The sequence below is a fragment of the Phascolarctos cinereus genome, unplaced genomic scaffold (assembly GCF_003287225.1).
Source record: "Phascolarctos cinereus isolate Bilbo 61053 unplaced genomic scaffold, phaCin_HiC Scaffold_8;HRSCAF=390, whole genome shotgun sequence".
Classification (NCBI taxonomy): Eukaryota; Metazoa; Chordata; class Mammalia; order Diprotodontia; family Phascolarctidae; genus Phascolarctos; species Phascolarctos cinereus.
In genome coordinates, this window is record NW_027556291.1 from 41863960 (window position 1) to 42008138 (window position 144179).

Sequence of the window (144179 nt, forward strand, 5' to 3'; positions counted from 1 at the left end):
AGGCTCAGAAAAGGTTAAGTGACTTACCAAAGGTTGAACAACAAATGTGTGGCAAAGTATAGATTAGAAGCTAGTTCTTTTGACTGTCAGTTCAGAGCTTTTACTACCATACTGTGACAATTTTGTACTATTTAAAAAACAAAACAAAAACACACTGCAAAGGTAAAATCCAAAGAAAAGAATAAAAGGTGCAAGTTCAGGGCTAATTGTAGAGGGAAAGAAACACTCATAAAACATATCTTAACCAAGGCGGCTCTAGAACTGCTCCCTACAATATCATTTCTGGATGTTCTGTCTGCAATTAGCATAATTTATCTCAGACAGATTCAGTTCATAAAGTCACTTTATATCACTAACTCAAAGAATGAGAATTTAAGAGTCATAAGGGACCTTGGAGGCCATTTAGTCCAAATGGTACTTTCCTAAGCATCCCCATGACCAAGAACACATCTGGTAAGTGGGCATCTAACCTCTGCTTATGAAGACCTCTAGGGAAGATGAACCCAAGAGCTCCTGAGGCAGCCCCTCTCCCTTCAGGGCAGTTCTAATTATTATGTAAGTTCTTTCCTTACAGAAAATCTAAATCTGCCTCTTGGTAGCTTCCACCCATTGCTTCTAGTTCTGCCCTCTGGGACCCAGTGGAATAAGTCTAACCTATCATATGACAGTCTCAAGACTACAATCATGTCTGTCTGTTCCAATCCCTTAAAAAGTCCTATCTCTGTATTATCTAGGTAAGGTGGAGCCACTAGACCCTTGCAGCAGCAGAGTGCTCTATCCTTGACCCCATTCTCTTCACCACCATCACTAAGGGACTTGAATGAAGAAACCGATGACACGGCTTATCAAATTTTCAGATGACAGGATGACAAAGCTCAGATCTGAACAGATCTGAACTGATCTCAGTAGGATGGAACAAAAGGCCAACTACAACAAAATTAAAGCTAACTGGCACAAATGCAAAGTTTTGCACTTAAAATTTTGAAAACTGAATCGTACAAGTATAGAACTCAGGAAAACAAAGGGACAAAAAAGATTTGGAGGTTTTAAGTGACCATAAGCTCAATGTAGAGGGTAATGTGTTTTTAGGCTGCATTACTAGAAGGATGGTGTCTAGAATAAAGGAGGTGAATACCCTCCCTGGTTTTCCACCCCTAGCCAAATGGCATCTAAATTATTGCCTATAGTACAGTGCATCATCTTTGAAGGGTTCTACTGCATTAGAAGGCTTAGGCTTCTTCTGCTTTGCTTCAGAAGCTACAGCCAGGGTGCAAGCCAGGGGCAGATTTCAGCTGTTTCTTTTAAAAAGTTTTTTTAAGTTTATATTCTTTTTATTTTTCAGTACAAGTATTCTTCTATTAATCTGTCCCTCCCATTCCCTCCACATCTCCTCATAGCAAATTAAAAAGAAAAAACAAAAACAAATAAAGCCCTCATAGCCACAGAGTCTGGGAAAACAAATTCCCACATTAGCCACGTCCCAAAATGAATGTCTGTTTCTGCATTTTAAGTAAGGAGTTGAGTACTCGTGTTTTATCTTCATTCTTTTGGACTCATGGCTTATTATTTTCAGCTAAGTTTAAAGAAAACTTTTCTGCTAATTATTGCTGCCTCAGGAGGTAGTGAGTCACCCACCCATGAGCTGAGGTGTTCAAACAGAGGCTAAATGATCACCCATAGAGAATGCTGAAATAGACAACTTCAGAGGCCCCTTTCAACTCTAAGATTCCATTTTTTAAAAAAGGAAGTAATTTTCAAATGTGTATTAAATTTTATCATTTCAGAAGGCACAAATAATAGGTATGTGGAAGACATGGAGGGGGTATTATGTGGCATATAATATGGAGGGAAATTATTGTGTTCCATTTTCACTTGAGATGGCCTACGTATGAAAGAGGCATTCTTTACCTTTGTAACATTGCTATTAGCACCCATAGGAAAGAAGAGGTAGTAGGGGATACAGCTTTCCCTATACATGTGCTTAAACGTACATATGGACAAAAATTTCTTTTCAGAGGAATATTCTACAAAAGAAAATTGTTTTCATTCTTCTAAAAATGAATATGTTTAGTGATATGTTTCTCCAAAGACACTTAGGAAGCTCGTGTAACAAGACACAAACAACACGATGCCTGTTAGTTTCATTTTCAGAATACAAAGGGGAAATATTACTCAACAAGCACAACAACCAGATGTGACTCTATCTTGAATTTAAAAGGTTAACTTCTACAGCCAAAAAGAAGTCACAATTAAAAAGCCAGATATAAAGAAATAGGAAATGGGCAACTGGGAAAAAATAGATCAGAAAATTAAATTGCTAAAAATAAATCTAAAATTTTCCACTAAATCTGCAGCCAGACTGGGAGATAATATATTTCTGCTTTCCTCCTTCAACTTACCTTTTTTTTTTGGTAATTCTGCAACAAACATTGCATAATGATAATAAGCTGGTTTACTCTCTATATTACTCGCTACAGTTAAAATATTCTTTATTCAGAACTCTGATAACTAATAACATGTAACCAAGTCTCAAACACCAATGGTAACTGGGGGGACAGCAGATACAAATTTCAGAGATAAACAAGAGCTCTCCTGGACATTGGCTGTAAGCTATTTTTATAACTTGAGAAATGCTAAGGATACAATGTATGCACCAAGCCACAGAGAGAGGGCTCAATTTGAATTTCATGTTTCCTAAGGATTTGTTCTGTAAAACTTGGACTCAATCAAAGAGCCGTACTTGAGGACCTAGAGGGCCATGTGTGGCCTCAAGGCCACAAGTTCCCCACCTCTGACCAATCTGGAACTGAAAATTAGTTTTTCTAAGTAATAATCCTCTGAGTTCCCTGGGGAGAAAAGGGCATTATATAACAGTTACATTATTTTTTTAAAACTACTACTTTCTAAAATGTAACAAAACTTTATCAACCATTTTTATAGCATTACCACACCATGGGAATTAAACTAAATTTGCTTTTTAGTGTTAGATTAAATAATGACTTCCAAAGTTTTTTCCTCCCAAAATTTTTTCTTACCTGTTTGATCTGATGAATCCGGCTACTAGGGATTCGAAGAGGGGAGGATGGTAGCAACTGCAAAACAATACAGAAAACAAACAAACAAATGTTTTAATGTTTCTGCTTAATTCACACTAAGGGAACTTGTAAAAATTAAATTGGAAGTTATACTAACAAAAGGTTTAGGGTTTCCATTATATATTGAAAGAACTGCTCACCTGGGCAACATGGGAGAGAAAAGAATGTTACAATATTAATAGAAAAGAACAATGAAGTGAAAAGGATACTGGCTTTGAAATCAGAGAACCTGAGTTTGAATTCAGACTTTGATGGAGTTATGGTCTCAATGTGGGCACTCCTTGCAAAGTGCAAATCTCAGCTTAATATTTCTCATCCAGAATGACTCTTATGGGGAATCTGGTTCGATAGTATTAAAGAAGTCAATGAGAGTGTAAAGAAAAGTCCAAGATGAGGTAATTCGTGCTATATTAGCACGATGTCTCTGGTCCATTTAGGGTTAACTTAGAAAGATGGCCAAACATGCCCCACAGTTATATTTACAGCAACTTATTAAAATCAGGTTCTACTTCAGATTTTGTGACAATCAAGAGATGGCGGAACTTGAGCTTATCTTTGCTAAGCAAATTCTTTTCTAATAGTGCAAATGACATTGAAACAAGATTTCAAGAGATATATTTAAACTTCTTAAGAGGCAAAACTGTTTAAGTGTCTTTAAGCATTGTAGGAGGAATATTATTTACATATAACTGATTGATTATAAATCATTCACATCTGCTATTCATGAATCAAAGGATTCTCTACTAGGCCAACACTTAGGCAAGTTTAGTGTTAATATATTTGAACATCAAAACTACATTTCTTTAAAAACATGCAGTAATTCCGGCTTTTTATTAAATCCAAATTAGCTAGCCAAGACACCAAAAAGATAACAAATCGGTTAGGCTGAAGCAGTGAGCTACTTTATATTAAAAAACTTAACACGGACTGTTGCTTTCAGCGTAAGGAGAAGACTTGTACTTGTCCTGGCCTACCTGACAAGTCCCTAGCCCAGAAGTTGGGCTAGGGGCAGGAACACACAGCAAGAAACAGTCTCTAGACTGCTGTGAATACTAATCACTAACTGAAGATGGACTGCACAACTGAATTCAAATAGCAAATATGTTTGTATACAGAATGCAAAGCAATAGGCTAGATGCTGAGGGATATACCGAGGTCAGTAAGGCTTAGGCCGTATCCTCAAGAAATAGATCTGGTAGGAGCCAGAATTCAAATACAGGTTCTCGAAACTCCAAATCCAGAACTCTCTCTCCGCTGCATCATGCTGCTTTCTAGCTAGCAACAAGAACAAGATAAATTCAATTAATAAATACTCCCACTGTGGTGCAGAGCACTATTAGGCATGTTATACTTAAGTTTAGAGAAGATATGGTCCTTCTTATCAGTGCAGAGCTCAGGGTTTAGTAGGAAGACAGGGTATATATCCAAAGAACTAAAATAGAAAGTGATACATGATGTGAAAGGTAGAAGGCAAGACATTATGAGAGATCAGAGGAGGAAACAAGGGATGCATTGGGGAAATTCACAGAAAACTTCATGGAGGAGGTGTTACTTAATTACGTTATGCTTTAAGGGATTTGATCTAGTTCAACAAACATTTATTCAGAACCTACGAGGTACAGAGAAGGCACTATAGTAGGGTGTTGAGGATATGAAACTGGCCTTGCTCTCTAGAACCTTACAATCTAATAGGAGTAATGACAAATAACCAAGATACCTGAGAGAATGGGATACGCATAGAAGGGATCCTAGCAAAGTACAAGGAATTCACCAGGGTGGAGAGAGAGGGGAAAGAAGGAGAGAGGACTGGGGGCTGGAATTCCAGGCACAAAATAGCAGTGAAGTAGGAAGATAGATGGATAGGGTTAGGGATGACATGTAGTACAGTTTGGCAGGAGGAGATAATGGCAATAAAAGCACTCTGTAAAATATAAAGTGCTATAAATAGTATTATACAGGCTGTCTCAAAAGTCTTAATGCAGTTTTAGGCTATTAAAAATGGAAAATTGCACAAAGACCTTTGGGACACACCATATAAGGCTCAAAAGGTAGAATGGCACATAGTAAGGGCTTAATAAATCCTTGTTGATGTTGATGATGGTGGTGACTGCGTTTAGGTCACAGAAAGCCTTGAATGCTAGTCTAAGTCTGGATCTTATTTGGTAGGCTGGGGAGAAGAGTGACCTGATCAGGGTTGTGTACGAATAGAAGGACTAGAGAAAGCGCCTGGTGGCAAATATGCTTGTGAGAGGCTGTGTGGAATGGCTGAAAGAATGCTAGGCCTGGAATCACAAGAGCTGGGTTCAAATGTTGTCTCCTACTCCTTAAATGGCCTGGACAAGTCATTTCAACCTCCCTGAACCTCAGTTTCCTAATGTCTAGAAAAGTGGGGGGTAGGTGGGTTACATGAACTCTGAGGTTCTTTCTAGATCTAAATCTGTCGGCCTGGTGTTGACATGGTGAGGAAAAGATTTCAGTTTTTAAAATATCTCTCATGAATGGAGGCTTCTTCTCTTCTCTAAAATTGCTTAATGACTCTTAAAACTGTATCATTCCATATTCTCTCTGGACCTTTTCAATGTACATTCTTAGATAAAAGTGGTTACGCTTGTGGTTCCCTTTTGTCACTAAATATTAATTCAAATACATGCTTTGTAAAATGGATATAATCCACATGCATATAAGGATAAGGACTAAACCTGTGATTTCATGAATAAAGGGAACTCCCAGAATTTTACACTGATTCTCTGATATAGTAGAATCTCCCTCTGCCCACATGGAGTGGTACCTTCTCTACAGCTTGGATTTTATTAATACACTCTATGTGCTTATGGTTTTTTAATAAATAACATTTACAGATTAGAGGACCATAGGATTTTAGAGTTAAAAAGGACCTTAAAAATGATCAAATTTCATTATGCTAATGTATAAGTAATTGCCTGTCCATTCCCCCTTGGCATTTGTGTTTGGCATTTGAACTGTATTCTTCTTGGGGCTATCAAAAAGAAAGTGGGCTTTTCTTCCTGGGAGCTATTACATCAGGCTCTCTGCTCTAGTTGTACAATAAATAATATTTCACTGTGAGCTGAGCCTGATTTTCACAAGCTGCTGCATGAGGCAAGGAGCTGAGCTCTGGCAGGTCTGACCTAAACTAGAAGAACCTCAAGCAGGGACCCAGCCAAGGATTCTATGTATGTCTGTGATTTCAAGACCGACCTACCTAGCCTCAGGGAAGCTCAATAAGCAGAGGTGCTCACTATATGAGGAATTCTTTTTAGTCATGGCAACTCATGAAAATATTCTAAGTTGTAGAGCAGTGTTGTCAAATAGAAAGGGATCCCTGTGGGCCACAGAATGACTTAGAAAACTACAAATTAACATTATCTATGTTGTACTGTATTTTTATTTATTCTGCTAAACATTTCCTAATTCCATTTTAATCTGGTTCATGGCACAAGGGAGTTTTGTGAATTTGACACCTTTGCCGCAGAGGATTTGTGATTTGTGTCTGGAAGGAGTACCCAAACTGATTAAATCAAGAATCCTTGAAGTACGTATGAGTTACATCAAACTAAGCTGTGAAATTATTATTACCAACATATTAAAAACCTCAAGCCTGCTACACTAATGATACATTGTATGAAATGGTCATGTTATATTAAACTGGATCACTGAGAGGCAAATTGGTATAACAGATAGAGCACCAGACTTGGAGGCAGGAAAACCTGCGTTCAAATTTTGTCGCAGACATTTATTAGCATGTGACCCTGGGAAAATCACTTAACCTCTCTGTGCCTCATTTTCCTCATCTGTAAAATGAGAGGAGTTGGGTTCAAGATCTTTTAACATCCCTTCCAGCTCTAAATTCTAAGATCTACAGATCGAGAGCCTAGAATCCCTAAGGCATGTAATGTACAAGAATTATTTCTGACATTTCCATCAGTATGCATTAACACACATATATAAATATGTGTATGTGTACACACACACACATACACACACACGAACACATCTAAATTCCATGAGGATCATTTCCATGGTTCCATTAAGCTTAGATTTAGTAGAGAAATATTTAAAAATTATTTCTAAGTTAAATATTCAATAAAATTTGCTCTAGAGATGATATCATATTAATAAAATGCATTCAGCTATGATAAATTTTTAATTCATTTTTGCTTACTGATTTAAAAATAAATGCCACACTGACAGTTTAAGACCAAAGAATAATGAACACTAGATTCCTCTAAGTAGAGTGTGAAAACTCCCTTTTCAAGCAAAAAAAAAAATGAAGCCCAGTGATCTCTTATATTAAAAACAAAATTCTTGTTAAAGCCACATGGGTTCTAGAAAGAAATTTTACCACAAATGCAGAGAATTATCAACAGTACATGTGTTGATCTCTCCCCAAGTACTGTTAAAGTTGCACGAGTGGTCGGTAATAATGAATGGGTTATCAGCATTTTCTTACCAGGTTGTGCCGGTTTAAAAATGTAGTACTATTCCTTCTGGTTCTTAACATATCAGCCTGGAATATCTGTGAATTGTCACTGAAACCAAAACACAAATATATTTGTCAAATATAGTTACAGGCTATCACAGGCGATTAAAAAAACAAGTATCAGATTGCACACCATCTTGGGGAGGGTGGTGGAGAGGAAGGGGGAGAAAAATTTCAAACTCAAAAGCACATGGAAGTGATTATTGATAAATCAAAATAAATTAATTTAAAAAAAAAGAAACTGCCTTTCAAATGTTTGAGAACTATGTCCCTAAAGTTAACAACTATTTAGAGATGGATAAGACAACACAGTTAGCACCACATAATGTAGCCAAGCAAATTTAGATTCGAACCCAGGAACTCGGCCATTCCATCCTTAGTTACATTTCTAAGATGAATAACAATGTTGGAAATTTAGCATTAAGTTTACATCACTTTCAGATGAGGCTCAAAGTATGGCTTTTATATCTGTCATCCGAAGTTAGGCGCAGGGCTCCAAAATGTAAGTCCCAGATCACCTTCAAGCAATTACCTTTTCACTTGAATGAGGGGGAATCCAACATGGCAGACTCCAGAAATATCCCCCATTTTCTACTTCCCATCCTATTCAATCTATTCCCATAAAGGGGTTTTTGAAAGGAATCATTGTCTGACTTCCTGGACTTCACAGTCCCTCAGTAGTTCACTAATAGAACTAGGTGACAAGGATGAAAGCGAATGGCTGGTGCTCAAGTAAACTCATCTTCTAAGTTTCTGAGCCATGATAATATGGAATTTTCTCCTCACTCAAGTCTGAAGTCAGTCTTTAGCCTACCAAAGAAATAAATTCAAATATCAGAAATGACAACTCAAAGAATCAGAGAAATCTTTTGTTTACTGACAGGCCTAGGAAAGCAGTTAACTACAGTAATCTTTATATCCTTTACTAATTGCTGAGGGGTAGGGGAGAAGACAGGGATATTTCTACCAATAATTTTATTTTGTTGCTTATCCCAGTAATAAAACTAGCCAAATGGAAAAACCAAAAAGGGACTATAAAGAATCGAGAACGATAAAAAACATCTGTCACTGACTTTTAGGCTTATAATCACATACACAAAAGCCTGGAAACTCTATAACCAGATTAATACTTGCCCTAAAGAACTTGTTAAGAAGCACAAACTATCAAATGCTGGTGCAAAGGGGACAGTGGGATTTCTTAAAGAGGCATCATTAAATGAGTTCAGGAAGTTATTTGAAAGAAGTGAAAGGATGTTTAACAAGTGCTGAATAAAAAGCTGTCTTGGCCTGGAATGGTATTGAGGAAGGAATGGCAATGAAAAGGGAAAAAAGTGAACGGCATACATAGTGGAACTGAAAGAAGCCTAGGTAAAAATCCAAATTTCCCAGTTGGAAGTCAAAGCTTACAATACCTTCCGGAACTTTGTGGATTAACCTCTGACCAAATCTTGTGTCTGCTAAAATAGCATTGTTAGTGTTACTTCATGGACCCTGGACAGGACCTCTAATGGAGGTCCAGCCCTCCTTGTGTTCAGGCAGATAATAGTACATTATAATAGCTTCCATTTGCATAATGCTTTGTGAGCAAAGTCCTCTAAAGCACCCAGGGAGGTAGCTTGAGCTCCAATTTTTCTTTTTTTGAGGCACTTGGTCCCTTCAATTTCTAAGCCCTCGGCTTCTCCTGAGTGGAATGTTTTATCCTCATTTAAACCATATTTTCAATTTAGACCCTATGAATACCTTGATGAAGCAGAAAATCTGACAGATGCAATATTCAATCAATTTCACTCCAATATCTACCTTGTCTCCCAGTTTTCTGCTTGTCCTTACTTGTTTTCCATGCCATCTTTGATGCTTTGACCATCACTGAAGGTTCCTGACAAGCAAATAGGTTTCCTCATCCTCTTGGGAGCTGTTACTCTTTTACTTCATGAAACCTCCCATCACTGACCAACCTCAATGCTTTCTTACATTCCCTACTGGCCCTAAATAAAAGCTGAAAATCACAACAGAATCCTATATTTTCTAAATCATTCAAGCTTCTCTAATATAAACACACCACAAGGCCCTCTTGTTGGGGTGGCTTGCCATCCCCTATGTGCCTATTTAGATAAAATACTTTCATAGTTCCATGGATTTTAGTTTCAAAATTTCATGGATTTTAGAGCTGAAAGTGACCTTAGAGTAGGGGCTCAACCTAGGGCCCATGGGGTCTGTGGATAGATTTCAGGGGGTCCATAAACCTGGATAGGGAAAAAAAATCACATCTTAATTTTCACTATCCTCTAATTGAAACTTAGCATTTCCTTCAGTTATCAAAAAAACATTATTCTGAGATGTATAGATTTTACCTGATTACCAGAGAGGTCCATGACTCACAAAAAGTTAAGAAAGCCTGCCTTAGAGACCAACTAGTCCAACTCCTTCATAATACAGATGAGGAAACCGAGGCCCAGAGAGATTAAGTGATTTGCTCAAGAACAGAGTCAGGAAGTGGCAGAACTGAGATTCTAATCCAGATCCAATGACTCTAAATTCAGCATCTTTTCGCTGCACTTCCTCGACCCTATGCATTACTTTTTTTTTTTAAACTTAATTTTCTTTTCGCTTTATGCTGTATGGAAGTTCATGCTTCTTTACCTCAAAAAGCTTGGAGTAGATATAATGCCAAAATCAAGAGTCAAAGAACCTGAATTCAAATCTAAGATATCACCATCTCTATGACCTTGGGACACATATGTCACTTAGCTTCTCTGCATTTCAGTTTCCTCATCTGAAAAACGAGGGGAAGTTGGTCTGGATGGTCCTAACGTCCCTTCCAGCTCTTAACCTAGCATCTTAATTACTGCGCATACTTACATTAGCAGAATATAAGAATGAAGTCAAAATACTATACCAGCATTCAATTCTTGGGCAATTAAAAGTACATATTTTAGTTGGCATTGTCAGAAATGTCTACTGTCATCTGATACATTCAGGGTGTAACATTTCTGCAATACCTTTTTCGTTCAGAGAAAGTGTCTTTCCACCCTGCCCTGTGAGTTGGGAGTATATTTGTACTGGTATGATGTGGGGAAGCAGTATTGTCCAAGCGTGACAAAAAATGAACGCGAGCACAACGATTGGGGGTGGGGTGGGGGGGAAGAGACAAGGGAGTGTTACCTAAAAGGGGGCTAGAGATGGTGAAGAAAGTTAGCCAAAACCAGGAAAAGCACCTGCTCCACTTTACAGCAATTAGCTGCGGCACCGCCGGGCTCCCAGCCAGGACGGGGTGTCTATGTCAACCTCGGGGCAAGCTAGCGCGCGCCTGGGTCAGCCGGTACTGTTCACCGGCTGGGTTCGAGGTGGGAAGAAGATAATAGAGGCGGGGGTTGGTTTGAAAGGGATGGAGAAATGATGGAGGAGGGGAGATGGTTGAAGAAACACCTGCTGAAGCGGATGCAGGGCGCATGCGCACAGCACTCCCCCCCCCCCCAGCATCCTCGGCCGCCCAGCTAGTCCTCACTCACCTGAGCCCATGGATGAGCGGCGCGCTGTTAGACCTCCGCAGGCCGCCCCCGTCAGTACCCTGTGGCAGCTCCAGGTCCAGCTCCATCTTCTCCTGAGCCATGGCGGGGGGCAGGTGCCGGGCCTCAGCTCTGGGCTCCCATTCACCTCAGGACGCGGGGGGTGGTGGTGGTGAGGGGGGCGGGGACCAGGAGTGGGGAGTGATGGGGATGGAGGAGGCGGAGGCAACTCTAGACGGCGGGGCGGCTCATGCTGCTGCCAACCCGGGGCGGCCGTGGGCGGGGGCCCGGTTCAAGGCTTCGAGGCCCGCCCAGCAGCAGAGAGCACAGCGGGGGGCAGGGCCCGGCCTGGCCACTCCGGCCCCCATGCTCTGGCCCCCGGCCTCACGCCTGGGCACCCTCCACTCCCAGCCCCTTCCCTTCGGCCTCAGGGACAAGTTAGCACTCCGACGCTCCGGGGCTGCGGCTGCCGCCGGTCCTCCTTCCGGGCCCCGGGGACCCAGGACCGGAGGGGCCGAGGGCAAAACAAAAACGGCAACCTGCCGCCTCCTGAGAGCAGGCAGGGTCCGCCCCGCACGCTTACGCCCCCACGTCCACCCCGACAGCACGGCCTTACGGCGCAAGCGCCGGCGCCGGGCGTCCTGCCTCCCCTTCTCCTTCCCCAGCCCTGTTTCCGGGGGACGCTTAGAAAACTAGCTCTCCGCTTCCTTACTCCCCAGGTTAAGGGCCCCTAGGACGATTCTCTTTGACCAGCGCTTTTGTTGTGGGTGCGGAGGAGAGAAAGCGGGCGAGAGGAGAGAGGGGGCCTGTCCAACTCGGTTTTTACAAGTTGGAGCGATTAGGCACTTAGCTGCCTTGGAAAACTCAAGATGCAGAAGGCAAAAGCCAGCAAACTAACGCGGGAGGATGTAGAAACCGGTAGCCAAAGTGTCAGAGAGAACACTAAGTCATGGGCAAATATTGAGCACAGCAGAAACACAGGACACCTCTTCAGCCTCACCCCCCCCCAAAAAAAGATTTGAATTTGCTTCATTATTTTAAGTGAATAAAAGATTAGGTTTTGGAGGAACCAAGGTGTACAGGAAAGAGTTCAGGGTTTGTAAAGAGAGATCCGAATTCAAATTCTGAGGCTGCCACTTCCCGTGGGACGCTGGACAAATAAATCACTTTACTTCTCTGGGTCCCATTTTCATCTTTAAAATGAGAATGATTGAATTAGACGCTCTCCAAGGTCCCTTCCAGTTCTAGATCTACTGTTCTAGGAGTCAGGAACAAATGGGTTGAAGCCCTGCCTTTTGACATATTATCAACTGTGGTAACCTCTTAACATGTTCTACATGGGTCTAGGCAGTTTCCCATTCCCCGATGTGGGATTTATACAGATTGATGAAAACAGAGGTCCCCACCTATCCTCAAGTACCAAAAAACAAAAACAAAACCCCCAAAACACAATGAATTTTGAAAGTAAAATCTTTACAAATACTTTTTACCTTAAATCATTGCAGGGGCAATCTTCTTTGCTCGCCACCTTCAAAACGTGATAGCAAATAAATAGCAAAGACACATCCACCAACTGTATCAATTCCTCCTCTGCATCACTTGTCTTATGCCAGTGGGCTCTGTGATGTCATCAATTTCCTGTTACCTAGGAACAGTACTCCCCAAAGAATATCACAATCTGGCCTCACCCTATTATCAGGATTAAGCCCCTCTTATTTTCCGGCCATTATAACTAACTGCGCTGCAAATTAATACCAAAGCCCCAACCTCCCATATCAGATAAATCCTCAAAGAAACTGGGTAGGAACTTGAACAAATATCAGACAACCTTATCCATAGAAACAACTTAGTTTCCTCTACTGGTTTCATATTCTTTCTGTGTTTTCCTCTATTGGTGATCCAAATCTATCTTAAAACTCTTGACCGATAGGGACCAAATCCACTAGTCATTCTGTAAATATTTGCCACCCAATCTTTCCAGAGATTGGGTCACTTGGGGAGGGGGGAGGAGTGAAGGGAATAGAAAAGAAACAAATATACTGTCTGCTGTGTGGGAACTGTTGGGGAACTAAAACACATAGAAAGAATATGACAAACAATTACAAACAATGAATCAACGGATACAAAATAATTGGGGGTAGGGAGAGAGTGGTCTGGACCCCAAATTTCATGAGGGTAGGGAACTTCCCACATAGGGCTTCTTCCACAGAGGCAGATCAGAAACTCATCTATAACTTGGTCTTAAGAAAAATCTGAGACATATCCAAGCTAGATGGCTTACTTGCCCATGGTCACACAGCTAGTATGTGCCATAAACAACATTTGAACCCAAGTGTTTTTGACTCCAAGGTTGGCTGGTCCCCTACCTGCAATGCCACATTGCCTTTCAGGCAAATGATACAGTGTTAGAAATTGAAAACGGGGTTGAGAGGTAAAAGAGCAGTTAAAGTGGGGTGAGAATAATCAAGAACAAACAGCTTCTTGGAAACAAGCAGGTAAAACATGTTTGCAGGTTGATATGGCGAACTTAAAGTATTTTTGAAAGGAGTGCAAGTCAGTTTTCAAGTACCAACAGGATTTTTCCCCTGAGCTATATCCATACAGGAGGCTCAAGAGATTCCAGTTTTCACAAAACATTACCTGCTTTAAAGCTGTAAGGTCAAAGCAGAGCCAGGAGTTCAAAGCCATCCTCTGGCTGTAGTCATGCCTCTGAATCATGATTGTCAGGATCAGCTGTCTTGGCTCCTGCACATGCTTAATAAGTATGTGTTGGAACTGAATTCCTGCTCTCTTTCTTTCACAGACTTTATAAGTCGCATTTCTATAGCTCTGGGACGCTTGCAATACAACTCTTTCCTCACAATCCTGTAATTATCCCCATTTTACAGATGCAGAAACCGAGGCTCTGAGAGGTGAAATGATCTGTCCCTTATCACAGCTGATAATTTGTCAGAGGAGGGAGGGACTGGGACCTAAGTCCTTCTGATTCCAGTTCCACCGCTCTATCTAATACACTAGTGCTGCTCTTAAATTAACTGTACTGGTAAAAAAAATAAGGACGAGTATTTCTACCTACTTATCTTTAAAGGGGAAAAGGACAATAAATAGCATGTTCCGAAAAGGGAGGAGGGGGTGAGTAGGAAGGATTTATAAAAATTGCGTGGAGGTAGAACCATACAATTCTGACAAGATTTTCCCTTTTCCTTTACCTCCCTCTGACCTAGTGCTCCCCACTTGAGCATCTTAAAAAGCTGCACAAATGTTCACTCCAATTCAATAAGAAATCATTCTCCCTTCCCCCCCATTCCAAAGAAAGACCACCAGAACTGCCGGATTTAGGTAATTTCCCTGATTGGCCACGGAGTCACCCGAAGGTCGGAGTGGGGAGAAATTGAGGGGTTTTAGGGTCCTTACTCTTTCTCCTCCAGCCATTGGCCCGAGCCCCCTCCGAGAAGGAGCAGCTCGTATTCCGCCAGCCCATTGGTCCCTTTCAAATTCTAGCGCCAGGGCCCATCTGCCAATAGTTACTACCTGAGTGCCCCGCCTACGGCAAAGGCTCCTCCTTTTCGCGGAGTTGTTTTCTTGCGCATGGTTCCTGGGAGCTGACGCGCCTGGGTGGTCACAGAGCGCCTGCGGAGAAGGAGTGGCGGAAAGAGGGCCGGCCCTGCTGTTGCTGAGGCTTCGGAAGCTGTGGCGACGGCGGCGGAAGCAGAACAGGCAGCAGGTTGTAGTTTTTGTTTTGGCCCCAACCCGCCAGCTGGTTCTCCGGGGCTGTTCCTGCCGGCCTGAGGAAGAGGAGGAGGAGGATTGGCTGCATCTGTAGCCCTTATCTGGTGGGGTGGTGGGGAGTGGGGAACCTAGAATTAGCGGGGCGAAGTCCCGGGACGGAGCATGGGGGGCTGGGCCCAGGCCCAGGCCCAGACCCAGACCCAGACCCAGATCCAGACCCACGCCCAGGCCCTACCAATGCTGGGCCTTTGCCCCGCATCGTGTGATCGGCTGCCAGGGTGGCCGCGATGTTTGTAGGCCCCCGGGAAGGCGGCAGTATGAGCCTCCCCTTCTCCTTCTAGAGCCACCACGTCCTCCTGCTGCTTCCTTCTCTCCCCCTCTCCCTGTCCTGCAGTGAGTGGGAGCCGAGAGAACCCAGAGCTGAGAACCGATCCTAGCCAAAGGCCATCCCCACATCCCGATACCTAGCCTCCCGGCATGGCTCAGGAGAAAATGGAGTTGGACCTGGAGCTGCCAACTACTGCCACCGCCCCCCCGGATGGGGGCAGCCTGAGGAGGTCCAACAGTGCTCCCTTGATCCATGGGCTCAGGTGGGTAGGAGGTGGTGGGGGTGGGGAATACAGAATTTAGGCTCCAGGCCCCCAAGCAGGCCACCTACCCTCTCCAGTGCAACTGGGAGACTCTGGACCCGGGGGCTTTTGAGGGCAACCGAGAAGTGTAGCCGATGGGGGGCGGGGCAGGGTGCGGAGGGGGAAGACAGACATGCTTACAAAAGGGTTAAGCAGGTCCGGTATGAGGGTGGGATGACAGTTTGGAGGAAGAGGACTTGAAGGGGGGAATCTGAGTACTGGCCTTGATGTAAAGTGACCTGCAGAGTTGGCTGCCCGCTTTGACAGGTTGTGTGGCCTCCCTGATTCTGAACAGCTAATGTCAATCTGAAACTTCCGGAGCTTTAGCTTAACACCTGTTTCGAGAGGCATTGAGGGATTTGCCCTCCCTGTGATATTACAAAGAAAGAACCTACACTAAAGCATATTTTAACTGACAGTTTAATGATGAAGCCATTTCTCTTGAGATGATTGGAAATGATTTCGTAGTAGGAAATATTGTATATCATTTACAGAACCTAAAGTTAGTTTCCAGGAATACTTTGATGCACTGAAGGATCTGTGATTGAAGGATACAGATCACAGTCCTTTCATTTAATGCCAGCCAGAAAAACCTCCTTTGAAATGTAGTTTAGATTGAGGAAATTGTGAGATTAGAAAACTTAGGAAATTGTATAATCTTAAACTTTAGTGTTGGCTTATTAACTGGACAAGTCACGTATTTTTAGACTGATTAAAACATTAATGGGATTTTTGTATATATGTATTTCCCAGATCTTTTCCATCACTATTTTATAAGTAGCATTTTTCAAAATTCCATTTGACTAGATAGCCAATTTATAAGGCCTTGTATTTGTGGAATTCATGAAGAATATCCTATTTAAGCACAAAATGAAATATGGAACAACCTGTTGAACATATATTTGTATCAGCTCAGGTGTACATAAACTATTTTGACCAGTGTCCTTTTTCTTTGTTAATTTTTTTTAATTTGAGGGAAGGATGGCTTGGTCATTTGAGGTTATTTTCACATGGCTAAGATCAGAAGTTCAAAAAGGCCCTTTGCTTCTGACAGACACTGGCCTATGACTTTTCAGATTTGAGGAGCAAATAGTATATAATAACAATATTTAGACTGTTCTAGACATGTACTGTTGCTTCTTGAATCATGAGATACATAGTTCTTTTGTGTGATAAAGTATTCATTTAAGAGGGAGTATGTGCTAATACAAAGATCTGGAGATCTCAGTAAGTTGTTTAACCTGTCTACAAAAGAGAAGGTTGAAACCTTGAGTCTATGATAAGAGCTAAAAGTTTGACAAAAAAAAAAGTAAAAATGTCTTTGATAAGGAGATTCGGTAACAGTTCTTCTTATTTTCCAGTGATAATTCACAGATTTTTCAGCCTTATGTAATCCGAACCCGGAGGAATAGTACAACAGTGATGAACCGTCACAGTCTGGTAAGTTTATCAGTAAATATCTGAATTGCAGAGAATGTACTGACCTGCATTGGCTTCCTATACATATGAAATCACAGGTCCAGTCTGTATTCCTATCTGAACCGTTTAAGACAGGAAAAAAATATTTACCCTTTAGATATAGCTTTTCCTTATAATTAAGTGCTAGATGTGTCGTAGTAGCAAGAAATTTAGCATTCGGCCATTGCTGAAAAAGCTAATCAACCTATGAGATTTTTGTTTAATGTTTACTCTGTAAGTAGCAATTTTCAATTTTGGAGACCTTGTAAAATTTATCTGCTATGGGAATTTGTTTTTTTAAAAGTAATTATCATTTGTTGGTATATAATTCTGAAGGAAGTCAATATTAATTTTAAGTTATACCTCACAATGTTTCTAATTGTCCCAGGATGAAAAAAATCAAATAATAGAAGATTATATTATTTGATGACTCTCTATGGGATTATACTACTTTAAAGATATATAGACTCTTTAAAAAGTTTGCCTGTTATGTTTTAATGTTCTCTGAAGATTTACCACAAGATTTACCACCGAATTTTTTTTTAACTACAAAGGTTCTTAAGGAATATATTATTCCCTTACTAGCTGTTAAGAGTTAGAAGAAATTAGAATGTAGTTTTATTAATCCATTTTCAATAATTCCCCCAAACACAGGGAGGAAAGGAGTTTATTTCCTAGGGAGTTCCATTTATCAGTGAAATCACAAGTCAGGTTCCTATTTCTCTCCCTAGCCCCAAACATTAAACATCTCCTATGTATCAAGCACCATTTGAGATACACATGTTAACAATGTAAGCTTACTGTCATGGAGGTTATGATGTAGGGAGGTGAGACAACACTGCATAAAGATAAATACAAAGTACAGAGTTATCCTGAGAATTCTAAGGAGGGAAAGGTCATTGAAGTTAGTGGCAGGGAAATTGTGGCTGGCATTGGAATGTACTAGGCCTTAAAAGGAGAGGTTGACAGGTACAGTCACCAGCATCAAGAACTGATAATATTGTTGAGAGCAAAAGAGGAGACAAATAGAATGAAAAACAGAAAAACCAAAAGCACAGCAGCTGAAGCCATTTAGTATAGGAGCAAATGACCTATGATGACAACTGAAGACATCACAATGGAAACCATGATCAGCAAGCATAATAATGAGACTATGACATTAAGAAGAGTTTAAATCATACTTAATATAGTAGAGTTCTCCACATAATTGGTTTCCCGGATCTTGAGTAGGTGAGATAGCATTGTGTGTGTAGGGGAGCAATAATAACATTAAATAACATTAAAAAGTAGCAACGTTAAACATTAAAATAGGGAAGTAACAACATTACAAAGGGAAGACTGTGTTCCTAAGTAGCCAAAATTCAGGCTATGAAAGTTTAAAGTCGTCTTTAGAAACTTGAGAATTGAGTGGGGCTTAGGTACACTAAATAGACTCCTCCCTCCCCAAGGTGTTAAGACAGGACTTGTCTAGTTAGGGGAGAGAACCTTTAGATTTGTAGCCATGCAGAGAAATGGGGAAGGCCTCTGCTCTGACAACAAGAAGGAATCCAGTGCTATACTGGAAGGTGGCTAGAAAAAAACCTACAGAATTCCTCTAAACTCTTGTCATCTCTGTATTGATCTTGAACAACTCAGATGAGTTTGGGTATTTTGGGAAATGGGGTGGGAAGGGATTTATTGTCCACAGCTGGGGAAAGGTATAATCCATCTTTCCAGAGGAACAAAGTAAATACTGGAAAAATACTGAGTCCCAGTGCAGTGTGGTCAAGAGAAGGGGTAATTGCCTCCTGCAGCCCTAGACGGTAGATCCAAATTCTCATTTATTTTGAGAGACTGGATGGGTAGGGTGACTAATGGGATGTGACTTGACTTGTAGCAGTTGTCTAAGTTTTAAAACCTTGAAAATACTTAACATCTCTTCTGACATTGAGCAACCTGACCAACAATATGACTTAAATTGAAGATATATGGAGAACCTGACTTTAGAATGAGTCTTAGCTGTAATGCATGAAGGACAAGATGTTGGTTGGAACAGTTTTATTGATGTGCTTATATTCTGTCTGAGAGGATTTTTTAAGGTTTCCACCTAAATTGGTTGAAATAACCATTTAGTAAATAAGCACCTATGATATACAAAGAAATCTGGTTTTCTAGCTCATCTCGGAGTAAAAGCAGCAAATTAAATGTAGGTGTTAGAGACATATCAGGAAATCAGCATCAGGAAATGACCAAATCATAAAAAGCAGAATGTTAAAAAAGAATAGTATTTCCAGGCCACTGAGTGTAGGGTCAAAGGACGCTTGGCACTGAAGTAGCCTCTGGAGACATCATTGTAATTCAGCCCAGTACAATAACGGGGTTTGTAATACTGCCCTGAGCCATGAAGGAAAGATTAAATTATGTTTGACATAGCCATATTGATAATGAAAGTAATTAATTCTCTAGAGCATTGGTGTCAAACTCAAATAGAAACAGGGGGGCCCTGAATCATACATAGGATTGCTGAGGGCTCTGCATGTTGACCTAGTGGTAAAATGTAATGTTATCTGTGTTTTATTGAATTTGTATTTATTTTGTTGAATATTTCTCAATTCCATTTTAATCTGGCTTGGGCCATGCTTGAGAGTGTGGTAGGCTGCATGCAGCCCGTGGGCCACATGTTTGACACCTCTGCTCCAAGAGCACCCAGTCTGTTGGAATTCTGTTATTGAAGATGTCTACTGCCAGTAGACCCAGTGCCAATGCAATGCTAGTGCATTGGGTAGATCCTGGGGGCTGGGGAGAATTTATAGAACTGGACAGTAACAACTCCTGTTTCCAAAGCACATTCTGCAGACAAATAATGTAAATAGGTAATGCAAGTAAAATGAAGAAACTGAGTCTAAGAGCTTGTGACTTGTCAGCTGCGAAGTGTTAGAGCTGGAATTCCAACCTTCAGGTCTCTTGGCTAACAAGTCCAGTGCTTGTTCCATTTTGCCAGCATGCTGCTGAGAATTGCACCTTTGCTACATCTGTTTCAGGAGTTGTGTTCCTTGACAGTTCTATTTAAGTGGTAGATAGTCAGTTTGTGAGGCCTTGTAAGAATGTATTTCATCAAGACTATTCTATTTAAGCACAAGATGGAACAACTAGAAAGAGCAGCCGTCGCCCACTGAACATGTGTTCAGTACATGAGCTACTTTGATTAGCTAGGTCTCCTCTTGTGAGATGAAAAGGCATAGGGGGAGGGGCTTCAGTCTGCCCAGTTGGAGGGAATACACCAATGAGACCACAGATTGAGCAAATTGTAAAAACACAAGGTATAAAACAACCTGGTTTCCTAGCCCATAGCAGCTGAAGCATCAAATTCAGTGAGGTTGAGGGTGATTAGGGTTAGAAACAAGAACACTGGTTGTAGTAAGAAGTGATAGATCATAGTCTGACAGCAGAGGACATAAACTTAATGAAAAGCAGACGGAGCTCAAAATGCAGAGCAATTTGATGCCATTTAGCTTAGGGAAAAACAGTCTGTGGCACCTCAGTGGCCCCTTAAGACCTAATACTGTACAATACAATAACATTTGCCAATGACCTTGGCCTATTGAGAAAAGATTCACTTAAGTTTAGTATAAACTGTTGACAACAGGGAAATGTGTATGCAATATGTTTTTAAAAGATTTGCATTCCAAGTGGTTAAAACCTTAAGAGGGTATAAGCAGATCAATTTTATTATCTAGAAAAGTCATGTGGAATACTTCATTGCCAAAGGTGCAGTATAAGTTGGGTATTATTTGGATTTGTTTTTTCCTAGCCAAAAAACATCCTCTATTCTAGTACTTGTGTCCTTTGTGCAAGGTACTGTATACATGGAATTAGAGAAATTTGAGGGCTGAGGGGGGAGCCACAAGAGATCTGGAGTCTAATCCATGCCAGAAATAGAATCCCTGCTACAATACACCTGACAAGTGGTCATCCCATTTTGACTTGAAGAGAGAACTTAACACTTGCCTGGCTAGCCGGTTCTACTCTTGGATAATGCTGATTGTTAGGAAGTTGTTCCTCACATCCAGCCAAGGGTTTGTAATTTCGACCCATTGTTTCTAGTTTTGCATTCAGGGGCCAAAGAGAACAAGTTTAGCCGCCCCTCCATATAACAGCCTTCAAAGTACTTGAAGATGGCTTCTGTTCCCCACTGATTCTTCTTTTTGCCGTGCTAAACATTCCAAGTTCCTTTACTTGATCCTTGTATGGTGTGGACTTAAGGTCCTTCACCATTCTGGTTACCCTCTATCATCAGTGTCCTTCCTAAAATCTGGGACCCAGAACAGTGCTCATTATTCCAGAAGTAGTGCAACTAGGTCAGAAGATTGTTTCTGGAAGATAGGCCCTTCAGTTTAGCCCAATATTACATTTGTTTTTTAGACTGCTACTGAGCTTTTCCATCTGTTATAAATCCCTAGCTCCTTTTCAGATAGACTACTATCTAACCATATCACCTGCTCTTGAACTTGTGAAATTGTGAAATTGATTTCTCTAACCCAAGTGTAAGACTTCATTTACACATTTTCATTAGATTCAGCCCAATTTTCAGATCTCTCCAGATCTTTTTGGATGCTGAGCCCATCACCCAGTGTATAAGCTATCCCTCCTAGCTTTGTGTCATCTGCAGATTTAATAAGGATGCTCTTTATGCTTTTATCTGAGTTATTGATAAAAATGTGAAACAGCACAGATCCCTGGAGCACTCCATGGGAGGCTTGCTTTCAAGCTAATGTGAAGTCATTAATGGCTATTTCTTGAGTCGGGTCAGCTCTGAATCCATCTAACTGTACTGTCTAACCTAACCCACATCTCTCCATCTTTTTCTTCTTATCAAGCAATTTGCTAAGATCTAGGTAAACTATATCTGTAGCATTCCCCTTATCTACTGTTTTAGTAAGGGTAGGTGATGATATCGGTACTGGGAACTGCCTGGTGAGGAAACTTCCCCTACCAGTGCAGATAGGTGAACATATTCCCTGCAACTTAATAGTAATAATGGTAATTAGCATTCACGTAGTACCTACTACTGGCCAGTCACTTTACAAATATCATCTAGTTTGATCCTCATAACAACTCTGGGAGGTAAGTGCTATACCTGTCCCCATTTTAGAGTTGAGGAAACTAAGGCAAACAGAGGTGAAGTGATGTAATCACACAACTAGTAAGTGTGTAAGACTGGATCTGTCCTCAGGTCTTCCTAACTCCAGGCCCAGCATTCTATTCATTTTGTCACCTAGTTGCCTCTAAAGTCCTAGAGAACTGTCTAGAGCACTAAGAAGTTAAAGGGACTTGCCCAAGGGCACGCAGCTGGTATATATCAGAAGCAGGACTTTAACTCAGGTCTTCCTGGCTCAGATGGTCTGATAAAAACTCCATAAATTAGAGGGTGATAACAAGTGGACCTTAGTGCTAATTGTTGTAGAGTATGGCTGATGAAATCACTAGAGAGAAAAGGGGTAGGAAGGAAAGAGCCTTGACCAGAGAAAAGATCACATTTGAAACTGTCCCCCAGGCAGGAGATAGGAAAGCTCCGGGAAGGATTCAGCTGCCCCTATCCAGGGGGGAGGTGGTAGCAGAAAGCACCAAGTACTTTCAGCCAACCCTGCCTTCCACAGGGATTACACCAGCCACCTAGACTTCAGGAACACTTGGTGACGAACACCAAGGCAAAAACTATAACCTTAGAATCACAGGATTCAGAGCTAGAAGCAACCTTGGAAATTGTTATCACCATTATCGATGTTATTTATCTTCTGTGAGTTGAGAGTGGAACCAGAAGATGAGGTGGGTGACCCATAGCAAAAGTGAGAATGACAGCTTGACAGTCTTAAGTACTTCACTGCTGTCCACAGAAGATTAAATGACCCAGAGGAAAGCGTCTCGCATATCGGATAGATATTCTACAGAGGCCCTTTAGAAGGGCTGGGCAGGACAAGAAGGCATATCCATCATCGAGGTCACAGATCTAGCAAAGTCTCAAAAGAGGAGAAGGGACTGTAAAATTCTAGTATTTCATTGTGGCTGCTAATTTTCTTTTTAAACAAAACAGCCGACTGTATTGGAATTGCTAACAAATCTACATACCAGGAGGTTACAATGTGTTATAGTGGAAAGGGCAATGGACCTTGAAACCCTGTCCAACAATCCTATCTGCCAGGTCTTTGGATACTTGAGGATGGTAGTTCATCTGGGCCAGATGACTTCAATTCATCAAGCAATCTAATCTTGGGAATTGGCTCCACTTCAGTTCTGTCCTTTCCAGTCCTGAAGTCATTGTCCTTGGCAGAGTAAAAGGAAGCAGTATAAGAATTGAGCTGTTCTGCTTTCTTGTGGTTGTTAATTGTCATCCAGTCCCCTTGATCATCACTGCTGTCCTTTCTTGGATCCTCCTCTTTTTCCAATATCTCTGAAACATCATGCTTTTTATTGTCTTTAGCTTTCCTTGATTTCGTATTTCTCAAGCCAGGTTTGCTACTTAAATAACTGTGTGACCTTGGACAAATCTTTTAACCTCTTTGGCTCTCAGTTTTCCCTTTTGTAAAATGGAGATAATCTCTTTAAGCATGTGTTTCTAAGACTCCTCTGTAGAGGATCTAGCCAGCATTTAATGTCATTTAACACGTCTCGCTCCAGCAAGACACAGGTACGTAACCGAAGTAGAGGTACAGTTGTTAGTATTCTTAGTAATAATACAGCATGAAAGGCAGCATGGTTTGGTGGACAGAGGGCTGGCCTCAATCATGAAGATCTGGATTTAAGTCCTGCCTCAGATGCAAAGTGACTGTGTGATCCTGGGTAAGTCACTTCACTTTTCAGTACTCCAGGAAACACTCTCATATTCTACATTTCACAGCAGTTGCCAACTTACATCCGTGGAGAGACCCCCGACACCATTGAAATCATAGTTCTGGACCAAATCCCAAACCCAACAACATAAGTAATAAAGATCAGAAATTCAAGCTAGAGTGACTTGCAGAATGTGCCACACAGTTTTGCTATTCATAAAAACATTTGCAGATTTGTAAATATTGCTTACAGTATCTTGGGGTGGTGAGAAAGCTGGAGAAGCAGGAGAGCCAGTCTTAGCTCTGCCACAAACTGAATGAATGACTGTGGGCAAGACACTGCTTCTCTGGTCCTCATTTTCATCCTCTGTAAAATGATGGAGTAGACTAGCTCAGGAGTGGAGGAATCTGTGGCCTCAAGGCCACATGCAGCCCTCTAGGTCCTAAAGTTCGGTCCTTTGACTGAATCCAAACTTCACAGAACAAATCCCCTTCATAAAAGAATTTGTTCTGTAAAACTTGGACTCAGTCAAAAGGCCATACCCTATGACCTAGAAGGCCACAAGTGGCTTCCAGGCTGCAGGTTCCCCACCCCTGGACTAGCTGATCCTGAAGGTCCTGTCTCACTCTACAATTATCTGCTTCCATGAGGGGCCATTAACTTAAGGTCTTTAAAAGAGTGAATGTGATCTGTAGACCTTTCAGCTTTTATCTGGTCCATCTCTATTCAGTTGTTGATGCCTTCAACAAGATGCTTTCCCAGGAAAAGGTAGGTGCCCCAAAAGTAGAAAACATTTATGTTGGCCATGATATAAGCTCCAGAGAACAGGACAGATGTGGTCTGTGCTATGAAAAGCTGACAGAAGTAGTGGATGTGGTGATGCATTGATGAAATAATGTACCTAGGCAAATGCTTACTATGTGCCCAGCCCAGCACTGTGCTGAGAACACTGAGGGGTAAGATTGAGAGCTGGAAGATATCTGTTCCAGGGTTCTTAACCTGAGGTTTGTGTATTTAAAAAATAAATTTGATAACTATAAATAGATTTTTAACATATTTTAATATAATTTGTTTTCTTTGTTTCTTTGTATTACTTTGTATTATTGTGTGCATTTAATAACATTATTGTAAGACTTCCATAGTCTTCACTAGACTGCCAAAGGAGTCCATGCTACAAAAAGATTAAGTCTATTCTAACTTCCTTATTTTATGATTAGGAAACCGAATCGGGGAAAGGTCAGGTGATTTGTTCTAGGTCTAGCTAGTAAGGAAAATTAGGATTTTATCTTAGGTGCACATGTAAAGCTTATCATCTTTTTGGTGCAACAAGATTTAAGAGACACGTATATAATGTCTAAAGCATCCCGGTAAGGGCCTGTTAAAACTTTTAAAAGAGCGACACCTAGTGGTCTTTTAGGAATAATCTGTAAGTAACAAACCCATTTTTCCCCCTCCTTTCTTGTAAGTGCCTGAATTCCAAAATGTGCCTCAAATTCTTTTTAGTAACTTGGTCTATTTTTGTAATATGTCACTAAATTTTTGATCAGTTACTTGATTGTATATTTAATGTCTTAGATGAATGTTAAGTTTCTGACATCTTTCTCAAGACTTATATACTAGTCATAACAAGTGACTTGGTGTTTTAGTTTGCCTGTATCCTGGCCTATGTACATGTCCTTTTTTTTGGGGGGGGGAAATGACATGATGACAATGACCTTATGATAAATTGTCTGTCATCATCAGATTTTGTACCTAAATTCTTTTTTGGCTTTTTTTTCCCCAGCCTCTTTTCGATAATTCTTGTTTTTGTTTTCTTGACTCTTTGTTTAAACAGGGTATCCCCAGAAGTCTTAGTGCAGTCTGTAACCTTTACTAGCTTAAAGCTATGCTAAGACTTCCTAGATACTCTGCATTTGTAACTTCTTGTTCTCTTGCTCCTTTTTTTCTGCCCAGTAATGCCATTAATAGATGGATCATAGAATTTTTGTTTTCATTCCTTATCCCATCATTGCATGCTTTCTTTCCCATTATCTACTTCTCCTGAAGCAGTGTTCTACATTTATCAGCCTGATGTTTTCATCCTTTGCCAAATCACCCATTCAGAGTTTAGCAGTAAAGGTTTTCCCTTTTTGAGGAGTAAGAAAACAGGAATAGAAAGAGTCAGTATTCTCAGATATTCAGATGGATCTGTGATGGTGATTTGGATGTTCCCCCTGGCCCTGTACATTGCAGCTCGTTCTGGCCCACTCACTTGGCTTGTCCATGTCCTCGCATGAGGTAGCCACCGAGGCTCTGTTCAATTTTTTACTTTCTCCTGACATCTTGAAGATATCAGTGAAGCCCTTGAGCTGGAATTCCAGTTTCTTCTTTTTCAATACATACAGAATCCCTCAATTGTCTCAAATCTTCTGGCCTTACTCATACACTTTACTTCAGTCACATATGGGATGGTCAAACCATGACCTTCTGCTTCCTTAATCAAAATTTGTGACATTCTTCCAGCTGACCATAACCATCTGTAATTCCATCTCTCCCTATGCCTCACCCCTCCTTACACCTGCCTCCATTCCCTTCACTCCTTAGTCCTTTCTCAAGTTACTACCCTGGTTTTGACTTCACTTTCTTTCCCAGTCTCATTCCTGTAGTTGATCCATTTAGCTCTACTGTCTCCTCTTCAATCCCTCGTTCCCTTGTCTGTCCTGTTACTACTCATCCGCCTGCAGAACCCTCGTCCTGCATTACCCCTTCAGTCTATGTTATCTGTTCCTACTTGTGAGATTCTGAGCAAAGCTGGAGGAAGTCAAACAAACAATGGTGCCAGCTTCGTATAGAATAAATGTTATCCAACTTCAACTGGGCCATCCCTGAAGGAAGGGAATCCTTTTATTCTCCTTAAGAGATTTTGTATCTTACTCCCCACAGATGCTGTTCTAAATCCCTTTTCTCTTCCCTCCTTCCAAACCTCCCTCTCCTTCCTCATATCAGCTGAGGAGTTCAGCCTTTGCTTGACTGAGAAAATTGAGGCCCTGTATCATGAGCTCCTTCTCCTCTTACCTTTCCTTCATCTCCAAGCCATGATATGATCTTCCACTCTTTCCTCCTTTCACCCATTCTCTGCTAATGAGATTGCCCTTATCACTGGCAAGTCTATCTCCTCTACTTGTGAACTTGGTCCCATTCCATCCCATCTTCTCCAGCAGATATACCATAGTGCTTTCATTTTTAACCTCACCCTGTCTATTGCTCCTTTCCCCTCAATACTTAAGAAAACTTCACTAGGCCCTATCATCCCCCAGCTGTCATCTTATATTTCTACTCCTTTTCTCAACCAAGCTCCTAGGATATGTTTGCACTCATTGCTTCTACTTTCTCACCTTTCACTCACTCCTCAGTGCTTTGCAATCTGGTTGCCAACTTTGTCAGTCAACTAAAACTACCTCTATCTAAAGTTACTAGTGGTTCCTTAATTCTCAGATTTGATGTTTTTTTGGATTTTTTTTTTTAGGCAATTGGGATTAAGTGACCTGCCCAGGGTCACACAGCTAGTAAGTGACAAGTGTTTGGTCTGAGGCCGGATTTGAACTCAGGTCCTCCTGAGTTCAGAGCCGGTGCTCTATCCACTGTGCCACCTAGCTGCCCCTGTTTTTTGGATTTTTGTCGGTCCTCATCCTTTTCTGCTATTGATCACTGTCTTCTCTTGCATACATTATCCTTTTTAGGTGTTTGTGACAATACTCTTTCTTGTATTTCCTTCTCCCTGCCTGATGTGTTCTTCCTCAGTCTCCAGTGCTAGACCCTGTATTTATGAGCACTAAGAGGGGATGTTCCCTAAGGCTCTGTCTAGGGCCCCATTCTCTTTGAATACTTTTTTCTAGGTGACCTTATCAGCTCCTATGTCTGTACGGGTGACTCACAGATCTATATATCTAGCCCCAATCTCTCTCATTCTCTTCAGTCCCATATTACCAATTACCTATTGAACACTTGAAAATGGATGTGCTAGAGATATCTCAATTTAGCATGTCCAAAATGGAACTTATTATCTATCTTCCTTCCCAACCTAGCCCTCTTCCAAACTTCTTTACCTTGGGTTGAAGGCACTCCCATTCTTCTAGTATTCCAGGTTCTTAACCTTGGGGTCATCTTAGACTCCTCACTTTCTCCTCAATAGCCAGTCAGTTGCTCTTTCTACAGCCACATCTCTTGCATCCAGTCCCTTTTCTTTACACACATAGCTACTATCTTAGTTCAGACTCTCTATACTTTTCACCTAAACCCAGGGTTCTTAACTTTTTTCGGGTTGTAGACACCTTTGGCAGTTTGGTGAAACCTATGGACCCCTTCTGAAAGTAATGTTTTAAGTGCATAAAATAAAGTGCACAGGTTTATAAAGAAAAGCAATTATATTGTCATACATTTATGAAAATATTAAAAGAACAAGTTCACAGACTTAAGGTTAAAATTATCTTTTAAAATTTTTAAATTTTAAAATTAGCTATCTTTCTGGCCTAGATTACCACAATCGCCCCTTAATTGGTCTTTCTGGCTTTAGTCTCTCCCCATAGGGAAGGGAAGAAACATTTATATAGTGCCTACTATGTGCCAGGCACTGTGCTAAATACTTTACAAATATTTCATTCGATTCTTTTTTTTTCTTTACTCTAGGCATCTTTTATTTATTCAAAGGATCTTTAATTTCATCAGTGCATGTATCAATCCTTGGTGAAACCCATCTGTATCTTTTCTTTTTCTTAAATTAATTTATTTTTAGTTTTCAACAATCACTTCCATATGCTTTTGAGTTTTAAATTTTCTCCCCCTTCCTCCTCACCCCCCACCCCAAGACAGCATGCAATCTGATACAGGCTCTGCAAAAAATTCCTATTAAACATATTTTCACATTGGTCATGTTATAAAGAAGAATTAGAACCAATAGGAGGAACCACAAGAAAGAAGAAACAAAACAAAACAAAACAGAAGGGAAAAAAAAGAGCAGATAGTATGCTTCAATCTACATTCAAACTCCATAGTTCTTTCTCTGGATGTGGATAGCATTTCTATCATGAGTCTTTTGGAGATGTTTTAGATCCTTGCATTGCTGAGAAGGGCTAAGTCTATCAAAGCCAGTCATCACACAATGTTGTTGTTACTGTGTGCAGTGTTCTGGTTCTGCTCCCTTTACTCAGCATCAGTCCATACAAGTCTTTCCAGGTTTTTCTGAAGTCAGCCTGCTCATCATTTCTTATAGCACAATAATATTCCATTACATTCATATACCACAACTTTTTTAGCCATTCCCCAGTTGATGGGCATGCCCTCAATTTCCAATTCTTGGCCACCACAGAAAGAGCTGCTATAAATATCTTTGTACATGTGGGTCATTTCATTTGATTCTTACAACAACCCTGGGAGATAGGTGCTATTATTATTATCCCTATTTTACAGATGAGGAAACTGAGGCAGACAGGTTAAGTAACTTGCCCAGGGTCACCCAGCTAGTAAGTGTCTGAAGCTGGATTTGAACTCGGGATTTTCTGACTCAGGCCTGGTTCTCTGTCCACTGTACCACCTAGGTGCCCGAGTGATTTTCCTTAAGTGCAGGTCTGACCACCACCCTCCTCTAATCTGTAAACTCCAGTGGCTCCCTTTAGGAAAACCATAAACTGCTCTGTTTGCCCGCCCTCTCTTTTTTTTTTAAACAAATTAAATTTTTTATGTTTTGTTTTTTTCAATTAACAAGCATTTTTTTTTCTCCCTCCACCTCCCTGCAACAACTCTGGCTTTTCAAACACTTCACAACCTGACCCCACCCTGTCATTCCAGGTCATTGTCCATAGCTCCTCTTCCCATACTGTGGGATTTCACAGAACTGTTCCTCTTTCTGTTCCTTACACATGGAAGTCCATCTCTACTCTCCCTGCCTCGGGGCCGGCTGCTCCCCATGCCCACAGTGTGCTCCCTTCTCACCTTTGCCTCAGAGAATCCCTTTCTTCCATCAAGAGGGAGCTCAAGCACCACCTTGTACATGAAGTCTTTCCTGTTGCTCCTCACTGATGCCTTCTGTTTATTTGGATTTACTCTCTTTACTTCTATAGACAGCAAACTGCTATTCTTATATTTAGGGACTTAAATACCCATATTGATATTGTCTAAAACACCCAGTTTATTAACTCGACCTCTTTGACCTTCTCTTTTGTCACTTCTCAGTCACACATAAGATAGGCCCTACTGTACTCTCACCATTGCTTACAAATGTTCTGCCTCCATGATCCAGAATTTTGAAATTCCTCTGACCACAATCTATTCTTCTATCCTTCCCTGTGTCTCCTCTCTCTCCTCAATATCTAGTGCCTCCACCCCTCCCTCTTCTGCTGTTGTATCATTGCTCTGGCCTCACTGTCTTCCCTTCCTAATCTTAACCCTACAATTAGTTAACAAGGCTAATGGGTCAGTTAATCTGCAAAGCATCATAGTTTTTAAAAGGGCAGCACTTGGCCAAGAACATGCTTGTAATATCACCTTGTAATATCTTGTGGCTCTCCTGAGCCTAGGGAGTCTGAGCTTCTGTGGTCTGAGGTGTTTACACTAAGTCCAGCTTCATTATGGTGAGGCCCTTGGAACAGTGGGGTCACCAGACTCCCTCAGGAGGGGTGAACCTGTCCAGGATGGAAAGAGAGCAGCTCAAAGTGCTCATACAGGTCAGTAGTTGAATTGGGCCTGTGATAAGTAGCCCTTGTACTTCCAGCTTAGGAAAGATAGGGCTGTGGAGGCTGTTATTTATTTGGGGAGGGGCGGTGGCACAAAGGTGACACCTGGTGGCCATTTAAGAGTAATGCTTAAACATCTGATTTCTCAGATTTTCTATTTTATGAAGTCTCTAGCTGCTTAAGCTTGCTTTATATTCTAGTAACTTCTGTGCATTTTTTCTAAGATTTCCTTTAATTGGTGAATTATTTGATCAAATGTTTGATGTCTTAGAATTGATTAACACTATTTTCCTCAGTGTGTTCATCTCACAACTCTTATTTGCATTGCCTGTTTACTTTATCTTTTATACCTTTGTCTGCTTTTAAAAGTTCTTAATTATAGTTTGTCTGCCATTGTTCAGGTTTTGTACCTAAATTCTTTTCAGACTTTTTCCCCAACAACTTTTTGATAGTCTTTGTTTTAATTACTTCTCTACTTCTCTCCAGTATTGACTGTTTATAGTAGTCAATACTGGAGTGGCTAGTGGTGGATGGCGCTGGGCCTGGAGTCAGGATGACTTGAATTCAAATCCGGCTTCAGACACTTGGGCAGTGACCTTGGGCAAGTCACTTAACCTCTGCTTGCCCTAGTTTCCTTGTCTGGAAAATGGGAATCATAATAGCACTTGCCTCCCAGGGTTCTTGTGAGGATCAAATGAGATAACATTTGTAAAGTGCTGTTCAGCCCAGTGCTTGGCACATAGCATGCGCTATATAATTGTTAGCTATCATTATAATTATTAAGTGCTTTGCAAACCTTAAGGTACTGTATAAATGATAGCTATTATTGTTGTTGTTATTATGTAGTCACATTTACTGATGTACTGGTATGAAAGGAAACCTCATTTGTGTCTTAAGTTGCATTTTGCTGTAGTGTTTTGTAGTATTTTTTGATATAGCTGTGAGTTGTTGGCAATTTTTCTTTGAGCTACTTGTTCTTACCCTTTGACCTCTCATCTACTGGGCAGTGGCATTTGTCATCTAAATTACCTCTGTGACCTCATGCAAGTCACTTCCCTGCTCTGTGCCTCCATTATCCTCCTCTCTAAAATGAGGAAATTGGACTGAACGATTCCCTAAGTTTCTTCCAGCTCTAACTCTATTAACCCATGTACTCTCTATGTTACCCCATCCAGCCTCTCTACCTGCCCAGCTCATTCTCCCACTTTTCAGAATGTCATCATTTGGCTCAGTCTTCTTATTCACTCAAACCTCTGCTCATATATTTGGGGATTTAAATCTGCAGGTTGGTGTTCCCTCAAACACTCTGCTCACTTGGCCCCAGCTTCTATAATTTAGAGCTTTACTACTGCTGACACATATAATAATGCTCCTATCCTTGATATGGAAATATTCTGCCTCCGTGAATGAGAAGTTGAAAATTCTTCACTTGTACCTTCACCTCCAGTGCCATGGCCCCTGCTTTGGCCTCACTGTCTTCCCTTCCTAGGCACGATCCTATAGCTAACAAGGCTAATAGACACATAATATTAGGCCAGCTAGTCTATAAAGTGTTCTGTCTGGTAAAATACCTGGCAGGTATTTTTTTTTAAGGACTAATCCTTAAATATTAAACTATTATTCTCACATTTTTCTACTTAATAAAATAAGCTTCAAGACAGTGTCATATTCTTCTAGTAACTTCTATACACTTTGCTAAGATTTCACTAAATTGATCAGTTATTTGATTATATGTTTGATGTCTTAGGATAAGTTTCTTCCCTCATGCTGTCCTGTTGATATCACCTGTCTTTCTGTCCTATGTCCTTTTTTTTTTTAACAAAATTGATATGATGATCATTCAGCTTTTATACCTAAATTCTTCTTAGCCTATCTCCCACTTTCAGAGAATCTTTGTTTTCACTTTCTCAACTCTTAATTTGCTTACAAATATTTGTAGCCTTTTCTGTTCTGTCTCTGTTCTGTTCTTCTTCTTCTGCCCTGTAATGAGCTTTCTACATAGGATCATAGAAGCTTTATTCTTTTGTTCTTTATCTGATCATTGCTTATTTTCTTTCCCATTATCTTCTTGAGTGGAAGCAACGTCCCATATTTGTTAGCCTGACATTTTTCTCCTTTGTCAAATGCCTTAGAGAGCCCCTTCAGAGTTTGGCCCGAAAGGTTTTCCTTTTTTGAATTGTCTTAATTAGCTACTGCTCTAAAAACTTGTATACTTTCTCAGTGTTCTACACCATTTATTAGAGTACTTACTGATCAAGGAAGAATTTAGTAAGAATCCTAGCTTATGACATAAGGGTTTGTCTGGAATCATTCTGTACAGTTAAACTTACCACTTGGTTTAATAAGTGACAGTGGTATATTTTAACCATTAGAATGGTTTGAGATGCACATGAATTAGAAGTTAATAACAGACATTTGTCACCGGGTATGTTAGCTTACTCAGCAGCTTGGTTTGGTGCCTTGGAAGTAGTTGTAGATTTGGAGTCACAGGACCTAGGTTCAAATCCTGGATCTGCCACTTGGTTTCCCATTTGGGGCAATGCACTTCACCTCTCTGGGCCTCAGTTTTCTCCTGTGTTAAATGAGGGAGCTGGACTAGATGAGCTCTAAAGTTATTAACAGCTCTAAATCTGTCAGCCCATGATCTGGCCATACAACCACAGATCTTGGGGACTTATCTGCATGCCCCCAAGCTTTTTATCTCTTTTTTTTTCCTTTAAATTTTATTAATTTATTTTGATTTATCAACAATCACTTCCATATGCTTTTGAATTGAAAATTTTTCTCCCTCTTCCTTCCCCCCACCCTCCCCAAGACGGCGCACAATCTGATATAGGCTTTACATTTACATTCCTATTGGAACATATTTTCACATTAGTGAAGTTGTAAGTAAAAATTAAAACCAGTAGGAGGAACCATCAGAAACATGAAACAAAACTCAACAGAAGGTAAAAATAAGTGATAGCGATTCAACTTTCATAGTTCTTTCTTTTGATGTGGACAGCATTTTCCATCCCGAGGCCTCTGGGGATGTCTTAGATCCTTGTAATGCTTAGAAGGGTTCAGTATAACAATATTAGTCATCGCATAACGTGGCTGTTATTGTGTACAAAGTCCTCTTGGTTCTGCTCACTTCACTCGATATCAGACCATGTAAGTCTTTCCAGGTTTTTCTGAAGTCTGCCTGCTCATCATTTCTTCTAGCACAATAGTATTCCATTACATTCATATACCACAACTTGTTCAGCCATTCCCCAATGGATGGGCATCCTCTCAATTTCCAATTCTTGGCCACCACAAAAAGAGCTGCTATGAATATTTTTGTGCATGTGGGTCCTTTTCCCATTTGTTTGATCTCTTTGGGATATAGTGCTATTGCTGGATCAAAGGGTATGCACATTTTTGTAGCCCTTTGGGCATAGTTCCAAATTGTTCTCCAAAATGGTTGGATCACTTCACAACTCCACCAACAATGCATTAGTGTTCCAATTTCCCTACATCTTCTCCAACATTTATCATTTTTCTGTTTTGTCATGTTGGCCAATCTGATAGGTGTGATGTGGTACCTCAGAGTTGTTTTGATTTGCATTTCTCTAATCAATAACGATTTAGAGCATTTTTTCATATGACTATAGATGGCTTTAATTTCTTCATCTGAGAACTGTCTGTTCATATCCTTTGACCATTTATCAATTGGGGAATGGCTTGTATTCTTATAAATTTGTCTTAATTCTGTATGTGTATTTTAGAAATGAGGCCTTTATCAGAGACACTGGTTGTAAAAATTCTTTCCCAATTTTCTGCCTTCCTTCTAATCTTAGTTGTATTGGCTTTGCTTGTGCAAAAACTTTTCAATTTAATGTAACAAGTTTTTCTCTCTTAACGAGTTGAGCACTTTTTTTCACAGTCTTCTTATCTCCTTCCTGCTTTTATTTGGAGACTTAAGCATTCATATTGATACTCCCCTCAAACACCTCCTTCACCCAGCTCATTAACCTTTTCAACTCCTGCGATCTGTAGCTTCACTACAAGCATAAAAATGGTCCTATCTTTGCTCTTACTATTGCCCATAAGTGTTCGGCCTCCGTAATCCAGATCTTTTAATTCCTCCATCTAATCACAACCTATCCTTCTATTCCTCCTATTTATCTAGTAACTTTGTCCATATATCTAAAATGTCACTAAATTAATCTTTTTTTTAATTCTGTATTTGATGTCTTGAATAACTTTCCAATGACAGCCTCCCCCTTGTACACTACTCACACAGTTTTAGGATGCATTCATGCCATGGGCTGCTAGGTGGTGCAGTGGATAGAGCACCAGGCCTGGAGTCAGGAAGGCTTATCCAGCCTCAGACACTTACGAGCTCTATGATTCTGGGCAAGTCACTTAACCCTGTTTGCCTCAGTTCCTTGTCTGTAAAATGACCTGGTTGCATTTGCTGTTATTTTACTTTGTAACCATGCATCTCCTAGCTTTCTAAATAGATTGGGAGCTCCCAAGAGGCAGGGCCCATACATTTTGTTTTTTACTACGTCCCTACAAATTTGTCATCTAATATCAATTGTCCTCTCAGAGTGTTAAGCAGCTCAGGCAAGGGCACCAGTGTGGGGAGCTGATGGGATAGCTCAATATTGATGACCCCCACATCAGTTTCATGTAGGGATGGTCTTGAGCTTGCCATCATCTATAGGTGTTCCAATTCCACATTCAGTAAATCTCAGAATCCTTTTTTTCCCCATCTCTCCTCATGCCTTATTCCTTCTAAATCTATTCTCTGTCCTCACTACCAATTGCTCTGTGCCTCAGTATTTTCCCAGGCTCTTCCTCTGGCTGCAATCTCCTCCCTTCCCAGTCTTGGTAGACCAGCTGGTTCAGCTCTATACTCTCCTCTGCTCTCAAGCCCTTTTCCCCTTGCCCTATTACAAGTCTTGGTTTACTCCCACCATCTACTTCCTTTACTTTTTGGAGTGGACTTGAAAGGAATCATGAAACTGTGCTGACAGAGTCCACTTCAGATTTATGCTCACTGATCTCAACTGGCCCATCACTGTAGTAAATCAATCCTTCTCCCTAATTGAGTCCCCATCCCACTCTCCACAGTGGCTGTACCAAGCCCTCTTTCCCCTTAAGCCTTCCGTACTACTACTCCCTTCCCCCATCCCCCTAGATTTCCCTCCTCCAAGCTGAGGACTTGGCTTCATATGTCACTGAATAAATTATGTCATTGCCTGAAAATTCCCACTTCTCCCCTTCTCCTACTGTTGTACTTCTCTGAATATCATTTCCTATTATCCTCCTTTACTTCAGTCTCTGATAAAGAGCTTTTTCATTGCCACAGCCAACCCTTCGACAAGTACTTTGCTGTACCCTTGATGCTATCCCCACCGTTCTGCAGCAGATTGCTCCTGCACTGTCATCACCATGACCTCTATTCCTTCTATCATTCAGTTCTTTCACAGGCCATTGCCCCTGACCTGGCTACATTCTTATTCCTTCCTTATCTCGATCCCTTGGTAAACCAACTCAACTTTACACTTTACCTTCATATCCCTTATCTCCTTGTCCTATTGTCAGCCAAGCCTTTCCAGACCCCCAACCTAAATTATTCCTACCACTTGCCTCTTTTGCTCTTTCGTGTGCTACTGAACAGAGCTGGAGGAAACCACAAAACTGTGCTTACTGCATCTACTACAGATTTATGTTATTTAATCAACAGCGTCCTCACCACAGCAACGTAAACATTTTGTTCCATCTCAACAGACCCAGTATCCTTTTCCACAGTTGCTATTGCAAGCTTTCATCTCTCTACAAGCCTTCCACTGCATCCCCTCCTTGACCCTTCTCGGCTGACGACTTGGTCTTACACATCTTAGAAAAAATTGAGAACAGTCACTAAGACCTTCTTCTTTTCCTCCTTGTCTCAAATCATTTTGCCCCCTGCTACTTTCTCCTTCATTCTGGTCTTGGATAATGAGGCGGCCCTTCTTGCCAAGACCAACCCCTCTGGATGCATCCTTGATTCCATCCCCTCCCAACTTCTCCAGAAGATTGCGCCCACTATATTCCTCATTATCTCTCTTACCTTCAATCTCTCCCTGTTTATTGACTCCTCTGCTGCCTATAAACATATGTCCATATTTTCTCCCCACCCTAAAAAGTCTGTCACTAAAAACCAACCATGCCCACCAGGTATAATCCTCTATTTCTTCCTCTTTGCAGCTAAACTTTAAAATGCTATCTATATTCAGTATGTCTACTTGCTCCCCTCTCACTCTTTTGTAAAAGTTCTGCAGTATGGTCTGTGGCCTCATTATTCAACTAACTTCTCTTTCCAAAATTACCAATGATCGCTTAGTTGCCAAAGCAAATGGCCTTTTCTCATTCCTCATCTTTCATGACCTCTCTGTAGCATTTATCATTCTTGATCACCTCCTCCCCAGTACTCATTCCCCTCAGGGTTTTTGTTATACTGCTCTCTTCTCTTTCTTTTTCCACTTATCTTCTCCTTCTCTGTCTCCTTTGCTAGGTATTCAGCTATGTCTTGCCCACTGTCTGTGGGTGTCCTCTAAGGCCCTGTTCTGGTTCCTCTTTTTTTCTCTTAGTGACTTGATCAGTTCCCATGGGTTCAGTTATCTCTGTGATTCCCAGGTCTATACATCTACCCCAGTCTCTCTCTTGAGCTTCAGTCTCATATCACAAACCTCTCTATTGGACATTTCAAATTGGATGTCCTACAGTTCCAAAAGACTCATGATGGAAAATGCTATCCACATCCAGAGAAAGAACTATGGAATCTGAATGCAGATCGAAGCATACTATTTTCTCTCTCTCTTTTTTTTTCTTTCTTGTGGTTTTTCCTTTTGTTCTGATTCTCTTTCAGAACATGACTAATGCGGCAACTTATTTAATATGACTGTATGTGTATAGCCTATTTCAGATTGCTTGCTGTCTTGGGGAGGAGAAGGAAGGAGAAAAAAATTTGAAACTCAAAATTTTATAAAAGTAAATGTTAAAAACCATCTTTACATGTAATTGGAAAAAATAAAATGTTATTAAGTGGGAAAAAATAAAAATAAAACAAAATTGGATGCCCTAGAAGCATGTCAGCCTCAGCATGTCCAGAACAGAACTCATCATCTTCCACCCCCAAAGCATCCCCCTTTGAACTCTCCTATCACTGACCAGAGCACTGTAATCGTTTTTGTCACCAAGGTTCATAACCTCAGTGGCATCCTTAAATTCTCACTCACTCTATATAGTTAATCACTTGCTAAATCCTGCCCTTTCTACCTCCAAGACATTTCATATACTTCTTCTCTCCAGTTAATCAGCAACCCTCATCACCTCTGACTTGGAGTATTTTGATGGCTTCTTAATAGGCCTTCTTGCCTCAAGTCTCTGCCCACTTCAATCCATCCACTCAGCTGCCAAGGTGATTTTTCAAAAATCCCTCCCTTCCTCTTAACCCCCTGCCCCTTAATAAGCTCCAGTGACTCCCCGTTACTTCCAAGATCAAATATAAATCCTCTGGCATTTAAAGCTCTTTACATCCTAGTAATCCTTTCTTTGTTTTTTGTTTTGTTTTGTTTTGTTTTTTAGACAATTGGGGTTAAAGTGACTTGCCCAGGGTCACACAGCTAGTAAGTGTCAAGTGTTTGGTCTGAGGCTGGATTTGAACTCAGGTCCTCCTGACTTCAGGGCCAGTGCTCTATCCACTGCACCACCTAGCTGCCCCATCCTAGTCCCTTCTGATATTTCCAGATTTCTTACATTTTATTCCTCTTCACTCCTGGCACGATCCAGCTGCACTTGCCTATTTGCTGCTATTCACACCTGACACTCTATTAGCAGCTAGGTGTCCGGAAGACCCAAGTTCATCTGACCCTCCAGACACTAGCTGTGTGACCCTGGGCAAACCACTTAACCTGTCTGCCTCAGTTTCCTCATCCTTATCTAAAAATGCAGGATAATGAAGAACATCTGCTTCCCAGAGTTATAAGAATGAAATGAAGTAATATTTGTAAAGCACTTTGTAAACCTTAAAGTGTGATGTCACTGCTAGCTATTATTATTATTATTATTATCTCCCATTTCTGTACCTTTGTACTCGCTGTACCCCATACCTGGAATGCTTTCCTTCAAGATTCAGCTCAAGTCTGTTTGACTCTGGGCAAGTCGCTTAACTCCAGTTGTCTCACTAAAAAAAAAAAAATTCAACTCAAGTCCCACTTTGTGCAGAAGGGCTTTCCTGGTCCCTTCTATTGTTAATGCTTCGTCCTTTAAGACTACTTTCCACCTACTCTGTACTGTACCTACTTATGTATATGTTTTCTCCTCCATTAGAATGTAAGCTTCTTCACTATTTAACAAAAACTCCTGGGAAAACTGGAAAATAGTATGGCAGAAACTAGGCATAGACCAACATCTTACACTTTATACCAAGACAAAGTCAAAATGGGTACATGATTTAGATATAAAGACTGATACTATAAGCAAACTAGGTGAGCAAGGAATAGTGTACCTATCAGATCTATGGAGAATTTATGACCAAACAAGAGATAGAGATCATTATGAAATGCAAAATGGATGACTTTGATTACATTAAATTGAAAAGTTTTTGCACAAAGCCATTGCAACCAAGATCAGAAGGGAAGCAGGAAACTGAGAAACAATTTTTACAACCAATGTCTCTGATAAAGACCTCATTTCTAAAATATATAGAGAACTGAGTCGAATTTGTAAGACTACAAGTCATTCTTCAATTGATAAATGGTCAAAGGATATGAATATGCAGTTTTCAGAGGAAGAAATTAGAGCTATCTATAGGTATATGAAAAAATGCTCTAAATCATTGTTGATTAGAGAAATGCAAATCAAAATGACTCTGTGGTACCACATCACACCTACCAGATTGGCTAACATGACAAAACAGGAAAATGATAAATGTTGGAGAAGATGTGGGAAAATTGGGACAGTAATGCATTGCTGGTGGAATTGTGAACTGATCTAACCATTCTAAAGAGCAATTTGGAACTATGCCCAAAGGTCTATAAAATTGTGCATACCCTTTAACCCAGTAATACCACTTGTGGGTCTGTATCCCAAAGAGATCATAAAAATAGGAAAAGGACCCACGTATACAAAAATATTTATAGTAGCTCTTTTTGTGATGGCAAAGAATTGGCAATTGAGGGGATGCCCATCAATTGGGGAATAGCTGAGCAAGTTGTGGTATATAAATGTAATGGAATATTATTGTGCTATAAGAAATGATGAGGGGTAGCTAGGTGGTGCAGTGAATAGAGCACTGGCCCTGAAGTCAGAAGGACCTGAGTTCAAATCCAGCCTCAGACCACACACTTGTCACTTACTAGCTATGTGATCCTGGGCAAGTCACTTAACCCCAATTGCTTAAAAAAAAACAAACAAAAGAAATGATGGGCAGGCAGACTTCAGAAAAACCTGGAAAGACTTATATGAACTGATGCTGAGAGAAATGAGCAGAACCAGGAGAACACTGTACACAGTAACAGCCACATTGTGTGATAAATGACTTTAATAGACTTAGCTCTTCTCAGCAATGCAAGGATCTAAAACATCTCCAAAAGACTCATGATGGGGGCAGCTAGGTGGCGCAGTGGATAGAGCATCGGCCCTGGATTCAGGAAGATCCGAGTTCAAATCCTGCCTCAGACACATAACACTTACTAGCTGTGTGACCCTGGGCAAGTCACTTAACCCCATTGCCTAGTCCAAAAAGAAAAAAGACTCATGATGGAAAATTCTGTCCATATCCAGAGAAAGAACTATGGAGTCTGAATGCAGATGGAAGCATGCTATCTGCTCTCCTTTTCTTTTGTTGTTTTGTTTCTTCTTTCTAGTGGTTCCTCCTATTAGTTCTAATTCTTCTTTACATCATGAGTAATGGGAAAATATGCTTAATATGAATGTATAAGTAGAGCCTATATCAGATTTCATGCTGTCTTGGGGAGGGGGGAGCAGAGGGAGGAGGAGAAAATTTAAAATTCAAAATCTTATGGAAGTGAATATGAATACTAAAATAAATTAATTAATAATTTTTTAAAAAGAATGTAACTTTCTTGAAAGGGCAGGGACTCAATATGGCTTCTTAAGTCCTAGATGCTACTCATTTTTCTTAAGCTCAGGTCTGACTATCCCATTCCCATACTCAGTAAATTCCAGTGACTTCCAATCACCTCTAGAGTCAAAATGGAAAGTCTTTCACTTGGTATTTAAGGCCCTTCCCAACCTGGTTCCAGCTTGATTACGCATTACCCTCCTTCACACATTCTTTGGTCTAGCCAGATTTACCTTCTTACTATTCTTCACACAAGATACTCTTATCAATTTTCTGCTTCTTCTCTGCCTTTGTTGTCTGTCTTCCATATCTGGAATATACTTCCTCCTTGCTTTTCCCTTTTAGAATCCCTAATTTCATTCAAAGCTCAGCTCAAGCATCCCCTTTTACATAAGACCTTGACTGATTCCACCAGCTGTGCTAGTGTCTTCTCCCACCCCCAACATTCTTGTATTTCTGTATTTTATATCTATGTCTATATGGGCCATATTGTTTCTGGGATAGAATGTAAGCTCCTTAAGGGCATGAACAGTTGGATTTTTTTCCCCTAGCAATGCCTGGCTTATATTAGTTGCTGAATAAATACATGTTAAATGAATGCATAGGTAATTGGTCTCTGGCTCAAGTCTTTCCCCTCTCCGTTGCTCATCACTGCCAAAATAATCGTGCTAAAGCATAAGCTCATGCTTCTCTTCTGCTCGAGCACCTTCATTTGGAGAAAACAGGTTCCTCATGTTGGCATATAAAGCCCCTCACACTCAGGCTCTAGACCATCTCTCCAGATTTAGTGCAAAGGATTCTCCTTTGTGCAATCTATATTCCAACCAAACTACTGACCTCAATTATTCCCTGAACTGCACACTCTCTCTCTACCTTTGCAGAAGCTATTTCCCATTCCTGGAATTCTTTCCCTCCTTCTACCTCTTGGAATATTTGGCTTCTTTCAAGGTTCAGCTCATGTGCCATCTCCTATAAGAAGCCTTTTCTTATCCTCTGAATGTTGATGTTATCTCCTTTTTGCATATCATTCATTCATCTCTTTACATGTTGGAGCCTTCCATTAAATGTCAGCTTGAGGTCAGGGACTGTTTTTTGTTTTTGATTTCATATTCTGATCACTTTGCCCGGTGCCTTGCACGTAGGAGTCACTGAATAAATACTTGTCCAATTCGATTGGCTACTTGGAAATGTTACCTGGTTTGGATCACAGGGGACATGAGATCTGTAGCTGGAAGGGACCATAGTCATCTAGGCCGATCCCTTATTTTAAAGTACAAAGAGGATAAATGACTTGTTCCAGGTCCTACAGGTAGTAACTGACAACTAGAATTTAAATCTAGATCGTTCAACTCCAAAATTAGTACTCTTTCCATTGCACTTAATTAAAAAAAAGAAAAGTGAAACGTGTTATAAAAAAGACAGCAACATTTGTTTGGTAAAGAGGTGTCTTTCTCCAGTGTTAGACTGTCAACTTCAAGAGGGTACCCTGTGTTATTCATCTTTGTTTTTCCCTTACTGTCTTGTGTATTGCACATACTAGGTATATGATAAATGTTTGAGTGAAGCATTTTGACTACATTTTGACTTTTCTTACTAGTTTAAATTTTGTTGTGATCATAGTATTGTTTCATCAGGGTAGGCTACTTCCATGAGGGAACTCCCTTGATCAATGAAGTTCTGTAACTGATCTGTAGCTTACCCTTAGAGTTGGGACCACATTGAAGTTCACATTTTAGGTTTGATGCAGATTGTATAAGCAGAGTCTGCTTGATGCAGTATCTAAGTACTTATTTAAAGACTGTTAGGATTGCATGGATTTTTTTACATTCAGAAACCACCAGACTAGACTAACTTATTTGCCTGTCCCCCTTGCTTTAATGTATATTGGAACTAAAATGAATAAGACCAGTCTTTTCTATTTATCCTGTTTAAAAAGTTACTTATTCTGGGCCAGTTAGGAAGTGGCTATTTCCAAGGCTGGAATTTTTTTTTTACATCATTTACATTGGTCTGAATACATTTGGGAAAAGTGGTAAAGTCAACGCTTGTCTATTGACAGATGGTGCTTTGAGGTCCAGCACCTGGTGTACTTTCCAGAGACCAAATATATTACCTCTATGTCCATTAATGTCCAGTGATTTAGAGGGCTAAATTTCTGAGATGTCTGGATTTATAATATATACATACATACATATATATATGTGTGTATATAGGTATATATATACACACATACACATGAATATAAGAATACATTGTACATTGATAACGAAAGCAGACTGTTGTAATTCAGAAAACAGTGAATGTTTTCTTTTGTTTGTTTTCCCAGTTGCTGTCATCTTCTCCTATTCGTATTCCTAGTAGCAGACTTCATCAAATCAAGAGGGTAAATTTTGCTTCCATAGATCTAAACTTTTTGTAAATGATGTTTTGATTTTATTTTCATTTTGAAGTTTTTGACATTAAAAGGTCACCTCACTCTTTTCTTAAAAATTTTTTAATTTTAATTTAATTTTTTTTACCTCACCCTTTTTAACAATTTAATACCTTCTCTGTTTAGAATAAGGATGCTTATCCTCTTGTACTTGGAGCCAGAATTCCATCAGAATCTATGAAATTCTTTTGAATAATTGTATTGGTTATATAATTATATAATCTTAGTTATATAGCCAGGGTTATATAGCCAGATCAGACTCAAGTGTCTCTCAGTGTTTGTAGATAAAATGCGTAAGTGGCAATTTTGGAATACTAGCTTTGCTACATGTACTTTTAATTTAAAAAAAACTTTTAAAATTAATTGTTTTAAAATGCTTAAAAATCAAGGTAGGGGAAAATCCCACTTAGGGAGAATTTTATGTATGGTCTTCAAGCTCTGAGTATTCATTGTCTTTTTTTTCCCCCCACATTGTCTTTTTAGGAGGAAGGAGTAGACTTGATGAACCGAGAAGCTGCCCATGAAAGGTGAGTGGTTCCTGAGAATGGGGATTTACCCCAATGTGTACTGTACCTGGTACTGATCAGGTCTTTTTGTGTTTCAGGGAAGTGCAGACAGCAATGCAGATAAGCCATTCCTGGGAAGAAAGCTTGAGCCTGGTAATTCTTTTGCAAGTCTGATTCGAAAGGTGTCTTTTAAAAAAACACTTAAATTATTCCTTGGCTCTCTGCATTTGTCCGTACAACTTTTATATGTATATATTACATTTCTAAAATTATAGCAGTTCTTATCTCCTTTTCAAACAAACAGGTTTAAATAAATACAAGAGGCCTTTTGTGGATCTGTATGTTTGTGTGTTCAAAAAATCTAGGTGTGATAGTTATGAGAGCAAATAGAATCCTTTGTGACTTACTTCTAGAGTAGTGATATGCTGTGTTGTTATAAGCGGATGACATTTTTTGTTTCCAGAGTGATAATGACTTCGACAAGTCAGAGAAATCATCTTCTCCTAAGAGAATTGACTTCATCCCGGTTTCTCCAGCACCGTCACCCACTAGAGGAATAGGAAAGGTAGGATCATTGAAGAGAATGGAAGCTGCTGCAAATGCCTTTCTCACACACCCCAAGCCATTAATTGTTTAAAAGAGGAAAGAGGGAAAAAAAACCTCTGTTTTCATTTCAGCTGATGGTTTGAGAGGAAATGAATACTCATTTGAAATATACTCAGAAACTGTGTTAACACTTATATGATCCTGAGTACTTCGCTACAGATGTTTTAAAAAGAATGCTTTTTCCAGTGGGACTCTAGAACTGTATTAATCCTTACTTTTTTCTTTAGCAATGTTTTTCACCATCCTTACAAATGTTTGTGAGTAGCAATGGGCTACCTCCAAGTCCCATCCCCAGCCCAACCAGACGATTTTCAAAGTAAGTGAACTTGCTTTATATATGTTATTTCATTCATTAACTTAGCTTCACAAGGAACCTTTAAATTTGATACTATTAGGTAGTGTTGATATATATAGAGAATGAAGGCATTTTTTTTAAATTTTAGAAGTTTTAATTAAATAATTTAGCTTATAACAAGGAATTTTTAGTAGATTATTTTTAAAAGAAAAATCAGTTGTCCCTTTTCTTGTTTAAATTTTCTTATTCCCTCAAAATCCTTGCTATTCCATGGAATGGGTCAGTGCTGTGTATGGGACAAATGATAAATCCTTTGGAAAGCCAGAACAGAGGAATTAGCTTTTCCCCCTATCCTGGGGGGATATCGTCACCTTTTCTGGCTCTTGGTCCCCTTGGGCAGTCAGTTTGGTGAAGCCTATGGACTCCTCAAAATTGTATTTTTAAATGTATAAAATAAATTCTGAGTATAACCAATTATAGTGAAATAGTTATCAAAATATATATATTTTTTAGAAGTTCAGGTAACCCAGGTTAGGAACCCCTACCCAACATTGGTACATAGGATTCTGCTATAGGTTTTGAAAGTTTAGTAAAATCCATTTCACTCCAGTAGACAGAATCTTGGTATAGAGGAAAAAACAATGAGCCAGAGTTCAGAAGGCCCATTTTGGAGTCCCTTTGCTGTTAGGAAACTAGCTGTGTGACCTGAATTTTTCTGTTCCTCTGTTTCCTCATCTGTATAAAAAGAGGGTTGGACTAGTTATTTCAAAGGTCCTTTCTAGCTCAAAAGTTCTATTGATTGATTTTTTTTGAGGGGGAGGGGGTTGGTAAAAGAGTAATCTCATCTCTTTTAAAATTCTTCTTTTATCCTATGTAGTATTTTTACTTTTATGTGATTAATTGAATGGTTTCCATGATCTTTGGATCCGAAACCCTGTAAAATGGCATGATCTCTTTAAAAACATCATATTCATAAGAGTAATCCTAGACAGTCTCAAAGCCTCATTGTGGAAATAGACATTTGTACCACCATTCTGGAACCTGGAGGAAAACCTTAAAGTTGAGAGACTGTGGTAGCCACCCTAAGAAAATTAAGTTAAATAATTTAAGAAAGATGGAGCTGAGTAATGACTTCTCTTTTAGATTGTCTTGTCTTGCTGCCAGCCTTTAGATCAGACTTCAAACCTGGCTTTTTCCCTTTTTTCCCCATTATGTACTGTCTTTTCAGGAAAAATGGCCTGCCAGTAGTGCAGGTGGTATTTGCATTGCACAGGACTGTTATTCTAGGATACCAAAATTGGGGTTGCACTGAGCTTCAGAATTGGAATCTTTTTGTGGGCTTTCAGACTATTTATCTTGTACCTTGGAAGTACTTCAAGTCTTTCTAATGCCAATATTTTAACTTTATATTTTAGCAGAAGGAGTCAAAGCCCAATCAACTGCATTAGGCCCAGTGTTCTTGGTCCTATTAAAAGGAAAGGTATGCAGCAATGTTTGTGATATTGTAAAACTTAGTTTATTTTGAACTAGAAACTAGATTTCCTGTCTCTCAAAGTATTTCAAGATGGAATCTCCTTCTCAAAGAAATGTTTATTTTTCTTACAAGAATGAGTATAAAATCTAAATTCTGTCAATTATCTTTGTGATATTTTCCCATCAATCTGTATTCACACTTGATTACTTATTACTTATGTGGCGGAGAGATGGTAGTTTATAAATTACAGAAGCAGATCCTAGAAAGTAGAAATATAGAAAAGTAGCCCATATTGATTTCTATTTTCTAAGTTATTCACAGAGACTTATTTAAGTTATAAGTATTTGATATCTCCCAGAGACCTTTTTAGAATACTGAAGGATTATTTTTTAAAGATGTTAGAGAGAGTTTTCATTTGAGTATTAAAATTATGCTTTGCAGGGTGGAATATGTTTAATCTGGACTCCATATTCATATTTCATTTCAGAGCTACTCTGAATTAGGACAGCAGGGGGAGCTCTTCAGACAAGCTAGGCAGTCCACTAAAATAAAAAGACTAGGAACATTTGCAAAATGAAGAGGAGTAGATTTTAAAATGAACTATTGTCAGTTAAGGACAAGAAAAACACAGACTCTAATGAGTTTGCATGATTTAGAGTAGCTGCAAAAAAAACATGAATTCACATTTATTAAAAAAAGTGAAAATTTTTGTTTGTTGGACTGTTTGTTTTTACTCTGGGAACATTTAGAAATTTCAATCTTTGAACTATACATTTCTTGCTGAAATATATATATCGATCCATGGTTGATACTTATTCACAGTGAAGAGATTTTTTTTTTTGAGTCTCAAGCTTTTCATGTGTGTGAATTTATTTTGGAGAAGACAATATATTACTGAATTGTTTTCAATTTTTGTATTTTGGGGCAAAGTGTTAAATAATATTAGTATATAGTAGAAACTTTTTTGTGATCAGTTTTGAGAAAATTTTGACTTAGTTGCAGCTGGATAATTATATATTATTATATAATAATGTAATATACGAGATATATTTATATATTACCCTTCATTTAATAATAACCATTATCTGCACCATAAAGCTTGACTGCTTTTGAAATTCTATTTTTGGTAATTTTCAGTACTACACTAAGCAATTTTTAAAATATATAGATAAAATTGAACCAACTATGCCATTTTTGACCTGTCTGCCTTCTACTAGTATTTGAATACTCAGGTGGTGACGTGGGCACAAGGAGGGTTCTTTGCCAATATAATCTGGCATAAATTGTTACTTACTGTAGGCTTCAAGCTTTTTGTAGATATTTCTCAATGCTGTGGTTAGTCTTGACCCAATCTTCATGATGGAAACCAGTGGGCTGCTCTTCATTTAAGGACTCCAAACATATCTATAACATATTACAGAAAATCAATGGGAAATTTTCAGGGCTGTCAGCTTTTGATAGTAGGATTTTCTTTTCTATCTGAGTACATGCTGAAACCAGCTCTAAAATTACTATGCTCAGAAAAATATTGCAGGCTTTAGTTTAAAAACTCAAACTAAACCAGACACCCCAATTAAGCAACAAACACATATATTTTACAGTTCATTTTTTTTCCTGGTTTTAGGTGAAATGGAAACGGAAAGTCAGCCAAAGAGACTCTTTCAAGGCATTACTACTATGCTTTCTCCTGATATTACGAATTTGGCAGATCTCAGTTCATGGTAAAAAAAAAAAAAGTTGGGGGTGGAATGCGGGGAGGGTGAGAGAAAATATGTGTATATATCTATTAAGATATGACCCACTTAAAATAGATCATGTTGAAAATAATGTAAACCTTGGAACAATTGAAAAGATATTCAGTTATTAATGCTGATGGAGGGGAATTTTCCATGCAGGCATGGGTGACATAAAAGATAATTCAAAAGTCTTGTGTACTTCCCTTTGGTATGCGTGTTTCTAATTTTATTACACTCACTTTTATGACCTCCTGTTAGCTCAACCCCCCCCTCCAAGTTTGGCTACGTGGGAGGGAGTTGGTCCTGCATACCAATCAGATAGGGGAACTCTGGGGATGGGAGGGAAAGATAGTGAGTTGTCCTGGGTTGCTGTACCTAATGATCTTATTCTACGTGTTTCATTTTTTAAAACTTTTTTTTTTTTGCAAATATTTGACACAAGAGGGAAAACCGAAATTCTCTAACATGGTTTCTTTAAGTACTGTCACCCCAATATTTATATACAATTTTTAGGCTATTCCACCAGTAGTAAAAATTCTTTTTTAAAGTAACCTTTCTGGCCCCTTAGGGGATATTATCACCAATATTTTTAAACTTTTTTTCTTTGTTTGGATATGAAAAAATATATATCTTTCTCTTCCTGGCCAGGAATTGCCAACCAATTAAGGACAAGGTGTTACTTTTAATTTCCCAGAAGCCCAGCAGGGCAGAGATTGCTGCTGCCAATAACACTTTCCTCCCTGCTAGCAAATGGGTGGGGTGTGTGTGTGTGTGTGTGTGTGTGTGTGTGTGTGTGTGTGTGTGTGTGTGTGTGTGTAAAGGAGTGGAGTGGGATGGGGGGGCATTGGGGTTGGGGTGGGGTTGACTGATTTGGAGATCTGCCAGGTAAGGGCTTTGAGATCTGTTATGGGTTTTTCTATTCTACACAGAATTAATTGTGTTATGCCCCTTCAAAACTACGTAAAATCCTGTGTTTTACAACAGGTCTTTTCAAAAAACCTCTGAAGGCACTTTATTTTGGAAATGTATTCCCAAATCCCTTTAAATGGTATTTCCAGGCCATTTCTAATTTGTGAGTCACTTATTCACTTTTCACTTAAGCTATCCTGTGCTTATGGTTGGCAAACAAGTCCCAAGCTCCCCTAGTTTGTTAACTTAACTCCAGTGATTAATCCTGTCCTGCTTTGGGTACCTGCCTCTCTTGGACTGCTCTGGCCATTTTTGTCTCAGCTCTCTTTTCCTTCTCATCTATCTTGTCTGTCCTTGATAATTGTGTGCTAATTTTGGTACTGAATGACTTTCCAGGCATTAGGGAGAGATGCTTCCAAAGATCATGGAGAAAACAGGTTTCTGAAACTGTCTACTCTGTTTATAGTGTTCATTTTAAAAAGAGGAGGAGGAGGAAGAGGGTGTTTCCTACAGCTACATGGCTGAAGAGAAGTCATCTTGCCTAGGCTCTAGTTAATGAGGTTATAGTTAGGAAATAATTTTGCAAAGTGAAAAAACACTTCACAAATACTATGTGAAAACATTTTAAAAAAATAGTTGGCCAAGACAAAGCCCTAAGGAATAATATGTGCTGCCCTGCTCATTTGGCCCCATCCAGCAGGCTCAAGCAAATAGGTGTGGACGGCTCTCTTCCCAGGAGCTGTGTCCTTCGCTGAACAGTACAGTCTACACTGTGCTTATGGTGCTGGCCATAGCAACTTCTCACGTTTTTGTCAAGACTGGAAGGCTTCCCTAAATCACCATGGCTTCTGCCACTGAGACTCAGGCTCTTTTTGTAGGCACTAACAAAGCATTGCAGTAGTCTTGGGGAGGTTGTGGGCGGTGAGGCTGGCCCTGCTCCCGTGTCCACTAGTTTTGTTTTGGGGCTTTGAAATGGCAGGAAAGAGTGAGCACCATACCTATATATGATGTCAGTGAGAAGTGTGGTATCTGGAGCCAAAAAAGTTGTTGGTCTCAGCCTCTTAGGAGGCTTACTCTCAGAAGAGTGGGACAAAGGGGAGCTTAATTACAATCACATAAAAATAAAATATTGCTGCATAGGACCTGAAAATCTTTAAGATTTTGTTTATCTTTAGTCTATCTTTAAATACTTGCCATTTTCTTTTTGTGGTGGGGGCTAGGCATACTTCTCAGCTGGGTCTGTAGCTTAAGGATTGCCATGTCTTGAGGTTCCCACAAGGTCTAGTTGATTACAAATTCATACTGTTGCTTAGACATTTACAGCTGGGACCAAGTGATTGTAAATCTTAGAATCATCTTCCTGTGGGTTTTCTATCCTGCTCTGCAGGGGACTCTTGCAATCTTTGTGACAAGATTTCATTGATCAGACATCTATATTCTTGGAAATGGGAACAGAAACAGGGACCAGCTGACTGTGGGGGCCTCATGGCAAAGAAATGCATACTACTTGAAATTAAGGCAAGGGGTTATTTGGTATTAACTTTGCTGGAGTGGGGAGGTGGGGGGGGGTGTAGAACAACTCTAAGAATTAACAGCTCCTCTCTCATCATTTCAGTGTTTCTGGTTTTCACAAATCAAATGAAGAGGAAGAAATAAGTTTTTTTAAATAGTTAAATGGAAAACCATATTTTTTCATTTTCTTTACATGCCGTGTAGCCTGAATACTTAGATGTGTATTTGTTCAACCACTGTAGCCTTACTATTTTATGCAAGATTAAGGCTTATACCACATTTCTCCAGCTCCTAACATCTTTGTGATAAATATGAAAAAATCAAGTTTTTGGTAGGGATACATTTGTCATATTGTTGTATATGTTTAAGGGGCCATGGTGTGCCTAGTGCTGTTGTGACCACGTAATGAGCATGGCCCTGTTTTGTGATTTATAACTAATTGTCTCTCAGCTTCTTTCTATGTGGTGAAAATTCTTAAATCTTTATCTCTAAGGATAAGGCAGAGATTGTGCCTACCTTCTTCATATGTTCCTTTCCTAATATGAGTATTTTCAGCATGGTGTTTGCTAATGTTAGCTCTTTACCTTATCCTTTATTTTACCTCAATTCTTTGTGTTTGTTAAAAAGTCTTTTCCTACCTCATTCCCCAAGGAGCACAGATACATCCATCATACGGTGTAGAGAAGAGGTTTTCAGGGCCAACAAAATGGTGTGAATGAAATAATGTCCCCTATGTTATTTTCCTACCCATCACATCAGGAATGATGTAACACGTGTGTGTGTGTGTGTGTGTGTGTGTGTGTGTGTGTGTGTGTGTGTTTTTGTTTTTTTTTGCATTTGCAAAATGAGTTTGTACTGAATGTATATGCAATGTGTGCCTAAAGAGTTTATAGAGTAATTTAGGCATAATCTGTATCTTATTTAACAAATTCAGAGCAGGAACTAAATGATCTATTCCTAAGAGCTTTTTGAGCTACTTTGACACATCTTTGCAGATGCTTTTTGCTTGGGGCAAAAATATCTCCCTCCCCAGAAAATGTGTCTGAAGATGGTCAGTTATTAATGTGAACATCTTAACTGATCTAAGGAAAATGATGAGACTTCCAGGGGCCAGACTATGGCTTTCTTTAACATCAATTTTGTATACCTGCGGGACCTGGAGTATGTGCCAGCCTGAAAGGGAGAATGTAGTAACACTGATAAGAGACATCAAGTGGCATAAAGAGGAAAGATGCCAGAGGTAGAGAGTTCTGGTGAAATTGTGTGTTTAGAAAAGAGGAGAGAATGAACTAAGTCAGAGGGGAAAGGCCAGGGGGTTGGATGACCTTAAGAGCATAGATGCTGGGGGTGGGGTGGGGGCAGCTCAAAGAGGAACAGGACCAGGGAGGAGTGGGCTAAGGTGGAGGCTGAAGCTAAGGGATGAAGCAAGAGCTAGGTAAGGATTCCTAGAGCCAGAGCCCGAAGGACCCTGGCTGAATGTCATATGTCATCCCCCAGCCCCCAGCAGCATTACCGTATAGCAGAGATGAGAGCATGTACTTAAACTGAAGTGTGAGTGCTATGGAGTGGACAAATGCCATTAGGGAAGACTAGAAAGTGAGGAAAAGCAGGGGAGAAGATCTCCCCCCCCCCTTAAAGCTTAGAATAATGACAGCAGAAATAGAGCCTAGGCAAAAGTTACCAGGACACTCCTATATCAGTATTCTATTTGGAGTGCTCCCTGAGGGTGGGGTGTGTGTATGTGTACAGATTACCATTTTGTTAGGTTGGTGGCAACTTTGATAGTATGGATTAAATTTTTTTTTAAGCCCATTTGGATCAGAGGCCCTGAAAGACTATTTGGAGGGAGTGGCTGTCTTCCTAGAGAGATCTGAGAGTTAGTTAAGAATGTACAATAGTGGGGCATCTAGGTGGTGCAGTGGATGGAGTACTGGCCCTGGAGTCAGGAGGACCTGAGTTCAAATCCTCAGACACCTAACACTTAACTAGTTGTGTGACTCTGGGCAACTCAACTTAACCGCAGTTGCCTCACCAAAAAATAAAAAGTACAATGGTTAGGCTTGAATAATTAGTACACTGATGGTACTGAACCTTAGTCCTTCCTGAAGAAAAACTTCAAGTAGAATGTACTACACGAGGCTCCCCTGAAGTTTCATTTGGAGACTTCGGCTGGTACGGGTCCTAGCAGATTGGCTGCCTCCAGGTGTAAATTGGTGTAAATCATGTGAGCACGTATGATGTCTTCTAACCCCCTTTGGAGTGCAATTGAAAGTGTTATCAGTGAAACCCTGTACGACTTGGATTTTGATTATTTTGAAGATCTGACTCAATTGTCCTATGCATTCTGATGATTCGCAGCAACTGCCACATACTGGGTACTGATTTCTCCTGAAGGGGAGCTGGACTCAGGCTGTTTTTTGTGTGTTGGGCATCTGGATGTGTAAAACTGGGAGGCTGCTTGTATAGTAGAAAGATCCTTGTATTTAGAGTCAGAAGACCCGGGTTCAAATCCCTCTCTATCATTCCCTTGCTCTATCTCCTTCAGGGAAGTTCCTTCTTTCTCTGCTCTAGTTTCCTCATCTGTCTGAAAGTCCTTTCGAGCTTGAAGCCCCAAGTCCCAAGAATTGAACTAGAGCTTTACTTAGAGGGTTGTCCTCTAGAGGTCCTTCTAGAGGAAGCACTCCTAGAGCAAAGGCCTTTGGGTGCTTCAGTAATTAAGCCCCACAGATGCAGTCCCCAATGGCTGTGCCCCAAATCTTCTAGAAAGTGAATCATGGCAACAGCACAGTTCCAGGGTACATGTCTGCCATAGTCTGACAGAGGCATAGCTTGCTGCCTCAGCTGGAGCGGCATAAAGTGTGAGTCATCGCATAAGCCTTCATTTTGTTGCTATCTGGTTCAGGTATTTTAATTTCATTTAGTTTTCACTCTTGGGGGGTTTTTTAGGCATAGGGCATAATTGAGGGGGGAAAAAACCTCCTTGCTATTTTCAGGTTCTGTGATTGCCTGGTTATATGTATTCAGCATCTGGAGGCTGGAATAAATTAATCAACTTGTACATGAGGCCTACTGATTAGTTAGTTTGTGAATTACCCAAGCGCTTTACCTTTCCTCTCTCTGAGGCTCAGCCAAGGTATTCATTCACATGGCTGTTGCTCATTAGCACCTCCATCAGAGAAGGGCCAGGACAGGAAGAGAAGGGGAAACTCAAATCAGATAATTTGGTTGGTTGTAGCCTTGCTCAAAGGGTTAGCATTACATAGACTATTTTTTTTATCATAATCTGTAGTTTTTATTTATGTTATCCATTTTCCCTTTTTATAATTAAAATGACTATATTTAGCTTTTTCTCTCCTTATTTGGAAGTTTGAGACATGTTAAAATAGAATTAGGAATTGAAAATCATATTGGTAGAGCTGCCTTTATACGATTACCAAAATGGGTAATGTGTTTGTTAAACCAGTCTTTATTGAACACATGTACAAAAGGCACGGTGCTAAGTGTGGGTGATCCGCCTTTTGTGCTTTGAGGCTATCTTCTGTCTGTAGTCACACAGCATCTGTCTTGGGGCCTGAGGTGGGGAGGGGAGAGGCGCAGTGAGCAGAGCTCTGGATTTAGTCAGAGGACCAGGGTTCCAAGCCCAATTCTTCTGCTTACTTTCTACCTGTGTGGCCTCTGACAAATCACCGAACCCTCCTGGGCCTCAGTTTCCTTTTCTGTGAAATTAGGGAGGTGGACTAGTAGCATGGTATAGTAGGAAGAAGAATCCTATATCTGGGATCAGAGAACCCAGCTTTGAGGCCAGCTCTCCTGTGCTACCTGTGTGACCTTGGCTGGCAGGTCTTTCTCTTGGCCTCAATTTTTTCCTAGGTGAAATTCTGAGGGAGTTGAATTAGATGACCTCTGAGCTCCCTTCTAGTTGGAAATCTATGATTCTACAACAAAAAAGTATTAATACAAACTATATTTTAGTTTAGTGAAAACATCTTATAAAGGATTTCTCAAATTCTCAATTTGCAAACTGCAGTAGAGACTAGTTGTAATCTCAAGAGTAAATGAAATGAGTGGCAATTGGTAAACCATCTGCAGCAATTCTTCTCCCATTGGGGATCAGAGGTCTGGCTTGTTGGAGTCAATATTAGGGAAGAAATTGTGGAAACTACATAAAAAGGCAGATCAAGTTTGTATTCCTCTAACTTTCTGGAAAGCTGCTCTTTTGGTGGGCTTCTTTTGAGTTAGTAATAAACCATGCTAGAAGAGAGATTTCCCTGCAGGAATGATGATGGATGTTTTCAATGAGTGTCGGGTTTGTTTGAGCAAATGAGAATGTCCCAAATGGTATCTTGTAATCTGGTACAAGTGTATGGTTAACTTCTCCCTGTTTCTGTTCAGATTATCCAGGTAGGGGCCAGTTTTTAATGTGAGCCTACTTTCTCCCTGCCACGTAGCAGGGACTGGTTTCTCCTGCTACTCAGCTAATATGTGCTCTAGGAATGCGAGCTGATTTTTAGCTGAAGCAAAAAATGCTGCATCCTAGTCAAATAAAAGCAATTTTTGGATTTCCATGGGGAGGAAGGGGTGGTTTCTGTTTGTACATCTGCTTCTTTCTGGTAGTGTAAATAACTGTGTTGACCATATTCTTATTCCAGTCAATTCAGTTCACCAGTTATCTTACATGCTGAAAAAAGTCTTTGAACCAGCTCAATTTTCCCTATTTCCTCCACTTAAAAGCGCTTTTAGTAATGATGGATTTGAAGGCAGTAGGCTTTAGAAAACTGAATATATACAGTGGCAGTACTGTGTGAGTACTGGATTACAGAAGTGCTTTTTGGCTTTGTTTTTTTATTTTTTTAGAGTCTGTTAGCTCCCTTAGTTTGTTTTGGCTTTTTCCCTAAGGAAAGGCTACGTTTAGTTTTTTCCAGGTTTAGAGTCTCTTGGACCCCGGCTTTTTATATACATATATAGAAATACAGTAAGTTCCTATTTGCATGGTGTTTTATAACTGGAATGAAGTTAGCTTGCAGTGTTATGATTTTGAACATCTAGATCCTTTTGTGCCCTATTTTGATCTCTTGTAATTAAGATTTGTTCTTAGTTGTGGGCAAAAATCACTTTCTTTTGAATATATAAATTTCATATATAGCAGTTTTTAAAAATTCCATGTTAAGAGGTGGGTAGGTAGTTTTTGGTTTTACTTTTAAATGATAAAATTAGGGTTTAAATATAGGTGCTCACTATCTATCTCCCTCAAGCCCACCCCTCTCCCTAATATTTCCTATTATTGCCTAACCTTCCTATCGGCAGAAGGTCTGATCATGTCACTACTCCCCTTATTCATAAAACTGAAGTGACTCCTTATGACCTCCAGGATCAAAAATCAGGATCAAATCTTCTGTTTGGCTTTTAAAGCCCTTTATTACCTGTGTCCCTGTCGTGCCCCAGGGCAACCTTTCCAGTCTTCTTAGACCTTCCTCCCTTCCACATATGCTACAATCCAGTGACACTGGCCTCCTTGCTCTTTTTCATCTCCTGAATTAAGCCATTCTCACAAACTGCCCTCATCTCCACCTCCTGACTTCCTTCCCAGCTAAAATCCCACCTTCTACAAGAAGCCTTTACTGATCATGCTTAACTCTTAGGTCTTCCCTTTACTGATTATCTTGAATTTATCCTTTATATATCTAGTTTGTACATACAGTTGTTTGCATGTTGCCTCTCCTTGAGAGCAGGGACTGTCTTTTGTCTTTCTTTGTACCCCCAGCACTTAACACAATGCCCAGTACACAGTAGGTGCTTAATAAATGCTTGGTGACTGACTGACCTATGATTTCATTAGTATAGGTAACTCCAGGGTGAGAAAACTCCCTGTACCAACACAGGTTGGCACCTTCTCACCAACTTCTAGTCTTGGAGCACTGAGGTTAAGTGACTTTTGCCAAGAGTTTGTGTTAGTCAGTATTGGTCAGAGGTGTCACTTGAACTTTGGTTTTTCTGGCTCAGAGGTCACCTCTCTCTCCATGACACCATGCTGCCTCTTCAAGATTGAAAATCAGGTTTCAAAATAGAAACTATTTTGTGTGCATGGAAAGATTTGGGGAGCATTAATAGCCTGCCACCAGCAGGGTCAATTAAGCAATTCCTGATTGTGTCCATGTATGGTAAGGGTATAAAATTAGTGGGCCCAAAAAGGAGACAGAAGAAAGGAAGAAAAAGAAAAGATATGAAGAAGGAGAAGAAATATTTCAAGAGATAGTTTTAAAAAAAGGCCTAGAAACTCCTGTGCTATGGAAATATATTAGATTTTGACGTTTTCTAGAATCTAAAAAATTCCTAAGAATGTGTATAGGGTGGAAGCAGGGAGGAGAAATCTCCCTGGCATTTGGAGAGAACCTCATTCAGCTTGAGCTTCCTCCTGGGAAGAAGGGCAGTGATAGGGTTGTATTATTTGACAGCCTGGCAGGGTTGATGTGAGACATAAAGGAAATAAGGGAGAGATGTAAGCTTTTATTGTATATGCATCATTTTTAAAGCAAAACCTAACTCTAATTTGGACTGATTGGAGGATGGGGAAGGGAATTGGACCAGAGATCTGGAGATCTGGATTCTAATCTCAAGTTTGCTGTGTCATTTACATCTAGTCCAAACTGCTGTGCTAACATGAATAAGGCCTTGGTCTTCGGTTTGATCTGCAGACTGAAGGCTAAGGTTAATTTGAAATAGACTGAATTGTTGACTCTTTTTTTAAGCTGCCATTTTATTACTTAGGATAGCTGGCTCTGGGTAGTAGCAGGGGAGAGTAGAAGGAGCCCTAGACTCACTCAATAAGAGACTGCCTGGGCTCATTAGTAGCTGGGTGGTCCTGGATAAGTTACTTAGGTTTCTAAGCCTTAATTTCCTCATTTTTAAAATTGGGGGCAATATTCCTTGGGCTGTCCCTTACCAGGGTTTTGTGAATTACAAAGGAGACGTTTGTGAAATACTTTGTAAACCTTAAAGCACCATAGAAATAAACGTATGCTGCTACTCAGGCCATGAGAATGATGGCTGGCTAATTAGCATGCCAAAAATAACCTAAGTACTGGAAGTCTGTGTTTATATATAGTTGATAGACCAACGTGTGCTTCAAAAATGTGTGAAAATAGTTTGTTCTCAGGTAAGAAATACATCACTGGCTTAGGAAGTCCTTTTTTATACTTAGGATAAAAGGCTATACTACCCTTCCCTCAGTGCTGTCTGACCCCACATTCTAAGCTAGGGCATTTTTGTATCTCAGTTTTGCAGCCTAATGATGGAAATAAGCTGTGTCCAAATGACTCCGGTGAGGCCGTATGTAACAAGTGGTATAAAGTGTGTCACTGGTGAGTGGGAGAGGCTGGAGTGATAGGCAAAGGCTTGATGGGGGAGAGGCCCTTGAGGAGCAGAACTTGGTGAGGCAGGGAGCAGCAGTTATTGAGGCAGCATCACAGATGTGGTCAGGGAGCACTTTGGAGTCATTTTGGCTAGGAGATCATATTTGATAGAGCCGGAGAAGTACTTTGGGGCTAGATTGTAGAAGGGTTTTACACCAGGACAAAGAAAGACAGATGGAGACCATCTTGACTAGATTGGATAGTTTATGCCATAGATGGCAGAAGAGGGGGCCATATTAGAGAGGGCTACGCTACTAGGATAAGGGATTTGGATTTTATTTTCTAGGCCACTATGGAGTCCCTGGCAACTTTGGAGCAGGGGAATGACACAGTGAAAATGGGGCATTAAGTAATTATTTCATTGATAGAAGAATCCGGAATCGTGAAGGATGGAACGATTGGCAGGGGGGAGGCCAGTTAGGCAAGTGCAGAAACCTAAGCCTGACTTAGGGGAGTTACAGCAGGAACTTGGGGGAAGGAGAAACGTGAGGTAGGAAAGGTCAATGGGACTGGGGGACTGCTGTTATTATATAGGAGGCAAAATGAAGTAAGGAGTCCAAACTAATTGATTTGCCCTTGGGACAAGGGTACCATTGACATAATTGGGAAGATTGAGAAGAAAAGTCTTCCTCGTTAGGGGAGACAATGTGACTTTGGCTTTGGCTATGGTGAGTTTGAGGTAAACTGAGAGCTACAGATTTGTGAGTCCTCGTGGGGTTGGGGTGTGTGTGTGTGTGTGTGTGTGTGTGTGTGTGTGTGTGTGTGTGTGTGTGTGTGTAAGAGAGAAAGAGAAAATGAGAGTACGCAAGCCGTGTATATTTGAAGGCAGAAAAGGAGCCAGGGGAAAGGAAGAAACTGAGACATGTGTATATATGGTCACCTAGGGATGGTACCTAGGATACAGGTTCACCTTGGAGACTAAAGGACAGATGGGAGGAAATGTAGAGACAGAAGTATCTTGAATTAAGATAAGGGGGAGTTTCCCCAGTTGGCCTTAGGTCTCAGTGACACTGGGGGTGTAGCTGTGCACCATCCAAGGCATGTGTGCAGGGCCTTTTGGGGGTTTTAAAATCTTTTTTACATGTTAACATTTTACTGTTCCTTTCTCACCTCTGCACAATTTACGAATGTTCTCCTGATTTGTGATTTCTCGAAACCATGCAGCTGTTGCGTGTTATACTTACCTGAGAGGTACACGTGCTCATGACTGTCTCTGCTTTGTCCTCAGTCTGTCTTCAGATATTCTGGATGGCAGTAGTAGCAGCATTGGCTCATCCTCAGACTCACTGGCTAAAGTCAGCAATGCCACAGACTCTCCAGTAACATGTTCCAATTCATGCTCTTCGTTCATCTTGATGGATGACCTTTCACCCAAGTGACTTAACCATTTCTCATTCAGTGTTCTGACCGGGCTGTTTTCTATACAAAAGACTCTGGCAGGCAGGGAAAGGGACTTTGATCCTTAATGAGGATTAAGATATTAATTAGGATAGCAAAAATTAATGTAACATTATCCCTTAACATCTCTATTCTAAAAGGTTTAATCCATAGATATATTAACCTTACTGCTAGTTTTGCGTTAAGTGACTGTTCAGATGATTAAAATTAACTTTGGGTTGCTGTTGCTCTATTTGACTTTTGACGCCTAAAAGGCTACCTCCTTAAGGTCCTGTAGTTTGAGTACTGATATATGGTTTCTAGTATGGCTCCTTTCCCCAACAAAAGTAAACGATAGTTACAAAACTGATCAGAAAGTCTCTTGTTTGAGAGAGATCTTGTTCCCTATTCCTCCCATTAAAGAAATAGTTGTATATTGCTCTTCATTTTACAAACATAAAAAGCTTGCATTTGGTTATATTTAAATGATTTTTCTCATCAGATTTAAATATATGATTTCTCCATTTTCCTCTTTGCGCTGCTTGCTTGTGGCCAGACCAGGAAATACTTAGTGGTCTCTGTAGCTGCCAATGTTGCTCCTTTGTAGTTAAGATTGTATGGAAGGATGAGGATTGGTTTTAATGTTTGAAATGTTAATGGGCTTGGTAGTATGCCTGAATTAGTTAGTAAGAATGTTCCAGATCCCTATAACCCAGGAATGGCGGTAGCTAACATTTTTTCCCGAAACTTGTAGCCCTGAGGAATGTATAACATATTATTAATATTTCTAGTTATTTGTTGTCAAGGAGAAGAAATTCCAGCCTTGATCAGAGATGTCTAGTTTATCCAGAAGTGACTAGCCAGTGTTACTGACCTAAAAAACTACTGTGCAGGAGAGTGCACATGGGGCCATCAATGTCTCCTGTGGCATTGAGGCCATAGGGATTTTTGTGCCTTAGGGGACATTGTTCTACTATTAAAGAATGTAAACCATGGGGAAGGGGAAAGCAAAAGGGGGTGCCATGTGTAATGATCTGATATGGGGTCTGGTGCGCCTTTTTCTTATTGCTTTTCAACTTCTAGATTTGTTTGCTTTCCCCTATGGTGATTGGTACCAATGATTCAGTCCCTCTGCATCACAGTTTTTGTGTAGCCACTAGAGAAGATGCATGGGTTGAAGTAACTTTCATGCTGCCTTGAAAAAAGGCAAGTCTCTAAAGTTTAATTTCTAGAGAGAAAAAAGGTTTGCAGGCTTGATAATTGAATATTAGCTCTGTATTCTACCTTTACGAGTCAAATTTGAATTGTAAGGAGCATTTCAGTTAGTCCAAGGTAGCAAAATAATTTCATAACAGGAAGAATATTAACCAAGCTAGATAATCCATTGATTATAATCTACTATCATACTATTTATTATTTATAACTATGTAAAAAGTCTGTGTGATGAATTATAGTATTTTTTTATGATTAAAAATTTTTAAATGTTTGGTAGTAACTGCTGGCTTGTTTCTAACATACAAAATTGCCTGCCGTAAGCTTTCATTTTTGAATGGTGGTTCAAAATGCTTTTGTCTAAAATACAGCATTTGTGTTTTGTTTTGTTTTGTTTTAAGAAAATAACACTGAATTTTAAAGAGAAATTTTGTGTTTTGAAGGTAAGCAAAGACTGGCAATTTTGTGTAGTTTGGCTGGAGGGGAGAACTAGACTTTCTTTTCAGCTCTAACAAGGACATGGTGTGGCCTACAGGAGTCCAATTACAGTATCTCATGTTCTTTATTTTAACTTGTAATAATCATGGTAGCCAATAATGGATTTATTACTTGTGTTATTTTTACCCGTGGAGCATCACTAGTTTTCCCCACCTCAAATAGATGTGTATATTGTAAAATATTAATCCATAGTGTGCCATTTAAAAGAGAACATATAATTAGTTCTACAGCATTCAATGTATTCTTTTTATTTGTATATGAACCATATTATTTAAGATGTTTTTGCCTGTACAGTAATGACTAGAGTGTTTTATCTTACAGAATATTTATCCACTTTCACTTTGCTGTCTTTTTTGTCTTAAAGGGATACTTTCAGCCATAATTTTCAGACTCTGAATTGACTGCTAAGATATAACCTTTCAATTCTTACAGATGATTAAATTTAATTTTAAAATTTTAATCATTGAATTGGGAGGAGGGAGCTGGAGAAGAGAAATGAGACATCAACATATTCCTGCAGTGTTTGCTATGAGGATGTAAGAGCTAGGAGATGACCCATGAAGTCATCTTTGAACGTTGTTTAAACGGCAGTTTGGTGTTAGTGGTTAGAGGCTACATCTTGGAGGCAGGAAAACCTGAGTTCAAGATCCATCTCTAACACATACTAGCTGTATGACCACAGACAAGTCACATAACCTCTTGAGGCCCCAGACCACTCTAGGGTTCTATTCCACCTGAGTTGCTGACCTGCATTCAGCATATGGAGTGCCCTATACCAATGAAATCATGGGTCTGGACCAAAAAAATTAGGGGGGGGTGGTGTGTTTTTAAATGATCACACATAGTGATGTGTTTGAAATTGATTCTAAATAAAGGTCAATTAACTAATGAACTTTGTTGATAGTCTAGCAAATGAACTTTGTTGACAGTGTCCCTTTATTTCCATATAAAGTTCACTCTGCCATTTGCCAAATCCTATCTGTTATGATGTGATGTAGAGGTTGTCATTTATCCCCATTATACTCTCCCGCCCTCTTCTTGGTGTCTCTGTTTGGCAACATGGACAAGGGATGGGAGGACCAGCATTTCCCTCATGGCCATCAGATGGTTTCGTCTGCCTGACTTGTAGAAGTGATGTATTTCATGATTACTGTTTCGGGAGTGATGGAAAAGTTTTCTGTGAAATGTTGGCCTTTGTAAACATTAGAATGAAAATCTCATAAAATGTGAACACATGCATAAAACTTTGTATTTTCTTCAAAAAAAAAAAAGCCTGGCCGTCTCTTTTCTCACTGGTGACTGACTTTGCCACCATATTCTGTGTCCTGTAGCTCTGGCAGAGCTTAATTCGCTCCCTTTTGTATTCCTGATAACTCTTCTAATTCACAAAGTTAGCTTTGACCATATGACCTTTTGGATTTACAGAAGAGCATCAGAAGCCTGAGAAGTCGCACTATGAAGTGCTCCTCGACTCAGAAATTTGTGAGCTGTTCTTTATATCCAGTTGGTTTATTGCACACTGCCTTCTCTTCCCCACTGCCAAGCTACCCTGGACCACCAAGTGCCACCTACTGGCCGAGGGAAATTGGATCACTGTTCCTATCATCCACCTCCTTTGCCCCTAGGGATGTGGCACATGCTGTGTGCCCTGCTTCTCCCACCTCCATTCCTCCTAACTGCTTACAGCATCGTTAATTCCACCTCTAGCAACCATTATATCATATACTCTGTACAGTGCTTTGGGGTACATCTTATTAGATTGATGAGATTGTGCTGCAAGCAGGGACTGTGTCTGATTTTATCTTTAAATCTCCCTCAGTGCCTAGTACATAGTAGGTACATAAGTGTTCAATGAACTTGTCCACAGTCTGGCTTCAGCCTAACTTTTCACCTTTATCTGCTTCTGCCCTTCCTGTACTGCCTGCTCCCCACCCCAACATGGCACCCATGCTCCCCCTCCCATACATAACAGAGCAAAGCAGCCAGGGCTTTGAACCAGCATTGAGAAAGGGCTAACAGCACTTATAGTTCTTTTAGCAGCATAGAAACTGCTAAAGGAGTTAGTTCAGGAGTGGAGAACCTGTGGCCTCAAGGCCACATGTGGCCCTCTAGGTCCTCAGGTGAGGCCCTTTGACTGAATCCAAATTACACAGAACAGATTCGGTCAACAAGCTGCACTTGAGGACCTAGAGGGCCACATGTGGCCACAGGTCCCCCACCCCTGGTAGTACCTAGTTAGCAAGAATCAGTAGCTAAATTAAGAAGCTACCATATGCTTCCTTCCCCTGTTCCCCTGAATTTATCTGAAATTTATTTCCATATACTCTACATGCTAGTAAAACTGGATCACTCATCATTATCCCAACATATCTTGTAGCCTCCTACTTCTGCATCTTTGTTCACCCTGACCCTGGATTGCTCTACATCACTTGTTGACGCCCTGCTCAGCTCGGAAAAACCCTCCTCCATGAAGCTTTCACTTACCCTCGCCCAACAAGCCAGTAGTGATTCCTTCCTCATAGAGCACCAGGCCAGAAGTCAGGAAGACCTGAGGTCAAATCCAGCTTCAGAAACTTACTAGTCATGTGACCCTGGGCAAGTCACTTGCTCACTGTTTGCTGCAGTTTCTGCATCTGTAAAATAGGGATGATAATAATAGCACCTACCTTGCAGGGTTGTTGTAAGGATCAAATGAGATAATGATTGTAAAGCACTCAGTACAGTGCCTAGCCTGTAAGCACTACATAAATGTTAGCTATTATGATGTATGCTATTCACATTTTGCTCTTTGAATTTGTGTACAAATCATCACTCTTGCTAGGCTGAAAGCTCCGTTAGGTTCAGCACATAGAAATAGGTTACCACTGAATATCTTACTGTTGAATGAAGGAACACTTCTTGAATACCCTTTTCCCTTCTTGACTAATTACCACAGGAAAATTCATTTCCATTCTGCCTTTCCCCTTTTTTCCTTCCCTTAGTTCTTTTTATATAATTCAAAACAAGCATGGGTGATAAGTGTGAAAATGATTCTAAGGACACAATGCCTATATATCAAGAGAAAGGAAAGCAAAAAGTTTTGAAATGATACTGGGTAAAGGATTGGTGCTGTCAACCTTTAAGTACCCAGAATCCCCCCTTGGGTATCAACAGCAAATTCTATCTACCATCTCCTCTTTACTTCCAATGAAACCTACTCTGCTTCAAGAACATAACTTCCTCCTTCCTCTCATCAGAGGACCTTTACTTTATCACGAAAATTAGGATCATCCATCTTGAACTCCTTCTTCTTATTTCTACACTTCAAATCCTATCAATTTTTTTTTCCTAGGGAAGGAGGGATGGGGGGTGGGGAGAGAACTGTGGGACAAGCTTCCAGAGGAGACACCAGGAGATAAATTCAACGGTACAAGTAAAGGGTTTGGCCACCTTGAAATGGGAGACTGGAGGAAAGAAGGATGAATATAAGGTAATTCTGTAAAAGTTCCGAGTGCTGAAACTCAGAATGACCTAGTGAGAAATGCCAATGACGACAACAGTGGGGCATGGTATAGCGGGCAGTGCTGGACTCTGAGCCAGGAAGCTCTAGGTTCAAATGGGCAGGTCAATTCAATAAGCATTTGTTATGTGCCAGGCACTGTGCTAAATGCTGGACGTGATCTCTCAGTGCTCTGGGGCAACTCTATGACTATAAATTGCAGAGAAGGTGCCAACCTGCATTGGTAAAGGGAATTTCCTCACCTGGGAGTTACCTATATCGATGAAATAAAAAATCATTTCATAATCGATGAAACCAGTCCCTATCCCTTATCTTCTGTTGGGAGAAAGAGAAGGATCAAAAAAAAAAATTTAAAAGATCACCTCTTAGGTAGATGAGATAACTGACAACAGAGAGCAGGCAATGCTGTCACATCTCGTTTTGTGTTTTTTTCTGCCAAGGAGAAGGTTCTTTGAACTGGAAATAAAATAAAAAGGCAAACAGGGAGTCAGTACTCAAACTAAGTAGAGATAATAAGAAAACCCCTAGTTCTGCCCTTGATGAATTCAAGTCTCTTGGTCCAGATGAACTACATCCTTGGGTATTGAAAGAATCTACAGATGAGATGTGAGAAAGATCATGGCGATGGCAGAGATGCTGCCGAGCTGGAGGACAGATGTCATTCAGTTTTCAATAAAGGGAAGAGAATGGAGTACAAACTTTATATGCCTATGAGCTTGAAGTTGATTTCTGGGAAAATGAGAACAGATCATGAAACAGATAGCTAGTGACTGTGTAGCAAATGAAGCAGTGAATAAATACAAGCCAGCATGATTTCACCAAGAACAGATCATGACAATGGAACCTTATTTCCTTTTTTGATAGTTAATAAACTGGTAGGTCAGGGTGATGCTCCAGATATAGTTCACCTAAATGTGAGCAAATGATTTCGTAGTATATCATAAGAGCACAGATTTAGTGGTAATCTAACTCAACCTCCTCATTTTACAGATAAGGAAAGTGAGTCTCGAGGAGGGAAATAACTTGTCCAAGGTCAAAACGGTAGAGCCAGAATTTGAGCCCAGGTCATCTGGCTTGAAATCCAGTATTATTTTCATTGTATGATATAGAAAAGCCAGATTGATGAGGGCTAGACAAGAGGACAATTAAATGGATTTGGAATTGGCTGGCTGGATTAAAAGAGTAGGCATTAATGATTCTAAGTCAACTTGATAGTATTGATTTGAGTACTCCAGGAATTGGTGTGTGCCCCTGTACCATCTGAAATTTTTATCAGTGACTTGAAGAAAGGCATAAATGGCAAGCTCATTAAATTTGCGTATGGCATGAAGCCAGGTGGTGTGATGGGTAAGAGTGCAAGAATAAGAATGTTCAAATCCTGGCTCAGACACTTACTAGCTATGTGAGTGACTTTGGGCCAATCAGTTAACTTGCCTCAGTGTCCTCAGTAAAATGAGGAGAATAAAAGGCAGCTGGGTAGTACAGTAGATAGAGCATCAGGCCTGAAGACAGAAAGATCCGAGTAAATCTGACTTCAGATACTTACTAGCTGTGTGACCTTGGTTAAGCCGCTTTACCTCTGCCTGCCTCAGTTTCCTCATCTGCAAAGTGAGGATCATGATAGCATTTACCTCCCAGGGTGGTTGTGAGAATCAAATGAGATAATATTTGTAAAGTGCTTAGCACAGTGCCTGGCACATAGTAGGCATTTAATAAATTTTTCTTATTTATTTTGCTGTGTGTCGCTGGGGAAGTCACTTAACCTCTCTGAACCTCAACTTCATTTGGAAGATGGGGATAATGATGATACCTCACAAAATTGTTGTGAGGAACAAACGAGATAATAAATGTATAGCACTTTGTAGATCTTAAAGCCCAAGTTACTTTTTTTATTTTTATTTTTTATTATTTTTAGGCAGTTGGGGTTAAGTGACTTGCCCAGGGTCACACAGCTAGTAAGTGTCAAATGTTTGGTCTGAAGTCGGATTTGAACTCAGGTCCTCCTGACTTCAGGGTCCGTGCTCTCCAATGCGCCACCTAGTTGCCCTCTGCCCAGTTACTTTTAATATCATTTGTATTTCCTTATCTGTGTACATCTTGTTGCTACTAAATAGAATGTAAGCTCCTTGAAGGCAGGAACTATTTGGTTTTTGTATGTAACCTCAATGCCTAGCACATAGTCAATGCTTAATAAATACTTGGTGAATTGAAGCCCCCTATTCAAAATGAATAAAATGATTATCATTCAATTTGAATGGGGGAGTGAGGGGGCTTTTTCTTTTCCTTTTTTTCTTTTTGGAGGTAGTCAGGGGTTAAGTGACTCACCCAGGGTCACACAGCTAGAAAGTGTGTCTGAGGCCAGATTTGAACTCAGGTCTTCCTGACTTGAGGGCAGGTGCTCTATCCATTGAAGTGCCACCTAGCTGCCTTCTGGGCCTTATTTTTTGTAGTGACAGAATGCAGGATTTTTTTTTTTTAATCATTGCCTTGCAAGAATACAAGAATTAAAGAGGCTTTGTGCACACTAGCTTGAGAACCTGGCCATCATTTATAACAGTCTCTGGGGAAAATCTATATTAGGAATTTCAAATAAGCCGATGTTTGGAATGTCTTTTTCATTTGTGTTGAGGACTGCAGATATCTTTTCCCTTTCCTGTAGATTTCCCTGAGGTGTTATTCAATCACACCTATTTTTTTTCCCCACATTTTACACCCAAATGTATTGTTTTATCTCAGAATTTGAACATGTTACTTAATTTTTGTACAGAAAACCACAATTTCCCAGGTGGTCACTTAATAGACTATTGGTAGCATATTGTCCTATTTCCCCTATGCAGTGAGATCTTATAGATTAGCCTAGAAAATGCTTTGAAATTTCACCCATTTGAAAGATACCGTATTTTAAAAAATCAAGTATAGGATCTGTGCCGAGTTTGATTCTGCCTTTTGTCCAGACTTGTGATTTCTTGATATAGATGCTCCCTCCACTAATGCAAGGCTGGCCCTTTATCTACCATACTTTACTCCCTTTAAAGAGCTAAAATGACCAGTTTTTAATTTTGTGTTTCTGCGTATGTATGTACATAACACATACACATATGTGATCTCTTTAAACATAAAATTAAAAACTAGTCATTGCAAACCCTGGAAATGGTAGAAATAGCAATAGAGTTGGAAACAGGACAGACCAGGGTTCAAGTGTTACCTCTGATAATAGTTAAAGCTGCACTAAGATTTGGGGGATACCCTGTGTGTTGACCCCTTTTAGTGTCATCTCTAAAATGGGCACCAAAATACCTGTAGCCCTTCTTTAATCAATCACAAGGTTGTTGTATCATATGAAATAATGTGTGTAATGTGCCTTGAAACACTGTATAAATGGCCATGGTTATGATTAGTAGGTGGTGATAGACCTCCAAAGGCCTTATTGGTTGTATTGAACATAACTTGAACACAGATGGCCCTTTCTCAGTTGTAGCTCACTTAAGAGAGCTGATTACAAATCAGCTTATATTTGTCCATTTCAAGAGGTATTGGAATTAGTAAGTTAAACTAGGTATTGTATCACTGGGGAGGCTTCAGACACTTAATACCTGAAGGAGCATGGGCCTTGGAAAATAAAGACACCTCCACTTACTGTTTGTATAACCCGAGGTGAGTCCTTTCCCCTCTCTGGGTCTCATCTGTAAAACAGAACTGATACTTTTGAAGCTGTAGAACATTAGGCTACCAATATTAACTGCAAATTAGTGGAAGAAAATGGAGCCTTAGGAATTTTTTTTTTTAGGATAGGCAGTGGGGTTAAATGACTTGCCCAAGGTCACACAGCTAGTAAGTTTTATGTGTCTGAGGCCAGATTTGAACTCGAGTCCTCCTGAATCCAGGGCCAATGCTCTATCCACTGTGCCACCTAGCTGCCCCGAGCCTTAGGAATTTTCAAATTGGATTGGGAACATCCAACACCTGGGGGAATCCAACCTTGGGGAGCATGGTTTAAAAAAAAAGAGACAGAAAGGATTCCTAGTTTGTATAAATTAGTAAATTATTATTAATGAGTTGGGCATCACAGACTCTAGTAGTTGATGGAGGGGCAGCTAGGTGGCACAGTGGATAGAGCGCAGGGCCTAGAGTCAGGAAGACCTGAGTTCAAATGTGGCCTCAGACACTTACTAGCTATGTGACCCTGAGCAAGTCACTTAACCCTCTTTGCCTCAGTTTCCTCATCTGTAAAATAAGTTGGAAAAGGAAATGGCAAACCACTCCAATATCTTTGCCAAGAAAACCCCAAATGGGATCACAAAGAGTCAGACGTGACTGAAAACAACTCAACAGGAGCAATGGATGATGAACAGAGAGGCCTTCGGAGAATATCTGCAGATTTCAGTGCAGATCTGAGTACAGTTGACCTGTCTGCTGAGACTTGGTATGGCCCCCAGAAGCAGGAGAGTGAACCAGTTACCTATTAAACAAAATGTTAGTATGCAAGTGTCTCCAGCCTGGAATTCTACATATGGCATTTTGATAGCCAAAGGCCCTTTCTTGAATTCCAGATCTCAGAGAAGATAAGACCCTCTAAGTCTTGCCCAGGACTGTGACCAGCTTTTTACAAGGTCGTGAGAGTACTTGAAAAGGCAAAGTAGATGTGGCTTGTCTTAATTAAAGAGTAAGTAACTCAAACCCAGATGCCAATTCACAGGTATACATTTATGAGCTGTTCTGTTTTTCTTTCTGTTCTTGTCACATATTTAAACAAAATTTAAAACTAGTCATTTCTACTCTTGAGCCTTGTCAATGTCAATCCTTTGCTCTCCCACTCTCCTGTCCAACTTTGCAATATATGGATGGAAAGAACAACATTCATTAGGCAAGCAAATGTCTTGAAATATGCTCAATATATCAAAACATCATTCTTTCTTCAGCCAGGACATAAATTTCCCATCTGTCTCACGAAGCAGTTAAGGGGTTGGGGGTGATGTGTGTGTGTGTGTGTGTGTGTGTTTTCGTGCAGCTGCAATTTGCTACATATATTGGTACATAAGTTGTTGGTAGCTTATGTTTACCTAGCAACAAAATCTGTTTGGCAGGAGACTGTGGGAAGGGAGATGTCGTGGAGGAGGCTGTTTTGTATAAAGTAGTTTCTTCATCTACAAATTCTTCTCAAATGCAAGAAAGGCCAGTGTCTTAAGCCAAACAATCTGTCTTTTATATAGTTTTAACCCAATCTGCAGAGTAAGTGCAAACTTGTAGAATTGTCTACTTGAATCACCTCACAGACAAAACAGAATGCCAGTTTTCTGGAAAAGCTCAGCAATTTGGTAAAAATCAAGGAGAAGCTGTCTTAGTTGTGGGTGAAAAGACCATTTGCTCAGGACCAGTTTCCTATCCTCTCCACGCAGCACTCGTTTGAAATGTCTTATTTCAATGGGAGGGCCTGAGGATGGACTATATGTCTGGAAGATTGATCAGTTTAGGGGAGGGGCATAGCCATTGAGAAAAACAGAATTAATCCAGTCTACAAAGATATAGAAGGGCCATGATCTTTGTTAATGGAGGACAGCGCTTGGTCAAATGAGATCCCAGATCCATTCAAGTATGAAAGTACTCCCAATGTCAGAAGATTGCTCAGGGACAACCTGCCTAGCCCTCGGCGGTCTTTAGTCAAAGTTAAGCTTGACCTAGAGCACCAGCCCTGGATTCAGGAGGACCTGAGTTCAAATCCGGCCTCAGACACAACACTTACTAGCCGTGTGACCCTGGGAAAGTCACTTAACCCCATTGCCTAACCAAAAAAAAAAAAAAGAAACAAAGTTAAGCTTCATCTACATGGAGCAATTTGCCTTTGTTGCCTAAATAACTGTTGTCTTTTTCAACACCATTTCTGTCTTCATGCCCACTTTCTAATCACTGGAGCAGAGCATGTTGAAAAAACAAAACACAATGAGAAGCGCTTATTAGCTACAGGCTAGTCAGTGGTCTAGGGCTGTAAACCCAACCCTGGTCCTTACTTCCCTTGTGACTGTGGGACAAGTCACTTATCAGATCATAGATGTAGAACTGGAAGGGATGTCAGAAGCCAGCTTACCAAACTTCCTCATTTTACAGGTGAGAAAACTGAGCTACAAAGAGGTAAGATGACTTAGGGTCCTAAGATCACAGATCCACACAGATAGTTAGTAACAAAGGCAGGATTTGAACCTGAGCCCTCTGATTCCAGGTTAGTGCTATTTCCTACCTGCCATCTTTCATCTGGGCCTCATTTTCCCCCTCAGTCAAATGAGGGGATTGAACAAGATGATCTTCAAGGTACCTTCTAGTTCTAAATTAATGATCCTTCATGTTCTGTGCCTTTGAAATTCTCAGGTGTACTTTGGGCATTCATTCTAAGAGTAAATAAAGGAACCAAGGACTAGAATTCTCTTAGCTTCCTTCGGATCTATAGACAGAGCTTTTTGTTTTTTTGTTTGTTTGTTTTTTTTAGGCAATTGGAGTTAAGTGACTTGCTCAGGGTCACATAGCTAGTAAGTGTCAAGTATTTGGTCTGAGGCTGTATTTGAACTCAGGTCCTCCTGACTTCAGGGCCGGTGCTCTATCCACTGTGCCACCTAGCTGCCCCATCAGAGCTTTTGACATTACAGTTGTAAAAGTTGTTCTCCAAATTTGTCTACAACTCCAAAGAGCTTACTGTCTACATAGCTGCATGCTAGTTACTTTGAGGGACACAAAGAAAAGACACAGGGCCCTTGTATTTGAGACTCCACTTTCAAACCAGTGGAGGGTGTGGGGCAAGTGGAGGATAGGAAAGAGAAGGGCGATGCGTAGGTAAAATTGGGAAGTAGAAAATGTCTGCCTTTAGTACTCTTCCCTTCTATCCTAAGGCCTTTTCTACACCTCCCTTTCAACTAGGATGTCCTCCTTCTGTCAGTGGAGGAAAGAATGTATCTGATTGATTTCATTCACACTGTGGCGTCAGGAATCCAATGCGCTTTTCCTTGCAGAGGTCTTTGCATTTTTTTTTTCCAAAAGGGAGAGGGCAATACTTGACGTGGGAATGTATCACTAGGGAGCGGGGGGGGGGGTTTTTTTTTGTGTAGGGGTGTTTCTGGCATTTTTCCAATGATACCATGTAGGTGACAGGTTGGTGCTGGAGTTAGGAAGTTGGGATTGTGGTGATATCACATAGTGGTGATGGTTAAAAGCCTAGGAGAGAACAGGAGCTCAGGGAAGAAGGTATAGAAAGAACTACAAACTCAAAACCCCCTTCCAGGAAGGGGGCAGGGGTGGAGGGGGCAGGGATACCCACAGTAGGGAGCAGGTAGAGGAACCACCAAAGAAGGAACTATCAGAGAGGTCAGGAGGAGAATTTCAATTCAAAAAAGCATTCATGAAGTGCCTACTGTGTACTTGAGGCTAAGGATGCAATGACATGTCCCTGAGCTCAAGGAACTTATGGTTCTACAGGAACTGGGGTAGTGCAGTGTCACAGGAGGTAAGGAAAGCCAGTCTTATCAAACACAGCAGAAAAGGGCCAAAGGAAATGAGAACTGAGAATTCTGGTTCAGTGGAGGCTTGGGGGTTTGGCTGGAAGGACACTCTAGAGGACTCTCAGTAAAGTGCCTGATAATGGATAGCAAAGGGGGAATAAGGAAATGGATGGAAGGGGATATTTCCTACTTGCTCTAGAAATTTGACAGTGAAAAGAAGGAGAAGAGAAGATGGTAACTAAGAGGGTCAGTAAGGTCATTGAAGGATTTTTGCGAAACAGGTATATGTTTAAAAGCAAAAGGTCAGGATCCAGTGGAGAGGGGGAGACAGTCTGAGAGTAGGGTCCCCCAGGAAGTGGGAAGGGATAGAATCGTGAGCACAGGTGGAGCGAGGGCCAACATTAGGAAAGAAGAATAATTTCCTCTGAGACTAAAGATGTACAGACAGGGCCCCACACCCCATCACGAGATGGTCTCAAGCTTTTCCGTAGAGTAGGAGGCAAGATCATCTGCTGGAAGTGAGGGGGTGGGAAGGAGGGGGACTCAGGGGCTTGAGAAGAGAGAAGAAGAACTGGAACAGCACTGTGGGGAGGACACAAGAGACAATCATGGATTGCTGAGCAGTGGTGAGGGCCAAGTTGAAGTTTGACAGCATGGATTTGGAGTGGGCCAACTCTGGAAGGTTCTACAGGAGCCAAAATGTGTAGTAGGCCAAACCTGCAGTTCCATATAAGGTTTTCTTCAACGTAAGCAAGAAAATATATCTGGAAAAGATTGTCTTGCAGCTTGCTTTAAGAAAAGTGTGTTTAAGTGTCTTTTTGTAGCTCTGTTGCCATACATTAAACACCTCCTGAGGAACTGTTTTAGCACATATTGCAAATCGCCTTCGAAAGAATCTGACCAGACAGGTTGAGGCTCTGTTGCATATGTGCTATTTTGCTAGGGTGATCTGCCAGATTCCACTGCTTATCCTGGGCCCACTCCCCTAACGCGTGAGCCCCGAGGCTGCCTGTTCACCAGCTCATCCCCTGCAGGTGGTTTTTCCTTACATCACTCGGCAACCCCAGTGGATTTAAGTAATGTCCTTTCCAGATGTCCAGATGTCTTTTAGGGGTGGGGGGAGAAGGAATGATTATGGAAATATAGAGCCTGTTGATGGGAAAAGAGAGAAAAATAAAATGAGATTACTAGATAGGGTAGAAGTTACTTGACTACAGTTTTCTTGAAAGAAACAAAAGTGGGCAAATTGTTTAGGGATTAATGATTAAAAAGGACAGGTATAAATTAGTCAATCCACAGGCCTGGGCCATGCAGTCTGCTAGGTGTTACAGAGACAAAGACAGTGAATGAAATAATCCCTACTCACAAGGAACTTCTATTCTAATGGAGGAGTCAATTACTATTGGTACTGTATTACAACAATATTGAAAATAGTGACTTTCTTCATTAAAAGGTTATGCTAAGTTCAAGAATTTAGCTTCAGAAAGGAGAAAATATTTTGACAGACTAGACAATCTTATGGAAGCCTTTTACTTCTGCTATCATTGTACCTTACTAGCTCTTGGAATGCAGTTATCAGAAGCTGATAAGTAACTTGGTTAGATCACTTTCTGTGAACTTTTCTTGAGGTTTAAAATGGGGCCATGTGTATGTTATTTTATACACACTAATGACCAGAGATAGAGGAAACACTACCCATTTTATATAATTACACGAGGCTTTAAAGAATAATTAAAAGAGATATTGGATCTCTGTATTTACAATGGCAGCCCCATTATTTGCCTCTTATGCCTATCAAAAATGGGTCTCTATCTTAAGATGTCAAAGCATTCTTCCCCATTTAAACCTTTAACGAATTACCAAAGTGAGTAATTAAAGCTGCCTTAGGCAACTGGTAACTTCTTATCTTAACCAAATTTAGACTCCATAAGTCTCCAAAGGTAAGAATTTAATCCTAGAAAGTAGAACCTGGGCATACCTCTTAGTAGAAAGGGGTGGAGATGAGCTTCACTTGCTCTTGGGACAGTGAGCAGAATAGCTTGGTAGGAGTGCATGAATTTAGGGGAGCAGTGGGAAAAGTTAATAGGTAGAGTGAGGTCTACCTAAGGGGCTTGGAGGCTAGGTAAAGAAAGTCAGACTTGATGCGGTAGACACCAGGGAGTTAGGTTCTTGAGCAAGGGATTGACATGCAGAGAGTGGTTTAAGGAAGAGTAGTCTGTAGTGAGTATATGCAGGGTATATTGGAGTTAGTGGGATTGGAACTAGGGACAACAATAAGTCGACTATTACAATAATCTAGGAATGATCAAATGAAAGGGATGTTGTAGAATGGAATCTCTCTGCATTAGGTGGGAGTTAAATTCCAACTCTAGGTTCTGTGATAGATAGAAGATGTGAAAGCGCTTTCAAAAATATAAAGCACCATATGTGTGGGTACCCACATTGTACTATATCCCACCATGTTGTAAAATATAAGAAATCCCTTTTCAGTATTGGGTTGTGATATAGCTCTTGTTTTTCACCTCTCTTTATCATACATCACTGTGTGTGTGTGTGTGTGTGTGTGTGTGTGTGTGTGTGTGTGTCCCCCTCCCAGTAGACTGAATCCTCCATGAGGACTGGGACTATATCTTGTCTAAACTTTGTTCTCAGTGCATTTGGCATTATTATTCTAAGCTTCTTGAGGACTGGGACTGTCCTTTGCCTCTTTTTTGTATCTTCAGTGCTTATCACAGTGCCTGGCACATAGTAGGTGCCTAATAAATGATTAGTGATTGATTATTCATCTTCTAAATATCCTCTTTCTCATTTTCCCTTTCTGAACTGTCCCCATCCTTTTCTTTCTTTTCTTTTCTCTTTTTTTTTGTTTCTGGTAAATGTCACTATTTTAGCCATTTAACTGTTATCTTTTGCTAAAGCTAAACCAAAAGTGAAAGAAGTATAATCCAACATCGAAATACCTCAAGGCTTTAGGTTGGTATCTAGACATGCTAAGTAAGCAGGGTATGTCTGAGTTATAAATGGAAATCTCTTTTGCAAGTTTACCCTGGAAGCCCAGTGATTGGGGCAAGGCGTGAGAAGGGTGGGACAGCCTGCTCAAAGCAGGTCTGGCAAGTTCCTGTGATGCCAAGTTGCTAGGCAACCCTGAAACACAGCTGTGAGTTTTCCAAGATGCCATGTCATCACTGTTCTCTGCCTCTACCCTTCTTCTCTGCCCTAGAAAAGGACAAATAGTGCAGCTTAGTTACCCTGCAGGGTACTGGAGTAGCACACGTTTAGCTAAAAGAAGGACGTTTCTGAGGACTTAAAGGGAGCTGAGAGGTCATTTAGTTCAACACATTTATTTTAAAAATAAGGAAACTACAACCCAGAGGCTTTAAGTGACTTGCCCAAGATTTTGCATGTATTAAGCAGTCAAGCATTTGAACTCAAGTCCTCTGACTCCAGATCTAGTGTTCTTTTCTTTATTGTTTTCTTCCTAACCTAGCCCTCTCCTGCGTTTCCAGTTTTCTTATACCTCACTGCCTGCCAAGTACTCTTTGATCCTGCTCCAGGCATTTTCTCCAATTGCCTCCCCTCCCCCCTCCCCATCCCTGGAACACCTTCCCTCTTCATCTCTATCTACTGGCTTCCTTAGCTTCCTTTAAGTCCCAACTAAAATCCCATTTTCTACTGGAAGCCTTTCCCAATCTCTTTGAATTCCAGTGCTTTCCCTCTGTTAATTATTTTCCATTGATCGTGCATCTAGCTTGTTTGTACATATTTCTTAGCATGTTGTCTTCTCCATTAGACTGGGAGCTCCTTGAGGGCAGGGACTGTCTTTTGCCTCTTTGTGTATCCCCAGTGCTTAGCACTGCCTGACACATAGTAGGTGCTTCATAAATGTTTATCGACTGACTGATTTTCACTAAAAAGTCGTAGTGCAGTTTAAACCTACTGAAGACTTGGGACACCCTTTATAACACTCCTGCAGAACTGGACTTTTTTTTTAAAACAAGGTTGCTATTAGTAGATCAAGGGACTGTTGTAGATGTAATTTAATGAAGTTTTAGCAAGGCATCTGACAAAGTCTCATGCTGTTCTTGTGGATAAGTTGAAAAGATGTGGGCTAAATAGTAGCTTGGTACCATTGAGTGGATTCAGAACTGGTTTAGTGGCCATATTCAAAGAGTAAATTAATGGGTTGATATTACCTTGGAAGGAAGTCTCCAGAGGAGTGCCCCCAAGCGTCTGTTTATCCCCTAGGACTCTATGCTCTTACCCCAGGAATCTGTGCTTCATCTTTGGCTGTTGAACATTTTTATTTGTGGTTTGGATAAAGGCATGTTTATAAAATGTGTAGGTGACATAAAGGTAGGAGAGATAGCTAACAGTTAAGGGGGTTCTTAACTTGGAGTTCCTGGATAGATTTCAGGGGGTCTATGAACTTGGATGGGAAAAAAAATTGCATTGTTATTTTCACTAATCTCTAACTAATGTGGAGCATGTCCTTTAGTTATTCAAAGGCAGTATCCTAATAAAAGGTCCAGAGTCTTCCCCAGGCTGCCAAAAGGGGTCCAGGACACACAACAAAGATGAAGAATTCCTGCCTCAGATAATAGGGTTCCCCAAAGATCTCAATATACTAGACTGTAAGAACAAATTTAATAGGGTGCAATGTAAAATGTTAGCTCTTGTATTGAAAAAAAACATTCTCCAATACAACATGAGGAAGGTCCAACTAGATTGGTTTAACAGACAGCAATTTGCCTCAGAAAGACCTAAGGTTTTTAGAAGATTGAGAGCTTAAAGTGAACCAACATGATATTGCAAGCTGCAAAAAAGCCCTTGAAACTTAGACCACATTAAGAAAGGCATAGTAATTAGTGTCCAGGACTGGGAGGGGGAGAGAGAATTTCACTGTCCTTTGCCCTGGTCAGATCACCTCGAAGATATTTTATTTGGTTCTGGGCTTCACATCGTAGTGAGGACCCTAATAAGCTGGAGAGCTTTTCGAGGAGGGAGACCAGGAGGCTGAGCCACAGGAGGATCAGCTGAAGAAGTTTTAGCCTGAAGAAGGGAAGACTTAGGGGAAAACCTGATCTCGTCTTCAAGTTTGTGAAGAGCTGTCGTATGGAAGAGGGATTAGACTTGTTTCTGCTTGGCCCCAGAGGGCAGAACTCAGAGCAAAGGGTGGCAGTTGCAAAGAAGCAGGTTTAGGCTTGATGTAAGGAAAAAAGTCCTAGCAATTAGAACTATCCTAAAGTAGGCCAGGCTGCCTGGAGAGACAGTGGGTTCCCCCTATTTGCTGGATGTCTCCAAGAAAAGGCCAGATAACCACCTGGCTCACAGATCATAAGAGCCTAGCTCTAGAGCTACAAGGGCCCTCAGAGGCCATCTGGTGCAATCCCTCATTTTACAGAGGAGGAAATGAGGCCCAGGGAAGTGGAAGGATTTACTTACTATGCAAACCTACACAAGTTTTGTCAGAGCTAGCATTCAAACTCAGGGCCCGTGACTCCACAGCCAGTGTGCTCATTTTACTGTATCCCACTGCCTTCCTGCTGGTATATTGGAGAGTTGTCCAGTACCTCTGGGGTCTCTTCTGCTTCTGAAATTTTGGGAATTTAGATGAATAAGAAGTCTATTTAACTCTAGGTTAGCAGGAGGGTTCTATTGCACCTCTCTCTGAATATGTCCTTGTTCTGGATTGAAAGAGCCATGGGTGAGACTTACAGATGTCTGAATTCTTTCACCTCAGATATCTGTTAAGGGTAGCTATCTTCTGTCTGCTGTTTGCCCTTCTGAACTCCAGAATTACTCATCTGTGTCAATAGTTTGGCACTCTGCATATGTTAACTTGTATTATCATGTCTCCCCAACTAGACTGCAAGCCCTTTGGGTATCTGCATCTTGTGAGAAAGATAATATATTTCTTTGTATCTACGCTGCCTTGCACACAGTAGCAATTAGGTTATAAAGAAAGAAAAAAAGAAAATTGCAAGGACTGGAAGAGATACGGTTTCTCCTCAAAAATATTTATGACCTAAAGGAAATTTTAATACTGATCTAATTCTAATCCAGAGAGCTCAGTAGTCTGTTAATTTCTACCCTCTCGGCCCAAACAATGTAGATTGGTTGAACAGTCCACCAGACATTTCTCTCCAATGTAAATGAACAATCCACTTTGGCAGTCTAGACACTGTGATCTGGGGGTGGTGTTTGGGTATTAGTTATACTTGCCAATGACTGCGATATATCATATATAATATGTGATACATGATATGGTCCACAGAGCCAAACAAGTGACTCTAGGAGTGAGTTATTGGCCTTCTGGATAGAAAAGTTATTGGGTCAAGTCCAAACACAGCACTGAATTTTCCTACTTTTAAGCAGAGAGGAAAATGAGGGCCAAGGTGACCACAATCCCATCCTGGCCTCTGCATCTGCATTTTCCAAGAAGTCTTTTCAAAAGAGAGCCCTTTGTCAGTTGTCTCAAAAAAAAGAGGGGGAAGGGGAATGGAAAATGAGGCCAGGTAAAAGGTATCCTTCTTGCCTCTGATATATTCAGTAGGTTTTGGCTAGAATATGGTCTCTCCCAGATCCCTTCCAGTTCTAAGATTCTGTGTTCTTGTGATACTGTTTTGCCCCTCCTCAGCTAATCGTGTACACACTTAGCTGTTTACATATTGTATCTCTACCACCACCCAGTAAAACATGTAGTCCTCAAGGGACTGAAAAATGACAGGGCCCATTTTTCATCTTATCTGTGTATCTCCAGTGCCTTGCATGTAGTAGGAACTTAATCAATGCTTGGATTGGAATGGTTTGAATTGGATTGGATTCTGTTTGAAAGGAGTAGACATGAGCTGGAAAACTCATCAGAGCAGTATTAGAGGGTGAAAATGAGGAAGGCAACAGGGCTGGCTCCTGGGAGGTAACAATGCCAAGTACATAGGGGGCTACTTCAAGAGCACCTAGAAAGAATGAAAATTGACCAGTAAGGAGAGCAAACCCCTTTGAAGACTAGACAATAAAGTGAAAAGGAAACCAGGAATAGGAGCCCCATGGAGACAAAGCCCTTGGGAAGGCATACTCTCTAGACCAAGGTACCCTGCAAGCCAAGTGATGCCAGACACACATTTGCCACACTAAAGCAGAGATGGGTGGGGATGGGTTGAGAGAGACATTAGGATTTGTTGTCCTTCCAAGCTGTGGGCTAGGTTTTTTAAGCCCAGCATATCTGATCCAAAGGAGGGCCTATTCTCTCTGAAGAAAACCAAAAGCTTCTTTGTGATAAAGGGAAGAACTTGCGTCTGTGAAGAGCTAAGTGTGGAAACTTCTGTTGTACTGTTTTGGGTTGCTAGAGATTAGGAAGGGAGCTGGTGTCTGAACACAGAGCTTGTCTAATATATGGTGGTAAAAATAATGTGGTATTTGGGATAGAGGAGGCTTGGGTATAGAAAGGGAGGAACCATGATTATTTGGTCTTGGTAGTGACTGCTACACAGACATTAATCAGACCCTGACATAGCTGGAAGGGGCTGGTTTTTCTGCTCCATGAACAGGATCCTGAAGAGGGCACAGCCCTAAAAGGGTCAAGGAAACCTCTCCCCAAGAGACTATCGATCAGCTTTCATCTCAGGAGTCTGGTCAGAAGTAAAAGCCCCTTCTTCAAATGGAGACTATTTTTCTGGGCAGTGAAATTCTGGTCCTTCTGGACATGACTCAAGTTCCCAAGGGGTCACTGGAGCAGACCGGCCACAACTGGCTGGTTCTTAGTATGATTAATAGTATTCATGGTACATAACAGTATACAAGCATTGAGGTTGGTGGGGTGGCAGTCCTTGGCAGTGTCACCTTTGGGCCCAGTGTTATTCTGCTTTGCAGCCTCAGCTTTGATGATGAGGCTGGGGGGGGGCAATACTGATCAATACTAAACAAACTTGCAGGAGACTGATTTCTTAACCAGGATTATTTTATGATAGTAGGGGAGGGGGTAAACTTTTCTAGTCTTTGGCAAACTTACATCTACCATCCAAAGCACCCCATGCCTTGGTATCCAGTTTGGTCCCCGGGAGAATGAATTAACCATTGAAAAGTGGCTATGATGAACCTGGAATCAGGGCAAAGGGAATTGGAGAGTCTAAGGGCTCTATCATCCAGACTGTTGTAGAGTTTGAAAGATTATCCCTGCTCCACCATACACTTTTCTAATGACTAGAATATTTGTGTTCATATAATGAGTTTCTACCTCCACCTCCTTCCCCAAACATGGATAAATTCATCCTAACTCTCCTTTTTCAAAATTCCTCAACAGTCATCAAAAGTTTCTATCATTGCAACACTTTCTCATGACAGGCACGCCCCAGTGTCCAAGATGACAGCTTATTTTACATTAGTTATATTTTAAATTTGTCTTTTTAATGAGATTTTCAGAGACATTTTAATACCCTTGCAGAAGTATTGCACAGTCGGCCTCCATTTCAGAGAGGGATGTTTTCTGACTTTTTTTTCTAGTGTCTCCCAGCAGGAGAGTAAACCCCATGAGGGCAAGGGCCGGATCTCATACTTCCTTTGTATCCCCCACAGTGCTGAGTACATAGTAAGCAATGCAATAAATATTTGCTGAATTGATTTATAAGCTATTTTCTCATATGTAGTGTATCCTCAAAGGTTTTCTATTAGAACATTTGGCTGGGACTAAATACAGATAAAAATGAATTTTGAAAAAAATATGTGATGTATGTCAGAGTTCTATTCTCATGATTTCACATTACCTAATTTTTGGATTTCATTTCATTTTGATCCATTACACTCATGTCCTTCAAATATTGCACTCAAAACTTATGACCCCAAACATGAATTCCATCTTATTTCTTCAGAGTGAAGATTTTTCTCTTTTTTTATTTTCTACCTTCCTTTGACATTCATTCCTCTCACACCTTTCCTTGATAGTTTCTTCTTCTTGGGGCAGCTAGGTGGCACAGTGGATAAAGCACTGGCTCTGGAGTCAGGAGGACCTGAGTTCAAATCTGGCCTCAGACACATAACTCTTACTAGCTGTGTGACCCTGGGCAAGTCACTTAACCCCCATTGCCCAACTAAAAAAATAATAATAATAAAAGATAGTTTCTTCTTCTTGAAAAACCCATTGCTATGGCTATTCCATGTTATTTTACTTCTGAATGCTGGGTCCTTTCACTTCTGTCCTCCTTATACAATTAATAACTTTGAGTGGATTATGAAAGAGAGGGAACATATGACCTCTACCCCAACTAATTCACTACTCAAGGAGGGAAGACAGCAGGATATCCCTATTACAATTTAAACACTCTCTCTCTCTCCCCACAATACACATACACACACACACACACACACACACACACACACACACACACACAAATATCCAAAAGGCTAATGGGCTGCCTTGGGGAGTAGTATGGTCCTTTCCATTAGAGAGATGTTCTGTTGGGGGTTGGATTAGCATGTGTTAGGATGGTATAGGGCATATTTCAAATCAAATTCCAGTCGGATTACTTGGCCTTTGAAGTTCCTTCCAATTCTGAGATGCTGTGATCCTGTCATGACTTAACTGAATCACAAAAATGATTTTTTTTGGGGGGGGAGCCTAGGCAGTGGGGTTAAGTGACTTGCCTAGGGTCACACAGCTAGTAAGTGTTATGTATGTGAGGCCGAATTTGAACTCAGGTCCTCCTGAATCCAGGGCCGGTGCTCTATCCAGTGCGCTACCTAGCTGCCCCTCACAAAAATGAATTTCAAGAAATCATGCTTTTTGGTGAAGTCAAGTCAAATCAATAAGCATGAGTACTGTTCCTTGGCAGAGAAGTGGTAGACTAGAGGTATAGATGAGGCATATATTGTCACATGTGGCCAATGTACAGATTAGATTTGGTTGGCAACTTCTTTGTTACCAGGGAGGGTTCTGCTTGGGCACAGGGTGGGGTTTGTCATTGAGACTGATGACAATTTTTTTTAAAAGACATCAATAAAAACATCTTTTAAAAATTCATCCATTTCAACCCTCACCTAGATCAATATTTAATCCAATCCAATGAGCAGTTTATTAAGGAGCTGCTATGTGAGATGGAAGAGAGAAAGCTAGCCTTGAGAATAGAGAACATCATGGTTCCAACCCTGCTTCTGGCACCTGCTGCCTGTGTGATCTTGAGCAAGTCACTTAAGCAATTAGTGCCTTAAAACTTGAAATTGCACTGGTATAGGGAGTTTCGTATACCAATACAATCTCAGGTCTACTTCCCCTAAATGTGCCAGGCATGGTGCTAGCTTATATGTGTATTATGGTAATGTTTAAACATCCCCTCTTTCTGGACTTCTATGACTGAATCCCAGCTCCATCCCATCAGTGGCTGGTTGATTGCTGATTTCAAAAAGTAGGACCCTAAAAGACCATCATCATGGTTGAAGTCTACCTCCATACTTCCAGGTACCTCCACATTCCAATAGATCTGTAATCTTGTCACTGTGGGCATTCACTCCAGCAGTGCAACCAGCAGTTCTTCCAATGTCACTCATGTGCATGGCCACAATAAACCTGGCATTGATGAGCTGGGGAGGTAGATTCTCATTTAAATGGACCACTATGAAGTGAGTGTTTTGAGGGTGAGAAAGAAGCATATTCCTTTCTCCCCTCTCCCCTTTCCCCCTGCACCTGTGGCTGTTTTAAATCTCCACCCTGCCAAGTCTGTTCCTATGTAATCACTGCTGAGGGATTTTGGGGCTGTTCTCCTCAGCACTTGGCTCCCATCTTTCTGTTCCATAGTGCTGGCAAAGACTGTGGTTAGAGAGTGGAAAATGGAAAACATGCTACACTTTGGAGGCATCACATTCTTTGGGAAAAACCTGAAACCTCCTCTGGTTTATTGTTTATAGATTGCCAAGATCGGGGGGGGGGTGGAGAATCGTCTTTGGAATGCATCCTTAATAACATATGAACGAAATCCAGTGGTTTCACCACACATCATAAAATTGTCAGATAAAGTGGGGCCTGGGTTGAGGGGGATTTGGTTGTTTTGGTTTTTGCTCGGGGTTAGTTTTTGGTGGTGGTGGTTTTGTTCTTTTGTTTGTTGTGGGGTGTGTTTTCGGGGTTTTTGTGGGGGAGTAGAGTTGGTTACACAAGGTCTGAAACCTTTAGTTGCATTGAGAACAAAAAGAGGACAGAGGTCACTGAACCTTGCTTTGAAATCACAATCCAGTGACTAAATACATTGCAGCAGTGACCTGGCATTTCTGTCCTAGATGTTTAGATAAGTCTATATTTAGTTCCTCCCTACCCCCAACAAGATAAAGAAAATATTAATTATATCTCTCTGCACCATGCTTCTTATATCTTAAGTTGTCTTCTAACCACATTGGGGTGGAGGTTAAGGACAGGAGTGCAGTTCTGTTTAGTTTGGGGGAAAGTGTTCACTTCGTTATTGGGAAGATCATTTGGTACAAATGCCCCTACTTTAAAAACAAATAAAAATATCCAATTAAAAAGTCTGGTTAATTCAAATTCCATCCCTCTCCTAGCTCCAAGGCATTTTGAATTAGCCAGGTTTTGTTGTACATTTAGATTTACTTTTGCTAATACAAAAAATAATTGGGAAAGAGGTTAATGAATTTGATTAACTAAAAATCTAAAGGATAAGGCACAATGCAAAGCAGTAAGACCAAGGCAAAAAGAAATGGAATAGATTGGGGGGAAATTTGCTCATTGAAGTAGCAGCTCAATTCCTGATTGGAATTGATATTGAGGACAATAATAGCCAGCACCCATTAGCCACAAGTGGTCAGAGGATATGGAAAGACAATTCCCAAAAGAGAGAATTCCTGGTTCTGCTGTTTTTACTCTGTGGCTTTGGGCAAGTCACTTCCCATGCCTGGTCCCTGTCTCCTCATCTGTAAAATGTAGGTGAGACCTTCCTACTCCAATCTGATGATTCCTAGGGAGAGGGAGAAGACCTGTCATGCCACTGATTTAGGGAACACCCAAATGAAGAAAGCCCCTCTCTAACTTCCAGGCTTAGAGCCTTGCCAGGGTCAGAAAGCCAGTTGTGACAGATGCAGGGCTTGAACCCAGGGTTTCCTGGCTCAGAGGCTGACCCTCTAACCACCATTTATACCATACTGCTTCTTCTAATCTCTGTGGACCTAGGAAATAAATATTGGAAATGAGTTTGCCTTCATTAATAACTAAGGAAATGCAAATGAAAGCAACCATGATAAACAAAAATGATTAAACCCAATGCCCGAAGCACCTTGGGAGAGGAGGTTGTAGGAATGAGCTTGATTAGATCTACTGGTGGGTAAAGCATGTCATCCTTCAGGAGGAGCCCAAGGATCAAGGTGGCAACTGAATGTGGCCCAGATTTTAATAGTGGAAAGAGTCCCGAATACGGAGTCAGATAAGAGCTAGGTTCAAATCCTTCCTCCAATCCTTGATAGCTGTTGGACCTGGGACAGGTTATTTCTTCCCTCTGAGCCTCAGTGTCCTTGCATGTAAAATGGGGATACTAACACCCATAGTACTTCCCCTGTAGCATTGTTTTGAGGATCCAATAAGATAATGTATGGAAAATGCTTTGCAAACCTTTAAATCACTATAGAAAAGTTAGTACTGTTATTATTAGTGGTCAGGAGGCTCCCAAGGAACATTACCAGCTCCTCGATTCTGTGCTCAGGCTTCACTGTGCCCTGTGTCCTACCTTTGGCTTCTACCAAAGGCTTGGCTGAGAGACCTTAGGGCAGAGTGGCTGACTTTACATATGTGACCTTAGGCAAGTCACTAGGAGATATCTCACTAGGCCTCAGTTTCCATATCTGGAAAATGGGAATACCTGTACTACCTGGCTATTGTGAGGAGAGTGCTTTGTAAAACCCCTATGTAAGCTATTCTCATTTTACCTGATAATTGTTATGTTCTCTGCAGCACAGTAAATTATTGGCCTAAAGGTTCTCTTTAAGATGCTGGGTCCATTAAGGGCTACATTATCTCTGACCGATGGCATATAGTAAGTAGATTTAGGGACCCTGCCTTATGCGAAGAGGCAGAAAGAGAGAAAGGACACGGCTAGTAGTGTTAGCTGGAGTTAATTTGCTCCCTCTGAGGCTCAGAGCTCAGGCCACTTGGGGAGTCAGCTGGCTTCAAACTAAGGTCTCATATAGAGAACTAAACAAAGAGGCCAAAAGCAGCTCTTGGAGCCCCACTTTCATGGGCAAAGTTGGGGGTAGGGCACACGGTGTAAGCAGAAGCTTTCATTTGAAGGCAGTATCTCATGGAAGTAAAAATCTCTGGGCTCTGTATTCTAATCAGAAAAGGCCAAAGATAACTCTCAGTCTAACCAGAATCAGTTCAATAAGACATACCTACCCAGAGCAGATACTTCCCACCCTAGTAGGGGAAAGAGGACTAGCTTAGGAGTGCTTTGGAGTCCAAGCATTACTAATCACTCCCTAGTTGACCTTTGACTTTAGTCATCTCATAATCTCTTTAGATCTCTGTTTTCTTTGGGGATAAAATTAAGAAGAGTAGATCAGATTATCTCTGAGGTTCCTTTTGGTCATAAATCCCATTAATCCTTTTTTCTGTATCTCCACCTCCATTTAATGGCATTTAACCACTGTCTGTAAAGGCATTGAGATAAAGTAGACCTGGCCTCAGAGTCAGGAAGGATCGGTTTAAAGTCCTAATTCTAACACATACTGTCTGTGTGACCCCAAGAAAGGTACTTAGCCTTTCAGGATCCTAGGCAGCTCTCTAATAATAATAACAATAACAATAATAATAATAATAACAACATTTATACCTCCTATATGTCAGGAACTGTGCTAAGCCCTTTACATATATTATCTCATTTGAGCCTCACAACAATTCTGTGAGATAGATGCTATCTCCATTTCACAGATGAGGAGAGTGAGACAAAGAGACTAAGTGCTTTGCCCAGGGTCACACAGCTAATAAGTGTCTGAGGCCGGATTTGAACTCAGGTCTTTCTGAATCCAGGTCCAGTGCTCTGTCCACTGAGCCACGCAGTTCTCCCATAAGCCAATCATGAAAAAAATGTGTGTGTTCAATGAGTATTAAGAACCAGCTGGTGGCCAGCTTGTGCCAGTGAGTCAACAAGCATTGATTAAGCTCTTAACTGGTACCCCACACACTGTGCTAAGTCTGAGAATACCAAAAAAAAAAAAAAAGCAAAAAGAGGCCTGGCCCTCAAGGAACTCACTTCTAATGGGGGAGACAGCATATACATAAATAGGGATATACAAGATACATGCATAGTAGACATAAAGTAATCTGAGAAGGGAAGGCACTGGCAGCTGGAGGACCAGGAAAGGCCTCCCTACAAAAGGTGGGCTTTGAGCTGAGTTATTAAGGCAGCCAAGAGGCAGAGGTGAGGAGGGAGAGCATTCTAGGCATGGAGTGGAGGGAGGGATGGGAGAGGGTAAGACAACCAGTGCAAAGGCAAGGAGATGGGAGATGGAGTGTTGTGTGAGCAACCTCGAGTATGCCAGGGTGGCAGGATTGTGGAGTAGGGGGGTGGGAGGGGGCCAATAAAGTATAAGCAAATTGGAAATGTAGGAAGGGGCCAAGTTGAGAAGAGCTTTAAGTGGAGGTAATAGTCACTAGAGTTTATTGATCAGGAAAATCACTTTGCCATTTTAGTGGAAGATGGACTTGAGCGGGGAGAGATGTGAGGCAAGGAGAACAATTAGAAGGCAACAGTCCAGGCAAGAGATGAAGACGAAGTGGGCCTGAAGTAAGGTAGTGGCTGTGTAAGTGGAGAGAAGGTATTGTGAAGGTAGAAATGAGAAGATTTGGCAAGAAGTTGAATATGTAGAATGAATGAGATAAGTCAAGGATGACCCAGATGTTGGGTGTCTGGGTGTCTGGGAGGATGGGAGTGCCCTTGACAGTAATATGGAAGTTCTGAGGAGAAGTGGGTTTAGGGAAAAAGATTAATGAGTTCCAGATCTAGTCTCCAGCACCTGCTTCTTCTCAAAACACCACAGAGTACTGGACAAAGTAGCCAATCCATTTAACACCCCCACATAGACTAAGCCTTATGAATGGAAGGAAGGGAGATTCCCCAAGCAAGCAGCTGTCCCTCTGGTTAATTACCAATGTGATCCACAAGCCCATCGGCCATTGCCAGGACTCTGGTGTTGAGATGATGAAATAGGTGATTAAGGCACTTGGAGGCCAGTCCACACTGCTGCTTTGTTTGGAGCGTTCCAACGACAAGTGTTATTAGTCCACTAATCATAACATTGCCTGCAGTGGAATTTCCTTGGGAAGCAATAGGGCAGTGGCCTCCATGCCAGAGCACTGCAGTGCATGAATCTACTAACACATTACAATTGGCTGTTCTGTGGGAAGGTTTTTCCAAAATCCAATTCAGGAAATAGGTCGCCATGCTGCTAGATGTGCTGTTAGTTTGATTTACTTTCCTCTATTTTTGCAGCATTTACGTTGTCCTTTCTGGGCAGAATCAAACTCCCATGATTTATTGGCCTCTGGGGCACCACATGGTAAAAGACACAAGCAGGTTCTTAGAACAAAGGAATGATTGTTCTGAGCCTGGTGAGCTTGCCACTAAGGAACTGGGCACAATTTCCTCAAAGAAACTCTCTTCACTTGTTTGCTTCTACTGAAATCTCCTAGAGAACTGGAATCATGTTATTTGTATGAACTAACACATCACAATGGACAACTACATGGCAAAGTAGATAGCATGCCAGGCCTGGAATCAGGGAGACCTGAGTTCAAATCCAGCCTCAGATACTTACTAGCTGTGTGACCCTGAACAGTTATTTAACCTTGTTTGCCCCAGTTTTCCCATCTGTAAAGTGAGCTGGAGAAGGAAATGACAAACCGCTCCAGTATCTTTGCCAAGAAAATCCCAAATGGGGTCATGAAGAATCAGACACGACTGAAATGACTCAATGACAACAACACATCACACTAGATGTTAACATCAGTTCAGTGAAACAACTTTTCCCCGCCTTGCTGGCGTCAAAGCAGCAAATATTTGATCAGGATGATGCAAGGAGTTATGGGACAAAAGAAAAGCAGTGTGGTCTGGTGGGACAGTCAGGAGCCCTGGGTCTAGTCCTGACTCAGCCACTCCCTAGCCATGTGACTTTGGGCAACTTCAGTTTCATCATCAGTCAAATAAGGGAGTTGGACTAGATAGCCCTGAGTTCCTTCCGGCTCTGAGATTCTATGATTCCACTGTTATAGTATGATACCTTTGCTGCTCAAGTTCCTAATGGATCTTGTATTCCTAAGGAATCTAGAACATCTAAGATTTGACCAGTCTTAATACAGTACCACCACCAAAGTCATTTGCTGGCTAATCCATAGTAATTTGAAAGAAATTAGTTTCACCATGCACAGAATGGATGAAACTATATATTGCTCCAATTATGACACATCCTTTCTTTGCAGCTAGAGACATTACTGAGATTCTATAGGGTCATAAGTTTAAATTGTGTCCTTTCCTTTAACCGGAATTCTCCCCATGATCCCCAAACATCCCTCTTAAGATTTAGGGAATTATTTCTGGCCCCCCCACCCTCCAGCACAGTAAGGTTGTGCCAGTATGGAAGGGAAGGATTTGAAAGATGCCAGGAGGAATTAGAACATAGATGTAGTTCCCTGCTCTCTATTTTTCCTCCCTATCATGACTTCAAACCAACTATGTAGACAAATAGAAAAAGGGCATCTTTGTGGTATCTGTCCTCTTTCCTGAATCTCTGCCACTGTGTTTATTAGAGCCTCAAATCACTTTACCTGCCCAAAATATACTTCTAGATCCTATTGCCTGTGCTAGAAGCTCTGACAGGGCCAGGATGTAGGGAGGGTCAGAAGTTGTAGAAATTGATCAGTTAGGACAGGATGCATATATGTAGATGTTAAAGTATGCTTTTGTGGGTCATGACAGGTGGGTTAATGGTTTGAAAGTCTACTCTGAGGGACTCTGGCAAGTACTTATGATTTACGTATCAGGACAAGAGGTGTTCACAGGCAGCTTTAGGGGAAGAACAGGAGATCTCAAGTGAGCAATATCTTTTACGTTACTAACAGTGGTAAAAGGTCAGAGGCAATGGCAAAACATCAGTGGCCAATTCAGTTCATCCTTCCAGCCTTTCTAGCTTTTGGGGGGAAAGCATCCTCTCACCTAATGTGTTAGGTACCTCTCCTAGCTTTGTGGCATCCACAGGTTTGATCAGCATACTGCTTAGGTCTTCCTGTAAACTGTGAATGGAATGGCCTTAAGAGAAAGTCCTGTAGAATCCCCCTTAAGGATGACAGGGAATCTCTATTAATCCCTATTCCTGGAGTGACATTGTTTGATCACTTGCTGACCCACTTACAGCTTTGGAGGAACATGCCCAGGGCAGGGTGACTAGAAAGGTAAGGAGGACTCAGACCCATATCACATAAGGAACAACACAAGGAAAAGGGATATGTAGCCTGGAGTGCACAGATTCCTTGTTGAAAGCCAGATATACAATGTTTCGAACATTCCCCTGATCTACTAGTCAAGTAACCCTGTCAAAAAAGAAAATTAGGTTAGTCTGGCATGACTTGTTTTTAATGAATCCAGTTTATGAAAATCAGGACATTGGCCTGTCTCCAGTCTTCTGGCACGTCTCCTGCTCTCCATGATTCCTTCAAGATCACCGACAGCAGTTCAGCACTCACAGCTGCAAGTTCTTTCAGTGCCCTGGGGTGCAATTCATCCAGGCCAGGACTTGTACTCATTTAGAGCAGCCGAGGTGTTCACTTAACTATCTCCTCACCTATCTTGGGCCTCAATTCTGTGAACCCTGTTTATTCTGCCTTTTTTAGGCTGAAGATCACTCGGTTTGCCAGAAGCCATGGAGGCAGTCTAGGGACTCTGCTGTCACTGACATTAGCTAATAAGGCAAAATGCCGTCTGTCCCAAGTCAGGAGCCTGAGCTTGCCTTTCTCTTCTTGCCCCAGATACAGCTCGAAAAGTCCCCATTGTTGTTCTTGCAAGCCTCAGCTTATTCTAGGGTTTAGCATTCCTGACACAGTTCTTAGTGGATTTGAAGACAAGGCCTGGCTTCACCTCATGACCTTAAGCGAGTCCCTTCCCCTCCCTGGGCCACAGTCTTCTCCTCAGTAACATGAGGGGTCTCTGAGGTCCCTTCCAGGCCTAGACCTATGATTCTGCATCTAACACTGAGCAAATCACCTCCCCTCCTGGGGCCTCGGTTTCCTCAACTGTAAAATGAGGTGCTTGGATTAGATGGCCTCTGAAGTCCTTTCTGGCTCTAGGTCTAAAATCCGATAATCTCTAAGATCCTTATCTGGAAAAGAAAGGAAAATCATGCTTATAATACCTTCCTTCTCAAGACTGCTGGGATGATCAAAGGAGATAATGTATGGAAAGTGCTTTGTAAGCCATACAGCCCTATATAAATGTCAGCTGTTGTTATTATGATTAGTATGACTGCAGTCCTATACCATCTTTGGCATGTGGTCCTTTTCAAAGCTAACTCCTCAGTAAGGGCCTCAGTAAGATTGTCTGATAAGGTATTGTCCATTTCAGCAGTCTGGCAGTTGTCTACCTGAAGGGTAGGAGACTTCAGAGGGGATTACATTAATTCCCAGTACATCACAGTGATTTGGTCCAGACCTGCGATTTCATCAGCTTAGAGGAACTTTGTGTGGAAACTCCACCACAATGCAGATCTGCAATTCCTCTCTGCCTTGGGCAGTTTTGCCTTAGGCAATTACCTAGGGGCATTAAGAGGTGAAGTTACTTGCCCAAGGTCACATAGCTAGTATTGTCAGAGGCCAGCCTTGGAAAGACAAGGATTCCTGACTCCTGTAGCCACTATATCTGGAAGAGGAAAATAAAGGTAAATTCTCCTTGAAAGTCTTAATCAAATGAAAGTTGATTTGTTAAAAAAAAAAAAACCAGACAGATTAGGGATAGAAGATGACTTACAGGAAAGGAGAAACACAGAGGGATAGACACAGGAAGAGAGAAAGGGAGAGATTAAAGCACAGGGAAAGAGGGTGAGGGAGAGTCTATAGGTTCTGAGATCAGTGCTATTTGCAATTCCTACTCTACAGATGAATTGGGCTATGGGTTTCTGAATAACTAATCATTGTTCTCTCTACCATATTGAATTTTAATTTGCTGATCCCAGAATCAAAGGCATATAGATTTAGAGGTAGAAGGGTCATCAGAGGCCTTGTCCAGCCCTATGATTTTACAAGCCCTCTGTGAGGATGTGGGAGGTGAAGTGACTGGCCCTAGGTCACACAGCTAGTAAGTAGCATAGGTGAGACATGAACCCAAGTCCTCTGACTACAAATCCTGTGCTCATCGTTCCACTGTACCACACTGCCTTGATCATGGTTCTGTGAATATACTGGCCTAAACTTAACAAGTGGATTCAATTCAGTCAATATGCATTAAGTTCCAACCATATACAAAGTACTCTGGTAGTGAGAAACAAAAGTAAGACTCAAGGAGCTGGCAGTCTAATAGGAGAAAAGGACATGCTGACAAATACACCCCAATAAAAAAAAAACAGAGCATACTCAATATGAAGTCAAAGTGTAGGCAAAATGTTAGCAGAAATGGGAGGAGGGAAAGACCACTTTTACTTGGAGGAGTCAGAGCAGGTCATCAAGGAGATGGCACTTGAATTAGGCCTTGAAGGGAAGGAATGGAAGGTTGGAGTGTGGGAAGGAAAGTAAAGTAGAATAGATATGGAGGTGGGAAGTTCATTCCAGATAGCAAGAACTTATTCATGCAAATAAGAGAGGGCAGAATGAGAATAAAGGTGAGAAAGCTATCCAATCGGGCTGGAACATGGAATAGCTGCTGAAGAATGGCATTGCCAGGGACCTCACAGGATGTCTAGGCCAACCTTCTCATTTTACACAAGGGGAAACTGAGTCCTAGAGAGGCTAAGTAGCTTGCAGAAGGAGGCAGGAAGTGGGTTGAGCTGGGATTCCACCCCATGATGTCTAGCTCCCAATCCAGCATTTTTTTCACTGCCCCACTCTAAAGAGTGTGAGGTAAGACAGAAGACTGAAGCCAGACTTTGGAGGGACCTGACTGGCAGAATTAGTTTTGACTTGATTTGTTGGGCAATAGAGAAAGCTGGTGGAGGTTTGTAATTAATGGAGTACTATGATCTAAATGATAAGTTAGGAAGATTATTCAGGCAATGGTATAGATGAATCAGTGAGAGAACAGACTGAAATAAAAGGACTAGATGGGGAAACTGAGGCCTAGGAAAAAGGTAATGAGGGGCTGAACCAGGGAAATGGAAAGAATTGAGAGGACTTGGTGTAGTGGAGTATGAAAGAGAGATAAGAGTTAAAGGTGACGCTAAGCTTATGAACCTCGGTGATGGGGAGGATGGCAACACAATAAATAGAAATAGAGAAGTTCATGAAAGGGCAGGGGGTTACTTCTGGCCTATATCCCAAAGAGATCAAAGAAATATTGATGGTAGTTCTTTTTCTGGGGGCAAAAAACTGGAAAATAAGGGGATGCACAAAAGTTGGGAGAATGGCTGTACAAATTATGACACTAAGAAATGATGGGACAGTTTCAGAGGAACCTGGGAGGACTTGTGTGAAGTGATCCAGGGGGATGTAGCCAGGAGGACAATTTCTAAGAACGTTGTAAAACTGAACAACTTGGAAAGACATAAGGACTTTGAGCAGTGCAACAACCAACCACAAGTGCAGAGGGCTGACGAGAAGACACACTGTGTATCTCCTAATGGGTGATGGACTCAGGGTATAGAATGGAACATACAGTTTTTGGACGTGGGTGATGTGGACATTGAATTGAGGAGGAGCTGGAGGTTTAGATAGAACAATATTCCAGGGGGCCCTTAGCATGAATAGAAGCAATCTCATAAATGGGTGGTCACCCAAACAACATGAAAACAAGGTTTCTTGACCTCAGGGTGCAGTCTGGTGATAAGTATGTTACTGGTCAGGAAAACTTTGTTTAAGCTATGCGTGTCCTCTTCTTCTTCAGCCTCTCATAGTCTGGCTGCTGCCTATCTTTCCAGACTGACTTCATATTATTCTCCCATTTGCTATTGTTCACCCATGCCTGGACTGCTCTCCCTCCTCACCTCTACCTTGTGGAATCCCCAAAGTGCTCCAAGTATCAGCTACAGAGCCGCCTCCTACACAGGGCCTTTCCTGATACCACTGTAATTAGCACTCCCCCCACCAAAAATCATTTGTGATTTTTTTGGTCTCTATTTTATATGGACATGTTTTGTTTTTAACCAGGAGAATGTAAGTTCCTTGAGGGCAGGGACTGTTTTGTTTTTATCTCCAGCATATAGTACACAGTACTTGGCACACAGTAGGTGTTTATTAAATGCTTGTTAGATTTAACCGAATTGGATTTCTAATAGCAGTGTTCACAGGGAACTTTGAAGAGGTTTTCCCCTCTTGATTAACAAAAACACAGTAAAATGGGATTATTTTGTCAAGTATTTGATGTTGACTGGTAAAGAGAAGAGAGGCAGCATGGAGTAGTAGATATAGGGGCCCCCCTGAAGTCAGGAGGACCAGGGTTTAGGTTCTCTCACTGACCCATACTGGCTGTGTGGCCATAGGCAAAGTGACATAACCTTTCAATGCCCTCAGGCAAGTCTCTAATACTTGAAGGTACAAGGGAGTTAGAGAGCTGCATCATTGGTGGGAACTTTCAGGATGGGTAAGGGCTCTACACACTGAAAAAAGTCACAGGTTTGGACCCCCAAAAAGGGAAAGAAAAAAAGAAGCCATCTTCTTAAAATGTGCCGGCAGAAGCGAGTTCTCAGTTTATCTGCAGAACTTGGACAGTCTCAAGATTATCTGGATGACCCCATTAGAATGAGGCTATAGTACATAACACACTGTCAAACTGTGTATGTTGCAAACAAGCAACCTTCTATGCCAGCAGATAACTTGAAATGCTGTCAATATCTGCAGGTGTGAAATAGAGAGAACAATCTCACACATGGCAACTCTCGGAGACCCCAAGGACCAAGGAAATGGACACTGTGATTGCGCTGCTTATTGCTGGGCCCCAGGGAGGCCCCACTCCTAGCTTCCCACATGCTAATGGTTCTCCAGGAACTGAACTGGCTCAACTTCAGGGTTGTGCTGAGGTCATGGCCAGCATGGCTCCTCTGCCAGGAGGCTAAGTGTGGGAGGACCCACCCTGTAATGGGGTTTGGGGAAACGTGGCAAGGATTTAGGCTGAGCTCTCCATAGAAAGCATTTCCGCACATCCCTAACTGTAGGGATGGGGGGCTCGGTGTCAAGGCCAGGCTACTAGGTTGAGCTGGATGGGGAAGGGTAGCTCAAGAATTCAGCCCCACCCCAGCACAGACAGAGCCAGGCACAGCCTGCCTTGCTTTCCTCATGAAATGTCAGGAACAGCTGCACTGGCTTACTCGGGGTTTCATCTAGGAAAGAACCCTCAATCAGGTTTCCTAAGAACTTTGAAGACCAAAGATTTATTCTGTAGAGCTAAGGCCATGGAACAGAAAACATACCCAAGGGGGCAGCCAACAAAATCCTACTGATCTGAAAGACAGCATTTTTGTAGAGAGAAGAGCAGCAAAACCTTTTAGAGCAACAGCCTGGAGCACCAAGCTTGTGAAAAGCACCTTCTTCCCTCTCCTTTCAGTGAAATTCAACAAGCATTTTCGTTTTCCACCATGGGTAAAGTCCTATACCAGGCACCTTGGATACAAAGACAAAAATAATGTGGATCCTGGTCATTTTACTTGTGCAAAACAACCCATACCCAGATAAGTGAATGAAAGTAATGAGGAGGGGAGTGTTAATAGCTAGGGGATCAGAGAAGGCCTCTTGAGGCACTAGAGCTAGGGAGTCCAAGAGTCAGCAGTGAGGAGGAGCATAATGAGAATGAGCATTCAAGGTACAGGAGATAGTCTGTGCAAATGCCTGGAGGTGGGAGATAGAATGTCAAATGAAGGGAATAGCAAGGTAGGCCTTTACTCCCACTGCCCTGCCCATTTCCATTCTCAATTTCACCTTGGCCTCTGGTCTCTGCTTCTGCCCATGCTGTCTCTACCACCCCCTAAAATGCCTCTTCCTTTCCATCTGCCCACCTCCCCAAGAACCTTCCCCAACTATGTGACCCAACAAGATGCTTCTGAACTCCTTGAACATTTTCTGCCTGCATCATTCATCTTCTGCACTGAATCACACAAACACTGCAGGATCTTGCTACTGAGATGTTTTATGGGCAAGTCTTGTCTTCCCAACTACTAGAAATTTGAAGCCCACTGAGGACAGTGGAAGGAGTGCTGAGCTGAGTCAAAAGGCCCGGCTTCCAATCCTTCCTCTTTTACTTACTGGCTACATCACCCTGAGCAAATCACTTAATCTGTTTGAATCTCAGTTTATTCATTTATAAAATAGGAGACTAAATTTGCATGTCCAAACTACCAGGGCTACATTCAAGGCAGCAGCTTGGTAGTAGACATAGTTCTGGGCTTGGAGTTAGGAAGATCTGGGTTCAAATGCTGCCTTGGATATTTACTGCGTGACTGGGCAAGTCACTTTCGTCAGACAGCATGAGGGGGTTCTAGGGGTTCTATTAGATGGTCTCTGTGGGCCCTTCAGGCTCAAAAGATAGGATTCTGTGAATGTTATGTATCTCAGGCAACTCACTGGGACTTCTCTTTTGTTAGCACCTTTTTCAAAGTACTTTATCACATTTCATATATACAGGAAGCCCTGTAAGATAGGTAGGGCAGGCTTAACTACCCCTATTTTACAGATGAGAAAACTGAGGCACAGAGACATGATGAGGCAGAACAGAAGTAAAACTCTGTTCTCTTGGCATTTGCCCTATGCTCTTTCCACTAAACCACAAGTTTGATTGGGTCTCCAAAATTGAGCGTCCCCTTCCATGCAATTCACAAGTAGTCTCTTCCTTCCTCTGTGAGCCATCCCATGTTGCCAGAGAAATCTTGGTTTATGAGTAAAGAAAGCATGATGCCTTTGAGAAGGGTCATAACCAGGAGAATGTAAGCTTCATGAAGGTAGGGGCTATTTTTTCACTTTTGTCTTTGAAGCCACAGCAGTTAGCAGAGTGCCTTATACATAGTAGGAGTTTAATAAATGCTTGTTGGTTTGGCCAGTTTCTGTTGTAACCAATGTAAGATTCACATCCTCCCATTGACGGGATTCTGAGACAAGAAATAGACAGTCAAATGTCCACTTTGCCTGAGTTAGTAAATACTGGTGTCTGAAATGTGAGTAAATGGAGTTCATGGCTCACAGATGGCTAGAAGCTGGCAGTGCCAATCTAGGAGATCAGAATAGCATAAGGTTAAGCAGTTGACCAGTGGTATCAACCTCAAATTGAAACAGAGCCATGAAACCATACAGAAGGCTCCCTGAAGGCCATATATTGACTTAGAAAACCACATATTGACATTATGTCTGTTCTACTATATTTTTACTCATTTTATTAAAAATTTTTCAATCACATTTCAATCTAGTTGCAGTAACAGACTGAGTGATTGACACCTCGGCAGTAGGCCGATATTTTAAGGAGACTTTGAGTGCCCTCTCCCACTTTCTCTCCCTGAGATGACTTGTGTAATCAAGATGTGGCAGTACTTGATTTTCTTTTTGCCACTGGCCAGGCTTTGGCATTTACTTGGGGATTATTTCCTCTAAGCTATTCCCCAATACTGTGACAGAATGACGTGTTTGTGTTGAGTCATGCTTTGTTGTATTTTTTTTAAATCTCCTTTTTTTCAAATGTTGGGTTGCCTCAGCCTCGGCCTTAGCCTGTGGATACTGAGTGGGGCCCAGCTAACTATCCATTTTGCCACATCTCTGAGCTCCTGGGACCTGGTATATGACTAATTAAGTAGAAATTGCATGTTGTTCCTTGATCTCTTTGCCCAATGAAACAGCCAATTTGAACCATTAGGAGGCAAGTATTCCCTGCTTGCATGCTTCTTGGCTCCACCTGACATAGCTTATTAGCTCAAGTGATATACCTCATACTGTCAGCTCTTTTTCCCAACTCTTTACGCTACTCAACAGTGGTCATGAGTCACCAGATTCATTTGTTGAGACCAATGGATGGGGCTGTGGTCACAGTACTAGCATTTGTGAGGATTAGCTCCAGTTTCCATGGCAATATACCTCTAGGACTTTAACCAAACAGAGATGTTCCAGACCCTGCCTCAACATTCTCATCTGTAAAATAGGAATAATGTCTTATACTATTTACCTCATAAAGCTTCAGAAACTGGAAAATGCTATAGAAATGTGAGCTCTTATTGTTGTCATAAAGCTTAAGGGAAGAATTTTGTGTGTGAGTCAAACCTCCAGTAATGCCCTACTCAGATGCTTCTTCTTGGCATGGAAGTGATGCTATATTCCTAGAAGGTTATGTATGTCACAAGAATATGAGCTCTGGCAGGGCCAATCAATTTGGAAAGGCTTTGAATATGGGACTGGTGACGGGTTGGATGACTTAGTGTCCAAGGGCTAACCTCTCAAGTTCAGAGAAGATCATCACTAGGGTGGCCCCAACGTGAGGAATAATTTCGTTACAACCCAAAAAGATAGTTTATTATATCATGGAGGGATTGCAATCTGAACTGGTGAAAGGAGTATTTTCCTCAATAAAATGGTGAATCCTTGAAGTATGTGGATATAACTTAGATGAGAGGAGACATTCATCGAAGCAGAGACTCCTAATGTTACAGATCACCTATAAATCATTCATTTTACAGTGGAGAAAACTGAAGTCCAGAGAGGGATGGTAGAAAATAGATTTAGAGCTGGTAGACACCTGAGAACACATCTAATTCAACCCCTTCATTTTATGGATGAAGAAACTGAGACTCAGGAAGCTTAAGGGATTTTCCCAATGTCATAAAAGTAATAAGTAGCAGAGCCAGGATTTGAACCCAGGTTCCCTGACTCCAAATTAAATCTTGGAGGTGCTCCACTCAAGGTCACAAAGCTAGTAAGTAAGTGATTTTACTCATTTGAACCGAACCTAGGTTCTATTCCCCCTGCTGCCTCCTAAGTAACCCCTAAAAATTCATTTCCTTTCTCTGGACCTCACATTTCTCCTCTGTAAAAATGAAGAAGTGGAAGAAAATGGTTTCCATAGCAACCTGTTCCAGTGCTAACACTCCATGGTTGGGAATATTGCTTTCCTCATCGGAGCATCCTGATTGTCTGCATAGACTCCAGATTTCTCCACTGAATTATAGTGCAGCTAGCAAGGAAACAGATTAAGAAGACAGGTCTGTAAGGTTTTCTCGTGGCTGATCTAGTTCCCTTTGGACCCTGTACCGGTACGTGTTTTTTTCTGGCCCCCACTTCACAGTAGCCTGAGTATTTCAGTTTTTATTTGAACATAGAATATTAACTAATTTCTTTGCTTACCCCACCTTGATGTTCCAGGGATCCTTGATTTCCTTGGTGTGCCTCCCCCACCCCAATGAATAACTCAGCCCTTCCATGCCTTCATGAGTTGCTATGGTCAAAATGACTCATCATCTAGTGGCCAAGTGTCTAAATATGAGTTTCCTTAACTAGGCTGACGTTTGAAAGGCAAATAAATGGCCTCTACTTGCCAGTTTCTTAAGACCTGTCTGGGTTGATTAAGAACCTGGATTCACTTTGAAAACCAAGGATTTTAGTGGAAGTTCACCTAACCTTCCTTAATCATGGTATCACAGATTAGATTAAAAGTGGAAGGCACATCAGTGATCATCCATTCCAACCTGCTCATGTTCCACAGACCCATACACAGCAGAATTTCAGGGGGAACCCAAGTCCCCAGACTCAAATCCAATACTCTTTCCATTACACCATGCTGCCTCAAATTCAATTAAAAAAGAAAGAAAGCTTAGCACACAACAAAAAACAAACCCAGGGTTATGTTTAGAGCTCAGGAATCAGCCTGGAGTGCTTTACTCCATCAGGCAAACATCTCCTGTCTTGAGTCCTGAGAGTTCTCTGCTTTATGTCTAGGATAAGAAATAAGATCTTGAGAGAGGAGCTCTGGTCTATATCACTTAGGTCTGACTCTTTTAATGGGGCAGTGAGAAGCCCCCTGAAATAAAATGGATCTCAAACTCCTCATTCTTCAAATTTCAAGCCTCTGAGCTCAATGTGTGTGTGTGTGTGTGTGTGTGTGTGTTATCAGGGTAAAGTGCCCAGATTTTTTTGTCCTCTGTATTAAGACTTTTTTTTGGGGGGGGAGGGAAACAGAGGTAGGTGTCTGCCATTCCCCACTAAAACAGTCTCTACGAATTCTGTTCCTGATGGTTTGTTATTGGCCTCTTAGGCTCCTGAACTTCCTTCCTACAAAATGCAGCTCATGTACCATCTCCTACAGAAATATCCTCACTCCCCTTAGTTGCAAGATCTATCTTCCTTCTTGAATGATCTTGTCTGTATTATACATATTATAGCCCCATAGTTTTAGAAAGCTGTGCACAATGTAGCTGCTTCTTGTGATTCAGCTATACGGCCTTCTTGCTGTTCTTTGCACTCCATCTACTGTCTCTGGAATGCCCTTCTCCTCCACCTTGGCCTCTTCACATCCCTGACTTCCTTACAAATTCAGTTTAAATCCCACTCCCTACAAATGGCCTTTCTTGTCCCGTCACCCCCCCCCCACAGCTGTTGGCCCTTCAGGAGCTTACCTTCCATCTCCTCCCTATGTATGCATCTTGCATGAATCCATTTGTTATGTTATCTCCTCCATTAGAACCCAAGCTCCTCGTTTGGCCTTTAAATCCCCAGTGCCTGACACTCAACAGGCACTTAATAAATGCGTGTTTAATTGATTACACTGGCTACACCTGTACAACATGTGGTGCATCTGTCCCCTTCTCTCCACTCACACACAGCCAGCACTATAGTTCAGGCCCCCATCCCCTCTTGCCTGGAATTTTGCACTTGTCTCCTAATTAGTGTCCTTGCTTCAAGCCTCTCTCCCCACTGCAATCCATCCTCCACACAGCTGCTAAAGTGATTTTCCTAAGGTGCAGATCTGACTATGTCACTGACCTATTCGGTAAAATCGAGTTGTGGTTATTTTTCAGTCGTTTCAGTCACGTCCCACTCTTTGTGATTCTATTTGGAGTTTTACTGGCAAAGATACCAGAGTGGTTTGCTACTTCCTTTTCCAGCTAATTATACAGATGAGGAAACTGAGGCAAACAGGGTTAAATGAATCGCCCAGGATCGCCCAGCTAGTAAGTGTCTGAGGCCAGGATTTGAACTGAGGTCTTCCTGACTCCAGGCCCATTCTATAGAACACCTAACTCCAGATGTTTTATCCACTGCACCACTTAAAATCCAGTAGCTGCCTATTACCTCTGTGGTCAAATATACACTTCTCTGTTTGCCATTTAAAGTCCTTCATAATCTGGTCACTTCCTACTTTTCCAGTCTTATACTTTCTTCCCCTCCATGTACTCTGTGGTCCAGGCCAACTAGCCTTATTGTTCTTCATACATAGAGATGCATTTTCCATCTTTGGGCCTTGGTACTGAATGTTCTCCGTTCCAAGAATGCATGCCCTCCTCACCATTTCTTAGAATTGTTCGTTTCCTTTAAGACTCAGCTCAAGCAATACTTTCTAATTGCTCAGCTTCTAGTGTCCTCTAACCCCAAATGACCTTGGAATGATGGTGTAAATATTCAATACCTCCCTCTATATGGGCTGGAATGTAAATTCCTTGAGACATTTGTCACTTCTGTCTCTGTAGCCTCAGCACTCGACCCCGCTCCTGGCACACTGTACTAAGTGCTGGGAAAACAAAGATAAAAACACTCCCTGCCCTCAAAAAGCTCCCGTTCTAAAGGGCAGGATCGCATGGAAATAACCAGGTACATAGAAGATACCGTGCATTTGGAAAGTAACATGAAAGAGAAAGGCACTAGCAGCTAGGGGCACCTGGTGGGATTTTAGCTGAGTCTTAAGGGAAGCTAAGAGGCAGAAGTGAGAAGAGTATTCCAGGCATGAGGGAAAGCCAGTACAAAGGCATGGAGAGAGGAGATGGAGCCTTGGGTGTGATAAACAATCAAGTAGGCCTGGAAGGTATGAAAGGGCATAAAGTGTGAGTTAGGAAGAGACCAGTTGGTGAATAGCTTTAAATGCCAGAAAGTTATATATTTGATCCTGGCAGTAATAGGGATTCACTGGAGCTCACTGAATGGGCGGGCAGATGGGAGAAGGATGTGGTTAGACTAGAAAAATCACCTTGGTACCTGAATGGATGATGAATTGCAGTGGAGAGAGACCTGAGGCAGGGAGACCTGTGAGAAGATTTTACCTTACTCCAAGTAAAAGTTGATCAGGGCTTGAACTATTGTGAATGAATTGTGAGCAATTGTGAATGGAGAGAGACCAATGAGATGCTGGGAAGGGAGAACCAATAAGATTTGGCAGCAGATTGGATATGTGGGATAATTGAAATGGAGGAATCAGGGGTGACACAGAGGTTGCAAGTCTGGGTGACTGGGAGGATGGTGATGCCCTTGACTGTAAAGGGAAAGGGAATGTGGTCTGTTTGGGATATGTTGAATTTGAAATGCCTATGAGACATCTAGTTCAAGATGTCCAAAAGGCAACTGGTGATTCACTACTTTAGATCAGGAAAGACACTAAGGGTACATATAGCAATCTGGGAATCCTCTTCACAGAGATAATAATTGAATGAACACACATGAGAGATGATGTAAGAGTACAGAGTGAAAAGTGAAGAGGATCCAGGAGAGAACCTTAAGAAACACCCATGGTGAAAAAAATTGATAGCAAGTGTCTCTGATAAAGGCCTCATTTCTCAAATATATAGGGACCTAAGCCACATTTACAAAAATAAGAGTCACTCCCCAGCTGATAAATGGTCAAGGGATATGAGCAGGCAATTTTCAGAAGAAATCAAAGCTATCTATAGTCACATAAAAAAATGCTCCAAATCAGTGTTGATTAGAGAAATGCAAATTAAAATAATTCTGAGATACTACCTCACACCTATCAGAATGACTAACATGACAGAAAAGGAAAATGACAAATGCTGGAGGGGATGTGGGAAAATTGGGGCACTAATGCATTGCAGCTGGAGTTGTGAACTAGCCCAACCACTCTAGAGAACAATGTGGAACTATGTTCAAAGAGGTATAGAACTTTGCATACCCTTTGACTCAGCAATTTCACTACTAGGTCCATAACCCAAAGAGGTCAAAGGAAAAGGAAAAGGACCTATTTGTGCAAAACTGTTTATAGCAGCTCTTTTTGTTGTGGCAAAGAACTGGAAATCGAGGGGATACCGGTCAATTGGGGAATGGCTGAATAAGTTGGGGTAGATGATTGTGATGGAATATTACTGTGCTATTAAGAAATGACAATCAGGGTGGTTTCAGAAAACTTCAGAAAACTTATATGAACTCATGCAAAGTGAAGTGAGCAAAACCGGGAGAGCATTGTACACAGTAAGAGCAACATTGTAGGGATGATCAACCATGAAAGACTTAGCTACTTTGATTAAGACAGTGATCCAAGACAGTTCCCAAGGATTTATGATGAAAAAATGCTATCCACTTCCAGAGAAAGAACTGATGGACTCTGAATACAGATTGAAGCAGACATTTTTTTAGCCTTTATTTTTATTGTTTTATTTTCTTTGTGTTTTGCAACATGGCTCATATGCAGATATGTTTTGCACGATTTCACATGTATAACTGATATCAAATTGCTTGCCTTCTCAAGGAAGGAGGAGAGGGAAGGAGAGGATTTGGAACTCAAAAATTTTTAAAGTGATTATTAAAATTTTTATATGTAATTGGGAAATATTTAACAAAATAAATAAAAAGAAAAAAAAACAAACGCTTATGGTGAGAGGGCATGGCATGGATGAAGAACCAGCAAAGGAGACTACAAAGAAGCAGACAGACAGGCAGGAGGAGAACCAGGATAGCGAGAGCAGTGTTATAAGGCCCTAGACAGGAGAGGGTAGCCAAGAGATGAACATCAAATGCTTATTCCTTCCTACTGTTCGTTATCTGCAATTTGACTTGTGTAAATCTTGTTTGTACCTAGTTGTTTATGTTAGATTGTAAGCAACTTGAGAGCAGGGACTGTCTTTTGCTTTTCTTTGTGTTCTCAGTGCTTAGCACAGTGCCTAGCACTTAGTGCTTGATATATGCTGGTTGACTGACTGACTGACTGACAGAGAAGATGAAGACTGAGAAAAGTTGGTTAGATTTGGCAATTAAGAGATCATTAGTAATTCTGAAGAGGGGAGTTTCAGTTGAATGATGAAGCTGGAAGGCAGACCTCCAACCGTTTACAAGAGAGTGAGAGGAGAGGAAATAGAGGCACTAAGTGTTGATGTTTTCAAGGAGTTTAGCTGAGAAGGGGAAGAGAGATATAGCTAGCAGGGATGGTAGGATCACATGAGGATTTTTTAAAGATGGGGAGATACAGATATATTTGTAGGTAGGAAGGAAGAAGGGAAGAGATAGGGAGAGAACAAAGATAAGGGGGAAGAGCGGGGGAAATATGCTGGAGAAATAAGGAGGGTGGGGGATCAAGGGGATAGGTAGAGGGCCTTGGCAAAGGGTCACCTCTCCATCCAAGCCAAGTTAAAGAGGAGACAGTGGGGGAAAGGTGTCTGAGTGACGTGAGATGACAGGGAAGAAGGAGGAGCACTTGGGGAATGGCCTCAATTTTTTATTGAGCACATAATAAATATTTGCTGATTGATGGAGCCAACAGCTACTCTTCCTCCCTCTTCCTCTAGTAGATTCAGACTGATACTTAGAGCAATTGAAAACTTTATCACAGGATGAGGAGACTTTAGGAAGTATGTCTACAAAGCTAGTCTCTTCAGCTATAAAATGGGATTAATACTCTTTGTATTACCTACGCTCAAGGATTCAAAGAAAAGCATACTGTGAAGCGGCAAAGATACATCTTTCTTGTCCACCACTGCACTGCTTCTGACTGGCCTACATACACTCAAACTGCCTTCATTGAGACATCGATAATTCAGCATTTGACAAGGGGCTAGGCTGACTTTTCCCTTCAATTTAATTCAGTTTCTAATCATCAAACATTTCCTAAATACCTCCTATGTCCAAAGCATTAAACTACACCACTGGGAGGAATGGAAAGATAAAGTATGATCATTACTTCCAATCACTAGTACTTTGCACTGTCTATGAAGGCACAATTTGGAGGGTCAGAGATTCAGAGCTAGAAGAAATAAAGCTCAGAGGTCATCTAGTGATTCTATCTACAGATTCCAAGCTGGAAGGGGTAGGAGCCTAAGAGGCCACTGGGTCCAGCCCCTGCATTTTATAGATAAGTCCCAGAGAGGTGATTTATGTGACTTGACTAAAGTCACGCTGCTGGTAAGTGGAAGAGCTAGGATTAGAATCCAGGTCTTCTGATGCTCTTCCAATCCCACTTATTTTCTAGATGAAGGAACTGAGTTCCAGAAACTTGCCCAAGGGGCAAAGGGTTAAGCAACATGCCCAAGTCAGTAACTGGTAAAGGTGGGACTCCAACGAAAATCTTTGGACTTTCTTAGTGGAATTAATGATATGGACGGAAATAGTAAGACTTAGGACAGTGTAGGTGGTTGTTGTTGTTGTTTTTTAATTGTTCCCTTGCAGCAGACAAATATACATAATAAAGGCAGACTGTAGACCAGAAGGGAGTTGGACTAAGACTTTGCCTTCTCCCTTTAGCTCTATTCCAGTTTGGATTTATTTACATGCCAATCTGGAGGAAAGCTAGTAAAAGAAGTGGGCTTTGTAGCTCAGCCTCCACAAGTTCCTGGAGTTTCTTTTGCAGAGAAATGGGTTTTGGGAAAGACAATTCCCATAAAAGAGTTAAAAGGGAGTTGTAAAGAATTCCTAAGCCTGAATCACACCGCAAGTCCAAAGAATAAACCATCTCATTCTAGGGTCACTCTGCCTGACTTTGGTCCAACCGCCCTCATTTGGGTATGGTCGTTCATAGCTTTGGCTATGACTACAGAGCTGTGGACTTGCCCCTATCAGTGGGAAGCTCTCTAGTCACTGACCTTAGCAAACAGAATGGGCAAAAGGTAGCCAAGAAGAAATGAAACCCAGAAGCTGATAATAGAAGCTCAGCTACAAGGAGACAAGCTGTTGTCAGCACCATGATCCTTCTGGGCTAACTGTAGCTTCAGTTGCTAGGATAACCAACAGTAAGACTGGGGCCTTGGAAGCAGTGATGGAAAAGAGATCAACAAGAGTTCTATCACATGCCTTTGTGGTTGCTGAATGATAACAGGAAACGTGTATATGCCCTTGAAAAGAAGCGAGATGACCTAGGCCTAAACTCCAAAGAGATCAAAGAGAAAAGGACCCATATGTACAAAAGAGTTATGACAATTCTTTTTGTGGGGGTAAAGATCATAAAACTAAAGGGGTGCTCATTAGTTGAGGAAAAGCTTAACAGAATTTGATATATGGTTGTGGTGGAACACTACTCAGTAATAAATGATGAAAGTGGGGCAGCTGGGTGGCGCAGTGGATAGAACACTGATCCTGGATTTAGGAGGACCTGAGTTAAAATCTGGCCTCAGACACATAACCCTTACTATCTGTGTGACCCTGGGCAAGTCACTTAACCCCACTGCCTAGCCAAAACCAAAAACAAAAAAAAATGACAAAAGAGACAGTTTCAAGGAAACCTGAGGTGACTTGTATGAACAGATGCAGAGTGGACCAAGCAGAACCAACAATTATGCAAAAAAACCACAATCGTAATTACAAACAACTTGAAAAGCCATAAGAACTCTGATCAACTCAATGACCCACAATGACTCCAGAAAACTGGTGAGGAAACATGCTTTCTACTACATGAGAGAGGTGATAGACTTGGGGTACAGAAGAGACATATCCAAGTTGTTACATAAGTCTCACTACAGTTTAAAGTTATCAAAGCTTAAACCTTCACTATTAAAGCATACAAACATACTAAGACTTTTGGGACACTGTATTTTTTGGACATGGCAAATGTGGAAATGTTTTGCTTGACTACACCTATTTGCTACCAAGGTTTTGTTTTTTTCTTTGCTTTTTATTTTATTAAAAAATGGGTGGTGAGAGTAGAAGGGAGGAAAATAAATAGATTTTGTTAATTTAAAAAAAATTATTAAAGGAAGTGGAATGGCCCTCCTGTCTCATCCTCCATTTTCTTCCCATTTTAAGACCTGTCCTTGTGGGTAAGGAGAAAAATTCAGTTCTTGCTGAGTCCCTAGTAGAGTGGGAAGTCATACAGAGGATGTCCCCAGCTTTAAGCAGCTTCCCATCTCTTTGGAGAGACTGAGTGCTTCCCCAGGAATGTAGAGGCAGCTAGGTGGTACAGTGAATATGGTGCTGGGCCTGGAGTCAGGAAGACTTGAGTTCAAATTTGACCTCAGACATTTACTACTTGTGTGACCCTGGGCAAGTCACTTAATCCTATTTGCCTCTGCTTCCTCAGTTTCCTGCATAATGGCGAGAATAATAGCACCACCTTTCAGAGTTGTTGTGAGAATTAAACGAGATAATATCTGTAAAGCGCTTAGCACAATGCCTGGCACATAGTAGACACTATATAAATGCTCATTTCCCTCCTTTCTAATGTGCCAGAGTTCTCAAAGAGAATCACTTAGCTAAGCTACCTTAGTTTTGTAAGACTACACTTGTATGTCTTTTAGCCAGAATTTATATTTAGCAAATTGATAATTAGGCAAAGCCTTTACTGTTACTTCCCAGTTCTCACGGGTGTGATGTCAGGAAACTAACCCAAAGATCCGAAGGCTTCTTGGGAAATGTATATAATCAGAGGAAGGCAAACTAATCTTTTCCACAACCAACAGGATCTCTGTCAATCCAGCCACTGCTCCTTGCACAGTGGTTTAGACTCAGTGCCCAAGGATCTTCCCAATCTCCTTTATAATTAATATTCGAAACTGCCCTTCCAGTTCTTATAAGAAGGCAGCATGGATTAAGAGAAAGAGCTGTGGACTTAGGGCCAAAGACATGAGATGGATGCTTAAATCACCACTTCCTAGAACATGGGCCAATCACTTCCCCTCACCAACCCTCAGTTTCTTCCTCTGAAAAATGGGAATAAGACTACTTGCCCTGTGTAATTCACAAGGTCATTGTGAGGGTAACGTGAGATTGGTCACAGAAAGAACTTTCTAACCTTGATAAGCCGTTGCTCCTGCTGCTCTCCCCTCAGGGCTTTTAGCTGCCTCCGGTTTATGAAGCTGTGGCTCCCCCACAGAGGTAGAAGAAGTCAGGTTGTCACTCAGGATCCCAGGCATCAAAGCGAAGGCCCTAAGGAATCTCTCCTTGGTGATTTGTACTTCAGTTCTCCTTATGGGTTACTCCCTTTATCGGGGGCCCCTTTCAGGCCCCTTGGAGGAGTGGAAAGGGATCTGTGCTCATGCCATATAAATCTCCACATGATGGTTCTCATTATTTCTTTTTCTTCTCCCTGACACGAATGCAGACAATGAATGTTGGTTTGCCTGGTGATTTATGAGTTCCTTGGAAAGATGTTGCTCAGCTGAGATCTAAGAAACTTCAAGACAGGCCTAGTATTTATGACATGTTTCTCCCAACCACTGACCTCAAGTTTCATCAAAAGAAGCTTGGCGCAGCCAAAGCAAACAGTAGGGGGAGTTACACCCCATAAACTCTAGCAATGAGACTATCGCGCCAAATTCTGACTGAAGTTCAAATAGAAAGCAAGAGGGGGAAAAAAAAACTCATCATCTTCTCTGTGAACCTGCTTCAACTACTGTTTTCCAGGCCAATGTTCATTTAATGATGTAGCAACCATTACAAAATTTCAGTTACAAATTGGCAAAATGTCCCCTTTGTGTGGTAGAGTGTGGGACGTGCAGGATGCTCGTTCGACGTTCTTGGACGCTAGTTAAGCGACCTTATGGGTAGGTTCAAAGAGAAGTCATCCATCTTTAAGGTCTTCAGTCTTCTCCTACATTTGGTCATTCCCAATTTGACAGAAAAGAGACCTCAGAATGAACCAAAGAGCATAGGAGCCAGACAAGACCTTTGAGGTCATCTAGTCTACCTTCCTCACTTTACAGACAAGGGAACTGAAAGAGGCCCAGAGAGATCACATGATCTGCCCAGGGTTGCTCAGTTAGTGAGTGTTAACAGCATATAGGGATGTGGGGTGATCATATATCTACACAGGATAGGAGGAGGGAGCAACATAAAGGTACTATTACCTTGGAAGAACAAGTGCTTAGAATTCTGCCCCACAAAAGGTGGTAATTAGCTACAAAAAATGTAATGCAGGTCCCAGCAACAGGAGCTCACTAGGGATTTGAAAGTACCCCCCCCACACTGTTCTGCTAAGGTAGCATATGGAGTGGAGCAGTCTGTGTGCAAAGGAGATTGGGTAACCTTGTTGACTTAGCATACCAATATGGTGGCAGCAGTACTAAGTTTCCACTCTTATGTGCAAGTGTGACGGCTCCCTGGAAGTTGGGTCAGCTTAATCAGACACTAACGGGGTACCTGTGTTCCCTTGGCAGAATGACCTATAAGAGTTTTATTAGTTGTGTCTGTCTTGGATTATGGAAGAGGTGAGAGAAGATTCTTGGCTGAGGCCGTGTAATGACAGGTGAAAATGCCAGGGATGAAATGAGTTGCCTCCAGCCTTGGCTTACTGCCTAAGACACCCTTATAGAGCCATTCCCCTCCCTCCAGAACAGTAACTACTGTTCTAATTGAGGCCTCAGGCCTCTGACAGCTAATGGTGGGGCCTGGATTAGAATGCAGGCCTTCTAATTCCCAATCTAGCTATCTTTCCATCATGTCATGGTGCCTTCCACAAAGACAGAGGTCTAAGACTGGTCCTTGACAAACGTATAAAGTAAGGTTGGATGAGATGAACATTAAAGTGCCTTCTAACTAAATGAACCCAGGTGGTTTGTCTTGGGTGCCCTTGTATCCTCTTCATGTATCTGACTTCCATTGAATTCTCTGTCTCGACTTCCTACTGTCTGGGACTCCCAATGGCTTATCCCCTGAGCTTGAGGCAATGGCCCATGTTCTGGATTTTACCCTCCCCCTTACTACACCAAACCTCATGTACCTGTGCTTTGCTAAGTGACTGGAGTAATCCAATAAAGTAATTCACAACAAAGTATCAGTGGGTGGTAGTAGTATTCATGGCTTAGCCTAGCAAAGCTAATAAATGGCAGAGACAGGATTTGAATCCAAGTCTAGTGCTTTCCCTTCTTTTATTCCTATCCATCCCAATCCAAAAGTTCCTTCATGGTAAAGTCTGGATGCCCTGGCCAGGAACAGCTTTTCCCATGAGAGGCAGTAAAGTGTTGGAGTCAGGAAAAACATGGGTTCAAATACCAACTCTGACACTTAGTTGTGTCCTATGTGCTCCAGTGTGACCCTGACCAAGTGACTTAGCATCTCTGAGCCTCAGTTTCCTCATCTGTAAAATGAGGATGATATCTGCCACCTATAATAAATCCAGAATTATAAGGGTAAGGCCAAAGGACCCTGCTCCACCCATAGGTTTGATGTTAAAGTAAATCTCCTCCTAAGAATCAATGAACCTGGTCTGTAGCTCATTTCCAATTTCCATCTTCAACCTGTTAGTCTTGTCATTGGAATCATTGGCATCTCTCCCTGCTCCAGCTGACCATCAAACATCAGTCAGTCACCTAACATTTCTGAAGTTCCTTCTATGTGCCAGGCATTGTGCTAAGTACTTGGGGATACAAAGAAAGGCAAAAGACAGTCCCTGCTCTCGCTCTTTCTCTCTCTTTTTTTTTTTTTGGTGAGGCAATTGGGGTTAAGTGACTTGCCCAGGGTCACACAGCTAATAAGTGTCAAGTATCTGGTCTGAGACCAGATTTGAACTCAGATCCTCTTGACTCCAGGGCCGGTACTCTATCCACTGCACCACCTAGCTGCCCCTCCTAGTCCCTGCTCTTAAGGAGCTTAAAATTTAATAGGGGAAACTTAATTTCTCCCTTTCTGACCTTTGTAATCACCCTTCGACCAGCAAATAGAGGTCAGTTTCATGACCTCTCCTCTTTCTTGGCTTCTTGAAGCTCCCTAGCTAGCAATCATTGGCCCCCTTTCTGAGTACTTCCAACTCCTGATCTCTGCTGCCCTTTGCTAGGGATGGAACCATAGGCCTTTTACCACTTTGCTCATGTCCACTGCTTCCAAAGAATGGTGACAAGTACTGAAGTGAATATCAAATAAATGGAAGACATGGAAGCAGACATGTCTGTCTTTTAGGCTAAAAATTGCCAGTTACTTTGATACTGAGGATGGCCCGGATTTCCCACCATCCTGGTTGCCCCAGGAAGCAAACGTGTGCAAAGGAAGCAGTTAAGTAATAAGGTGGGCAGTAATAAAGACAGGAAGGGCTGTTGGCCTTCAAGGGAAGGTGAAAACAATGGAGGCAAAGGTGGTCAGGAAAATCTTCATGGAAGAGATGAGATGAGGATTGGGCCTCAAAGGATGAGCAGAATCTCAGAAGGTGGACAAGAGAACCATCTGAGCAACAGCATGAAATTACTGTCAAATAGAAGATCTGTTTAAACAGGAAGCTCAGAGAGGGTAAGGAGCTTACCCAGGGTTACACAGCAAGTGGCAGAGGTGGGAATTCAAAACCGGGTCCAACCCAGAGAAGGCGCCAATATACTTTGGTAGAGGGGATTTCTTCACCTGAGAGTTCACTAGACTAATGAAATCACCTGTCTAGTCTCTAGCCCCCATATTTTGTACATTCCTTAGGCATGCATCTTGTCTCTCCAGGTAAAGTGCAATCACACTGAGGTCAGGGATTGTTGTAGTTTTTGACTTGGTATCCTCAGCACACAGGAGATGCTTAAAAAATGCTTGTTGAAAAACTGATTGATCAGACCACATCTAGAGCAAATAGATATGGGCCACTGAACCATACACTGCAGGCTGCATCGTGACTTAGAAAACCACAAGTTAACATTATCTGTGTTGTATTGTATTTTAATTTATTTTGTTAAATATTTCCCAATTTCATTTTAATCTGCTTTCCCCACATGAGGGAACACTGCAGCCCTCAATGCAGCCACAGGCCCATGTGTTTGACACTTCTGATCTAGAACATTGTGTTGGGTTCCAGGTGTTACAGTGTAGGACGGACATTGATAAGATGGAGAATAGCCAGGAGGGCAACCAGGACGGTGAGAAATCTGGGCCATCTCAGTATCAAAGTAACTGGCAATATTTAGCCTAAAAGACAGAACAGTGGGTGGTGGTGGGATGTGAGAGTTATCTTCAAGTATTTGAAAGGCCCTCATATGGTGGAAGGATTAGAGCTGTAACATTTGGCCCAGAGGGCCAAACTAGGAGCAACTGGGGACATTTCAGAAAGGCACATTTCGGCTGGATCTCAGGAACAAATTGCAAAGCATGGAGCTGTCCCAAAGTGGAATGTGTGCCTTTGTAAGGTACTAAAGACTGTCCTCCTCACTTTGGGCTGTGAGTTGTACCAGATAGCTGCTGAGCTCCCTTCTAACCTGGACATTCTGTGATTCTGTGTGTCAATCAACAAAGAAGCATGCCCTATGGCCCCCTGGCCCTGGGAGGGTTTGCAGTCTAGGTGGGGAAACAGCATTCATCAAACATGACTTAAATGCGCGTAAAGAACAAAGTCCAAGCAGGCAAAGATCCATGGAGTGCCAACTGTGCCCATGAGTGTTGAGGGGACTCATGCAGCTAATGGAGCAATGTCTTGTTTAAAGGACGAAAAGGGCAATCAACACATGCTGAATTTGAACAAGTCAGAACTGAGCTAAACACATTTTTTTTGAAATCTTTTATGTCAGGTGCCTTCTTTTAACACTGAGATCCTGTGTTCTGCTGCTGGGGCCTGTGACTCAATGAGAAAATGTACCTGTCCTGCTCATGTCACCAATACCTGTTTGCCAAGGTCACCCTGTGCCCCCCAGGCACATCTCTTCCCATTAAGAACTTGCAAGAGTTCAGGAATACGCAATTCCAATAGAGCTAAAGAGGCTGGAATCTGATCTTGCAGCTTTAATGTCTGCCATAGCTGAGGCTAAGGAACATGGGGGCCTGGCCCAGGGGCCCTCATGTCCGGGTCGGAGTACTGCCATCTCTCCACCACATCCCCAAACCCATGCATTCCCTCACACAGTTCTCAATGCACAGCCTAAGTTCCAGTTTTTTTCCTCACTCTGACACTCACGACTTGAGTACTCTCCCCCATCCATGAATCACTGACAGACATATTGCATGAATCACTGAAATCATCTCGTCACTAACTGACTTCCAAATCATCCTCTCTGGGATTACTCCCCATACAACTGCTAAAATCAGCCTCCGCTTCCATTCACTAATATATTCCTTCATACTTATAACACATACTCTTCCAGCTTGACTTAGCTGTCTTTGACGCTTCCTTGGTGGCTGTCTGATGACCAGCATGAACCCCGAGGTTACATCCTGATGCTCCTAAATAGGCTGAGAGAATTGCAATCACCTACCATGACTGGCTTTCCCTTTGCTTTCCAACAAGTCATTTTAACTTCCTGGACCCTTGGTTCCCCATCTGTAACATGAAGAAGTTTGTTTATGAGATGTCTTCTAGGCCTAACTCTGTGATCCCATGTGTGACCTTACGTAAGTCACTTCTTACCCCTGGGACTCAGTTTCCTCCTCTGCAGTCTCTTCTAGCTCTAGTTCTAGAATGCTATCCTTCTATGATCTGCTCAACTTACCTTTGAAGGTATGTTGGGGAATCTGAGAGGTTTCTCCTAGTAGATGCATCCAGCAGGGCCAGGCAAAGGTTGTGACAAATGTAGCCTTTGCTAAAGAGCAAAATGAATGATACTGCATACAAAGTACTGTGTTAATCCCCGGCAACATAAATAGAAAAGTCAGTCCCTGCTCTCAAGAAGCTCACACTCTAATGGGGGAGGCAATGGCATAGGGAAGGTTTTGGCTACAAGTTAGATGGAAAGGTCCTGTGGTCCTTGGAGTACAGCAGCAAAGCAGATGGCAAGGCCTCTTCTTTGATGTCATTCCCATTGGTAAAATTTGTGTTAAGTGGTGTGAGAAGGTGCATGCTAAGAATATGGTTCTGCCCCAAGGGAGAGAATACCTAGGTCTAGCTCTAGGGTTCAAGCCACCTTTTTGGGGCAAGGATCTATTGTTTAATGAGTTGTTCTATTACCAAAGTGTTTGATGATGTGATGAAATTAGCCTTCCTATTCACAGCTTTGGATACAGATGGGCAATGAACAGGTACATGGTGAACATGAACAGGATGCCACAAATTGCAGAAGAAGAAGCACTCGAAAGCTTGGGCATAAAGGACTCCATCAGAGAAACATATGAGCTGAATAAAAGGTGGGTTAGCTACATAGTGAGAGTAAGGCCAGTTGTTGTGCTAGGTGTTGGCAATACAAAGATGAACTAGGCCCTGCAGTCCTGGAGTCTACATTCCCCTTGGATGAGGGCGGGAGGGTACAATTCTTAAAAAGAAAAAGCAAATACCAGGTCATTTGAGGAGAGAAAGAGCACTGCCAATTGAAGGCACGAGGGAAGTCTTCCCAGAGGAGCTGGCACCAGAGCTGAGCACAGGAAGTAGGTAAGAATTCTGAAAGGCAAAGATGGTGGCAGAGTGCCAGGTATGGGGAATGACTTGTGCAAAAGCATGGACCATGGAGATGGACGTCAAGTTTGGGTGATTCGGAGCAGTCCAGTTTGACAACTGAGGGAGAAACAAGGTACCATTGGACTGGAAAGGTGGACCAGAGCTAAATTGGGCCAGGCCTTGAATACCAAGCTAAGGAGTTTTTATTTTACCCTGGAGACAATAGGAAGACTTTGAAAATCTTTGAGCAGGGCAGTAGTGTGGTCAAACCTATTCTTTATGAAGATAATGTTGGCAGCTGGGTGGATTAGAGTTGGGAAAGACTAGAAGCTGGATGCCCAATTTGGGTGTTGTTACAATAATCTGGGAAAGAGGTAATAAGCTAGACCAGTAGCAATGTGAGCACACTTGATGTTGTAGAGGGAAAATTGACAGGACTTAGCAGGTAATTAAATATGGGGTGGAGAGGATAAGAGAGATAGAAGAGCCTAGAAGGATTCCATGGTTAGAAACTTGGGGAACTAGAAGGATGGTGGTGCTGTCTACACCAATAGGGAAGTGGGAAGGCAAGAACTCTAGGGGAGAGAATGAGGAGTTCTGTTTTGGGCATATTGAGTTTGACATGCCAAAGTTAGAGATGTTCAGTAAGCAGTTGGTGATGTGGGCCTCCAGTTCAGGAGATTGATTAGGGCTAGATAGAGAAATTTGAGAGTTACCTGCTTGGAAACGATCATGGGACTTATGGAGAGTCTAGAGTAAGATGAGGTACTGGGGGTCCAGGGGTGACTCATTCACTCAGCACAGGGGCCCATGCAGTAGGCTGGAGGAGGAAGGGACCAAGGACCATCTTCTCCTCCCCTTAGGTTCTTTGGCCCTGAGAAATGGGCTGGGCGTTTTGGTCTTCTTTCCTTTGTTCTTTTCAGTTCTAGGTGCATAGAGTGGAATCCCCAAGCCAGTAGCTCAAGCAACGAAGACCTTGAAGCCCAAGATTCTAAGCCAGGTGTTGCAACCAACCCACTGGAGAAGCCCTGAGTAACCAGGATCTTAGAAAGCCAGCTCTGGGGTTGGGGGTGGGGGTGGCTTTGGAACTTGGAACTTGGTGGGACTAATGCTATGTACAAACTGAGTTAAGCTGTGAACTTCATCCTCCCCCCCCCCCCCCGTTCCCTGAGACCCAAGTGATATAGGAAGGGTCTGTGCCCTTCAGATGTTTGGGGAAAAATGTTTACAAGTTTGTTGTTGTTATACCTTTAAAGTAAATATTCTTTTGTAAAAGTTTGAGAGAGAGAGAGAGAGAGAGAGAGAGAGAGAGAGAGAGAGAGAGAGAGAGAGAGAGAGAGAGAGAGTTCTGGGACAGAACCCAGTTTGAAGGCACACCCCTAGTTCCTTCCTGAGATCCTCATATGGTATGGGTTAAACTATTGTAGATTTAAAACTGGATGGAACCTTAAAGGTCATCTAGTCCCAATGCTCTCATTTTACAGATTTAGAAACTGAGGCCCAAACAAGTTAAGTGATTTGCTCAGGATCAGATGTGAACCTAAGTCATGTTGGGCCATAGTGATCACTGTTTCCATTATATTTCTACTCCACGACTTCCCATCCTCTCCCTATCCTGCTCACCCTTCTCTGGCCACGCCACCTTCCTAAAAAGCTACCCTCGGAATTACCCACATTATTCCAAATGAGATCTGACTGAGACACAGTGCAGCAGGTCTAGCTATCATCATTCTCTCTACTCTTGTATAACATGCAACTCTTATTACAACCTAGGATAGCATTAGCTTTTTTTGTGCCACTTTACACTATTGATTCATAGTGAGCCTGCAGTCCCTAAAGATCCCCAGATCAGATTTTGCAGGAACTGTTTCAGATCCTACCTTTCCCCATCCTGTATTTATGAATTGTTTTTTTTTTCATCTGTGTGTATAACTTTACATTTACCTCTATTAAATTTCGTCTGACTGGTTTCAGCCCCTTGTTGTAGTCTGTTGAGAGTTCTTTTTGGCTTCTAACCCTGTCATCCAACATGTTAGTTACCCATTTGCACTTCATGACATCTGCAGGTTTTCCTAACATTCCTTCTATGCCTTCTTCCAAATCACTGATAAAACATCGAACAGCAGGGGATCACAGACAAACCCCTGGGTCCACTAGAGACCTGCCTTGAATGTGACATTGGCATATTAATGATCATTCTTTTGATCTGGTAGTTAAACCAGTTCAAAATAGACCATATGCCAACTTTTCTATCCATTTAAGTCTTTATGAGAATTATGAAGATATGGATATAGACAGACAGACACACACACACACACACACACACACACACACACAATGCTACATACACTTTTACCATGCCTCCTAAACCAGAAACCACTCCCTAGAGCACTTAACCCTTTCCTATACAGAACTCCTACCCTGGGGCTCCCCTGTCTTAAAAGGTGGTTGCCTCAGTTACTCATTGTATTTGGCATGGCTCCAACCATGTTTTGCTTCACTCTGCAGCCATCTCCTTACCAATAAACATGCCTGGCACACTAGAACTCAAGTCTTGGAGGACTAGGTCCTTTCATACCTATAACTCTGGCAGTGGACATCTCTCTACCCTTGCCCAAGCCATCCTGCTCCATCCTGATTTGGGATTATGACAAGTCAACACCTAGGTCTGGCTCAAGCCACAGCTGACTTTTTTCCTTGACCATCATCTCAGTAGCCACTGTGCTGCCCTAACCAGAAACCAAGTCCTTCAAGCCTAGAACAATCACCCAGGGGCCCTGACCATACTGATTGGGAGGGTCCTTAGTCACCCATGACATATAAGCCTGGATCCCCCAACCATCATCTCACTATTCTTGCCACATCCTTACCAGGTGCTGGGAAACAGGGACCAGAAAACAAGCCCTGGAGGTTTTTGCCCTTTCATTAACTTTCAGTTAACTCTCCCACCTCCAGACTTGCTTTACTTCTCATCACCAACTATCATGCTACCAGGGGAGTGGAGCAGAACCCAAGTGCTAGAGGAATTTTACCCCTTTTATGCCTTGAATTCCTGCCCTGGGGCCCCACAGGCTGGGCAGACAGTTGCCTCAGTTGCACATTATAACAAAGCCTGGTTCTAGCCATGCTTCACTTTAACACCAGGCCAGAAACCACAACCTGGGAGACTTAAGTCTGTCTTGTCTAGAGCTCTGGTCCTGGGCCTCTGCTGTCCGGATGAGTGGTTGCCTTTTACTGCATTTAGACCTGGTTCCAACCAGACTTCCCATCTCTCTCCAGCTATTCCTCACCAGAGGCAATGCTAGGGTGTCAATGTACACTTCAATTCTGTCTCTGCTCCCCATTTTTTTTCTAATTCTGAAACATAATCAATTAAACTTTTTTATAGCTCCTGAAAAGGGTGTATCAATTTACTCTGCTATGGCTCTTGGCTATAGCTCCAGCACCATCCCAATAACTTTCTAAACCCAAATATCGCTCTCTAGACATCACTTCCTTCTATGTGTTTTCTCCCCCCATTAGAGCAGGGACTATCTTTGCTTTTATATTTGTATATCCAGAGCTTAGTCTACTGCTTAACTAGTAAGTATTTAATACATGCTTTCTTCATTCATTCATAAACATTAAGACTCTACTTCATGAAAATATCAGTTGTGAACAGGCAGGCTTTTGTAATGATTTTCTACAAAAGACTCCATCTTTATAATCACATAATTGATTGCAAAGTGAGGGTGGTAGCTCTCAAAAGGGTTGCCATGAATTGTATTGAACTTCAACTTGACAGTTGCATACTCGTGCTTGGGAATCCCCACACTTCCTGTAGTAAGCTGGGAATCCTTATGATGAAGACTACAGTACCATGAATAAAAACAGTTGGAAAACCAGAGCTATAGAGAATACAATCTATATTTGTTATCTGTTGATTATAAAAAGCCTTGAAGGCTAGGATCCAATAAAGAGTCCTTCATGCTAGTATAAGATCATTATAAGATTCCTCCATAGATAAAATCACAGAGATAACTTTTGACTTCAGATGTCAATCCAAGTATAAAATGGAGATAAAGGCTCATCAAAGGTGTTAAGAGTTACAAATGAAAAATGCATTCCCTATAGATAGATGCTAAGTTCTCCAAATGTTCCTCTTTTCAGATTATAATATGATGGAGTTTTTGGGAGGGGGCAGAGGCGGGGCAGGACGGAGCAGCATTTTCAATGATCCTAATACAAGCCCAACCTTTTGGTGCTGCTTATGTCTGTGAGTGACAGAACCCCAAATCACAAGTGATCAATTCAATAAAGTTGGACACAGATCTCTTAAGCACCCGATGTCAAGTAACCCAAAGGACAACAGACAAATATACGATAAGAATAGTCAAGGCTGCAGTATATTACGAATGAAGATGTGTACACAAGAAAGTGTACTGGAGATAGCAAGGAGGATAAATGTGACCAGAGAAAGAGGTCAACCCATTGATCATACAGCAGGAACAAAGGCTAAAAGTTGGACTGGCTACTGTGTCCAGGGAAAGCTGGATTTAAAAAATAAATTTCTTCTTAACTTAAACACTCCCAGAAAGTGTTTCCATACAGAACACAAAAAGAGGATTGTATATGAAATCATTTCATATTGCTTGCCTTTACTTTAATGTATATAATAAATTCTACTCATTACTTTCAAACCAGTCCTGCTGGTCAGTGTTTCCTTCAGAACTTCCTTCTCTTCTCTTCTTTGCATTTAAAAAAAAATGTTTCAATGGCCCTCTTTTCTTTTTGCATTATAATAGCTAATCCTACTTCGCTCTGGACCCTCCCCCTCTCCAACTAACCCAGAGAAAAAAGTGGAGGCTGAGAGAGGAACCACCTCTAATGAAATAGGCATAGCCAAGCAAAACAAATGCAGCCAGAGGCCAAGTCCCAAAATGTCTCTCCTTCTGCATCTTGTGCCCAGCACTCCCCAGCGAGGAGGTGAGCGACAGTGCTTCATCAGAGGGCCTCTGAAGGCCCAGGTGGTCACTGCAATTGCATTGCACGCATGGGCTGACTACACTGTACCCAGAGAAAGTTGGATTTAAAAAATAAATTTATTGGGGCAGCTAGGTGGCACTAGTGGATAGAGCACCGGCCCTGGAGTCAGGAGGACCTGAGTTCAAATCCGGCCTCAGACACACAACACTCACTAGCTGTGTTACCCTAGGGAAGGCACTTAACCCCATTGCCCAGCAAAAATAAATAAATAAATAAATTTATTCTGAACTTAAACACAGTTGTTTTGCTTAACAATGTTGTCCTTGTATAATTTGTTCTCCTGATTCTGCTCACTGTGTCAACTCATACTGCCAAGGATGCTCTAAAATCATGTCTTTCATAATTTCTTACATAGAATAATATTCAGTTACATTCATATCACATAATTTGTTCAGCTGTTCCTCAATTAGCTAAGAGGCAATCTAAGGCACCACTTAAGGCAGCTAGCTGGCGCTGCAGTGGATAGGGTGCTGGGCGTGGAGTCAGGAAGACTCATCTTCATGAGTTCAAATCTAGCCTCAGACACTTACTAGCTGTGTGACCCTGGGCTAGTCACTTGAGCCTGTTTGCCTCAGTTCCTTTTCTGTAAAAATGAGCTGACGAAGGAAATGGCAAACTGCTCCAATATCTTTGCCAAAAGGGATCACAAAGGGTCAGATATGACTAAACAACTTCCCTCCTTAGAGCATAAGCTCCTTGAGGGTATGGCCTGTCTTTCTTATTTAATGCTTAGCACACGGTAGGTGCTTGATAAATGTTTACTGTACTGTACTGCATTATATTGCTATGGAGGTGACAACATGACAACAACCATATACAAACAAGCTATATACAGGATAAATTGGGGCTAGTCTGAGAGAGAGGGGACTGAGAACAAGGAAGATTGGAAAAGGCCTCTTACAGAAAGCAGGACTTTAGCACATATTAACAAAGAGTACTGGTTTTGGAAACACAAGATCTGGGCTCAAATTCTGCTTCTAATACTTATTACCTAACTGACCTTGAGGATCTGTAAAGTTAGGAGGTTGCCTTTTAGCTCTAGATCTATGATCCAGAGTCTTTCAAAAATCTGAGTTGATCAATGATCAATTTCCACATCAGTTTCATTAGCTAGCTCCCTGCTTTGAAAGAATAGTTTCTGTTTATGTCTTCAGAATGTCATTCTTGAGAGCTTTCTTCCCATCCATCTTGGGCCAACTTTTCCTGCAGCATGTCAGTCCACTGGACCTATCCTTTAAGACCTTCTCTCTCAAAATATAGAGTGTCACTCTATACCTTACCCACTCCAAGGCTCCCATCATTTCTACTCAAGCAACAAGCATGATCTTCACTGTTGATCAGGATCTGGTCCAGAACACCAGTTACCTTTTGAAGGATGAGATGAATAATAAGGAAGGCCTGTTCCACTGTTGCCAGATGTTTGCTCCAGCATACATTCCATACAACCAAAGCCACATATCACCACAAGGTCATGGGTATTTCCCATAGTTTTCATCTAATTTCGTGTTCTGTCCAGGCAGTCTGGAGTAAATTGTCACAACAATGTCACATTTATCACCACTGAACCATATTCAAATACTTACTTTCCAGTATGTTTTCTCCTTTAGGTTCCTAGATGTCCTCACGCAAATATATATTTTTAATGTACAAAGTTATTATACCTCCATTCAATTCCTTTGTCTCCATTCATGATCTCTAGTTCAGGCCATTTATTACAGTCGCATCTCGACATCTGAGGGCACAGGCTTCGCTGTTGTCCCTCTCACTGGATAGGGTCTGCCATGAATTGCTGATCCTCTCTTCTGCTATTTTTCTTCATATGTTGTATCAGATGCCACATGTAGGGCATGTATATGGGTAGTTTTTCTCTCTCCTCCTTTTTCAGTTTAAATTTCATTTGCATTAGTCCATCTCAATGCCTAAAAGCATTTCCAACTGATTTCATCCACCTAAAACTTTCTGAGAAACTATTGTATTTAGCCATCTACACAACCTCCATCCCTCTCTTTTTACCAGCCCATACGCGATACCCAGGACATAGAGAATATTTCATTGGTTAATTATCCTTTCACTACCTACACCACAAAGATAGATGAAGAAAGTACTTTGTGAACCTTAAAATGCTCAAGAAATTATGAATTATTCATAGTATTTTTGTTATTAATAAAAACATTAAAACCTTCAGAGTAAGCAATGTATAGTAGAAAGTCCATTGGATTTGGAATTGGAAAGCCTGAATTGAAGTCATAGCGCTGCTGTATACTGGCTGTTACCTTGGGTGAACGACTTCTTTGGTCATCATTTCCCTGTTTGTCCAATATAAGGGTCAGACTAATTGTCCACTGAGGTCTTTTCTAACTCTCTAGCTACAATCGTAGAATTCCCTTCCCAAAGTCATCCTAGAAATGTCAAGTTACCCATAGGAATTCTGTCTTCCTTTGTCTTAAGTCTTCCAGACAATTACTGGTTTCCAAACACCCATCCATGTGAGGTGGCCCTGGCGTGGGCACATAGGCTAGAGACCTAGAGAACAACCTGATGCCAAGAAACCCTTACTCCCTAGCATGGGCTTTCCAAGCTTCTCACTTCTAATTGCCTTTTCCCCTACCAGGAGCCCTCCAGGCCCTAAATGTGAGCTCACTCTTCTTAGGGAAATATTTTCCCCTTTTAAAGGGTAGAGAAGACAGATCAAGGGACACCTGGGCCCACTTCCTTGACAGGGGCACCTAAGAGAGGGTGTTAGGGAGTGGGAGAGGCAGGAGGGCAGGGAAGAGGAGTGGGGCTGGGATGGATTTACTGGCTTATTCTGCTCTCACATTTGTATTTACCCAGCTGGGCCTCCTGCTGCCCAGGGTACCCTGCCTCTGCAAAGCCTGCCTGGCTCCAGGAAGTAATGGCAGAGAAGACCCTTGGCCAGCCAGCCATTGGCCAAATCTCCAGTTCAGCAGAGTGTATCTTCAGCACCGCTCCCTTGCCCCCTGCTTGGCTCCAGGTTCTGGGCCCCTTTCCCCAACCCCCAGACCCCATTGCCCTCTTGTCCTCATACCCTTTACTCTCATACTCCCTAATCAAAACCTGTCCTCAGGAAAAAATCTGAAATTCATTCACATGGAGAGGTAAATGATTTATGAGAGCTTTAAATCTTCACACTCCAAGAGGGAGTTGCATTTGAAACAGCAATCTTAAGCTAAAGGAATGAAGCTCTAATGGCAGAATTTTTGGCATCTCATTGTGTGGGTAGCCATCTACTATTCACTCAATGCATATCATGCTTGCCCTAGGCACAGAATTATGGTTTTTATACTAGGAAGTTGGAGGGGGCAGAGAGAGACTTTAGGCCTTAGATGGGCTAAGATGTATTTTAAAAAAAAAAAAAGGATGGATATTTTTGAGGACTTTGCTTTTGGAGTTTTCATTTCTAATGTTCATAAAGTCTGAAAGAGTGCTCAGGAAATGATGGTTTAGACATAAAAGTTAGAAAAATTATACAAGTAAAAGAGTGATTAAAAAGCTCTTGGAGGCCATTTAATCTAACCCTGTTATTATACAGAAGAGGAAACTGAGGCCCAGAGAATTTAAATGTTAGTAGTTGGCATAGCAGCATGCTACCTCTGCCAACCATTAGTTCAAAAACAAAGAAAGAGGGGCTAGAGTTGCCTAGTGCACATGGTGGGGGATACAAACAAGGATGATTGTTAATGACATTTTCTGAGTATACATATACATATACATACACACATACACACACACACACACACACACACACACACACACACACACACACATATTGAGTAGGGGCTAGAGTGCCAGGCCTGGAGTTAGGAAGGCTCCTCTTCCTGAGTTCAAATCTGGCCTCAGACACTAGTTGTGTGGTGACCCTGGGCAGGTCACTTCACCCTGTTGGCCTCAGTTTCCTCATCTGGAAAATGAGCTGGAGAAGGAAATGACAAACCACTCTAGTATCTTTGCCAAGAAAACCCCCAATGGGGTCACAAAGAGTCAGATGTGACTGAAACAACCGAACAATAACAAAGAGCTGGAAGGATTCACAGAAATCATTGAGTGCAACTGCCTTGTTTTATCTTTATAGATGAGGAAACCCTACCAGAGAGATGTGACTTATTCAAGAACAGGTGACTTATTCAAGGTCACACAGCTAGTTAATAATCTTGGAACCTAGGTTTGCAGCTTCTGAATTCTTGCCCAAAGCAAGCAAACTCTAACAACAGGCCCATGGGATGGAAGAGGAAAAAAGCAGGCAAAGGAGGGCTGGGGTGACTCCTTAGAGAATGCCACATCTCTGTGCAAATGACTCTCAGATCCTCCTCCTTGAGGGCAGGAACTGTTTCAATCTTCTCTTTGTCTCCAGTGCCTCACTCAGAGCCCAGCACATAGTAGGTCTTTAAAAATGTCAGTGAATGGAATCGACTCAGTTACCAAGTCCTATCAATTCTACCTCCTCAATATCCCTCACATTTATCCCCTCTTCATTCCCACTGTGACAGCCATCATTCAGGCCCTTAATTCTTTTGTGATAGCCTTCTGACTGCTCTTCCTGCCTTGAGTTTTCCCACTTTAAGAGATCCTTCACGCCACTGCCCAAAGAACTTTGCTAATCATTCTGCCACTCCTCTCCTTAAAAACCTTCAATGGCTCCTTGTTGCCTATCAAAGAAACTAGAAACCTCCTGATCCTGATATTTAAAGTCTTCCACAAGCTGGCTCCAACTGGCCTTTATAGCCTCAACTCATAGCCATTTCATATTCTCTCTCTAAATTCCAGCCAGACTAGTCTACTCTCTCTCTGCCCCCCGTTTTCACTTTGCCACCTTCTGTTTCCATAGCTTTGCTCAGGCAAATGGAAACGAACTTCCTTCTTTACCAATCTGAATCTATCCTTCAAAGCCTAACTTGGGTGTCAATTTCTCTACCTCCTGTCCCCTCAAAGTGAAAGTAGGCATCTCTCCATCTTTTTTTTTTCCCAGCATCACTCCATCTTAAAATTTCTCATAGTACTCTGATGAAATTTCTCCTTCACTCCTGTTACACTCTCCCTTGTATCATGGTTACATTTGTATGCAGGTCTTCCCCCCCTTTCAATTGTAATTTCCTTTAGAGTTCTCTCCATGTCATATTTATCTTTCTATGACCATCTATCAGCACTGACTTTACTTTGCACCTAGTAGGCACTTAATTTTAATTGTTTAACTGTTCAATTTGATTCAACAATGGATGGTCTCAAATTCTAATATAGCTCTTATGTGAAAAATTTCCTCTTAATACGAAGGGCCTGGGTACATTTTTAGGACCTCTCACTTATCTGGCTAATTGCTCGTACCTACAGAGAACCTAGGGACTTCATTATCTGGCCCTCCCCCAAAGTAGCCACTGTGATCCTTACAAGCACTCCAGTCCACAAGGCTTCAAAACATATAGTAACCTTGTTTAAAACGATAAGGGCTCAGAAAGAACTTGCATCTGAGCCCAGAGGAGTACAAGAGCCCTCTTTCACCTTCTGATGGACCTCTACTTTCCCTCCTAGAAAGGGAGTAGAAGTAGTCACAGGCCTACCCTAGGTGGGGCTCTGGCAAAGGGGAGTATGACTTGGGGTTCAATCTACCATGTTGGTGCTGCATGACCACTTTGCTCCCTTTTCATGTTGCTCTCTACCACCACTATGGCTCCCTGCTTTGCTGCTAGTTACTGAAGGTACTAGTCCTTTTGTTGACTTCTCTGCCTGTCGTGGCTTCCCATTTTGTTGAGTTACTATTGTTCCAGATTCTAGTTCATTTACCAATCTCGATAGTACTCTGTTTTGCATCATTGGTCCATTGGCCATTTCCTTTCCCTTTCTCTTCTCCCCTTCCTTTCTTTACTGTGCCATGCCCTACCCCACTCCCCCCACCCCTCCATTGCTTGACAAATCCCCAAGATCACAGAAAGAGAAGACTCAGAATCAGAAGCAGCCCATGCAAATACTTCTAAGTAGCTCCTTACATCTAAGCCCTGCACCTAGAGGAAACAGATGCCTACAGTCCTCATTATAATGTATCAGCTAGAGAAATCAGGCATGATAGGAGAAAGACCATGTCCATGTTGACACACCTGAGCCCAGAAGATGACACACACTACAGGAATCTCAGACTGGGTTTGGACGTAATTAAGCATGCTTGTTTTCTAGGTTCTTGAAGTCATATTGATTTGCCAACCAAAATGACTGGAGCTGTGATTTATTGTCTTACCATGAGGTCATGTTTCCTCACTGATTTTTTGGCTAAGCAAGAGTAGGGAACAGTAGCCCTTTCTTATTGAATTAGCTCATTTGGTACAAATGAAGTAACATTAAGGATTGTGGCCAGTCCCTGTCACCTGCCAAAATAGTATCTTACAGGCATTCGCCGTCTCAGGAACAAATTTTAAACCAAATTTAGGAAACATTATGATCTTTATGAATAATAATACACATCCACCTTACATTTCTTCCTCCCTGATTTAATTTCTTTTCATAAAGCATACATCAAAAGTATAGCTGCAAAGTACTTTAATACTTAATGTTTTCATATTAAGAAAACTTACCTTTAACCTTTTTTGTTTTAATTTTCATAACAGAATTCTGGCTTTCTTCTCTGTACTCTTCTAACTGAAGGTTTTTTTTTCTGGGATAAGATGCAGGGACAAAATAGAAAGTTTATGTGAAGTTCCAAGAATTTCTGCATCCCAGAACAACATCTAGAAACGCAGGGCCCTCCACACAGGACTAGAAAACCAAACTGTATTCTGCGTAGGAGGGGTGGAGGGTTCTGAGGAGAAGAGTGATATAATCATTAGCAAGATTCCTTGGGAAATGGTGTACAGGATGTGTTTAAGAGGGAAAAGTGTGGGCAGCAGGGGCATTTCTGGCATTGGGATGGCAGTCAGAGGAAGTTCCCTGTACTCTTTCTTATGAAGAAGGTCAATCACGTAGGCAGGTCATCTGTGCATTGTGGTATAGGGGCTTGCCCTGCTGATCCCTGAAATTCTATCACTAGAAATTACAGAATAATCGCCTTCTATTGTCTTTGTGAGCTGTTATGTTCAGATTGATCGTGTGTCTCAATGTATATTCTGTAGAGGGTCCCTTTAACAAACAGAAGCAGGTTGAAGAGCCAGCTGGAGGCCTCTTAGTAAGATGGACAGTTATATGTGGATGCAACCATAGGTATTGATCATTAAACATTTAGCAGCCAAATCATGGAATGGGGAGAGCCTTTCTTTTGGAAGACTATAACTCCCGGGTTCTGAATGGAAAAGGACCATCATCACAGATGTTCATGCTGCTGACATGTCAACACATGTTGGGTGTAATCCCTCTGTCTTTCTCTGAGCTTCTGTTGCACAAATCTGGTTCCTTTTTGCACAAAGACATAAAGAATCTCTGTAGTTAAATAACAAAAGTGAAGAATCACTCACTAGCAGATCAGGAGGATTTATGGAAATGCTGAGATAGATACTCGGTGAAGTATTAGAGCAAAAGATCGACTCGAGGGGTCTTAACAACTGGCAGGGTTGGTTAGGAGCCAGAGGGCTGTGGAGAACCCATGATAAACCCCACAGAAACCATCAAAGATTTAGGGTAAGTTAAATCTGCTCAAGTCTGCTGAGAATCAAGGTATCCTGAGAGAATGGGAACAGCTGAAGGTCCTATGACTGAGAGAGTAACATGCTTTTCCATTCAATTATGCTTGGCTATTTCTTTTTAAAGAGGCTGTTACATTAAGGGCTAAACATAAATACTAACTATCATTATCATAAACATATTTAAATTCAAAGTTAGAGAAAATGTGAAGATTCACAAATAGCAAGGTACAAACAAATATCTTTCTCATTTATGTGTAACCATTATCAGTCACTTATCTGTCCCTTGTTTTACCCAGGCTTGCATAAACCAAGTCTCTCTAACTCACCCTAATCTTTTATGTTAATATCTAAACTTCCCAGAAAGTGTGAACAGTACCAGTGGGTTTCTGCCAGCTTTGTATCAAAAGCCCTTGCAGGAAGACTCCCTCTGGCCTTTGAAAAACTCACTGTTATAACAGGCCTACATTGAGCTGCTCACAACTTATTAGAGAAAAGACTATCAATTATTCTTCTCAGCTCTCAGTCACTGCTTTTTCTCAAGTAGCAAAAATACAAAAAAGAGAAGGAAAAGTTATAGAGAAGCAGGATGCCAGCACTCTGCAGGAAACCCTGGGATCATCATTTCCCTAGTCAAAAAAAATTTTTTTTTCCCTGCATTTGACCACCTCTTCAATTTCACTTTTTTAAGACTTCACTTTGAGAGCTATAACTAGGGTTGGGGCGGCTAGGTGGCATAGAGGATAGAAGGCTGGGCCCATAATCGGGAAGACCTGAGTTCAAATGAAGCTTCAGACACTTACTGTGTGACCCCGGGCAAGCCACTTCACCCTGTTTGCCTCAGTTTCCTCATCTATAAAATGAACTGGAGAACGAAACGGCAAACCGCTCCAGTGTCTTTGCCACGAAAACCCCAAATGGGGTCACAGAGTCGGACCCAACCGAAAATGGCTCAACAACAAAAGGCAAGTGAGGCATTGTCCCAAGTCGTCGATATTCTTAATGGCATTTCCCTTTCAGAGGAAGCATGCTTTTCTCTAGTGAGCGAGGCACAATACCTTCCCAAAGTAATCTGAATAATACCATCCCTGTACTTTCAGCCTCATAATTCTCTGCTTACCTGTGCCATATGGAAGGAACAAGCCCACTCCTTTGCTGGGCCCTGGGCTGCCACCCTTAGGATAGCATCACTTGGTGCCCCTGTCCTGATCCCCAAGCCCTATGGAGGTGGAGGTTGGACTCTCTGGGCATGGACAGACTACCCTCTGCTCTGGCCTTTTATGACTGTACCTGTGGTCAGATTGTATTCTCTGCCACTGCCACCATCAATACCTGCCAATTGTGTTTTTTTTTTAATTTGGTCAATTTTTTTAAAAAGACAGCATGTGGATCAACTAGGAAGAATCTTTACATCAAACATATGATATGAGTCTGAGACATGATATAGACAACTAACAAATATAAGATCAAGTCATTCTCCAATTAAGTGGTCAAAATTTGTAAACAATTCTCAAAGGAAGAACAAACCATTAACAACCATATTAAAGAATGCTCAATATAAGAAATGATGAGCAAGTGGACCTCAGAAAAATCTGGAAAGACCTGTATGGACTGATGCTGCTGCCAATTGTTTTTGCCTTAAGCAAAAGAATCCCTAGTTGATTGTTCCACACTGCCTCAGTGATCACTCAGTTTATCAGAACATAAGTTTTGAAACACATTTGAAAAAGAACATAATATACAATTAACAACTGAGCTGTGTGGTTTTATAGTACCATATAGTCCTGCACATTTTTATCTTATATTTGTTCTGTTTGATGAGCTGCCAGATACAAACAGACACAATCTATGCCAAATGGGAAATCACTGAGGCCGGGTGGTACAGTGAAAAGAACAATGGATGTGGAGTCACATGATCTGGGTTCAAATTCCATCTCTACAATTTACTACTTGGGTGAGTTTGCACAAGTCCTTTCCCCTCTCTGCGGCTCAGTTTCCTCATATGTAAAATGAGGGAGTTATAGAAGATGGCCTTAAAGACCCCCTCCAGCTCTAGATCTGTCATCCTAGGGTCTGTTTTTAAGATTTTTTTGAAGAGGAATAGGGATAGAGGAAACAATTAGACCTGTGGTTTCATTAGTACGGGGAACTCCCAGGTGGGGAAAGCCCCTGACTAGTGCAGCTTGGCACCTTCACTTCACTTGTATTCTCACAGAGTTGACTAGAGCACATAGAGGTTCAATGAATTGCCCAGGGTCACTTAAGCAAGTATGTGTCAGGGGCAGGACCTGAAGCCAGGTAAGAAGATGATTGGAAAAAATCAAAGATGATGTTAAAACTTTTTTTTAAAAGGAGACCAAAAGAACATATCTCTTCTCTAAAAAATAGTTACAAGACTGGCCCACACATACATAGAGGGTATCCTCGATCAAATTATGAGAAGGGAAAAAACTCAAAATTTCACAAATAATTTTCTAGAGTAGACCACATCTCTAGTCACATTAATAAATGAAAGATACCAAGAATCAACATCATGGCATATTTGTTGTTTGTTGATTATAAAAAAGCATTTGACATGGTAGAACAAAATGCAGATTTTAAAGGTCTCTTCCAACAAGGTATTTCCCATTCATATATTAAGGTCCTGTAAGATTTTTTAATAGTGATACCTTTTAAAACTTTCTTTATTATTCTTGGGGCTTTTTTTTTTGTTCTGTATTTTCTTTTGCAACAACATGGCTGATGTAGAAATGTTTTGCATGACTGCACATGTAGAACCTATATCAAATTGCTTGCTTTCTCAATGAGGGGGGAAGGGAGGGAAGGGGAGAATTTGGAACTCAAAATTTTAAAAAATAAATGTTTAAAAATTGGTGTTTATATGTAATTGAGAAAAAAATAACAGAACAACAGAAAATGCAATTGGGAAATGCTTAACAAAATAAATAAAATTACAATATGCCATAGGTAATGTTAATTTATGGTTTCTAAGTCAATATCCTACCCTTAGGGATTAATTTCTGTCTGAGTTTGACATGACAGGGAGCTAGACTATTCCATGAAGTTTGTCATGTGGCCCATTGAGTTAGTTGGACTAACTCAATAATCTTGGACAGGTCCTACAAGTGGACTAGTAGCTGGACCCAGAATGGAATCAGAAGAAGAAAACAGACTAGATTACATTTGTAAAATGTTGCCATGCCTTAAATGACTCCAAGTACCTACCTGAAATAAAAATCAATCGTCTGAAGACCAGTATTCCCTTAGTGACACTATATAGCTATCAATCATGGAACAAACAATTTCTGAAGAATCAAAACTATATGTGACCCAAAGGGCAATGCTGAGCATAAGTAAAGCTCTGACATATTACCAATGATGGTGTGTATAACAATTGGCATTAAAGGAAATGTGTGGTTGGCCAAGCAAGTGGGCTGGTCATTCAACAAGAGCTGGACAGCCTGAGTGCTGGACTAGTTAAAAGGCCCAAAGCAAAGCTTCTAATTTCCTCCTCTATAAAATGAAGAATTGGGAAGAGATGACCTTTAAAGCCCCTTCCTCTTCTAATATTCTATAAGTCTATAAGGTAGAAACATTCAGAGCTAGAGTAGAGGGCAGAAGAGACAGAAAGAATCTCTACTAATGAGAATTCTTATCAGACTGATGTAGGCCGGGAGTCCCAAGTTCTGTCTGTGGGGCCCAAGGAGCAAGAAAACAGCATGTCATGTGGCTGCTAGGGAATTCAGTTTTTATTTGCACTCCAGGAGTACACTCCAGGAGGTCCTGCCCAGCCAGAAAGGACCTAGTATTTCCAAGGATGGGGGTTGGGAAAGAGTACTTACACATTCTGGGAGTGAAACAAGTTACATCTGAAAAATTCAGATTTATGGGTTAATATTCCACATCTGAACTATGTACATAAATTGTACTTGTACTACTCACACTGTATAGACTAGATTTTTCACTCAACTTCTCAGCCTAAAGAAAAAGGCACAGGACAGGACAAAAGAGGCCATGATGCAGTCTTGATGTAAGCAATTTCATCACAGACTGAGCTGGTTCTTTCTCTTGGAATGTGGGGTCTGGTGTGGTATAAGAGTAAGAATCAACTGCCTTCAAACGAACTGCCCTAGATAGATGTCCCAGCTAAAGCACCAATGGTGAGGTATGGTGTGGGCCCCACCGAAAGGAAAAAGGGTGGGATGGACAATGGGAACTGTCAGTGATAAGAAGAGTGGATATGCAATGTGTTCAGGGAAGAGTGAAGGGGAAAGTGATAAAGGAGGCCAGTTGGACGGCAAGGCCATGCTGACCTGCAAATGCCCTGGGAGAATGAGAGATGTAAAGAAGACATTAGTAGATGAATGGAGAGAAAGGTCAGAGGGGCTTAGGGGGCCACTGGCAAAACAGCAAAACACGGCAGAGTTGATTAGTAATCAGGGATCACTAGAGTCATGGCCAACTAAAAGGTAGAACTAAAGCATGGCCAATATACTCTAGGACTGTAGCCAGGCCCAGATTAGCAAGATAACATGCAAAGGACAATTGTAAAAGAACTGTAAGTGGAGGCTAAGGCGGACAATTGTAAAAGAACTGCAAGTGGAGGCTAAGGCTCTCTCCCTGTCGTCAAGAATAAATGAACAATGTAAAATGAAACAATAAAGCATCACTACCAACATGCTTTGACATTCCAAAATTCTTTGAACAGCACAAAGTTGCCCATGAAGAGAAAAAAAAATAATGGTTGGAGCCAGGACAGCAACTTTACTATGGACAAGGACCCTCAAGTCTGGAGGAAAAAACTCAAGGGTGTGCATCACTCATCCCAAAGGTGAAATCTTCTGGGAAATTCTTCCTGACAGAAGAACCACCCCAAGGGGCCCTAGTAGCCAGACAGGACCCCTGAGGTTTCTTCTTAGAGGTATGATAACCGCCATCACCCAGGCCCAGGGCTACAATTTCCCAGGGTTCTTGCTTCCAGAGACCTGCGCACATGACAACTAAATGAGATCCCTAGAGAACTTCTAGCATATCAAAGTAGTTGGGGAACTGTATGTCCTGTCCTTTATACTTCCTGAAGTCCAACAAGGCCTTAGGCTAAGGGCACTGAGTCACTTGTAAAACAATTATAATCAGTAGAATTTACCAGATGACAATGACTGTCATTTCGATAGCACTTTAGGGTTTGCCAAATGTTGTCTTATTTGATTCTCACAACCACCCTGTGGTTTAGGCACTACAGGGGGCAGTTATCCCCCTATTACTGATGAGAATACTGAAGCTAGGTAACACATTGATCACAAAATCAGTAAAATTGAGTGGTAGAACTGAAGCGTCTCTCTTGATTCCAAGGACCAGGGCTCTTTCCCTTGTTCTACACTGCCTCTATAAATGATCCATATAGGCTGGCATCAATGACAAATGGTAATTAGCAAGCACACCATTACTTAGAGAGACAATTTGAAGTGAAAAGTAAAGTACGACTACTCGTGTTAAAGGTTTGTGTCCAATCACAGCATGTAAGGAGAGAATTAGGAAAATGTTTTTTAGTTATCTAAAAATGTGAAAGAGCCCATCACCAAGGGGCTCATCTTAATCAGGAGAGTGAGATACTGTCCAGAGGAGGGCTACTTGGCTGGTAAAGAGCATTAGATCAGTTAAAGGAACTGGGAAAGTTTAGCCCAGAGGAGGTTCAGATGGATATGACTGTTGTTTTTCAAGAGAAGGAATACTGACTCTGGAGCCAGAGGACCTGGGTTCAAATTCCACCTTTGATGTTTACTACTTATGTGAACTTAAGTGAGTCACAACCTTCCTGGACCTCAGTTTCTTCATCTGTAAAATGAGGTGGTTGGATTCTTTGGCCCCTAGAGTCTCATCCAGCTATAAATCTCTGATCCTATTATCCTCAGTAGTCAAAGGGAAGTCACATGGAAGGGAGACTATACTTGTTCTTGGCCTCAGAAGGCAGAACCAGGGCCAATGGATAGAAACTGCAAAATGGCAAATTCAGGCTTGGTGTCAAGAAAAACAGCCTTATTATTAGAGCCGCCTCCAAGTGGAATGGGCTGTTCTGAGAGGTAATGGCCTCCCCCTCACTGAAGCAGGACAACCATGTCTCAGGCACAAAGGAGAGGTCAGGCACTTGGTTAGGCACTGGTTGAATTAGATGGTTTCCCATGGTTCCCTTGAACTGAGCTTATGTGCACAGGATGACTATAAAATCTTGGATGGGGAATGGCATTGGCCTTGCTCGAGACTCATTCCCTCTGCATGGGAGAATTCACTAAGGGATGTACTAAACAATAAAGTATTGGTGCCTATGTGAGGCCTTGGGGTCTTTGTGCAACACTAAAAACAGCTTCCTGGGAAGGGGAGCAAGACTTTTTGTGGGCAAATTAGCATCAGAACCAGCATTCTGACATTCAGAAGGGCCAGGTCTGGTCTGGAGGGAACTGGATGAGCAATCTCCCGCAGGAAATTCTTAAATTTGAGGCATAATTGATTTAGGTGGAGGAGGCATGGTCAAGGAAGGCCCGAAAAATGCTCTGGGAATGGTTGATCCAGTTAAAGAACACACATGAGTATCTTTCCCACATTTCAGATGGGAAATTGCTGACTGATTAATCAAGGTTAGTTAGTAAAGTAATGACACACAGCCACATTAGAAGATTTTAGGGCTGTTTTCATTCAGCCTCAGAATGTGGTTCAACTGACAACATCTGCATTGGCCTCACCCATCTTCCCTGATGTTGTTCCCAATATAACTTCTTTTGTAGTGGGAAACACGCTTAGAACTGTCACACAAAACAGATTCCCAGGAAAAACTGGTCTACAGAGACCTAAGGGCCATGAGTATTAAGTATCTGATTTTCACACATCCTAACTTGATTGTCTTTAGATCTGGGGCATGTGGACCTATTGTGGCTGTTTTGACCACTGCACCATAGACAAAGAACTTGTTTACTGTCCCAGAATGAGAAGACAAAAGGTATTAAAGGAGGTGGATTCCTCCCTGGTGATCAGCACAGTGTCTTTGTTGTCCTTCATATATGACTAAAGATGGAAATTCTGCCCCACTCAGGACATGTGCTCTAACTTGTGGCTTCAGTGATGGGAATGGGCTGCCCTGAGCCCTCTACACTCTTTTGTGAATCCCCTTTTGTGACCAAAGACACTTGTTAATCAGAAGGTTCTCTGGGTTTGGACAACAATATGTGGAAAAAAGTGATACAAATGCTCGGGGACTAGGATTGCACCTCCAGCTTTGCTGTAAGTCTGACGATGTGGATTCACCTGCCTATTCCTCCATCTCTAGCCATGACTTCTGGGAGTTTCCATTCCAGTGAAAGCTCTTTCCTAGTATTCAAAGACTTGGTTAGTACATTTTCCATTTTGTTGCAGAGTGGTGGAAGAAGTAAAGAACGAAGAAAGATCTGACACCTTCATCACCAAAGAAAACTCCCTGAAGTATAAAGTGACAACCCTGATGTAGACTTAACATATTAACCCCTTTCCCCAACTGGTTTTTGTCTTGAAAGACAGCTAACCAAATAAGACTCTGCCATGTTATCTTGCACTGGTATCTTTGTTGTTCTCTAAAGACCAACAATACTCAATGAGAGCATAGACCTTTCCAAGTCACGCCCATCCCCTGACTAGCTTCAAGGAAAGAGTCACAGCCTACATTGATATCTGCTGAAGTGAGTGTTCTCACATCATTAGCATCCTGTCAGATTGAGGAGCAGGAGATGATTGCAAAATGAATCCTGACATCACAAAGTCAGGCAAAATAGCTTGAAAAGGATTATCCATACACACATTTAGGTGACAAATGACTTTCATACTGATGATTTCAAGTTGTACCCTATTAGAGGGAAGCAAATGTTTAGCAAATGGACCACCTAGGAATTACAGAGAACAATCTCACACTTGGCAAACTCCTTAACTGAACTCAATTCAACAACAATTTAATTCTGTGTTCAAAGGTCCCTCCCAGCTCTAGACATTCTCCATTCTAAGGTCCCTTATGGCTCTTCTGTGGCATATACTATGTTCTGAGATCTCTTCCATTTCTGACAATCTCTACTGTCCATTCTAGGGTCTCTCTCAGCTCTGACAGCCTATTTTACTTTCTAGACACCTTATAAACATTCCACTCTATGAAAATACATATTACATAATATGCCCTTGCATTTTTTTTTATCGTTTTCTCTCCAATACCTTGGTTTCTGTGACTAACATTCAGTGTTACATGTTGAGAGTTGCTGAAATATGTCCCCTCCTCAGCTTCCAATATTTTTTTCAATACATCAGAAAGTTACAGTAGACACAGCAGAAAAACCTCAAAGGCTTTTTTTTTTTATACAAAATGGTAGAGGTTGGGTTGGAAACATTCAGAGCTATGTCCAACAAACACGACTGAAAGGTTGATGTCACCACTGAAAAACCACCAGGAGAAACCCCCCCTGACACTCAGCTGATCCAGCAGGGGAAGACAGCAGGACAACTTAACTAAGATACTAAGGACGTTCAGCAGAGAAGGGAGTCTTCCCTTCCCTGGGCCCAGGTCTGTGGCCATTCTATGTGCGCTTCCCAGAAAGGCTGGGACACTGGGGAGCTTACCTGATGTTTCTGTCTACAAGTATATGCTGAGCCTTTACTACGGGCCTTAATTGGAATTGAAAGAAAGTGTGCCTTAGGCAGGGTAAGGGCTGAATCTCAGAGGGAGCTGTTATAAGAAGAGGAAGACAAATGGGGCTCCCATATCATGGGACACTCAGTGAAGCTCCAGAGTCAAGTTTTGTAACAAAGGTCCTAAATGTTCTTATTGGCGTAAGTGGACAGCTTGCCAAGTCAAACACAAGGCTGGCTGGCAAAGGCTCACTGGCATAATAGATGCATGGAATGGAACTCTGTGCAGGTGTACAAGGCCTTAGCATAGCATTCTGTGGGCCAATGCAGCTTCTGAAATGATCTGGGTGGGGGGGTGGGGGTGGGGACACAGTAATGGGCCATCTATGTTCACACCTCTTTCAAGAACATGGCCTGCTGAGAACTGCAGCTATGGAAAAGAGTTGTCATTAAAAACCCAGTATCCAAACTAACAAATTAAACTTCTAAGGGGGATGATGGGGGCATCTAAAAATAGGTGGGATCATTTCAAAGTGTGAAAAGGGAGAGAGAAAAAGAGCTATCTTTCCCCCAGGGTCAAAAGAACTCCCCCCGCCCAGTTTCCAAACCTCAGTCTTTTCCTAAATACATCTTATATGAAATAATTGAGAAATTCTGCTCATTGAGAAATCAAGTCTCATGAAAACTGGATGCTGACTTTTGTCCAATGGAAACAACAATAGACATAGCATAGTGAAAAGAACCCTGGAGGTGGACTCAGAGGAACTGGGTTGGAAGCCAAGCTCTATTGCTTACTATCTGTGTGACCTTGGCTGAATCACTTAACCTCTGTGGGTCTCAGTTTCCTCATCAGTAAAATATAGCAAATTGGCAAAAAAGATAACATTCAATGCTGGTGTGGCTATAGAAATACCGGCACACTGATATATTGCTGGAGAAGCTATGAAGTGGTTCAGCATTTTTAAAAAGCAATATGGAATTATCCAATGAGAGTTACAAAACTGTTCATACCCTTTGACCCAACAATTTCACTCTTAGGCTTTTATATCCAAAGGGAAAAAGCTAATCTGGATTCTTAGCAGCACTTTTTGTCATCGCAAAAAACTGGAAACAAATTATGTGCCCAATGATAGAAGAATGGTTAAATTATTTATGGCATAGGAAAGGAATGGGATAGTATTACACTGCATCAAGAATTCAAAGAAATAGAGAAAAACATAAGAAACAATGCAGAGTTAAGCAAAAACTAGAGTAACCACATGCTACCACTATGTAAAGACATTAAACAACAAAACTCATTTTGAATATATAGGATGGCTGTTATTGCCTTATTAAAGTTAATGAGCAAAAATTTGTTTCCATTAATAATCAGTAGATAGCAGAAGTATATGCACATAAACAATTACTTACAATAATTTTTTTGTATTTACTCATATTTTTAGATGCTCATACTTCTTGATAAAAATAAAAAGAAAATTAACTAAAAATGAGTCAATAAAATAAGGGAGTTAGACTATGATATAAAATGAGATAACAAGTAAAATGTTTCCCAAGCTTTAAAGCACTATGTAAACGCCAGCTATTGTCATTAGATCTAAGGTTCTTCCACCTCCAAATCTATGATTCATTAAGAACCAATTGTGTGTCTAGCACTATGCTAGACACAAAAAATGCCAGATTTCAATAGGATTCATTCCTGGGGCTCATGGAGCTTGTAGCCTAGGAAGGGAATAAGAAGCACAGTGAAGTTGTCTGGTGACACACTTGGCCCTGAGGTTGAAGGGGGAACCCTCAAACAGAGGCAGCTACAATGACTGAGGAGTCTCTAAGTACAGCTCCTGACCCCAAAGGAATCCTATGAACCCCTATATTTATCCATATTTGCACAGATTTGCATATATTCAAAGATGCCAATGGTCTACTCACCCAAAACGTGTGCATCAATGGAAAACTCTACTCCTTCTGTGGTCTGGAGTATAAAACAGTGGCACCCATCAGAGTGAGCCCTCAAGTCTGAGCAGGGCTGGTTTTCTGAGACTAATGTGTGTTATTTCATCCCAACCATAAATGGATGAACCCCGAGTGATAGTGAGATATAATGGATAGATATATGCTTATATCCTTTTTTGTCTTTATCCTAGACTGGTCTGTATACTATCAATAAACCACATGGTTATAGCAAATGAATGGGAGAGTCTGTCTCTGTTCCTGGAAATCTCAGACCACAGCCTTTGCAACCAGGCTCCAGGTTCTCTCTCCATACTGATTATATATCACTCCCATCCACTCACTCTACATTCTAGAAAGACTGGCATATATTATGTTCCCCCCATATATGACATCTCATCTCCCACTTCCATGCCTTTGAACAGGATGATCCCCTGGCCTAAAAAGCTCTTCATCCTAATCTTCATCTCTCAAAGACTCTACCTCCCTTCAAGGCTCCATTCCAGCACCACTTCCTATATAGAACCTTCTCTCCCAGTTGTTAATGTACACTCTCCTGCCAAATCACTTAGGATAGGCAGTTCTTACTCATCTGTGAATGTTTGTGGTCCTCCCATAAAATGTAAGCTCTCTGCTTAGCATAGTGATTGGCCCACAATAAGTGACTGATAAATAAATGCTTGTTAATAGTAAGAAAAAGATGAAAAACCTTGTTTTTCTATAATAATAAAAAATCAGAGATATAGACAGGTATGAAGCACAAGACATTTGTCATGTAGTATACATAAAGAAACATAGGCTCAATCAATCAACTAGCATTTATTAAACACCTACTGCATGCCAGGTACTGAATAAGTCCTAGGGATACAAAGAAAAGCAAAAGACAGTCCCAGTTCTCAAGGAGTTCACAGTCTATGGGAGGAGGCAATATGCAAACAAGTGTGTGCAAACCAACTACAGACAGGGTAAACTGGAGATAGTCTCAGAGGGAAGGCACTAAGATTAAGGAAGAATGGGAAAGGTGGGACTTTAAGATCATAGATTTACATCTAAAAGGGACCCTATGGACCATCTAATCCAACAACCTTAGTTAATAGATCAGGAAATTGAGGCCCAGAGAGGGGAAGTGCTCACAATCGTACAGAAGGAATCATCATTAGTAAAATTCAAACCCAGGTCTTCTAACTCCATACTTCGAGACTTCCTGTATTCCTGGTTTCACTGTGATGGCTTCCTCTGCCAATACAGATTCTAGCCCATCCTCACATACAAAGACAGTCTTTAATGGGTCAGTATAGCTGAAATCATTCTTCCTCTGGTGGCCAGTGATCTGAACAGTATGTACCTTCTCCACAGTACTGATCCTCAAACAGCCTGTCATCACCCTATACTTAAAGTCTTTCAGGTTTTGTGTTCTGTTGACATGGCTTTGGGGAGCCATAGGTCACCCATTCATCACCACGACACATCAGATGAAGACTTTCATGGAGGATAAAGGAAGGTATCCCTTCATCTTTCAAAAGCCTCAAAGATAGCACATTATTAAGAAGCAAAGGAAATGAGTTCTGCCCAAATCCCTTTGCCGATAAGGAACCCACTATCTCTGTTGCACACACATACACACACACACACACACACACACACAGAAGAAAAGACACAAAAAAGGAAAAAAAATCATCTGGAGAAGGGGAGCCATATGATCAAAGATTTTCCTAACAGCATTATGTATAATTACAAAAGAGAGAGAGAGAGAGAGAGAGAGAGAGAGAGAGAGAGAAGCAACATAAATGCCAACAATAAGGGAATAATTAAATAAATTTGGACACATTAACGTAATGGAATACTATAATGCAATTAAGACCAACAACTATGAGAAATATAAAGAAATCTGGAAAGACCTTTGTGAAATAATGCAAAGTGGGGGGAAAAAAGCAAAACCAGAAGAACAGAGTACACACGCTAACTACGACCATATAAGAGGAAACACGAATGAGAATGAACGTTCAAAGAGTCCTGATGGAGACTTAGAAGGAGCGACTGGAAAGTTGTTAGGACATTATATGCCTTGAAATTTCATTTATTTAAATGTAAATAGTTACAAAGCAAGTTTAATTAAGTCTATTGATGTTTCATATTAAATTTATGATGAATCACTTAAAAATAAATAAATAAAAAGTTACAAAAGCCCCACAGCAAGGGAGGTCATTTAAAACAGATTCAGACTACCACACCATGATTCACCTTCCCCTCATGTTCTGGGTTGCCCTCATTGATTATGCCAAATTATGACATAAAGGAAATTCTTTCTTCATCCTTTTCTCTCACGGTTTCCATGTGCCTACCACCCCACCCTCCCTACCCCCATGCGATATCCTGCTATGTAAGGCCTGTTCACTCAGGGTAGTGTCCTCTACTCTACTTGCCTCTACCCAAAACTACTTATTCCCTCATCTGACTGGTAAGATAAATGCAATCTGATTTTCGACCTTCATAGTAAGATGTGAATAATATGCCCACATATTTTTATATTTTAAAAGAGGTATTTGTTAAATCCAAAGGAAGAGATCACTCACTAATGGTCTAATTTCCACAGAGATATTTCTATTCAAGAGGGCCTTGCTACTCCACTCAGTGAACCCACAGACAAATGCCTACTCCATAATAACATGGGATTTCAAGCTGAAAGGGATTTTAGAGTCCATTTAGAGCCCATTTAGAGCTCAAGTCAACCCCCTCATTTTACAAAGGATACTGGGGCCCAGAGAAGGGATGTGACTTGCCCCAGGTCACACTCGTAGTAGATAGTAGATCCAGGATTCAATTCTAGCTATTCTAACTCCAAATCTAGAACTCTCTACTCTACCATGAAAAGAACCATGATGTTTCCCGTGTCCAGAATGATTCTCACCCTTTACCCTTCACCTCCTACTCACCCACCTCTTATTTTCCTTTCCATATTCAATTCCTCTTTCAGGGCTCAACTCAAGTCTTCCCTCTTAGATGAAGCCTTCTGTAACCATTTCAACCTTGATTGATTTCCCTCTCCTGTAAATTCTTACAGCTCTCATAGCATGGTCCACAAAGCTTAGCTCTTAATTCATTGTTCTATTTTATGTTCTTCAATTGCTTCATGTGTATGGCCTGGCTTCCCAATTAGACCATGAACTCCTTCTGGGCAGGGACCTTATCTTATACACTATTCCTGTATCTCCAAAAGGGTTGCCAAGTAGCAGTAAAACAAATTGGGGATTAATTGACTCTAAAAGAAAAAGTATGGTATAGTGAAAAAGTCCTAGATCTGGAGTCAAAGAAACTCCAAAGGACTTGAATTCTGGTTTTGCTGTTTATTCCTTGTGTAATCTCAGCCAAGTCCATTCCACTTTCTGGGTCTCAATTCTCCCATACATGTGAAAAAGATGGTGGACTATCTCTAAATCTCACGGTGCTAAGAAAGAAGTTAGCCATGGAAGTGAGTTTGAAAATGATCATGCTGTGAGTACTGTGTTGTTAAGTTACCTTAAGAAGAAGCAACCATGCCATTTTAAAATCACTCATTCCAGGAGAGGAAAGCAGACTATAGAACTTTAAGGAGTTCAGAGCTAGAATAGATGGAAACAGACTTTCGCTATTTCCTAAGGAAGTTTAATTGATGTAAATCGATCACCACAATGAAAAGACCAAAAAGTCTAGAAACTGTTAGCTAGCAAACACTTTTTCAACCAAATAGAGAGGAACAATAGTCATGGGCAACACCAAATAGAACATAAACTCATTTGTAACAAACAGGTTGGCAATGTAGCAAAAAGGAGAGCGAGCCAATAGCCCAAATGCTCCATGGGTATGCATGCAATATCAGGAGACTTCAAGGGAGGTCCCGAGTATGTGCCATGGACCTCCATGGCAGATGTTTAAGAGAACATGAACAAGAATCACACAGGATGGATAGGCATGAATGTGTTATAATCTGTGCCATCAGAAAGCGTACTCTTAGTGATGAGGTCACAGACTGAATGGAGTATTAGAGTATTGTTACTGTTATTGTTATCATCATTATTATTATTCTCTATATAGGAGAGGGGTAGTAACTGATAAAGCACTAAGCTCTGTGACACAGACAACAGCTACAGAAGACATCAATGCATACCCAAGGAGTCAGGGAAGGCCTTGAGGAAGAGATGGGTCTGAAGCTGGACCATGAAAGGTAAGTAAGGTTCAGAGAGGTGGGGTGGAATGGGAAAGACAATTAAAGCATGGGGAAGTGCTTGGACAAATGTTTGCCATGTTCAGGGGATTATAAAGGGATCTGCCTGATTGAGGCAGAGAATTCATACTGGGAAGCAGAGGGAGATCATATTGAATAGCTAAAAAAAAGGGGGCAGATTCATCTATAGTCATATGAAAAAATGCTCTAAATCATTATTGATTAGAGAAATGCAAATCAAAACAACTCTGAGGTACCACATCACACCTATCAGATTGGCCAACATGACAAAACAGGAAAATGATAAATGTTGGAGAAGATGTGGGAAAATTGGAACACTAATGCATTGTTGGTGGAGTTGTGAAATGATTCAACCATTTTGGAGAACAATTTGGAACTATGCCCAAAGGGCTATAAAAATGTGCATACCCTTTGACCCAGCAATAGCACTTCTAGGGCTATATCCTAGAGAGATCATACAGATGGGAAAAGGATACACATGTACAAAAATATTCATAGCAGCTCTTTTCGTGGTGGCAAAGAATTGGAAATTGAGAGGATGCCCATCAATTGGGGAATGGCTGAGCAAGTTGTGGTATATGAATGTAATGGAACACTATTGTGCTAGAAGAAATGATGAACAGGCTGACTTCAGAAAAACCTGGAAAGACTTGTATGGTCTGATGCTGTATGAAATGAGCAGAACCGGGGCAGCTAGGTGGCGCAGTGGATAGAGCACTAGCCCTGTATTCAGGACGACCTGAGTTCAAATCCGGCCTCAGACATATAACACTTACTAGCTGTGTGACCCTGGGCAAGTCACTTAACCCCATTGCCTAGCAAAAAAAAAAAGAAAAAAAGAAATGAGCAGAACCAAGAGAATGTTGTACACAATAACAGCTACATTGTGCGATGACTAATACTGATAAACTTAACCCTTCCCAGCAATACAAGGATCTAAGATATCTCCAGAGGCCTCATGATGGAAAATGCTATCCACATCCAAAGAAAGAACTATGGAAGTTGAATTGTTATTTTTTTTCCTATTCTGCTGAATTATGTTTCCTCTTTCTGATGGTTCCTCCTATTGGTTTTAATTTTTACTTACAACATCACTAATGTGAAAATATGTTTAATAGGAATATAAATGTATAGCCTATATCAGATTGTGTGCCATCTTAGGGAGGGTGGTGGAGAGGAAGGGGGAGAAAAATTTTAAACTCAAAAGCATATGGAAGTGATTATTGATAAGTCAAAATAAATTATTAAAATTTTTTTTTAAAAAAGGGCAGATTCTGGAGAGTGTGGAATACCCAGCCAAGGAATTTGGATTTCATTTGATTGACAATAAGGAGCTATTGCATGTTTTTGAGTGAAAATAGAATTTTGGAAAGACAAACATGGCAGCATAGCATGAGTAGAAAGAGATGGAAAGGCAGAAACACATGAAAGAAGACTCTTAGGAATCTAGGTATGAGAGCATAGACTAGGCAGTAAGAATGGAAGATTATGGGGCAAACCCAGGAATTTCAAAGGAAAAATGTACATGACCAGATATTATGGTTGAAGGAGTCAAAGGTGACTACAAAAAATCTACTTAAGAAGGGGGTGGGGTGGAGATAGAAGGGAGGGCAAATTAGGAGAAGGGGTATCCAGAATGCACGCCATCTTGGGGTGGGGGGGGGGAGGGACAAGATGGGGAGAAAATTTGGAACTCAAAATCTTGTGGAAGTGAATGTAGGAAACTAAAAATAAATTAATTAATTTAAGGAAAAGAAATCTATCTAAGAGAGTACAAAGAAGAACTGAAAAGAAAGTGACTGATTGGAGATGGGACAGTTAAATAAAGATGGCCTCTCAAACTGGAACACAGAGAATGGCAGGGTCATGAACAGAAATGTGAAAAGGGAAAGCGACTTTGGTTTTGGAGGAAGATGATGAACCCTAAATTGCACATACTGAATTAGAAGCAACAGGGAAATATCCCATAGGTGTCCTGTAGAAAGCTGGAAAGAGGGGACTGGAGGTGTGGTTAGACATGAGAAGTAAATGCCATGGATTGCTTTTAGATGGATGACCACGTTTATCAAAATGTCATCTTAACTCTGCAAGGTTTAAACACGGGATGACTTTCCAGGAATCTACCCATTTGTATTTAGCACCAATAAAAAAGAAACACTTTCAAACTGGAAAGAAATTGTGGGAAAAGAATGTGTATGCAAGGAAACAGCAGATGAGTGTCTGCAAAGTCTGGAAATGACCAGGACTGGTCTGAAACTGCCCAAGGGAGGAATCAGACACCTTCACAGCTAGAAGGTGAAAATAAAAATAAATTGGGGCATACTTTAAAGTTGCCCTTTTTTTTGTAAATACTATTTTATTTTTTCCAATTACATGTAAAGATAGTTTTCAACATTCATTTTTTTATAAGATTTTGAGTTTCAAATTTTGTCTCCTTTCTTCCCTCCCACCGCCCCTCCCCAGAGGGCAAGTAATCTGATATAGGTTATACACGTGCAATCATGTAAACATATTTCCACATTAGTCATGTTGTGAAAGAAGAAAGAACAAAAGGGAAAAGCCACAAAAAAAAAGTGAAAATACTAAGCTTCAATCTGCATTCAGACTCCAGAGATCTTTCTCTGGATGTGGTTAGCATTTTCCATCACCTGTCTTTTGGAATTGAATTGGATCACTGCATTGCTGAGAAGTTGATCATTGCACAATGCTGCTGATACTGTTTCTAATATTCTCCTGGTTCTGCTCACTTCACTCAGCATGAGTTCATGTAACTCCGGGTTTTTCTGAAATCCTCCCGCTCATCATTTTTTATACCACAATTGTATTCCATTACATTTATATACCACAACTTGTTCAGCCATTCCCCAGCTGATGGGCATCCCCTCAATTTCCAATTCTTTGCCACCACAAAAAGAGCTGCTATAAATATTTTTGTACACGTGGGCCCTTTTCCCTTTTTAATGATCTCTTTGAGATACAGACCTGGTAGGGTATTGCTGGATCAAAGAGAGTGCACAGTTTGATTGCCCTTGGGGCATAGTTCCAAATTGCTGTACATAATGGTTGGTCTACCAATAATGCATTAGTGTCCCAATTTTCCCACATCTTCTCCAACATTTATCATTTTTCGTTTCTTCACATTAGCCAATCTGATTGGTGTGAGGCATACCTCAGAGTTGTTTTAATTTGCATTTCTCTGATCAATAGTGATTTAGAGCATTTTTTTCATATTACTATAGATAGCTTTAATTTCTTTATCTAAAAACTGCCTGTTCATTTCTTTTTACCACTTATCAATTGCAGAATGACTTGTATTCATATAAATTTGACTCAATTCTCTATATATTTGAGAAATGAGGCCTTTATCAAAAACACTGTAAAAATTGTTTGCTAGCTTTATACTTTCCTTCTTATCTTAGTTGCATTGGGTTTATTTGTGCAAAAACACTTAAATTTAATTTAATGTAATAAAAATTATCCATTTTGCATTTCATGTTTTCTATCTCTTG

The 144179-nt window shown here is 41.3% G+C and overlaps 2 protein-coding genes across 7 annotated transcripts in view; one reads left to right on the plus strand and one right to left on the minus strand.

Moving 5' to 3' along the window:
- The window catches only part of LOC110196500 (P2R1A-PPP2R2A-interacting phosphatase regulator 1-like), a 21548-nt gene extending 9832 nt beyond the window's left edge, over positions 1–11716 (minus strand). The window contains exons 1-3 of one of the 3 annotated variants that reach the window (XM_078147869.1): positions 11103–11716; positions 7564–7642; positions 3036–3092 (exon numbers count right to left, since the gene is read on the minus strand). In XM_078147869.1, coding sequence (XP_078003995.1) covers positions 3036–3092; positions 7564–7642; positions 11103–11203 — 237 coding nt within the window. In that variant the 5' untranslated portion in view covers positions 11204–11716. The remainder of the gene's footprint in view (positions 1–3035; positions 3093–7563; positions 7643–11102) is intronic. The other 2 variants (XM_078147870.1, XM_020969783.2) reach the window with 2 other exon arrangements.
- A 2968-nt stretch (positions 11717–14684) lies between these two features.
- PABIR2 (PABIR family member 2) lies at positions 14685–115202 on the plus strand. 4 transcript variants are annotated; one of them, XM_020969777.2, is made up of 12 exons: positions 14685–14823; positions 15223–15418; positions 16819–16897; positions 42858–42914; positions 43446–43489; positions 43567–43621; positions 43932–44033; positions 44302–44390; positions 45785–45849; positions 47468–47564; positions 112851–112982; positions 114153–115202. In XM_020969777.2, exons 2-12 carry the CDS (start codon positions 15306–15308, stop codon positions 114259–114261), a joined length of 942 nt encoding a protein of 313 aa, XP_020825436.1. In that variant the 5' UTR covers positions 14685–14823; positions 15223–15305; the 3' UTR covers positions 114262–115202. The 4 variants fall into 4 exon arrangements, with proteins under 4 accessions (XP_020825436.1, XP_020825435.1, XP_078003994.1 ...); XM_020969776.1 differs by lacking the exon at positions 14685–14823 and having other exon boundaries at positions 14830–15418; XM_078147868.1 differs by lacking the exon at positions 14685–14823 and having other exon boundaries at positions 14830–15418; positions 112851–114246.
- The last annotated feature ends 28977 nt before the right edge of the window (positions 115203–144179 follow it).

Excerpts from the sequence above, each read along its gene's own strand:
- PABIR2 (XM_020969777.2), top strand. The coding sequence starts at position 15,306 with ATGGCTCAGGAGAAAATGGAGTTGGACCTGGAGCTGCCAACTACTGCC. Across the intron at positions 44,391-45,784 it reads CCAACCAGACGATTTTCAAA|CAGAAGGAGTCAAAGCCCAA; the intron begins GTAAGTGAACTT and ends TTTATATTTTAG. Across the intron at positions 45,850-47,467 it reads TGGTCCTATTAAAAGGAAAG|GTGAAATGGAAACGGAAAGT; the intron begins GTATGCAGCAAT and ends TCCTGGTTTTAG.